This window comes from Ictidomys tridecemlineatus, chromosome 10, assembly GCF_052094955.1.
Source record: "Ictidomys tridecemlineatus isolate mIctTri1 chromosome 10, mIctTri1.hap1, whole genome shotgun sequence".
NCBI classification, from domain to species: Eukaryota; Metazoa; Chordata; class Mammalia; order Rodentia; family Sciuridae; genus Ictidomys; species Ictidomys tridecemlineatus.
Window position 1 is genome coordinate 89,471,434 of NC_135486.1, and position 126,256 is coordinate 89,597,689.

General features: G+C 36.5%; 1 protein-coding gene, 1 long non-coding RNA gene, 1 other non-coding gene and 3 pseudogenes across 33 annotated transcripts; 2 read left to right on the forward strand and 4 right to left on the reverse strand.

Moving 5' to 3' along the window:
* The first annotated feature begins 1,540 nt into the window (after positions 1 to 1,540).
* On the forward strand, positions 1,541 to 8,674 carry LOC144367380 (uncharacterized). Its single transcript, XR_013426708.1, has 3 exons — positions 1,541 to 1,697; positions 3,033 to 3,156; positions 7,020 to 8,674. It is a non-coding gene; the product is annotated as an uncharacterized LOC144367380 (long non-coding RNA).
* A 4,263-nt stretch (positions 8,675 to 12,937) lies between these two features.
* Crem (cAMP responsive element modulator) lies at positions 12,938 to 87,803 on the reverse strand. 31 transcript variants are annotated; one of them, XM_078023382.1, is made up of 11 exons: positions 87,664 to 87,803; positions 78,745 to 78,845; positions 68,014 to 68,137; positions 47,257 to 47,403; positions 44,348 to 44,445; positions 43,851 to 43,993; positions 34,321 to 34,509; positions 22,822 to 22,920; positions 18,372 to 18,528; positions 14,872 to 14,903; positions 13,491 to 13,574 (listed from the first exon to the last, which is right to left on the reverse strand). In XM_078023382.1, exons 2-10 carry the CDS (start codon positions 78,786 to 78,788, stop codon positions 14,900 to 14,902), a joined length of 1,005 nt encoding a protein of 334 aa, XP_077879508.1. In that variant the 5' UTR covers positions 78,789 to 78,845; positions 87,664 to 87,803; the 3' UTR covers positions 13,491 to 13,574; positions 14,872 to 14,899. The 31 variants fall into 31 exon arrangements, with proteins under 31 accessions (XP_077879503.1, XP_077879502.1, XP_077879500.1 ...); XM_078023377.1 differs by lacking the exons at positions 13,491 to 13,574; positions 14,872 to 14,903; positions 22,822 to 22,920 and adding exons at positions 12,938 to 13,159; positions 22,748 to 22,783; XM_078023376.1 differs by lacking the exons at positions 14,872 to 14,903; positions 22,822 to 22,920 and adding an exon at positions 22,748 to 22,783 and having other exon boundaries at positions 12,938 to 13,574.
* Positions 87,804 to 100,529: 12,726 nt separating this feature from the next.
* On the reverse strand, positions 100,530 to 102,116 carry LOC101971725 (non-selective voltage-gated ion channel VDAC1-like; annotated as a pseudogene).
* A 2,262-nt stretch (positions 102,117 to 104,378) lies between these two features.
* Positions 104,379 to 104,486, forward strand: LOC120887794 (U6 spliceosomal RNA). The gene has a single exon (XR_005731117.1). It is a non-coding gene; the product is annotated as a U6 spliceosomal RNA (small nuclear RNA).
* A 2,089-nt stretch (positions 104,487 to 106,575) lies between these two features.
* Positions 106,576 to 107,371, reverse strand: LOC101954550 (malignant T-cell-amplified sequence 1-like; annotated as a pseudogene).
* Positions 107,372 to 124,338: 16,967 nt separating this feature from the next.
* LOC144367381 (MAD2L1-binding protein pseudogene) lies at positions 124,339 to 125,401 on the reverse strand (annotated as a pseudogene).
* Between the last annotated feature and the right edge of the window lie 855 nt (positions 125,402 to 126,256).

Sequence of the window (126,256 nt, forward strand, 5' to 3'; positions counted from 1 at the left end):
ATGTATGTAGATGATGCTCCATTGTTTGGGGCATAAATATTTACAATTGTTATATCTTGTTGATGCATGATTCCTTTAAGCACTATGAAATGTCCTTCTTTATCCCTTCTAACTTTGGTTTGAAGTTGAGGGGAAATCCCCGCTGTGTATACAGTCCATGTGAGTGATATGGTTTTTTCCCCAACCTTTCTCTTTCAGTCTGTGGATATCTTTTCCTAGGAGGTAAGTTTCTTGAAGATAGTATATTGTTGAGTCCAATCTGCCAGTCTATGTCTTTGATTGATGAGTTTAGGCCATTGACATTCAGAGTAATTATTGAGATATGATTTGTTTACCAGGTCATTCTGATTTATGATTGGTTTTTAACTTTACTTAGTTTCTCCTTGATTGACCTTTCCTTTAGTGTAGTTCCTCCCTTTGCTGGTTTTCATTGTTTTGTTTTCATTTCCTCCTCATGGAATATGTTGCTGTGAATGTTCTGTGGAGCAGGGTTTCTAATTGTGAATTCTTTTATCATGGGAAGTTTTTACTTCATCTTCAAATCTGAAGCTTGATTCTTGCTTATTTTGCTTGATTCTCGGTTGGCATTCATTTTCTTTCAGAGCTTGATATATGTCATTCCAGGACCTCCTGATGTTGAGGGTCTGGGTTGAGAAATCAGCTGAAATCCGAATTGTTTCCCCCTATATGTAATTTGATTTTTTCTCTCAATTTATCAACAGTAGTTGTAGAATGATATCACATGACCTTAAGTTTTATTTTCTTGATTACTGCTTTAGTCTGGGTATGAGGTATCTCCCTAAAGCTCCTGCATTAATGCAGGAATGTTCAGAGGTAAAGTGATTGGATCATAAAAGCTATACCTAATCAATCCAATCTGGTTTGAAAGACTGGTGATAACTGTAGGCAGATGGAGGAGTGGCTGAGGGAGGTGGGTCAGTTACATGCCTTGAAGAGTGCATCTTCTCTGTGGCCTCTTCCCCTCACTCTCACTTTGCTTCCCTGCTGCCATGAACAGCTTCCCTCTGCCACATCCTTTGTCCATGTTTTGCCTCACCTTGGGCAGAGCAATGAAGTCTGTTCTTTATTGACTGAAACCTCTGAAACCATGAGCCCCCAGTAAATTTTCCTATCTCTAAGTTGCTCTTATCAGATATTTTGGTCACAGCAACGAAAAACTTAAATTAAGTTATTCAAGAATTAAAACAGATTTTTCTGTGTTTACTGGCTATACATGTTTCCTATTCTATAAATTAGATTTTTTTTTTCTTTAGCCAGGTGCACTGGTGCAAACCTGTAATTTCAGCAGCTTGGGAGGCTGAAGCAGGAGGACTGTGAGTTTCAAAGCCAGACTGAGAAACTTATTGAGGCCCTAAGCAACTCAGCAAGACCCTGTCTCTAAATAAAATTTTTAAAAGTCTGGATGTGACTCAGTAGTTAAGCGCCCGTGGGTTCAATTCCCAGTACAAAAAAAAATTTGATATTATTGGCATCACTTATAAATTTTGATTATTACTCTTTAATTGCCCACATTGCAAAAACTAATGACTTGTTTGTGGCTTAGATTTTCACTTAAAACTAGAAATTCTCCATTTCAATGTGGTCAAGTTTATCAATATTTGTTTGTTTGTTTGTTTTGCAGCACTGAAGATCAAATCCAGATCCTGGCACATGCCAGAAAAGTGCCCTACTCTGAGGTACTCCCTCTGTCCCAAATTTTTATTTTATGTTTAGTTTATTCAGTTAAGAAAGCATCCCTTGCTCTAAGATTAAGAAAAATTTGTATTTTCTGATGATTTTGTTTCTCACATTCAAATCTCAACCCATCAGAAATTGACCTGGCGATACATTTTGAGGTAGTTGTTTTATTTCCCCTCTTGTGAATAACTAAAGATCCAGCACCACTTATGAAGTGTGCCTCCTTTCGTCACAGATCAGCCCTGCTCTCACAGTCATTTGCCCTTTCTTGTGTTTCAATTATCTTGGGAGCCCTCCAGGTCTGAAGGAAGCTTTCCTCCAGAGAACCTCCCCTGTGGCCCTGGCCAATGCCCTTCTATTTCTTTTTTAAAATATTTTTATAGTTGTAGATGGACACAATATCTTTTTTATTTGTTTGCTTGTACTTGGTGGTAGGGAAGCTAAGCAAGTGTCTACCACTGAGCCACAACCCTAGCCCCTCAATGCCCTTCTTAACCCAGAACCCAAGCTCAGCTTCCCCACCCAACTCTGGTCACAGGTAGAAGTCCCAACAGCAATGCTGCCATAGGCCTCCCCGACACTGCCTTGTTTTTCTGAGAGAGGCCCAGGGTCTGCCTAATTACAGTGGAGTATCTCTCAGAGCACCTAGTAGAAGCAAAATCCATACCATTTTCTTAAATTTATACACATAGATACATATGTATAGAACTCCTGAGATCATACTTTTGTATTTTTGCATAATTTTCATTTTTTTTCTGCAAACATGTCTGAGAAAGCATTCTTTCACAGTACATATCATTCTCATCTACTTTAATATTATAATAATATTTAGTACCCTGGATGAACATAAATTATTCAGCCATGTGGGTATCATGTTGAGAGACCTGAGGAACTGTGGCAAGTCTCTAGAAGAAATGGACAGGGTGCCATTTTAAACTTACACAGAGAAAACAGAAAACTGAATTGGACCCATTTCCCAGTGCTTTAAAAATCAGATATAAATATGCTTTGTCACCAGAAGTGATCTTTAAGTTGTCTCAGGCATATTAGCAAGTGTCTACGGGGGTCAGAGACTTTTAGTCTAGTATCCTTGAGCTAATTTAAGGGGACTCTTAAGAGAAAATTCTATGCAATTTAGAAGTGCATGTGGGCATTTGTGTGTGTGTGTGTGTGTGTGTGTGTGTGTGTATGTGTGTGTGTGTGTGTGTGTACACATATGTATGTGTAAGCCCAGGCACCTACAAAGATTTCCTGGTATAAGAAGCCCTGTACTGTTCATTTTAGGGACAGGGAAATAAATAAACAGAGGGTCAACCTATAGGTATGTCTTGCAGCACGCACAAGAACCTGCCACTGTTGTAACCAGAGCATGGTGACTTTTTTATCCATCAGTAAGATTCAAAGCCCGGAGATGACACCTTGTTGGAGACACAGTTTGTAGCGATGATTGCCTTTCAGGTGAGTTTGAAAATTACCTTCTTAGACTGCTACTGCCAGGCATAAATAACGTAGGTACTTTTCTGCTTGGATATAGAAATGATAATTAAAATAAAACCAAATTATTCATTAATTGGAAATGGGCACTTCAATCTTATTGGAGTGATGGAAATATTTTCTCTCTTGTGATACTGACTGTACTCACAACTCTGTAAATTTGCTAAAAAATCAAATTATATACTTAAAATTGATAAATTTTATGGTATTTCCCATAACGTTATACATACACACACCAAATTAGTTGTAATGCTTCATATGGCCACAGAATGTCAGCAAAGACAGCTATGAAGGATTTTTCATAAATCTATTTTTCCAAAGAGAATGCCATCAACCACTAGATGTAGCTGCTTTTTTACTGCAGAAATTCCTTTGTTCTGGGTCCCTGGTGCTTGAAACTATTAAGCACCAGATCCAGGAATCAGATATAAGGAAAAATTTTCAAATGTTGACTTAAGCAAATCTATAATGATTGAACTTATCGAATCATTTTATCCATTATTAAGCAATAACAAAATCTCACACTTACAATAATTTTCTAAATAAACTAGAAATTCATTCTTACAAAAATATTAACAGTATTTAAAACTAGTCATAGACTACTTATACATTTTAGTTTTATAAACTTTGATTTTGTGACTTAATTCATATCTAAAAATGTACATTTTATATTCTTTTATTTCCTTAGGATTATTAAGGTTGAACTGACAAATATTTAAAAATGTACATTTTTAAGTCCAGTTTTTAAAAATTTCACTCTAAAAATTTTTTTTTTTTTTCTTTTAAAAGGGGCAGGAAGAGCAGCAATGAATGGCAGTGGTAGGGGAAGGTTAGTACTGACTTTTTTTTTTTTTTAAAGAAAGAGTGAGAGAGGAGAGAGAGAGAGAGAATTTTTAATATTTATTTTTTAGTTCTCGGCGGACACAACATCTTTGTTGGTATGTGGTGCTGAGGCTCGAACCCGGGCAGCACGCATGCCAGGCGAGCGCGCTACCGCTTGAGCCACATCCCCAGCCCTCTAAAAAATTTTTAATCTAGTTCCCTTTCCATTAGAAAAAAATGAATCAATAAAACTTTTCAAATAACTAGTTAATATGGAAAAATCTTCTAAAAGGAGCGTCATCTCTCCCTTCTTCATTTTAGTTCTTTTAAGAACATTAAAAATAATAAATCAGATTGTTGGAGGATAACCCTTCTAATAAACATTGAAAACCACACCTTTTTCTGGGCCAGTGATACTTTCTCCTAGTCAAAGTTTAAGCAAATTTATAAATAAGTCAAACAATATTTTCCCACATAAAGTCTTCAGGTGTCAAAATCTGAATCTAGTTTCCCAACATCAAAGTAGGTACCCCTACCTTCATCACAGGGGCACTTTCAGCCTAAAGCCTTTTTCTTCTGAATTCTGATTAACATTATAATCCTCAGAATGGATTATAAATAATGTGGGAACACTGAAATATAATTTCTTGGATTAGTGACTTGATTACTGAGAATCTTTTAGAAACTATGCTTACAGGGACAAGAAAAAGTAAAGATCAATGAAATGTTACTTATATTAACTCTTTTCTGAAATTGAATAGTCCATTTCTTCACAACATTACCAAAAGTCATGGTTAAAGTAGAGAAAACAGGTTCAGCAGGGTGGCGTGACCTGGCCAAAGTGACAGGTCTCCTGGCTCTCAGTCTTGAGTCCTTGATTAGAACAGGCAGGGATTATTCATGCACCTCTTACACTGCCTGCACCATTGGTTTTGGTTTCTTTGTTTCTGTAGTTCTTTTTATCCAGAATGAATTTTCTTTTTCTTTTTTTGAGATGGGGTCTTGCTAAGTTGTCTAGGCTGGTGTGGTCTCCAACTTTCAATTCTCCTTCCTCAGTATCCCAAGAAGCTCGGACTTCAACATGGTTCACCCTTCTAGGACCAGAATGGATTTTTTTAAATAGATAATCTCCCAGTAAAAAACAAACAAACAAAAAAATAACCAGCTGAACACAGGGATGTGTGCCTTGTAGTTCCAGCTACTCAGAAGGCTAAGGCTAGAGGATAGCTTGAGCCCAGGGGTATAAGGCCAATCTGGACAACATAATGAGACTCTCATCTCAACAGATGATAGACAACCACTGATTGGCTTGCTTTAAAGTCAAAACCATGAGACAGTGATTATTTGAATACTATCTGCTCTAGAAGTAGTACTCGAGTAATTAATTGTAGTGAAAATCCCTTAAGACTAAAAACTACACAGTGAATCTTAATGTGCTTTGGTTAACAAGTCTATGCCAGATGTCCAAGTATCCCTATAGATTTTAGAGCATGGAGGCTCTCTATTTCTAAGCACCCTCTTATGCTAACACCCCATCTACTCCCCCAACTGCCACCATCTTGTATTTCTGGAGTAACAGAATTCCAGAATTTAATTTCTAGCCATGTTTCTTAACTAGGAAGGCTAATGGGTCAGGCATGTTATATACCCATGTATATCACCTATCAAGGTGTCAACTCCAGCAAAATCCCTGGTTTACATGAATTCGGACATTGCAATGAGAGAATAAGTGAAGTCTGTATTAAATAATACAGACCTATAAATGCCTGGAAAAAAATCATATTGCCTACAAACAGCAAACTTCATGGCATCACATGTATTTTAACATTGGCTGGTCATGAGGAAAAAATAGTAAAACTCCTGAGAAGAGAAATATGTAGGTATATGTATTTATTTTTAAGCAAATTAATATTGACATGGATTGGTACTCTAAAATCTGAAAAATTTAATATTGTATTATTCTTAATGCTCAAAGCTTGATCACCAATGCAGCGGTATTCAAAGGTAGAGCCTTCCAAAAGGTAATTAGAACAAGAGAGCTCCAAGGCATCATTGGATTGATTAATAATTTAAATGGATTCTTGGGAGGTAGAGGAAACTACAGGAGGTGGGGCCTATTTGAAGGAAGTGAGTCCTTGGAGACAGGCCGTTGGGGACCATATCTTGTCCCCACATCCCTTCCTCTCTCTCTCTCTTCTTCCTGGCTGTCATAAGCTGAGCAGCTTTCCTCTACATGCCCTTCCACCCATGATGTTCTGCCTCACTTCAGGTACAAATAACTGGAGCCAGCCAGTCATGAACTGAAACTGTAAGCCAAAATAAATCTTTCCTTTTTTTTTTTTTCTTTCTTTCTCTCCTTCTTAATAAATTATTTTTCTCTGGTACTTTTGTCACAGCAACAAAAAGTTGACTGATGCATTTGGTTTCCTTGTTTATAAAATTAAAGGAGTAAATTTTAACTATACAACTCCTTTTAGTTTTAAGATTCTATTTCAGTGAGTAGCTTTGGTATTTCAATAGCAAGTCCTTCAGCTATATAGACATTTTTGTGTGCTCAGCATCAGGACTTTTTAAAACCAAAAGAAACTGACACATGCTTTTGTACATCTAAATAGGAAAGGTTTGGCATTTCTAAGTCTAACCACTTGGAACCACAGAACTCATTCTCAGCAGCCACCATGTCCTTGCGACATGGTCAGCAGGTACCTCTCCCATCATTTGCCTACATCTGAATCCAGGCTGGGGGAGAACCACCAGGACAGAAGCTACCAGTCAAGTTCTGCTCTAGGTCCTGTTCTATATCAGCAGTATTGGGCAAATTACTTACCCTTTTCAAGCCTATTGTCTTCTCTATAAAGCGCAGACAATAATAAACGCACCAACACTTAGGGGGTTGTTATGAGAGTTAAATGTGTTAAGCCCCATATAGCATGCAAGGTGCTATGTGGCATAGGGTAAGTAAGCACTCATTAAATGGTAGTTGTGATTTTTTTTTTTATTACCAGACTACAAGATGATAGCATTCATCTAACCTAGTATACAACTGAAGAAAGCCCATGGAAGTACCTGTAAAGTCAAAATGTTACCAGAGTCCCACATTCCAAGAAGCTGCCTCTTCCTCCTGGACTTGATCTTTCTAATGCAGTCTCACTTGCTGACTTGAGGAAATGAATGTACATACTAACTCCCACATTCCTTTCTAGAAGTTCCACACAAAGCTCTGAAGATGCAGCAACTTAAGGCAAAAGATGGCATGATCAATGATTTAGTTTATCTAGTTCACAGAAAAGAAAACTATTTCAGTTAGGTTTTTTGTTGCTATGACCAAAGACCCAACAAGAACAATTAGAGGAGGAAAAAATGTATATGGTACTCACGGTTTCAGAGGTCTCAGTCCACAACAGCCAATTCCATTGCTCTGGGTTAGATGTGAAGCAGATCATGGTGGAAGGGTGTAGAGGAGAACAGCAGCTCAGGACATGACAATCAGGAAGCAGAGAGAAACTAAACTAGGATCATCAGGGACAAAATATATACCTCAAAGGCCCATCCCCAGCAACCCACCTTCTCCAGCCATACCCTAATTATGCCTCCAGTTAATCACTATCAGCAGATTAATGCACTGATTAGGTTAAAGCTGTCAATCATTCACCTCTGAACTTTCTTGCATTGTTATACACATGAGCTTTTGGGAGACACCTCATATCTAAATCATAACAAAACCCATAACAAATGGTTAGCGTCCCCCTCCCAGGTGAGAGATGTGGAATCAGGGATAGGAGATTTGCTTTTCACTACATAGCTGTCATATCTCTTAAATTTTGAACCTCAAGGTGTTCTACATATATTAAAAAATAAAATATTTTTGGTTGTGCATAATGGCATATTCCTGTAATATCAGCTACCTGGGAGGTTGAGGCAGGATTGGAATTTGGAAGCTGGTCTGGGCAACATAGTGAGACCCTGTCTCAAAATTTAAAAGTAAAAAGGAATAGGGGTGTAGATCAGAAGCAGAGCACTTGCTGAGCATGGGCAAGACCCTAGGATCAATCTCCAGTACTGCAACTATAAATTAATTAGATTATTAACAAATTAAAAAAATATTTTTAGTTGTAGATGGACACAATATTTTAATTTTATTCATTTACTTTTTATGTGGTGCTAAGGACTGAACCCAGTGCCTCACACATGCTAAGCGAGTTCTCTACCACTGGGCCACAACCCTAGTCCCTAATTTTTTTAAATAACTATATTTTAAGAAATTATGCCTTCCTTTTTGAGGGTTGAGGAGTTGTCAGGCAAACTTCATACACACTGCAGAGCATCTCTGTGTGCCTTTTGCTGTTGTTTTACCAGAGAACTGTCACAATTGGGTGTCCACAACTGTAGGGTATGAGTGGAAGTTTGGAGAGGACCGAAAAGGAAAAGAGGAAAAGTCTTTGGGGCCTAGGATTACTCAGGATTAGGCAGGTTTCTTCACAAAGGAACTAAAGGACTCCTATAGTACATTTGGAGGAGGGTTGCATACTAATCCCAAATCTTGCTACTATGTTATTACCCAGAACAGAGGGAAAATGAACGCACATGTATGAGGGTGTGTGTGCATATGCACCATCCAAATAACCCATGGGGCTCAACCTTTCATTGCTGTTTCTTAAAAAGTATTTTTAATAAAGAAAAAAAATCTGAAAAAACTTGTCTCCTATTGAAAGACTGGTTCAGAAGTAACCAGGGTTCATTTTATTTGAGCAAGTACAATCTAGTACAACAATGCACTAGTACAATGTTTTCTCCCTCATTCATCATTGTCCAACCCTGATGGAATTATGCAAGTCTGGCCCTGAATGGCCCTGAAAAGAAATATCTTAAATATCATTATAAGCTACCACATAGTACCCCATGGCAAAATGGATCTCTGAAGAATTAACAGTAGAGTATTAAAAATGCTTTGTGGGGTTGGGATGTAGCTCAGTGGTAGAGCACTTGCTGACCATGTGAAAGGCCCTGCGTTCAAGTCCTAGGACTGCAAAAGAAAAGTTTTGTGTGAAGAATGCATTTAAAATTCTGAAATGTACAAATATGAAATGCACTTTATGAGAAAATGGCTTATATATAGAAAAAAGCTACCCATGAAGTATAAAGATTAAAATATCTGTGCTTGAGTCATTCAGAGCCATGTTTATGTCTTTCAATTTGACCTTAGAAAGGGCAAAGCATATTGAAGTTTCTGAAAACCAGGATACAGGACAGTAAAACAGAATGAAACTCATGACCATAAAACAGAATGAAAGTTATATCTTCATGGTTAGCCACCTGGTGACAGCTCTGTTGGCTTCACACATGTCAAAACTGCTTAATTATTTTTGGTGTACATTTGAAAAAGTGTGTTGGTTTCTCAAGTCATTGTGAAAACAGCCTTTTTTTTTTTTTTTCGAGGTTTACTTTTAGGCCTATAGGAGACAGCATGCACTGAATGTCAGAAGAGTATGTAAAGAAAATTTAGAAGCGTGGCTGAGCAAGGAATGAGACATTAGACATTAAAACAGTTGCCATCAACTCAAAGTATGCCACTTATGCTAAATGTTCTCAATTTGGGGCAAGGATAGTGGTCACACACATTTATATACTAATATACATGCATTTCCTTTATTCTCCCATCATGTAAGATTTAGCATCATGAAGTACCTAGTTAAACATGACAAACAAGTGATGTAATCCCATGACCCAGGATCAGTAATTTCTGTATCCCACAGTTCAGATTCTGAAACTTTCAGGATTAAGAAAAGACAACAAATGCAGTGACAGCTCTGGATTCTAAGCAACAGTGACATACAGGATGTAAATATTCGTGTAGATTCCAACTTACTGTTCACTTGCTTCCCTGACAGACTGTAGGCGATATCTGTTGTAAAGCTGAATGGAGAGCTATTGAATAGGACTATTTTGGTAGCAAAAGCCTGGTTACAGGAACAAATTGGAGGAGAAAGAATAAAAATTTCCTCTGCATCTTTCAGAGCTTGGCTTGAGCCTCAAGCCCTCTCACAAGCTGTTCCTGACTTCCTGAGAATGGTTTAAGCACTCACTCATCCCCACAGCAGATATTGCCAGTTGCCCACACACAGTTCTTCCAGAACCCCAATTTTATTTAACATTGATGGCCATATGCTTTCCCAAAGCCTGGAACTTTCCTCAGCTCTAGGAATTGAATCTTCATTAACAACCCAGTGCTTTTAATTCTATTCTTCTTGCCAGTGATTGGTTAAGAAACAAAGATACCATGAAAGTCTGGCCTAGGAGATTCAGAGGGAGTGTGCTGCTGAGGAACTTATGGAGAGGTGTCCAGAAGCAAACAAATAAATAAATAAGGGAGGGGTGACTATGTTTTCCATCTTTCACTGCCTAAAACTGTGGTGGCAATTTGAGAACTGAGGGAATCTGAGAACACAGAAAGATGAATCTGGTCTTGACATGTCACAGAACTAAGCAACCTTGGTAACTCCTACCTGTGGACTTCTCGTTTTGTAAGGTCATAAAATTCCTCTTGCCTCAATCCTTATTTGGTAGTATAGGACTTGCACTTATAGACTTTCAATAACTGTTTCAGGCATGATATAAATTACAGAGAAATCTTTCCATTGGAAAGTTCAGAGGATGGAGATGTTCTGCTTAATTAAAATTGTTTGTGGTGGCGTGCTAGAGCTAAGTACCTTCTCGCTTACTAAAGCCAATTGTTATAATTTCTGCATCTTTGGGAAGGGGGATTTTTGTTACTCGTGACCTCAAGTAATTGAGCATATTCCTCTTCTACTGAAGTAACAGAGTGCACACATGCATATACATTTCTTGCTCTCTTTTTATTTTGTAGTAGTTAGGGTTGAATTGGGGTGTTCTACCATTGAGTTACATCCCCAGCCCTTTTTTTTTCTTAATTTTTTATTGAGAAAAGGTCTCACTCATCTGCCCAGACTGGCCTTGAACTTGTAATCTTCCTGCCTCCGTCTTCTAATCACTGACATTACAGGTGTGCTCTCTCTTTCTAATGAAACTAACTCTTGTGTGAGTACTAACTTTACTTTATTTCCCCTTCATCCCCTCCACCCCACCCCAAATCCAAACATCACATGTTCTGTATTCCCACTCTGGAATACCTTCTTCCCCAGCACCATCAATCATCTCAGGGCCTGGTTCCAAATGGACCTCCTACATGAAGTTTCTTATTTAATCCCTGCCTACATCTTCCCCTAATTTTAACACAGCATTTACTGCCTCTAACTCTATACATCTTGTCTGCTGAGTCCTGTGCTTTCCTCTCCATGTCTACCACTCCAAGCACACAACTGATTTATAGTAACTGACTGAGTTAAGTGCAAATAACCATTTCCTTTCACCTAAAGTTTGGGGTTTTCCTTTCCTTTTTATTTCTACATCTTCTTTCCTCATCTTACTTCTCTATAGAAGAAAAGACCAAAAGAAATTCAAGCTCAGGCTCTGCAGTAAGTATTTTAAAAGAAAGCCAAGAATAGCATTCCCTACCTTCTGGAAGTTACAGATAAGACAAAGAATGATGATGATGATAAGGGGGCAGCAGCAGTTGGAACTTTAGGAATGATCTCCTATTTTTGTACCTCCCTATATCCATTGTCAGTTCTGCTACTAAAGGTGGGGGGTCCTCAACAAATCTGAAGTTACAGTAGAAAATACAGTAGAGTGGAGTACATAGTCCACATTTAGCACTACTGGTGAATGTTGTATGGTTAGGGTGTTGGGGCTAGGCCTTGAAGCTTTTTACTATAAAAGTAAGATGAATTGTGGGTACCAGTAGCAACACTGCTGTCTCAATTATAAGGAACTTCACCTGAATATAATGACAGAAGAATATCTGATGTGATATGGACTTTAAGCTGTTTTGAAATGAAAAATAAAATCTCGGATTATTTTTGGTTTTATTTCAAAATGCCTGCAGATGATGGCCATCAGCAGATCTCCAGACCATCTAACAGGAAGGGCCAGTCCATCACAAAGGCTGGCCTCTGGTCGTTCTGCTCTGTTCTTCTGTACAAATCTCTGGGACCATCCTTTTTATCATTTATTTAGCAGGACTAGGATTGCATCTCAGAGCCCTACACATGCTAGGCAAGCATCTACCACTGAGCCACATCCCCAGCCCTGGGGTCCTCCTTAGATGAGATGGCAAAAGGAGCATTTGCAAGGATCATGACCCAGTGTAGGAATCAGCTCATACCCTTGAATGTATGCAATCCAATTCTAACAGGCTTTTAATTCCTTTTAGATATTAAAAATATCTTGTCACTTTCATTGGATAATATCAAACCAACACTAAGAACTTCTAAAAGATAATTTATATTACACAATAGAGTAAAAAACTGTAATATATGTTCAGAAATTTAAATAAGCACCAAATACTACAAAGTGCAACCAACATGGTTCTATTAAAACTGTCTTCAACTATAGCATTCAAGGACAGCTGTATAATATTTTCTTTACAAAGTGACTAATACAAAAATCTTCCAAAAATTCATTTCTAGGCTATTCTTCTCATATAGGCATGTCATTAGATATATTTTCTTTCAATTCTTTCCTGAGGTATTTTTGTGGTTTAACTTTATTTTACTGCTGGATGCATTTGATCATCCTTTCCTAAAATGATTTTAAAGACCTGCAAAAAGTTTTATTACATAGGACACTATTCATGACACAGAGATTGGGAACTGCAAATATGTAGCATTGGAACAAGTCTTACAAATATTTCATTTTAAGAATTTGTTACATACATTTTTTACAGTTTGTCTCTTTTTAAAAAAAATTGAAGTTATACCTAAGAGTTAACTACGTACAGGGAAGCATTTTAGGAATGTTAGAGATTAGAAAGTAAGATGAATGATACAAAGGAAAAAAGCCATAATTCTTGCCGGCTATATATTGTATTGCCTTCAAAAGCAACTGTACATGTTGTAATCAGTTCATAGTTAAATATTTCTACTAATCTGTTTTGGGAGAGCAAATGTCTTTCAAGGTTTCAAGTTCCTCTATAAGCTTCTTATTCTGCACTTCCAGCACTGCAACTCGACTCTCCAGACACTTTACATATTCTTTCTTTCGACGTCGACATTCTTTTGCAGCTTCCCTGGAAAAAGTAGAAGCAAAGGGCAAACAAAACATTTTTTGCATGCTATTGACAAACAGATTGAATTAAGCTTGGTAAATGTGAACAGAGTTGCATTCCAAATCCTGGAACAATATTCCCAATTCAATTTCAAACAACACTAAGCCAAACTGGATTCTTAGTTAAGGGTCACATATGTCCCTTCCACAAGTCCACATGGCAATTAGTAGAACTGGTGCAACGCCTGCCTTGATTAGAGTTTAGAGTAAACAAGGTCCAAGTCAAAGACAGTTACTCTGCTTTATGGCAATAAAGATCTTTGAGGGCCTTGAGTTCCTCAATGAGGGTCTTGTTTTGGTTTTCAAGCACAGCCACACGATTTTCAAGACATTTGACATATTCTTTCTTCTTCCTGCGACACTCCCGGGCAGCTTCCCTGGAACCAACACAAGGCAAATGACTACAGGAACAACCTCCCAGTACAATCCAGAGTGGCTCAATGACTTGTGCCCCCCAAAATCAATAGCCAATCAAACCTAGGAAAAGTTTGTACAAAGCCACACAACAAATGGAACCAAGCACATGCCTTTTTGTAAGACAACAGGAACAACTTGAGAGCACGATCAATTTGCCCAATTGGTGTTTTCTTAGGACACACTTTCCATGATAACAATGACCAGAACTGTGTTCAGTAAACTACACAATAGGACCACATTCCCAAGTGGAATTTCAACAAAAACATTTATAGATCCTTTGGATCCTCTTAATTATTTTTTGTCTGCCAAAAGCTACACATATTCCATCACAATAAGTACATTTTATTTGGTCAAAATGATGAGAAGAATTGTTCCTCAGAAACCTTAAATGTCAATATTGAAGATCTTTGTTTGTCAAAACTAAATTTCAATAAAACAAGATCATTCATGACTGAAAAAAATTTTTTGGGGGGTGGGGCTAGAAAACACAACATGGATAAATTACAACAATAAATAAGACATGTGCATTTTTATAAACCAAAATAAAAAGGACACTTTCTGAAAATTAAAAAAGGAAAAACAGAGTTACATAATGCAACACTCAATAATTCAGGCAATTTAAATGCACAAATGTGAAAACACCACAGTTGAAATTATGGAAAAGGAAGCTACTGAATAATTCAAAAGTGCATTTTGAGACTGTTCTCTACTCACATGCATTTAATATGCAATACACTGAATTTTAAAGCACTATAAGCATGCCCAAAGGAAAGAACAAAACAGCAGCCAAAGCAACAACCACCAATAAATAGATGAGTTAGTCATTTTCATGCATAATTCCACTAAAAAACAATTTGCTTTCTTTTACTTTTTTTTTCCCCAGGGTGGGAGGGGACAGCAACTATTTCACTTAAATCTTCACAGAAGCTCTCTGATTAACAGCTTTATTTTAGAGTATTCAATTCCAGAAAAACTGCCATATAGTATCATTATCCTATACTTTAATAAAAATAATGTTGTATGTCTAAATACTAGTTACTGTAATACCAATTAGCATTGCTGTAATCCTGAACTAAATGACGCATACAACGCCTTTGATCAATTGTTCTATTTTTAGGATAGCTGACTCTCATAAACTGGATATGTGTTTTCTCTATGGGAGGGCAAGAGTTAGCAGAAAAGAAACCTTGAAAACCCAATAAACTGCAGGAAAAGAACAAACAACCCTTACTTCCTATCCAAGAACAATGCACTCACCCTGTGAACTCACAAAGTTCTGGACTTCTCAACTGGTTAATGAGAAAATAAAAAATGTAAAAGTGAATTGAACCTGATAAAATAGTGATTGATTTAATATACATGATGCATAGGGAAAAGTTAAGAATAAATCCAAACACACTTTCAAATTGCCAGTTTGGTAATATAATTCAACTCTCTTCCACAAAGTCACTAAAATTCATTTGTGAATACCAAGGTTTTCAATATTAGATCATTAAATTCGGGTCTAGAAGGAAGATAACATTCTATAGAGCAATTTACCATTAAATGAAAATTAAAGAACAATATAGTGAGGTATTTAATTTTTAAAATTTTATTTACCAAGCTGCTGATTGTAAATATACATATTTCATATTTTACATTTGTGTCTGTGTGTGTATGTGTTACTAGAGTAAAATGTTCCAAGCTAAAGCATCAAATGATCACACCAGTGGATGGTACATTCCTAAATACTTTTAGCTATGGAAAACACCTGTTTCTTCTATTAATAGTTAGTTCACAGGCCTTGTATTTAACTGGATCTATCCTCAGCATGGAGATGAAATGACACGGCAAAGTGGAAAGGCTGATAAGGCTATAAAGAATTAAAACTGATGCTGTATTGCTAGAAATATAATTAAATATCTTCTATAGATGCCATCAAGGAATAAAAAGAGAGAATGTATAAGGGATCTTTCATGTTAATTATGAAAACTATCCACTTTCCATGAAGTCAAATATGAAGCGTACATTGAGGGCCTTTTGAGGTGACCCTAGTGTTAGGGTAGTAGACAACTCTGGAATAAAGACTGATTGCATATCCTGGTTCTTAGGCTATGTGACCTTGGCCAATTTATTACTTAAACTTTCCAAACCAAAGTGGAAATAATAACCAGACCCTTTATCTTAAAGAAATTATGTGAAAGTTAAAGAAACAGTAGGAATAAAGCACTTGAAATCAACTAAACAGATACTGAGCAACCTAAGAGCCCTTAGTCAGCTGCTTTTCTTTGTGTTGCTCTGAAATTGAGATTTAGAAAGCTAAAATAATGGGCTGGGATTGTGGCTCAGTGGTAGAGTGCTCGCCTAGCATGCACAAGGCACAGGGTTCAATCCTCAGCACCACATAAATGTAAAATAAAGATATCGTATCCACCTAAAACTTAAGAATAAATATTAAAAAAAAAAGAAAGCTAAAATAAACACTCTTCAGAATCCCTACAGTTAGACTAGAAACCTATTTCTAATCAATGAAATGTAGGTGAAAATTTCTGGGAGGTTTTCAGAAGGGGCAGATTCAGCTAGCCCCAATTATTGGTTCTAGCCATTCTCCCTTCTTTCCATCTAATGCAATGCCTCAAAGTGCAGCAGTCATATTGTGATCCTAAAAGCAAGTTGTATATGCTGAGGATGACAGGGCAGGGAGGACATTCCTGAGCCTTAGTTCTGGCTGCACATACCTCTTGATCTGCTATATAGGATCAAAAAACCACCTATAAGTTTAAGCCTCCATTTCCCTTGGTTATTTGCAGTCGAAACACAAATCAATCAGTTATTATTTATTAGATTTTTTAATACAAATTTTGTAATTTTCTCCCCTCAGGGAAATTTCATGTATATGTAGGTAGTTGTGTGGCACATTTATAGGAAACCACTGCCTAATATTTTATTTTTCTCACTGGTATTTCTATTGAGAAATTTCTGAAATAAAAAATAAGGATAGAGAATAATTACAAAAGGGAAATAAGACTATTTCTGTGTTTTATTTTCTTTGGGTAAATAAGACATCAATGAACAATTTTACAATTTGCATTAATAGTGTACTTTACATTTCTAAACTGAACTTCATAATGTATATTCTATGACCACAGAAATAATTATATTCATAGCTCCTGAAATCTCAGAAAATTCATAAAAATATCCATATTTCTCCATCAGATCAAAGTTGAGTTGTTTTTTGTTTTGTTTTGTTTTGTGGAGCTGGGGATTGAACCCAGGGCCATATGCACTCGAGGCAAGCATTCTACCAACCAAGCTATATCCCCAGCCCAAAGTTGAGTTTTTTGTTTTATTTGAGATGGGGTCTTGGTATGTTGCCTGGGCTGGTCTTGAACTCTATGTGCTCAGTCTCCTGAGATGCTAAGACTACAGGAATGCACCATCCTGCCAAGCTTAAGCATCTATGATAATAGGACTGCCATAAAACAACTGTGATGCTGTGTTAGCCCCAGCCATTCAGCCCCTGGATTTCTCAGCAAAGAGCTGACAGTGAAAAGCAGGAACCTAGCATGACTTAGTAAACCTGGAACAACCACTGACAAAGATGCATATACCTTACTGACCTTATCCCTGGTATCTTTCTGTTGAGTTTTCCAGTGTACAAAACTCCATCTAATGATTTGTGAAGCTAATAAGTTTGGGAAGAAGTAGCCAATTCAATGATTCCCATAATATATCAAATCATATCATTTAAAAGACCATGAATAAAGTAAATATAGCTACTTCTGGTTCACACTGTTACAAAGGATAGTGATAAACTCAAAACTGAATTTTAGGGATCCAGAGGCCACAATTTGTAGGTTAGTCAGGATGATTAAGACCACCTTTGCAGTCCTGATCAGTTGCAAGGAGATGATCCCATCTGATGCTTTGTTTTCTTATAATAAGGACATTATTTAACACTTAGGTAGAGGTGACAAAAAAATTTACAAGGAAACTCTAGAAGAATTCTGTTCATTTTGGAAATCAAATTAATTTGCGCCACTCTTCAAAATAAGAACTAAAATAAAACAAAAAATAATATTCAAGTTAAAATAAATTTTGTTTAAGATTAAATTAAAACTTTTTGGGGGGAAAACAGCATTTGATTTTACACTGATTTTTAAAAAATATAATTACAGAGACAACAAGCAAGAATATGTGAGAGAAAATGAAAGAACAGACTGGAAACATACATACTATAATGTTAGCAGGTATCTCTAAGTGACAAAGCCATGGATTATTCTAATTATTTTTGATATTTTGTATGTGTACTTGAGTAGAATTTGTCAAAATAACACATTTTGTTGTAATAATGAAAACCAAAGTTAGAAATAGCTGAAAGGATAAAAATTTCAAACTTTCTAATACTTAAATTTATTTTGCTAATAAAGAGTTAAAAAATTATACTTATAATACTGTCTCACAAAGTAAAAGCCATATACAAAATAAATTTTTATTTATAATGAAGTCCATCTTTTTTTTTTAAAGTAATATACCTTTTGAACATCATCATTATAACACATTGGGATGTATCTTCTAATGAGATAGTTTAATGGCTAGGTACTCTTAACTAGAAGACATTCTAGTTATCATTACATGCAGAGCACAAACCCACACACAATGCACATAACACTTAACTGGGGAGAAAGAGCTTAGGACAAGTGTAATTTTTTTAAAGTCCCACAGTAAAAAATTATGTGTCTTATAAGAGGGTCCTGATTTCTGGTGAAACAGCTTACCTGTTTTTCATTAGCCTCAGCTCTCGTTTACGTGTTGCTTCTTCTGCTAGTTGCTGGGGACTGTGCAAACTTCCTGGTGAGGCAGCCATCACTACACCCTGTGGCAAAGCTGTAGTAGGAGCTCGGATCTGATAAGTGGGCATGTCACCTGTAGCAGCTGCAATGAAATAAAATATAGCAAGTTTATATAAACAATTCACAAGTTGATATTTCATATAAAATTAATCTGAAAACAACATACTTTTTATGTCACTAGAGATGATCTTTTAACGTTAAAGATAATTACTCTGAGCATTACAGGGATCTTAAATATCAAAGATCTCCTTCAGCATTTATAGAACTAAGATATGAATATTTCAACTCTGACTACATTTAAGGTAGAACAATGTCCTAATGAATTTTAGACAAATTTTTATCAAAGCTTTTTAACTACATTTCATTTAGCCTAAAGTCAGTAGTGTGTTGATAAAATATTTAAGAAACAGTTCTCTAGGGATTGGGGAGAGAAAGACCTAATCTGTAGTGTTTGATGATTCCCATGATGGAAATACTTTCACAATGGCCAATGTCAAGATGGCAATATGACTTCACTGAATGTAGAGTTGGGAAGAAACACAAATAAGTAGCACACCATACAGATAAAAATATGTAAATAATCTCAACAGCAAAGACAAAAGTAATGAGTAATGAGGAGTTTTGAGTACTGATGTTGCAAAAATTATGAGTAATGAGGAGTTTTGAGTACTGATGTTGCTTTTTAGTGTAATTCATTTGTATAAGAGTGTGTGTGCATATGTAACTTTTAACAAAGGTTGCTTTAACAATCAATTCACAAAGATGCTGAAAGCATAATATTGGCTATAGCAAGCCAGAAGGTGCTAGCTCTAGCACAGCACTACAAAAATTTTAATTAAGCAGAATATCTCCATCCTTTGAACATGCCAATGGAAATTTTTCTCTATACATTCTATATCATGCCTGAAACAGTCACTAAAGGTCTATAGGTACAAATCCAATTACCAGAAAATGACTGAGAAAAGGGAAGGAATCTAGCTCACTGAGGTTTTAGTTAAAAACAACAATCAAAAACAAAGCAAAACAAATGAAAACCAACAAAGTTTTTCTTAAAAGTGGCTACTCAGGGGATTTTTTTTCTTTATTTTTCTTTTTTAAGTAATATATTCCTGAGTATTCATATAAAAATTATTTCCTTAGTAAATAACATTTAGAATTCAGATTGAATACTGAAAGAAAATTCTCAAAGTTTCCTTATTTATATTCAATAGTCTATCAACTGCATTAAACATAGCTTCCTAGAAAAGACAGATGGATTTGAGTGATGAAATACATTTCTATCACCAACGCTTCAACTTTGAAAACATATGGTCCAGAGTCAATTTGATATTACAAAATACATACTCTCAAAGCTAAATGCAAAAAAAAGTTTTAAAAAGTTATTAAATCTTATAAAAATTGATCTGAACCAAATGCCATTCAAAAGGAAATATAGTATTTTCATGGTTTTAAAAAAGTATTATAACCATTGAGTAAGAACTGAAATTTTTTTCAATACAGGAGAGAGTTTTTCACCTAAATGGAATACTATCCTTGAAAATAGTTAAGCAGTTTTTAAAAATTAAAAATTAAATACTACTTTCTTTTATTTGGTGAATAACAGCTTTTCCCCTTAGGGCTTGAAGATTAAGAAATAGAATAAAACAAATGAAAAATGTGGCTTTGAGGGAAGATTATCTAAAGGTCTTCACAGAATTAATAAAAATACTATTTAAAAGATAGTACTTACTGCCTCTTCTTTTTATAATTTAAAAATAATGGCGATAAATAGTAACTGTGATAAATAATCATCAGCCAAATTTCTATTACTAAACTTAGGAAAAGTCCCATATTTGTTTTGATGGCTATTCAAAACATTATATACAGATGCCTCATTATATGTTGCTGAAATTTTTATAGCTTTGAAATTTTTAAGAAGAAAACTCCTGGTAAACTAACTTACTAAAGATTTTTTTTTTAATCTCTTTTATTTTTAGTTTTTTCTGGTGCATTATAATTATATGTAATAATGGAATTCTTCATGCCATATTTAAACATGTACATAACATAATTTGCTCAATCTTATTCCCCAGTAACTTTCCTTTCCCTCTCCTCCTTCCTCTTTCTGATCCATGAGATATACTCTACTAATCTCCCTATTATTATTTTTAAATGGATGGAACTGGAGAACATCATGCTGAGTGAATTAAGTCAGGCCCAGAAAGTCAAATGTCAATTTTTCCTCTCATGTGGAAGCTAGAGAGGAAAAAAAGAAAAAGAATTTTAAAAGGGATTCAGGAAAATAGAAGAGATTCCAATAGAGGAAGGAAATTAAGGGAAGAGGAGAGGGCATAGGCAAGTACTGGGGAATGAAATCTACCGAATTATGCTACGTCCATTGTAAAAATATACCACAGTGAATCCTGATGAATATAATAAAGTTTATATATTGTATACATATATGAAATTATAATGCACTTATTATTTAAACAGCTTGATCATGTCAGAGGAGATGGAGTGGAACAAGAATAATATAGTCCTCCCCTCTTTTCTCTTTACCCACATCCAAGGAAGAAGGTTATAGGATAATAAAAGCTTAAACAATGCAACAGCTGGAGGCTACAGGCTTTCTAAAATTGGAACAATAGCCAGTGAGGAATCAGAAGTTTACATGTTACTGTGTTGACATCCGCAGATAGCCTCAATGCAGTCCTAGTTCTAAGCTTGCTATTTCAAACAGTGCTCACAAAGAAGTGAAAAAAAAAAAAAAAAAAAAAAACCAACCAAACAAACAACAAAAAAAACTAATATAAGGGTACTTAAGGGTTTCTTATACTCTTTAGTTTTGCATACATTTGCTACCTTCTGTAATATGAAATTAGAACAGAATGTTTACATGAAATACAAAAGCTAAGAGTATCTACTAAAACAAACTTTTTAAAAAAACTGGGAAAAGGGATGGTGGATAGAAATACTTCACAGATGAAAATGGACATCAGGAATGGTTCCAAACAACTTTTGCCTGTTTTGAACAGCCACAGCCACCTTTGAAGAACCAAACTGGGCAGCATGAAGGATAGTGGCAATTCCAAGTGGAGTATTCCTAAAACATTTTGAAGTAATAGCTCAGAAAAAAAAAAAAAAGATCACTTTAAAATAACAGAAAGGGATGATATTTCCATATATATTAGTTCTGGGATGTTAGGTAAACAGAGTTTTATTATAATGTTCCAGATATGTTACATGTTAATTTTATTCTTGTTAAAATAGAGATTATAGTTTATTAGTTCAAGCCAGAAATATGAATTAGTATAAATTAGTAGGAATTAGAATAAATTTCTATAATAAGCCTAAAGAATCTATAGGATGGTATTCTTCCAGAGGTCAAAGGATAAAGTCCATATATTCAAATGTAATCTAATTAGTAAAGTATGTTAAAAAGATATGGGCAAAGAGATTTTCTCGTTTTTTCTGAAATAAGTTATGAAACAGTGTTAACCTTAGTAGGCTTCAGTTCCTGATGTTATGAATTCAGTGGTCATTTAAAGCAGATTAGAAACCAAGGATCACAGTTCAAAGAGCCATCATATTCCATGATGACCAATTCTTATTCCTATTCTCTTCTAAAGGCTGATTCTGTCCCATCTAACTAGTAAAAAGTGTCCAAAATATTTTTTATTCTAGAATTTCATTTTATTTCCAAAATTACAGGGGTCATCAGTAGGGCTTAAAAATTACAGTTGAAGATAGATAATATGATATTTATTTATACACTAATTTTCTCAGGCAAGTAAAAATTTTCAGACAAGTCAGGGGCAGTATCTTTTTACCTTGGTGTGTCCTAGTACTTGGCATATAATGGTTATTTCATTAGTTTATGTGTACACTACAAAGATAATTTTGAACTTCCTAGGGTATTGTACAGGTATTTGGGATGATTAAAGTAAATAGTCTTCCTTATAGACTTAATTATGATAGTTAAATCTTTATCATTATGATATGGAAAGAGAGCAACAAGATATGTATTTATTCAAAGTGGCGTTTCTTGATAAAAGACATTATTTCCTAAATCTTCCCTTAAATACATCTAACGTGGCATTTTTAGAAGAGGGTTTTAACTATAATGTATTTCCAACAATTTAACTATTGAAATGAAAGAATTCTAGAGGGGTTGGTGTCAAGTATTTCATGGGAAAAGAAAATTTCTAGAACTCTCAATTCTGATCATTAACTTCATACCTCTATTTGCAAGCTTTAAACATGGTACAGCAGAAAAAACATGGGATTTGGAGTCTGGGTTCTAGTCCAGCTCTGCCACTTACCAGCCATGTGACTTGGGGCAAGTTCAGTTTCCTCATCTGTAAAATGGGGATACATTATCTCATTTAATACTCACAATAAACCCTGTAATGTATGTCAAAGTGTCTAGCACAGTGCCTGGCACATGGTAGGCATTCAGCAAATGTTATTTCCCTCTTCTTCCCTTCCTTAAATTCTGAAAGACAATGTTCCAAATTATGCTTATACTGTATTTTAGTTAATAACATCCTTAAATAAATTTCCCCTGGAGTTTCCCTTCTAACAAACCTGAGGAGTCAAAATATATGGTTCTTACTCCTTATTTTGCTTAAAAATATGCCTAAGAACTTTTTACATTTATAACACATTGTTATAGCTCTTTAAACAACAAACTATTAAAAGATAACATAAAATGTCCCTTTCAGTGTATATAATCACTTAAGACAGAACCTCAAAAGTGGAGAATCACAAATGACCAAATGATACACTCTTGTCAGATTGGTAAGAAGAAAACTAAAAAAACCCACAAGTCAGAGTAGGAAACAAAGAAATAAATAAGAAACCCAGCCAAATGCCTATTCTGATAGTTACCAAAGTGAAACAATCTGTCCAACTCCCAATATGATGGTGATTTTATTTGACTGTTTATTTGCTGAAGTTTCCATAAGTACTAAGCATATTAACTGAAGGAAAACATCTTTATAGAGGAAGTTCCTACCTTCATATGTCATTTCACTATGTGCCAGTAATCTTAAATACACCTAAGTAAGCAACAAAGGTAACTTAAAAGTTATTAAGTGTAGGGGAGAGGGCTTTCCCTTTCTCCAGTAAGCTACTCCACTTTTGTTCTTCAGTTCTCTCCCTTCCTACCACCACACCAGTGCTCCTATTACCCAAATCAGACTTATCTATCTATGCCTTGCGTCCCATACTGTCAAAATATTTCCTTTTTCCATTGCTCTGGTTTCTTTGGGGAAATTAAATTTACCAAAAATACCTATTAAAGTACTAAACATTTTCAAATTCATTACAATTACTATTAACACATAGACCACATGGAATTGTCATTAATTTTTCAGCTTTATTGAGGTATAGTTGACAAGTAAAATTATATATATTCAAGGTGTACAAAGAGATGCTTTGAAATATATATATATATATATATTTATATACACATCATGAAATGATTACCACAATCAAGCGAAGTTACACATAAGGGGCCTTCTTAGGTTGTTTAATAAGTGAAAAATCTTTGAAAGTCTGGGTAAAAAATGGAAAGTTATGAATACTTGAAAGTTAATGTTCCATAAAATGGCAAATAAATGCTCTATTGTCCTATGAGAGTAATAATAAAAATTCTAGCAAAAACTCCATTTTGACTACTTAAAAGAACGCTAATTCACTTTGCATATTTTATAACCAATGTGTAGTATGCTATAAGGCTCATGTTACATTGGTATTAATTTATCCATGTCAGGTGAATTTTTTTTTTTTTTCCCAGTGCTGGGGATCAAATCCAGAGCTTTGGACATGGCTGGAAGTGCTCTACCACTGAGCTACATTCTGGGCCTTGTCAGGTGAATTTTGAGAGCAATGTAATATACTATGAGCAGAACCAAGGGAGTCTGAAGACAAAAACTGGCTCACTACTTGGTACCTGTAGAAGCTGGAAAAGTCATTTACCTGTCAGGATCTGTGTTCATTTATACACAAGAGTATAACAGTATCTGTTTTGTGTATTTCAATTGTAACCCATGTAAAGTGCTTTTCTATTTTACTATTTAAATATGGTTTCCTTAATGAGGCTCACCCTAATCTTAACCTATATTTCCTGCTTTCCATATATACAACCTGATAGTTACTTTGATAGCACTTTCTTCAATTTATATTTATACTGATTTGCAATGTTAAGTGATTTTTATTTTTCTATTTACACAAATGCAAAGTAGCATCATAATTATTTAATTAGGCAATATATTCATATAGGCAAATAAAATGGGTGGGACAAAATGAAATAAATGTCCCAAATTACATTGCATTAATTTTTCTTTTATTTTAATTAGATATTTGGAGTTGAGGCTTAGTTACAGCACTTGCCTAGTATGTATGAGGCCTTAGGTTCCATCCCCAGCAGCACTTCTCCCTTTTTTTTTAAATAATAGGAAAACAGCATAAAGCCATTTTCCATTTCATCCTCCATAGAACTTTCACGTTTTATTTAAACTCAAGATAGATAAATGATTTGTTATTTTCATGTCCAACATAATTATATCTTGCTTTGCTACCAACTTCAAGAAGCTGTTAAACCTGACCAAATTCATTCTTTTATGTCTAAAGCGCTCAAAAAATCATGGCCAATAATCTCCTTTCGCAAAGGTGAAAATTAAGATATCATTATCCAAAATTGATGGAAGTTTTGTTGTTAACAATTCAGAAACTCAATTTGAATACAACTTATTAAAACTCAGAATCTAAAGGAAAGAATTATGCTCCTAACATTAATTTATTAATAAAACAAATTTTTTCTTATAAAAATTTAAATGATACCCAACAGAATCAATAATAAACTATAGACAGACACTTCCATGATCCTCTAAGTAAATGCTGCTAGACCAGTCATTTGCGTTAGGAACCTGATTTTGATCTAGATCAATTATTTTTTTCAAACTGCAAGTTATAGATCATTAGTGGGTCATAAAATTAATTTCATGAGTCAAGAACTGTGTTTTAAGGGAGCTATGAATATAACTCAGTGGTAGAGAGCTTCCCTAGCAGGCATGAGGCCCTGGTTCAACTCCTAGCACCACAAAAAGAAAAAACAAATTAAGAAGAGCATTAAATGAAAAATTAGAAAAGGAAGTGAGTATTCTGTTTGAAATATATTTTATATAAATGTAGAATGTATATACAAACACACACACACATACACACACACATACACATATCCACTGTGTCATAATATAAAATATGGGTCATGGTGAAAGAGTCTGCAAGCCATTGAACTAGATCAATCCCCTTGGTTTGCAAGTCCACAGTCCAAAGGCCTGGTTCTGAAAGCTGCTCTATTGTACCTCTGAAAATATCCTTAAATCCTGCGCTCTTTCTGCACTTGTGGAAAAAAAGGCAATATGACTTATTTTTCATTTTCAAATAGGTTTTCAAATAGCATTAATTCTATGAGAACTGAGGAGATTTTGGAAAATAATTATTTCCAAAAGCACAATAGGATTTGTGAAAGAATGCTCTATACTACTTGATAGTTCTGTTTCAACATTTTGAAAATTTTAAATTGGAAAGGGAATTATGATTAAGCATTACTGTTTAAACTGTGGGAAAAAAATTTCAAGAATGGTATGTTCATTCTGTAAACATAAATGTATAAAATGTTTAATTTATGTTTAATAAGCAAAAATAGTTAAGCTCTTTACATAAATAACTGCTTTAACATTCATTTTTCAATATATTCAGTATTTATTATCATTTTATTTTATTGTATTGCTATAATTCTCAAGCTTAGACAAGTCAAATGGGGAACAGGAATTAAAGGTTTAGTTAAAAGAAAGATATAAACCAGCAGGGCATGGTAGCACAAGCTTATAATCCTATCAACCCCGGGGAAACTGAGCCAGGAGAATTAACAGTTGGAAGCCAGCCTCAGCAATTTAGTGAGACCTTGTCTCAAAACAACAACAACAAAGGGCTGGGGCTATAGCTCAGTGATAAAGCACTCCTGGTTTTAATTTCCAGTACCTGCCCACCAAAAAAAAAAAAAAGATAGATAAACCAATAATGTCTAGAAAGTAAATATATGGACAAATATGCCTTTGTTTCTAAGAATCATATGACATGCAGTATTTGAGATCATTTTAAATGTATCTATCTTATAATAAATTTATCATTTAAGACCTTCTATAATCTATAGCACTTCTATAACTTCACAAAACTTCTTAAAAAAAAAAGTCCTTAAGACAAATTTAAAAACAATTCAATGCAGGTTTTACTTGCTCAAGACAATGGAATGTTCTAATCCAGGAAAGGGGCTGAGACCCAACTAACTCTAAAGAGCTAAATTGTGATAAAGTTGTGTAATCATCCATTCATTCTTAATTCAACTACAAATTCAGAACTGGGTTACAAATAAGAACAGTGAATAAACAATGTTGCAAGCACACAAAGGTCACTAGTAACTAAATCTTTCAAAATCACTTATATGTAACTAAGAAAATCAAACCACAGTAAAGAGAATTACTGATTACAAATTTAAATACCAGAGGCTAGGGGGTGGGGAACAATGAAAAGACAAGCACTTCCCTGACTGGGCACCAGAGAGCACTCTGAATCCCAAGTTCCTATAGATCCAGCAAAAGCCAAAGAATTCCTCCAGGCTATATATAGGCCACTTGTCACCAAGCACGTGCAGGGACAGCAGCCTCATCAGGAGGCACAATCTTACCCTTTAATTTTTCCTGACAGCCCCCAACTTCTGCTCAGGCAAGCAGTACAGGTGGCATAAAATGGTTTCCCTCTTCAAGCAGATACTTACCTCAAGAGAAATGTTAAAGTAAGGCTTATAAGAAAAACTATTCAGTCTACGGGTGATCTTGGAGATAGAGGCAGTAGTGAGCTAGTTAACTCAATCTGTCAGCAGCATTTGACAAAGCAGAAAGGAACTGACTAAATCACAACATGACTCGGAGCTGACGTCAATGTGCAGCTAGCTTGGAGTTTAACTTTTCCACTTCCCTGCTGAAACACGATTCCAGGAAATGTAATGACGTCAGCCCTTTGAACTCAATTAGCTGAGGAACAGACACCATTTTAAATACAGGAGGAAAGAAACAAGTAGGCACGCAAAACATTCACAGCACATTGGTTTCTCCTATCCTGTTTGGAGCTACCTTTATACGCAGTAATGAAATCGGAAGCTTAATTTTTTACCATGGTGAACACTATGTTTAACTTGTAGCTAGACTGAATTTGCAACAGGTTGCAGATGGAATAATAGCTTATTTTAGTAGGGCAGAGCTGCGTGCAGGAGGGAAAGAGATGGTGAAGGGAGAAAGAGAGGCACAGAGGGTTACTACTTTAATCAAGCAAGCAGTACAGTACGGAGCAAAGAAGCAATTACACCAAGATGCCTTAAAGAAGTGAGTTAATAATGTACAGACATATATATCTAAAAACTTCTTATTCTTAAGCAACTAGAAAGTAATACTTTTTCGAACACTCAGATATTCTTAGATACTTTTTCTAAACTTCAAAAATATCTGCAGAATTAATTTAAATCCCACTTTAAAATTCTTACCTGTTTCATCTCCAGTTACAGCCATGATGGGCTTCTGCATACAGAACTGTCTTGTTTCCCCTATCACAGTTCAACATAAAGTGTTCCAAACTAGCAAGCATGTGCAAGATAAGTAGGAGTATTGACATCACAATGACATCACTAGCCTATCACAGCCATCAATTTGCTTTGTCACAGACCAGCTCACTGAAACCAAAGCCCTATAAAAACTCTTCCTGTAATAAACCATCTTAATGTTCTTGTTTCTCATTTTTAAATAAAAATCTGTTACAATGGTTTCTGGCAAAAAAAAAAAAAGTCTCATTAGCATTAAAAGTTACATGGTTATATCTTACGGAACTACTTCTTTATTGTTGTGTCCAAGGTTTCTAGGTGAACATAAGAGGAATAAAGCCTATATGTTTCTCATAATTCAGAGGGGGGGAAAAAGTACTTACACATGTAAACTCTGGGGATTTAAAAAATCCACAAATACACTGACAGTCAGCATAAAAATTTTCTCTGTCCTTCTTAGACACTTCTAAATTTACCAAGTAAGAAACATCCAGTTGCTTTTGTTCACTTTCATTTGCTGAACCATTTGCTACAACATCATAAAAACCAGCTGTTCCTAACATGACACAGAATTTGCTAATTTTTACATGTAGAAAGTAGATACAGAAATTTTAAAAATTCACTGTGCCAATGTAGCATTGCATAACATTCTTCCACAACTATTACATTAAATCATACGAACTTTCTGATATTTGAACATTTTGGCCTATATAAACAGCAATTTGTAACTCAACCTAATACATTATTTTACTGACTAAAGCCCCTTGAAAAGGGTTTTGTGATTTTAAAAATTCATAAATAAAGCACAATTACTATTGATAAATTTTTAAATGTAAAATTTTATTTGAATAATTTGAAGGTTCAGCACATGAAGGGTCAGACTATTATAGAAAATTTAACAATAGCATGGTTGGACACAAAGCTGGCAAATGTTCAACAGTAATAATAGATCATGTCCTAGAAAAAAAAATATCTGCAGTTCTAATGCATAAAAATAAGTGATGTGTCACTGAGACCTTTTATTTTTATCAATGGTTTGTACAAAGGCCATTCCCTTATATGATTAGAATTCATCCTGACTTTATATCAATGAAAGAACATTACACCATATTTTTTGCTTTATCCAATTAAGCATCTTCCAGGCAGGCAGGAACTTTACATTCAGATGCTCTGGACATGATATGTCAGGTAGTATCCATGTTTCTAGTAATTTTCCAGAGACCCTGCAAAGATGCTTGGGATTTTAACAGAAGATAGGACAAAGTAAGCCTGGGGATCACCCTAGATATCAATCTCAATCAGGGGGTTCCATCAAGAACTCTATTCTGTCCAGTCATACCTCAGGTTTGGGTCAAAGAATACTACTAGTAAATTTTTACTTCAGACTTAAAAAGTTCAATTTGGGGGCTGGAGTTGTGGTTCAGTGGTAGAGCGCTTGCCTAGCATGTGTAAGGCACTGGGTTCAATTCTCAGCATTGCATATAAATAAATAAAGTCCACTGACAACCAAGAAAATATTTAAAAAAATAAAAAGGTTCAATTTGATTTTTAGCCAAATGTCTCTTTAAACTGGCACAAAAATGCTCAGGAAATATTAGTGGAAAAGAAGAGGAAAGAAAAGCAAGGAAGGAGGGAAATTGATTGCTTAGTTAATTAGCTGCAATTAGTAAAGTTTTAATATATTCCCCTATACTAGTTAAACTCATTCAATCAGCATATGGAATTAATAACATTTTTAAGGAGGAAGACTATTTCGCTTTCGTTCAGTAAATATTTAACATTTATCATATGCCAGGGACTCTGTTGGGTACTAAGGATCCTTGTCCAAACAGAACTTACCATATACGCAGGATATAGAAAATCACAACAAGTGTGATACAATACCTAATAAGGTGCAGTGGGGACCCAGGGGTTGTCTAAGCCAGATATGGAGAATCGGAGAAGTCTTCCTAGAGGAAGGGTCATCTAAGATGAAATCTGAATAATGCATACAATTGAGGAAAGTGTTCTTAAAAAAACAAAAGGTAAGTATGACAGCCCTAGACAGGAGCAAGGGCATGGCCTATCAGAGAAAATGAAAGAAATAGAGCTGCATTCAAAAGAGGGAGAAGGAGAGAGGTAAGAGGCCAGTAAAGGGACAAGGCCGAGATCAAACCAAGATTTGGGCCACATAAAAGATTTTGAGCTCTATCTTGCAAATAATAGGGATTCAATTAAGGGTTCTAAATAGAGGTTGATATGACATTATAGAGTGAATGTTTATGTCACCCACCCCAAATTTCTATGTTGAAATCCTAAGCCCCAGTACAAATGTGGTTAGGTTTTTAGGGTAGAGCCCTCATGAATGGAGTCAGTGCCCTTCAACACAGACCCCAGTGAGCTCCTTCACCTCTTTTGTTACTTGAAGAAACACAAGAAGATGGCCATCTCTGAGCCTGGAAGTGAGCCCTGGGCAGACACTGATTCTGATTCTGCTAGTATTTTGATCTTGGACTTCCCAGCCTCCAGAAATGTTAAAAAAAAAAAAAATGTATTGTGAAAGCTACGCAGTCTCTGGTTATTTTGTTATAACAGTCAAATGGATTAGGATGTGTGTTTAGATGTAAATTTTAGGAAGACTAAACTGCAGCATAGAGAGCATAATATACAAGAAAAAAAAGTTGGAGATACAGACTTGTTTATAAGAAATATTAGTACCTCCCCAATAATTTTTTTTTTAAGAGAGATTGGGCTGGGGTTATGTCTCAGTGGTATAGCACTTGCCTAGCACATGTGAGGTACTACATTCCATCCTCAGCATCACATAAAAAGTAAATAAAGTTATTTTGTCCACTTGTAACTAAAAATATTTTTTTTAAAAAAAGAGAGAGACTAGTAGATTCTAGAATCATTGGAAGGCAATGAAAAGAGTCTAGCTGAGATTTTAGAAATAATTCCCTGACCCCCATACCCTCCGCCCGTCAAAAAAATAAAGAAAACTAAGACAAGAAGGAAGAAGTTGCCTCTGGTATAATGAGAAAAATCTGAAAGCTCTTTTACAACTACCAGTTTCAGAAGACAGGCATGGTGTACATGCCTGTAGTCCTAGTGAGACTGAAGCAGGAATATCACAAGTTTGAGTCCACCCTCAGAAGTTTAGTGAGGCCCTAAGCAAATCAGTGAAAACTTGTCTCAAAATCAAAAGGACTAGGAATGTGGCTCAGTGATAAAGGGGCTCTGGGTTCAATTCCAAGTAACACAAAACAATAAAACTACCAGCTTCAGGGCAGACAACTGATGTAGACACCAAACACAGGTGTGGCAGTCTGAACTAGGGTGGGGTGTGGAGGAGTAGAAAACATGTGTGACTTAGTTAAGGGGAGGAATACACAAAGTGGCTTTGGGAGGAGAGGTGCAGAAAGAGTAAGCCAGGTTTTGAGCTTAAAGCAAAGGACAAGTAGTCTATTACTTAAATACAGAAAACAAAAGGAGATTTGTGGTAGGGAAAAATGAAAGTCAAGCCTGGTCTTAAGGAATCAAAGATGAGTGTGGACATCTAACTAGCCAGTTGGAGTAAGAGGCATCATCACAGTGAATGGATTATCCAGGAAAAATGCTCAAATCTAATGGGAAGAGGGCCCTGGATACAATCCTAGGGCATACCACTACACTAAGGAGACTGGCAGAGGAAGATTAGCCCAACAAAAGAGACTGAAATTAAGGCAGAAAAAGGGAGAGAATGAGAATGAGAATGCAGTTTAAAAAAGTGAAGGAAGCAGAGGTCAACAGTATTAAGTACTGCAGAAGAATCAATCAAGATAAGAACTAAGAATTCAAAATGAAATTGATATTGCCTTTCAGTGAGATATTAGAGTAAAAGATAGATAGGGAATATTGTCTTTAATTTCAGGATAAGAATGCCCACTGACCGACTATGTTTAACACAGAACTGAAACTCCTAGACACTAATATTAAAAAAAGAAGGAGGAGGAGGAAGAGGAAGAAGAGAAGGAGAGAGGAAAAAGAGAAAAAAAAGATTAAAAAAAGAGTAAAAAAATTTGACAAGAAGAAACATTATTTATATATGGTGTAAATATTTACAAAGTTTCACAAATGGATTCACAAAGAATCAGTGTTATTTAAAGTAATTAGAATTTATCTAGGTTAGTAGATAAAAGATCAACTATTAAAAAATCAATATCTATTTATACCAGCAACAATTAGAAAATGTGATAAAAAAAAAAAAGGTACAATTCATGATAGCAAAAACTACCACAAAGCATTCAGGAACCAGTTGAGTAAGACCGCCATGGAGAAAAATTTTAAACTGTTTAAAATAAAATCTTACTAAGTGAAAAACTTGTAGTTTGAGATTTATCATTTTAACAACATTATAAAAACTTCATCTTTCCCCAACTTAATCTATAAATTAAATGCTGTCTTATCACTGTTTTTTTATTATTATTATTACTTAAAAACTCAGTTACTCTAAATATATGAAAGAGTCATGTTTCAAATAGCTAAATCAGCATAAAAAAAAGAAAAAAGAAAGATGAAGAACTTGTTCTGGAAGACAGAAAGTATAGTACTAGCATAAAGAAAAAGATAAATTGTATAGAACAGAGTTGTGAGACAGATCCAAAATTACATAAGAAACTATTGTATAATTAAGGTTGCCCCATAAATTAATGAGGAAAGAACAAACCAATGATTCGGGATACAGTATAGGGAGAAAACATTAAAAACGGATTTCCACACAGAAGTGGGTCCTAGATGGATTAAGAATATAAAACTATAAAGTTCATGGAAGATAATGTAGAAAAATAATTCTGTGACTTGTAGAAGAAAAAGAATTCTGGTTTGGGAAGCTGAGGCAGGAGGATGGCAAGTTCAATGCCAGCCTTAGCAAATTAGAGAGGTCCTAAGCAACTTAGTGACACCCTGTCCTTTAAAAAAAAAAAAAAAAAAGACTAGGGATGTCGCACAATGGTTGAGCATCCCTGCAATTCCTGGTACCCCCAAATCATAAAAATAAATAAATAGATAAGTTCTTACATAATACTCCCCAAACACAAGACTTACATGTATATTATATAAAACAAAAATTATAAAAACAATCTCTATTTACAGTTCAAATTTTCAGATCTTTCCATGTAAAAAGATGATGAGAAAAATGACTATTTTTCAAGATTATTCATTTAGGGGTTGGGGCTGTGGCTCAGCGGTAGAGTGCTTGCCTAGCATGTGTGAGGCACTGGGTTTGATCCTCAGCACCACATAAAAATAAATAAATAAAATAGAGGTATTGTGTCCAACTACAATTTTTAAAAATAAATAAATAAGATTATTCATTTAGATACATAAGGTTCATGAGTAAGGGAAAAATATAAGGTTGTTTTAATTTACTATTTCAGTTCTTCACATACTTTTATTACAATCTATATTAATTATAACCTGTTTTTTTCCCCATACTTGCAACACTTTCAAACTAAAAGAACTGGTATCACTTGTCTTAAAATACTGCTATGCAACCTAAGCAAATGAACCCAAGGAAAATAATTAAATTAAAACACAGAATTTTTAAAAACTGTATTAAATATACATATTACAGTTATCATAAGCACAAATGAAGTTCAAATAATATTTAATTAAAATTTAATTTAAATCTTAGGTAATCCTAAAAGTTCAGAGTTACACCCCAACTTTTATTTCACTACTGTCAGCTTTCAGAAGAGCTAGAATGGGTACAGTAAAATTCAAATATAACAGACTAATACACACACACACACACACACACACACACACACTGCATTTGTTTTGAAATGAATTGTTTAGAAATTAGACTTGAATGTAATAGCTGAGGAAAGACCCAAATTCAGGGCATTGTGGACTATATACTTAACTCTTCATAAAACAGGTATGAGAAATATAGGAGGTACAGCATTTGTGACTTCCAAAAGAAGGCTATTAACCTAATTAAAAATTCATTAATGTTTCCAACTCCCTTTGTCTATCATGTTGCTCTGAATTTAGCCTTTCTTTAGAACCAGTAAAAACTGCTAAAGAGTGAAAGTCAGATAATTTCTTTCACTTCTTTAATGTATTAAAATATTTCTCCTTCAAGCTTTTTAAAGTGTTTCCCACCCCACCCCCAAACTCTATCTCCTGTATATTTCACCAAACTCTAAAATCACCACTAAAGGGTGTGATATCAATAATCCATAGGTATTCTAAATGTATTAGATTAATAAAATATACCTTGAACAACAACCTGGCTGCCTGGGACAAAGAACTGCTGTGTGCCATCAGCTGATTGTGCTGCATACTGTACAATTGTAGCACCTGGTGGAGGAGCTCCTGAATTTGTCATTGTTAATGCCTGTAGTCCCTGAACACCATCAGATCCTGGATTAGAAATCTGGATTGTTCCACCTTGGGCTATAGCAACTTAATAGAAAAAGAAAAGAAATATTAGAGAATTTCAGGATTAATTTTTAATAACCCCATGTTGGGAGATATACTCTGGGTCTATGTATTACCATTACTTCTCATTCTCAAATTACCCTTATTTTTATATGCTGAATTGATAAGGAACATCAGCTTCATTATGGGAGAAGATATTGAATGACTGATTGATTTCTGTGATGTTGGAGATGGAACCCAGGGCCTTGCACATGTTAGGCAAGTGTTTCAACACTGAGCTACATCCCCAGGCCAGGGATAAGACTTTAAAAGTTTACAAACACCTGAGTATATTTAATATTTTGAACTTTTAGAAATTCCTGGGACCCATAAAATTTTTATCCTCCCTGGGATCCATCCAACTAAAATTATTTAAGAGAGTGGCGAGATAGATGGGAGAATGTCCAGCTTCTTGGTGTTCTCCATTCTCTCCTATATTTTTAGTTATAAATAACATTCTTCTAAGTCTTAAGAAATGCTCAGTGGAATTTCCATTAAGCATTGCAATTATAATGATTCCGTACCTTCATTCAGCTATTTTTCTAATTTATCGTCAAAAGACAGTGTCTTTTAAAGTAACATGTATCCAAAAACTCGACTATAAAACTGTAAACGATAACTTTAACTATGGCAGAAGAATCCTGTAATGTAAAATGTTAAGTTGAAAAGTTCTTTACCAGTCAACTCTATTGAAAGAATTTGTGCTATAATATTTATCTCTACTAAATGTCTGGAATACAACAAAAATGAGGTAAGGTTTCTCTAAATACTGAGATTAGTTAGTCATGTTTAAAAGTTAACATATTGACTATAGGTAAGCGCTCTACCACTGAGCTACAATCCCAGCCCTTATCTATTGTTTTAATAACAGAAGATCAATCCTATCTTGGATAGAAAGAGCCTACTCTCAAGAGAAAAATAATCAGGTCGGGATGGGGCTACACCCCAATTACTTTTACTGGTTTTGGTGAAAAGTTTCAAAAGAATAACTGATCAAATGTTTTGTTTTAGAGCTGGGGATGTAGCTCAGTGATAGGGCATTTGCCTAGTGCATGTGAGGCCCTGTGTTCCATCCTCAGCACTCCAAAATACATAAATAAATGGCTAAAATGTTTTAACATTTCTCTAATGGACAAAAATGTACTATTTAAAATATCTAAGAGGTCTGCTATACTTTAACATAAAGATTATGATTGCATGTTTTAGTTTAAACAGTAGAGATTAATCAGAACCAATGGCTATCCTTTTTTAAAAAAAGAAAAAAAAATCATACATAAACTAGCTAACTACTTTACAATGAAGATTTTAAAAGCCCATCACCAGAATAACAACATGTATGGATAAAGGTAAGTGCCTAATAGGAATATTATAATAGTATTTAAAACATACTCCAAATACATTCAAGTCATTTTCAAACATTTTTAATAGCATCTAAGCAAAGACCACTTAGGTGATAATCTGATAACATAAGCCTATTAGAACTACAGAAAGAGTAAAAGTAACAACAACAAATTTTCAGTTCTTTCACCTAATATTCTAGTACCTACTACAGAAAAATGGGTTAACACTTTTAAAGTTTTCAATACAAATGCATGCCGTTTTTTAATTCACTGACAGGTTACTATTAGAGTAGGATTGACAGAAACTGAAGAATCAGTTACAAAATGCTGAAGTACTAAAGCTGAAAAACCCTGTGATAATATTAATTTACCAGGCTTCTTTAGGACATTATATTCTGTACACATTTTAAAAATAGGATATCTTCAGCTGGACATAGTGGAATATCCCTGTAATCCCAGCAACCGGGGAAGCTGAGGCAGGAGGATCAAAAGCTTAAGCCAATCTGGGCAACTTAGCCAAACATTGTCTCAAAACAAAAATAAAAAAGAATAAGACAACAGGATCAGAATTTCAAGGCCAGTCTCTGCATCTTAGCAAGGTCCGAAACAATTCAGTAGACCCTGGTTCAACTCTCAATATAAAAAAAAAAGCGGGGGTGGGGGGGTTCATGCAAAGGTGGGGAACAAGTGAGAGGGGCTGGGAATGTGGCTCACGGTAAAGTACTCTGGGTTCAACCCCTAGTACCAAAATAATACCAAAATAAAAATAGAATATTTTCAAACTATAACTCTCCAAAGATTCCAAGGATTTGGCCTTCATATTTAAGGGGTTTGGGAGAGACCTAACTTTTTTAAAAAGAGAAATATAAAAAAGCAAGGGATATTGCTCTCTTAGGTCTTCATGGCTAGACATAAATTTTATATTTGAATGCGTGTTTTCAGCTGATAATTAGTTTGATGCTATAGAAATAATGCTTTAAAGGGAAGAGCCAAAGGCATTAGAACCATGATGTGTAAAAGCACAAAGCCTAATACAGAGCAGGAGCTCAATAAATGAAATGAATGGCTACCATTTTCTCACAACATACTATATTATAAAGTTGTGACTCCAAAAGAGTTAAATGAGACATGATTTCTAATTCCTATTACATAATTAATTTTCAACACCAATACAATTATGAAGCTTTTGGAATGGTACTTAGAATCATGGAATACATAACAAAAATCTACCTTTTCTCTTGTTTTTTATTTCCTCCTTTTCCCCAATAATTTTTCCCCTAAAGTTCCAACCCATACTACTTTGTTTTCATACTATGAACACACACACACCAAGGATCTGTTTCTCTTGCCATGTTATTTTCTGATGAAGTCAACATATAATTAGATATGAAAAACAAATACCATCATTACCCCCCTTCCCCGTCAAGTGGGCTCCAGGGGAAAAATATTTCTACTGATAAGTCTCATGCTTTGAACCTAGTTTCATTTTTTATACTGAAGGGACCCTTAATTTTGGCATTATCAAATGGCAAAGGACATTCCCATTCAAAATATTATCTCTTGTTTGATAATAAACAAGATTTACCAATGCTTCAGGATCCTGGAAACAGGCTTTGTGTGCCTATCTGTATTCAAAGATTTGAGTAGAAAACTTCTTAGGTTTCAAAATATTCAAGGATAGGATAATCTGTTTTCAGTAAACATAAATCAAGATAAATAGCAGAAAAAAATAAGATAAAATTAACTGAATTTGGACAAGTTCTATTTTAGCATTTTTAAAAAACTTTCAGTGAAAAATTTCCAACAAATTAAGAGTAAAGAGAACTTTTTGTCATTCATTTCCTCTGCCTTCCCGCTTCCCTTGGAGTATTTCAAAACAAACCCTGCATATCTGACTAATCATTATTAAAAGTTTTTAGTGACCAATGAAAATAAAATACCTTTGCATTTCCTATTCATTTTACTCAGGGGACCTAGGCTTTCTTAATGCTTTCCTGGAGTGACACATGCAACAGAGGCAAAAAGATTTATAACTATGACCATATACATTTTTGTTGAAAACAATGAGGAATCCACACTGGTCCATGATATTGATGGAGACTCAAGCAGAAGTAAATGTCTATATACACACTTATTTTTTTCTCTTTTAACTAATCCTTAAAAATATTACTTAAAATAAACAATAACATTTTCATAAAATAATTTAAATTGAATTAAAATTGAACAGTTTTAGAGTGCATAATCAATTAAATTCTATGTCAATTTCCATTACAAATTAATTCAAGCCTGCTAGTATGCTATCAGCTCACAATACTGGTAGACAAAGGTTAGGTTGCTATTATCCTAATTGCTCTGGGAACTACCTAAACTTTTTTTTTTTTTTTTTTTTTGGCTAAAGTCTAATGTGGGTTATATCCCATAATTAACCTATAATGTGAGTTATACCCCATAAGCAAGCAGGTCACTCAACACTTACTCGTTGAATGTTCAACATGATGACCTTAAGATTTTTTAAATTTTAGAGGGGAAGGGTAACATCAATTTACTCAGTATATTCCTTCTAAGTTAGTTTTAGCTGATCATACAAACATCTTTATATACATTCTTATAAGGTGATAATATTTAGTTTCAAATAAGTATTAACCCAAGAATGCTTCCCCTTCTTCTCAATGTGCCATATCCCCTGGATATACAGATAATATATCAGCTAGTCTAAGGCAATACATTTAAAAAAAATTCTGGAACACAAAATTGCTTGGAAATCTGCTACTTCTGCTGCCATTGAGCACTTTTCTCTAACAGCTATTAATATCATTAAAAGCATGGAGAATATTACTTATGGGATGAAAATTCAACAATCTTGGTAAAAATTTTTAACTGAAAAAGTAACATTTTAAGTCCTATATAATCAACAAATATAACAAGAAAGATGAATTTAAAAAGAGCAGAGCCAGGTGAGATGGTGCACACCTGTGATCCAAGTGACTCTTAAGAGGCTGAGGCAAGAGGATCACAAGTTCAGACCAGACTTAGTAACTTAGGCCCTAAGCAACTTAGTGAGACCTTGTCCTCAAAAATAAAAAGGGGTGGGGATATAGCTCAGTGGTAAAGCATCCTTGGATTCAACCCCCAGTACAATAAATACATAGGTTAGAAAACTGGAAGAAAAAAAAAAAAAGTCCATGAACAAAGGAGGAAGTAGAATTTGTCCAAATTAAAATTTCATCTGAGGGGGCTGGGGTTAGGGCTCATTGGTAGAGTGCTTGCCTAGGACATGTGAGACTCTAGGTTCAATTCTCAGCACGGCATAAAAAAATAAGTAAATAAAATAAGATACTGTATCCATCTACAACTAAAAATATTTTTAAAAATTTTATCTGAGAAAATTAAATTTTCTCTAGATGCTATATTTTAATTCTAAACTTGTACATATGAGCTAATTCAAATAAACCATGTAAATGTTTTGTATTATTATTATCATCATCATCATCATTATTTTGAGATAAGGCTTCACTATTTTGCTCAGGCAGAGGCAAATAGTGATTAAAGAGCCATATTTACATGAAACAGTATTTTAAATGGTTTTGCAACAGTTACCCTGGGAGAATATAAGCTAAGTCACTACTAAGAATAATAAATGCAACTGCATTTACTTTAGAATGTGTACAGATTTCTTTCATGAAGAAATGGTGTTGATTTATGAGTCTCCTAAGAATTCTGAATTATTTAAGCAAAGTTCACATTGTCTTTTCATAATGGTGGATAGTGGATTGACCTACTTACCTTTCATGTATAAGAATTCCAGTAAAGATGAGTTAACAGAGACCTATTCTAACAAAATTCCTAGTAAAATAATGTAAAGGCATACAACATTTTTCTAGAACAATTTGAAGTCTAAAGTGATAGCCTTTAATTGGTAAGGAAAGAGTTTGAGTATAGTATGGTGGCAGGCATACTTTTCTTCTTTTACTTTGTTTTTATGAATTTTCCCGTCTACTGAATATATTAAACATCTGATGCAGCAAGTAACATTCTTTGCTAATTTTAAGAATCTCTCAGTAGCCATCTTTCATATATTCTCCTGAGATAGAACAGATTTTCTTTGACCAGAATCACATTACCATTTGTTGGCTGTGCCGGGGATGAAACCCAAGGCTAAATGCTAAACAAGCCCTCTACCACTGAGCCACACCCTCAGTCCCACTTAACTATTAGACAGCAACTCTATACACTAAGATCTTTACTTTCAGTAAAGGTTTTACACGGCCTAGCTCTGTTGGTTCTACAATAATAAAACCCACCCTGTTTTAATTTTTATTCTTCCAGTAACTGAGGTTAAACTCAGGGCCTCATGCATGCTTGGCAAGTGCTCTATCACTGAGCTACATCCCCCTACCCTTCTTATTTTATTTTGAGACAGGATCTCACTAAATTGCCCAGGCTGGCCTCAAACTTGGACTCATCCTGCCTCAAACTCCTGCATAGCTGGGATTATAGGTGTGTGTTAACATGCCTGGCTTTATATTTAAAAATTTTAAAACCTATTTTAAGTCTCTGCCTTAAGTCTACACCCTGGTAGTATCCTATTCCAACTTATTCGAGTCTTATTAAACTTATTCCAGTCTTAGTGTTTGTGATAAAAAAATAAGCTGAGGCAACTTATCCCTGCTACTCAAATAAAAAAAGAAAAAAGAAAAGAAAAAAGCTGGAATTAAGAAAGAAAGTTAACTTCTGTCAATATCTTTCAACTATTAAAAATGTAATTACTTTTATATGGGAAAACTTGATTACATATATTTTTATTTTTATTTCTTCAACTTAAACACATTTAATTTTTTTTGTTTTTTAATACCAGTCAACTCATTATACAAAGTTAAAAATAATAAAATAATCATCTTAAAGAACAAGAACAAAGTTTGGGGGAAAGTCATGCATGGATGAATGTTGAACAAAGAATTAAACCTAATCGGAAAGGAAAACTTTTATAATAAAAGGTTATGAGCTGGGAGCAGTGGCACATGGCTGTAATCCCAATGGCTCGAGAGGCTAAGGTAGAAGGATTATGAATTCAAAGCCAGCCTTGGCAACTTAACAAAGCCCTAAGGAACTGAGACCCTGAATATAAATAAAATACAAAAAAGACCTGGGGGGTTGGGGAGGCAAGGGTTGTGGCTCAGTGGTAGAGTGCTTGCCTAGCATGTATGAGGAACTTGGTTTGATTCTCAGCACCACATATAAATAAAAAATAAATAAAGGTCCAATAACAACTAAAAATATATTTTTTAAAAAGGGGGCTGGGGACGTGACTCAGAAGTTAGGTGCTTCTGGGTTCAATCCCTGGTACCAAAAAACAAATAAATAATAAAAGGTTATGAAAGAGTCTCCAAAACACACACAGAAAAATTTTCAGAAATTCTAGTAAAATAAAGTCCTCTATTCCAAAATCCCAAGGATGTTAGTAACTGTTTCTATTTCTAGATCTTTAGATATAATATTAAGGCATTAATATCTGTTTTTTCTAGTAAGAAATAAGATTAATTAAAATGGATCTTGTGTGCATATAAATATATATTATTCTCTAAAGTCCATAAATGATTTTTAAAAGTATAAATGTTAGTATTTACTTCTCAAATGAGTTATATACATAAAGAAGTGTCACTAAATGTCCCCAAAAGTGTATTAAACAAAGGTGATGTTACTTTGTGTGGTAATTTTATCTACAGACCAGATATAAAGAACCACCACCATTTCTTACTGAAATAATCATCAGAATCATATTGTATAGGTCCAAATTAAAACAGCTGACAGACTCCATGACCTCTTACATGGCAAACAGATACATGTCTAATTTCTAAACATGCAGTTTTCTAGTTCTCAACCATAGCTCCTGACTACACCTCCCCCTATTGTATATACACAGTGAATTTTAATGCTGAGTCCCCTGCTATACGGTAGCACCAAAAGCACAAGGAACAAAGTATAGGAACTGGCTGAGGGAAAAGCCTAATATAACATAACATAACATAACATAACATAACATAACATAACATAACATAACATAACATAAATGAGACTCTGCCACAGCAAACCTATATTTCAATAGTTGCATGTCTTTTCCCCACTACATTTACCTTTTATCACCTTCTGTCTTCACATTGACCCTAGAATTTAGCAATATACATTACTCTCACTTCAGACTAAAACTTGAGATGCAAAAATAATATTTTTAGCTCTGATCACTGTGATATCAAATAGCAGAAAGAGGGTGCCTTCCTACATCATCTCCAGGTTTAGCATTGTCTCAATTCCATATGTTTTTACTATTTCAAATTTTCACCCATTAATCTAGGCAAATTAACCTCTAACACTCACTCCCCTGTTACCTTATAAACAGATCACTGCTTCTTTGAGAATTACTAAGCAGTATTAAGATATGCCAAAGAAATGTCAAAATAAAAGCCTCTCTGATCATCCCCAAAACTTTAAAAAGTCTTAACATTATTTCTGCAGTAATTCCAATCTTTTTCTTTTCATGACACAAACAAAAAATGTTAACATGTGTATAGCCCTCCAGGGTAAATGGATAAAGCTGCTCAAGGCCACGGCTACCCAGTGAGGATACTACTCCAGCAGGTCCCAGGTCTGCTTCACCCCTCTGGGAAATGAGGGATAGAAGTTATGCACTTTTGAAGCCTGGTGCCAAATTCCAGAGACATACCAGGTGACAACTCTGATGTACAGAGCTAAAACTACCACCACATATACCCAGTGGGCCAGATGAGAAAAGCACACAAGTGAGAAGTAATAAAAGAGAAACAATAGTGAAAACCTCAAAGTCTAATTCTTGCAGGCAGTGGGGGGTTTTCTTCTCTTAAAACACTGATTTTGGACATTTTGGACATGTCCACTCAGCATCCTATAGGGGCCATGAATAAATGACACCCTAATACTGACAGGTATATGATAGAAGCTGCCCAAAATGACCAAAGGAAAATTAGTTTAACAATTTCATACTGCAAATCCATCACAAAAAAAAAGTTCTAAAAAAATTTAAAAACCAACAACTATATATGAAAGAATATAATTTATTTTAATAGAGTTAAAATTTTTCTAGAGATTGTTACTTTTAAAGGGGAAAATAGAGAATATATCTACAATCTTAACACCTTATTTGAACAAACACGATTTAATATCACATTGTTTTCAATACTGACATTGCTTACCCCACACCCCCGTCCCATCCTTTCCCCTTTCTTTTTCTTTGCCCTCTCTTTTTAAAAATTATTTTTCTGTATCTATCATTCTTCTTTTGAGGGGAAAGAAAACCTAATATTTTAATTAGAGCAAAAATCATAGAATTAACAATCCATTAAAATGCACAAGACTAAATGTGAATATATCTGTTTATTTATAGCTTTTGGTGTGTAAAATCTCAAATAAAATAAACTATCCATTTGCTATAGTTTTAAAATTAAATAATTTTTTTCTCTTTTAGGAAAAACTGAAACACAAATTAACAGTAGAGAGTAGTGAAAACAGAATTACATTAAAACATAATTTAGAAAACACAGGGACCTCTTTTAGATTAGTAAGTATATGTTGGTAACAAAAGCCAACAAAAGAATAAAATACAAACATTTATATCTTACATTTGCATTCATTATAAAGATCAAAAAAAAGTAATAACTTTCAAACTATTACTTAAGGTGAATAAAACATAAATAGGAAAAAAAACTCTCCTTTTATTTTTAACCCCAATTTTTCTATATTCAGCAATAAAATTTTTACTTTTCAAAAGTATATGACAGCTATCAATACAAATCTTTCACTTCTTTAACATGTACTTTTTATTCTAAGATATACAGTTTAGGTATTAATGGTGCATTTTAAAATGAAGCAATTTAATACCAAAACCAGAATTGCTTCATTATAACTAGAGAAGACTTAAAGCTAGCACTGTATCATATTTAATCGCAGCATACATACTGTATTGCCCCGTGCTAGTCTGATATATGCTAGTCGGTACTGCCATGGTAGCGATGTTAGGTGGCGTTCCTTCTTCCTCTGATTTTTCTTCTTCAATTTTGGGAACACCAGGCACATCAGAGGAAAGTTCATTCAGTATTTTTCTAAAATACAATTTAACAACATAACTGATTAAGATGCATGAATGAGACTTAAAAGAATCACTTTGATCTGTAATTTTTCTTCACAGTAGCACATGCCTGTAATCCCAGCTGAGGTTGAAGCAAGAGAATCAGGAGTTCAAAGCTAGCCTCAGGAACTTAGTGAGGGCGCCTAAGCAACTCAGTGAGACCCTGTCTTTAAACAAAATACAAAAAAATGGATGGGGATGTAGCTTAGTGGTTGAGTGCCACTGGGTTCAATCCCTGGACCAAAAAAAATAAATAAATTAGAATAAAAATGTAATTTTTCTACCTTCTTGGACAAAGTATCATTCTAGTAGTTAACAGTTAACTCACCTATAAGAGGGTCTTCGTGAAAGGATTTCTCTACGTTTATGAGAATCAATTACACCTTCTGTTTCTGCAGACTCATCTGTCTCTGCAATTGTTGCTACCTATAACATAAGATTTTCTGAAATGCATCACAAAATATAAAATCTTCCTTGTTAAAAAAATAAAATGGTAGTTAAGGGTCTTTGTGTACAACACTGAGCCAGGTGCTGTGGAGCCCCAAAACACAGTGAACCTGAATTTAAAAAGCTCATGATCTGGTTCAAGAAAGGAAAAACAAACATAAACATTAAAGTTATTGAAAAAAAAATGTATGGAAAGAAATGGTATAGATAATAAATATTATGAAAATGCAATAGAAAGAGTGGTTCAAATGTCAAGTGAGACTTCACTGGGAAGAGCAAAACATGATACATCAGAGTCAAGATCCTAACCCTGAAAGTGCCCTTATAATTCCAGCAAGGAGTGAGTAAGCCAGTGATAGAGGCAGGAAGAAAGCCCTCAATTTCACTTTTTTTTTTTTCCACTATACTATAGCTGGCTTGAGCTGGGTTTTCAAAATAGGTATTAAATAGGGCCAAAGGAGAAAAAACATTTAAATAAACAAAAGTATAAACCAGAATAAAGTTAGGATTTATATTACAAGGAGTAGGGTAGGGTTTAATGGAATTAAGTCTTAAAAATACAAATAAGAGATTTCTCCTTAAAAAGAAGGATCGGAATTTTCAGCATGATTTCATTTTTCAAGTCATGTAAGAATACAATATTTGGATTGGTAAAGTCGGAAAACTAATGAATTGCTACAACATGTCTGCTGTCAATATATTTAGCCATTTAACTGTGAGGGACTCGAGGAGCTGAGTTTATAAAACTCACTTTACTTAATACTACAATTACCTGAGAATTTGATTTGGGAAAAATTAAGAGGTTACCAAAATATCCAGAATGCATGCCAGAATGTATCACTGCTAAAGCACATATGACCACACAACCTCTGGTAATGGACACCTCACAAATAAGGGGAGCTTATTGAAAAAAAAAAATGTTGTTGCACTAGACAATCATAATATCACTACTAAAATTTACCATTTTATACTGGGCTTTAATACTTCTGTCATATAACCAATACCATAGCAACTCTCTTCTGTGAAACAGGCTAGTATTTTACCCATTTTAGAAAGTTCATGCAGGGAAATTGTCTTTCCCAATGTCTAATATATAGAATTCTAAGATCCACCAGCACTTATTTCTACAAAGACAATTAAAACCATTAATTCAACAAAGATTTAAAAAGCCTACTTATAAGACAATATTTTCTTCTAATACAAACCAAGTTAAAACTAAGTTAAAATATCTGCAGCCAAATAAAAGTCATAATACAAAGAAGAGTGTGGAATGACTTTCTTCTTTTATTATTAGAGTCAGAAAGAATTAGAAATTTTTGGAATCAAGAGTCACCTCAGAAAATAAAAGACAATGATGAGAATTATACTTTTGAACAACTAGTAATGATTCCTAGGGCTGAGGTTGTGGCTCAATGGTAGAGTGCTTGCCTATTATGTTTAATCCTCAGCCCCACATTAAATAAACAAATAAATAGATAAATAAATGTATTATGTTCATCTACAACTAAAAAAATAAAATTAAATTTAAAAAGAGCCAGGTGCAGTGGCGCATTCCTGAAATCCCAGTGGCTCGGGAGGCTGAGACAGGAGAAATCATGAGTTAAAAGCCAGGCTCAGCAACAGCAAGGTGCTTAGTCGCTCAGTGAGATCCTATCTCTAAATAAAATACAAAACATAGGGCTCAGGATGTGGCTCAGTGGCCGAGTGCCCTTGAGTTCAATTCCTAATACCAAAAATAATAATAATAATAATAAAGAAATGATACCTATACTGAAAAGATAACCAAGCTTTTAAATCATGTGGATTTATCAAATCAAATGTCATGCTATAAGCCTCATTCTTATTCTGTGATAGACCCTACTCAAATGTTCAGGTAAAGGACAAGACTAAGTAGATGTATCTCAATTTTCCTCACAGATTTTTTTTCCATCAATTGGGTTCAAATAATTTGAAATTTAAAGGATAATAACAAACTGACTTAAGAAAAGATATAAGTTTAGTAAATAAGAAAAGTATGCTTCTAAATGCATAATTAATAATTCACATCTACAGATAAAAATTTTTTTACCTTCAAGAAATGTTAAGGATTTGTAACAAATTTTGATAAATAGTACCATACATCTCTGGGTCAAACCACATTAACATGTACAAAAGCCAAAGTTTAATATGAGTGAGGTACATGACATATAAACATAATACTCAAGTGACAGTAATACCATATCACTTTCAGGCTGGGGTGCAGCTCAGTGGTAGAATGTGTGATTAGCATGCATTAGGCCCTGGGTTCAATCCCCAGCACCAAAATAAATAACATCATTATCACTTTCTAAGGATTACATACACTGATTTAAAAAATTAAATTTCTACCCACCTACCAACGTGAATATACACAAACACAGAATCAGTACTAAAATCTTTATATTACATGATCAGACATCTTTCCCAAAGAACACTCAAGATACTTTAAAGTACCACTAGAGAGCTTTATTAAATAAATCTGAGTATGAGCACAAACAACTTGAAGAAGACACGAACTGCTTATCTAGCAATTACTAATTCTGCAAATTAAAAGCAGACAACAAAAACTTCAACTTTTAAGTCAAATCTATGCACTTAGCAGGATACACGGCACAGCATATATAAAAAAAAAAGAAATCCCTTCAAACTTCTAATTAAAAGATTTGAGTATAAAATCTACATACAGATAAATGAATTAGTAGTAAAAGAAAAACAAAGTCTCAAGAAAGTCAATGAGAAATCAACGACAAATCATCTAGGAAGGAAGCTAACCTGAACAGTCTGTATTTGTGGTGAATGAATAACCGATGGTTGTGGTGTCTGAATTACTCCCTGGACATGTACAGTTTGGCCCGAAGGTAATTGCACTAGGGTTACAGCTGGGGAGCCTCTTCCAGTGCCTGATCCAGCTACAGAAACCTGCAAAAATGATCATCATTGAGGATTAAAGCTGAACCTTAATTTGTTATTGTCTATTTTTAAGAAACACCACTCACTACTATGACTAACTTCTCTTTTCTTTCTCCTGCTTCTAAGAAATGACAAATCAGCTGGGGTACTTACCATTAGGAGTTGGTCACTGTCCTGGAACTGTCATTCTCTGATGTGACAGATATTAAAGAACCCATGCTCCTCACTTTTGGTGCCCATGCTTCGATGGATAAGAATGTTCCAAGCACAAGGTTCTAAAGCAGTTAAACTACCTCACTACGACCTCATGACTACTAACAGTGACATCTTTTTGAGGCTAAAGTATAAAAGTACCCCAACTTAAGAGAAATCGAAGATAAAATGTCAATATGGTGAATTTTTACACACATATGTATAAGATCTATAATAATTCTAATACTATTTTAGATGTAAGCTGATACCCTGTCTCTATTTTAATAATAAGTCACAGTAATTTTTATGCCCCTATAATCACATAAAAAAGGTCCAGACCAAAGAAATTTCAGGTCCTTTCAAGCCCTAGTATCTCTGATGGAGAGAAAGCCTCAGAGCTGGCATGGCCTCTTGGCACTCCTCCTCTCCCCAGAGACGGAGCATCCAAAGAGAGGACCAAAATTTCACTTAGCTTTAAGCAGAGAAGAGCATGTAGTCATTAAGTTACTCTTGTTTTCAACAGAGATCCCTACCAGCAAGACAAAATACCTCTACTCCCTTGAACTTGAAACCTGCTAAGGTTTCTAAGTAGTAAACAATTCTGTCCTATAGGCCAGTTTTCTTTTAGAAATTTTGCTTCATTTCTCTAAGATTTACTATTTACTATGACTTACTCAAAACAGTCAAAGACCTTGGAAATAAAATAAGCCATTTGTATCTTTCTTTCTGTTTTTTGTACTGGGGATTGAATCCACTTAGTCACATCTCCAGCCCTTTTTGTATTTTATTTTGAGACAGGGTCTCCCTAAGTTGCTGAGGCTGCCTTTGAACTTATGATCCTCCTACCTTAGCCTCCTGAGCTGCCGGGATTATAGTTATATGCCACCATGCCTAGAAAGCCACTTGTTTCTACCATGAGTGGGAGCAGAACCAAAAGATATTAGTTTTTGAAAGAAGCCTCTGTGTGTGATGTCACCTTTAAAGAATACAAATACAATCTGCTTTACTAGTACTTCAAAAGACATTAAAAATTGGGTTTACAACAGTAAGATTTATTTATGTCATTCACCTAGAAAGCAAATTTCTCTGGCAGTGTGAAAGTTAAATCTTTTATCCATACAATACAAATATGCATTGAGCATTATACTAGTCTCACTAAGGTAGAGCACAGAATTGATAAAAGACCTAAGAAACAGTAGCACACCAAAAAGCATAGAACAAATTGCTCCTCTTTATGGACCATGAATGTTTTCAGAATACAGAATTGAAAGATCAGTGTGGACGTGAACAGTAAGTGAAGGCTTTGTGTGCAAGTCAGAGCTTGAAACAGACCTTGATCTGAGCCTAGGTAACAGTTGGACATAAAGCAAAAAATGAGGGGGCAGCGGAGATTAATACGCAGGCCAAGAGCCAGTTTCAGCTTGCTTTGCCCTCTCATTGTCTACCTTAGACTTTAAGGGGGAGAAAAAAAATCCCATATTGAACCAGCAGATTTAACAATTACAAATTAAAAAGAAAAAAAATGGATATATTTTATAAGTGTTCTCGGCACAAAAGGCAACTTTGCATGAATTATAAAAAAGTACCCATATCTCTGTGTTGACTAATTACCAAAGGTCTCCCTTTTCTCCAAACAACTAGTTCTCAAACTTTTTAGTATCAGAACACTTTTACACTTAAAATTTGCTAAGAATTTTAAGAAACTTTTATTTATATGATTTATATCCAGGTTAAGTGTTGGTAAACATTTAATAACCACAGCTGGGCATGGGGTAGCACTCGTGTGATCTCAGATACTCAGGAGGCTGAGGCAGGAAGATCACCAAATTTGATGCCAGCTTCGACAACTTAGTAAGACCCTGTCTCAAAATAAAATTAAAATGGGCTAGGGATGTAGCTCAGTTGTAAAGTACTTGCCTGGCATGTGTGAGGCCCTGAGTCTGATCCCTAACACACACACTCACACACACAAACACACACACACACACAAACACAATTAATAACCAGATCTTGTGAAGGGAGAACCCTGCTTTGTAGCTTTAGCCTATTTCTATGATATAAACACTCATACTATGGAGTATTTGAAGCTACCAAGGAAATCACTGGTACACAATACTCCTGGCCGTGTGCAATACAAGTACAAGCCTGGCTTCAGCACGGTCCAGATTGGTTATTATGTGTTTGTGTGTGTGTGTTGTTTGTTTGCGTACTGGGTGATTGGGATCCCAGAGCCCTTGTGCATGCTGGGCAAGCACTCTACATCCTAGTTACATCCCTAGCCCTTAACATATACTGTATTTTGAGACAGGGTCTTGCTAAATTGCCAGGCTGTCCTCAAATTTATAATCTTCCTGCCTGTAACTCCCTAGCAGCTGGGATTACAGAAATGCACCACCGTACCAGGCTTCTTCTGATTTTATCCATAGAAATATAATATCATAATAGAAATTAAAGACTATTTTAAAAATACTTAGTAACTCATTTTCCAAATAATAAGTCCCTTACTGCTAACATAAAAACATTTTAAGAAAAACAATTACATTTTACAAAGCAAACAAAAGATATTTAATGAGAAGAATAATACTATTTTTTTTTTTTTTACAAATACCCCCCTTTTTGTTTTTTTAATTTTCATGCCTATGATTCCTGTGACTTGGGAGGCTGAGGCAGGAAGACTGAGAGATCAAACCCAGTCTCAGCAACATAGCAAAGTCCTAAGCAACTCAGAGAGACCCTGTCTCTAATAAAAAATATTAAAAAGGGCTGGGGATATGGCTTCATACTTAAGCGCCCCCAGGTTCAATCTCTAGTATCAAAACAATTTTTTTTTTAGTTAAAAGATGGATGCAATACCTTTATTTTATTTATTTGTATGTGGTGCTTAGGATTGAACCCTGGACTTCGCATGCACTAGGCAAGTGCTCCACCACTGAGCCACAAACCCAGCCCTTATTTATTTATTTTTATGTGGTGCTGAAGATCAAACATAGTAGTGCCTCACAAATGCTAAGCAAGTGCTCTACCTACCACTGAGCCCCAACCACAGCCCTACAAATTCCTTTAATATCTAGTTAATGGAAGATACTAATATCTACTTTTGCCATGAATCTGTTACATGTTGTGTTAGTTGGTATGTGAAAAAAATCTGGGCCTGATATAGATAACATGATAACATGATTTTAAAAGGGAATAGTACTAAAATAGCTTTTGGTAGCTTGCTTTATTTATTTATTTATTTATTTATTTATTTATTTATTTATTTATTTGTGCTGGGGAGAAGCTCAAAGCCCCAGTCACATTCTGCAAGTTTTCTACTACCGAGCCACATTCCCAACCCTTTTTCCCCCTGCCCAGTCCTTTTTTAAATATTATTTTGAGATAGGTCTTAATTAAGTTATATATGACAGTAGAATGCATTCATGCACTTTGATATATCATACATAGATGGGATATAATTTCTCATTTTTCAGAGCATACAAGTTGTAGAATCAAATTAGTCATGCAGTCACATATATACATAGAGTATAATGTCTGTTACATTCTACTTTCCTTCATATCCCCATATCCCCCATCCCCTCCCCTCCCTTCACTTCCCTCTACCTAATCTAAGGAACTCTATTCTTCTCTAGTACCCCCCCACACATATTGTGAATTGAGCATCCACACTTTAAAGGAAACAAACATTCGGCCTTTGTTTTTTTAGTGGGAGAATTGGCTTATTTCGCCTAGCATGATATTCTCCAACTCCATCCATTTACTGGCAAATGCCATAATTTCATTCTTCTTTAAAGCTGAGTAATATTCTACTGAATATATATCATATTTTCTTTATCCATTCATCTACTGAAGAACACATAGATTGGTTCCATAGTTTAGCTATTGTGAATTGAGCTGCTATAAATATTGGTGTGGCTCCATCACTGTGGGATGCTGATTTTAGGTCCTTTGGGTATAAACCAAGGAGTGGGATAGCTGGGTCAAATGGTGGATCCATTTCAAGTTTTCTGAGGAACTGAGATATAATCTTGCTAGGTTTCTTAGGCTGACCTTGAATTTGTGATCTTCCTACTTCAGCCTCCTCCCAAGTTGCTAGGATTACAGGCATGTGTTACTGCACTCTTATAATAGCTTTCCCAGAAAACATAGATAATCTTTTTTGATAAACGTCAAAACTGGACAAGTCGAAGTTTTTCAAAGTTTAGTTGCAATGTGCAATCTGAAACCCTATCAGTTACATCAAAACCCACTAGTCTGAGCTGGGGTTGTAGCTCAGTGAAAGAGCACTTGCCTAGCGTTGTGAGGCACTGGGTTTGATTCTCAGCACCACATATGAATAAATAAAATAAAGGTCCAACAACAACATAAAAAAAATTAAAAATTAAAAAAACACTGTCTATCATGTACTTTGGATGGATCTTTTACCCATTCAAGATCTTGTTAACATCATGCACTAGTTATTTGGGAAACTTTGGCTAGATCGTCCAAATACTGACGTATTTCATGACACACTGTCAAAAATCAATTCACTAAAACAGCACAAACTTCATCAGAAAACTGCAAATACTGTCACAATGGCAGATGCAGGTTTTCCAAATTTTAAAATTTCTGCTTAAAACCCTGAATTTGATTATTGCCAATAAACACTTAATAGTTGTTGTCCTTCACTTGGTTTTTGGGAAAATACCTTCAAGTTTAAATAGCCTTAATCTGGCTGTTAGTCATTTTTTTGAGGAAAAAAAAAAATTATGTACAGCCAAATCTGAGCCAATTCGCCTTGCTATTCAAACAATAAGACGTTTCCTCAACAACATCATGTCTTCAGTATACAACAGAAGTGCTTTCTGTGAACATTCTACTTCACAACATAGATATTAAAACAATATGTACTCAGGGTCAAGATTTAAGCAACTGACAATTTTTACCGCTTCACTGAGGATGTTCTTAACTGAAACTGGTTTTGTTTTAACTGCAAGCAAATGGCAGTTAAGAATACAATGACTGGGCTGGGGTTAGAGCTCAATAGCAGAGCACCAAGCTCTTGCCTAGCATGTGGGAGGCCCTGGGTTGGATTCCCAATACTTAAAAAAAAAGATGAAAAAGAAGAAGTGGGGGAGGAAAGAATATGATACTCATATAGTTCAGTGCCACTGATTTGACTGAAGCTAAGACCACTAGTTTACCCACTATTGTTTTTGTATCATTAGTGCAAATGTTGAAATATCTTAGTATTGTAAAAAAATAAATAAATAAAAGTGGTGCCCTAGCAAACCTTCTGAAAGCATCTTCAGCATCTCACCCAAGGTTCTGTGCATCACACCTTGAAAAGTGGTGCTCTATTCTAACATATCCCCTATACCCTGACTTTCAGCTTAAAGAATAGAGTGCCAAAACAGGCTGAGATTTCAACTCAAATGTAGCAGTATAGCCAAAACACTCATGTCCAGTAAGCCTGATAGAAGCTCATATATCAGAGACTGGCAAGATATAATTAAGCTTTCTAACTTATATGAAAAATGAAAGAAAAAAGCCAAAAAGATTTTGTCACCAAAAAAAAGGCTTGATTGCTCAGCTTCTATCATTTCAGAGGAGGGAGAGAAACTTTACAATTAGATTTGTGGGCTAGCTCCCTAGATTATATGGTGCTCCTCTGCCTCTGTTCTTGTCCGTTGACCACCATGTGTGTGGGTCATCTGGAGGGAAGTAGGAAAGGTATGAATATTTGCTTTTCCTTTACTGGATTTTTTTTTTTAAGTGGGGTCTCATTATTTTTCCAAGGCTGATCTTGAACTTCCTGACAAGTGATCTTCCCATCTCAACCTTTCAAGTGCCTGGCTAGTGGTGGAAAATTGTAAGATATTACATTTTCCCAAGTCAAAAGATTTTCTCTAGAATTAAAGAGTTCTCAAAGATACTCTGTCAGATAGCAAGTGACTCTCAATGTTTTGCTTTGAAAAATACATATAGAGAGTAAAATATCTGAAGATAATGAACTTAAAATGGAAGGAGCAGGGGAACCCAAGAATACTGAGTATGCCCCAAAGTGGACCTGTGGATTAGGGTGGCAGGTAAATGCAGTGCCCATATTAAATTTCTGTGGGGAAATTCTCTAGCTTCAAACAGATGAGATTATTTTGAAGAACTAAAAACAAAACAAAACAATTCAAGAACAACTCATAGCTTTTGTTAAATATAAATCTTGATTTCAGTTAGTTTAGCTGTCTTTCAAGTACAATTCTCATTACTTTATTAAACAACAGATCTATCAAAAATGGTGTAGTGTCAAAAAAAACCTGCTGCAGAAAAGAATGTTCTCCTAACATAGACTGTACTACTAGAATTCTGGAAATAAGCTACATGGATTCCATAACTGCAAAGAAACTTCTGTTATGTCCAAATTCTGGACAGTATAGAGGCTCATAAGACAACTTTCTTTATTTAAAATAAATTTATTTAAAATAAATTCTGAGAAACAGCACAAATAATATGCCCTAAACCTTAGAATTCAGATGTATCCTTCTAAAAAAGGAAACTGACATTCTATATTCTCACTGACTTCACCAAAACTGAGGAAGCAATAAGTATTAAGCCTATAACTGTATTGAGTTTACAGGCTAAACATCATTAAAAAATTAATATTGCTCCCTACCCTTAACATCTGAGCATTATTATTATATTATTATACTGATTGCATGGGTTGCATCTGAATATTTGGCTGCCCTCAAAGTAAGGTATGGTACATAAATAGCGCAGAAGTAATAAGAGTGATGATTCAAGAACATATATGCATGATGCCCCCAAAGCCAAACAAAAGGGTAAGTAAAGAAGCATCATTTTGCTTTGGGTAAGGTGACAGATGCAGTTAGGCAGGTAAGGATTAAAGCAAGGAGGACAATCATATAAAAATGTTTACTAGGCAAGGAGAATTAAGGGAATGGTTATTGACTTAGAACTCAGAAAAGAAAAATGATTTGAAAAACAAAAGAAAGATCTGAATAATACTGACAAACAGCAATCTATAAGGAATACGATAATTTATTTGCAATGTACAAACAGGATTCTCAAAAAGCTCCGGAAACAGAAAGGAGTTAAGTCTTTCCTAAAAACACTACTTTTATAGGAAAACCAAAAAAAATTCAGTTACACTAAAACATGGTTATTTACCACAGGTATAAATGGAGAACTTTCTCTAATATCAAACATTCATCCTAAGACTTTTTTATAAGTAAAAATATCAATGGAATACACCATACTTATGAATCAACTCATTCTTATTTATTCAACAATATTTCCTGGGAGCCTGCTGTGTGTTTAGACAGTGGGGATTTAGCAGTGAACAAAAAAAGTCCCTGCCTTTCCAGAGTAGGAGGAAAAAAAAAAAAAGGATGAAGAAACAAATATATAATTTTGGGTGCTGCTTAATTCTTTAAAGAAAAATAAAGCAGGGTAAGGGATTGGAGAGTGACAAGGTAGGGGGAGTGTGAAAGGAGGATATTTGTGTGAAAAGTTTAATGTCTCAGAAGAGTAGACATCTGCACAAAAAGCATAAAGAGAAATCTGAAGAGAAGGAGAAAGTGACAGTAAGATCTAGAAGTGTATTCATCACATTCCAATAACCAAGTAGGCAAGTGCTAAGACAATTTAAAAACATTCAAATAACATATTTTATAACTTTATACCTCTTTTTGTAAGGCTTTAAAACTATATACAATGAATTCAGAGTAGATATTATTTACCTTTTTTTCCAGATCCCCTGAAGAATAATCTTCTTCTATAGGATGCCTGAAACATAGATTATGCTGATGCCACCACATCCACTGAAAATCCCACTACAGACAGTAGTTAATCTGAAGAAATAGGTTAAGGTGATGCCTTACTTGGCTTTGCAATTAAAAAAATCCTAATAATGACGCTTAAAACTGGGAAAACCTCACAATGTTGTAACAGCATTTGATTAGCACCTAGTAGACTAGCTCCAATCTGTAGCTAGGTTCCCTCACGATGGGGTTTATGATGTCACAGTACAGCTGTGAATGTCACAGAGCTACTGGGCCTGCATTCAAAACAGTTAATAAAGGACTAAAAAGATGTGAATTGACAATATAGCAGACTACTCTATCAACTCTGCTGCAAGCAAAATCAAATCTCCAGATCAACTAGTTTAATGTCAAGGACTATAATGAAAATCCATTAACAATCTAAGCAAAACATTGAAAGCTATCTTGATTTCTGTGTATTAAAACAGAATTCAACTATCTTTTTCTTCTTTGAAAAAAATAGTGTTTAAAAAATCTCAAATATGTTAAGGTTGAAACAGGAAAATAAAAACTAATATTAACTGAATACTTGATGAAGATGCAAAACACTTTGCTTTCTAAAACACTCATATTTACTTGGGCCAAATGAAGACAAAAACAAACTGGAAATCCAAAACATAGAGTTAGTCCTCATTGCAGCATTTTAAGTGATTTCCTTCCCATTTAGCATTTTTGGGGGGTGGGTTGTTTAGGGTTTTTTTGGTTTTTTTTTTTTTTTTGATAGTGTGGCTAATAAACTGCAAAATCAATGGAGTTAAATTTTACTTAGTTTTACCTTGTGTATAGCAACTGAAAATATCTGTTAATAAACTAGTCATGTATAAACTAGTCATGTAGTCATATTTTATGTCTACTTTTTGTAATAATTCTAAAGAAATATTGCCTTAAATTTTTTTTAAAATATTTTTTTTAGTTGTACATGGACACAATACTTTTATTTGGTGCTGAGGATGGAACCCAGTGCCTCACAAATGCTAGGCAAGTACTGTACTACTGAACTACAACCCCAGCACCTCAAACTTTTTTTTGCATGTGTACCTAAGGCTTAAACAAATATTATCTGAAATCTATAATCTGAATAAAATGGGAAAGGTAGTCACTGTTTCTAGTATTGTAAATATAAATGGACAAATTTTATGTCTCTAAAAAATTTACCTTTTGAAAGCAAAGCAAATATCATAATCAAGTTAGTCTTAATTATACATAGTTTAAAGCTTCTATTTTGATAATGTTCTTAGCATATATATATTTTTTTCTTTTTGTTTCCCCCCTAGCCAACCCTTATAAGTATCCTGAATTTTCTATTTACAGTATTTGGAACATCATTTTATATTCTAACTACTATGAGACATTTAATGTACATCATTCATATATATGTATTGGGGAGGTACCAGAAATTGAATTCAGGGGCACTAGACCACTGAGCCACATCCCCAGCCTTATTTTGTATTTTATTTAGAGACAGTTTTTCACTGAGTTGCTTAGTGCCTTGCTAAACTGCTGAAGTTGGCTTTGAACTCATGATCTTTCTGTCTCAGCCTCCCGAGCCACTGGGATTATAGACGTGCACCACCATACCCAGCTACATCACATATTTATAAAAGTATTTTGAAAATGCATATGGTCTGATACAATTAAAAAACCTTTTAACTCTAGAACTTTTTTTTTTTTTTTGAGAGAGAGAGAATTTTAATATTTATTTTTTAGTTTGCGGCGGACACAACATCTTTGTTGGTATGTGGTGCTGAGGATCGAACCCGGGCCGCACGCATGACAGGGGAGCGTGCTACCGCTTGAGCCACATCCCCAGCCCTAGAACTTTTATTTTTTAATTTATTTATATTAATTTTTTTTTTTTGGCAGTGCTAAGGATTAAATACAGGGCCTTGGGCATGCTAGACAAGCATTCTACAACTGAGCCAGCCCTTCAGAATTTTTATTTCATCAGTTACTAGGGAATTGAGCCCAAGAGCCCTTCACCACTGAGCTAAATTCCCACACCCTTTTATCTTTTGAGACAGGATCTCCCTAAATTGCTCAGGCTGCCCTGAAAATTGTGATCCTTCTGCCTCAGCCTCCTGAGTAGCTGGGATCACAGGTATGCATCAACCATGCCTGGCCCCCTAGAATTTTTAAAAGCCAATCTTGTATTTGATTTCATTAAGAAACTGATCATAATTTACTAGCCAAATGTATTACAGAATAATAAATGTACATAGAAAAGTAGATTATAGTGTGATCCTGAGCCCAAAACAGCTATTATACTGAAAACATCTTTATAAGGCCAAACAATGAATGTTAAAATTGTTCTTAATAATAATAACAGATAATTTCTAATAATGTATGGAAATGTACATGCCCAAAACCAGAAATCACATAATAAATGCCTAAAACCCACTTGTCCAAAGTTTCATGTTAATCTTTATTTCTGACCTAAATCAACTATTTATAGCAATGTATAGTCAACAGTCAAAATGAAATTAACATGTGCTATCCTACTGCATTTCTTCTATCACTTGGTATAACTTGAGAATACTGATTTGGCAAAAAAAAAAAAGAAAAAGAAAACCCTTAAAACAGCGATAATAAAATATAACGTATCCATACTGTGGAATATTGTATTCACACTATAAAAGGAAGAAAATCTCATCACATGCTTCATGGGTAAACCTTGAGAAAATTATGTTAAGTAAACCAATAACAAAAAGAAAAATACTATGATTACAGGTATAGGAGAAAGCTAGTCAAATTCATAGAAGTATAAAGTAGAATGGGCTTACAAGGGACTAGGGGAAAGTAAAAAGGTAAAAAATTGTGTGATAGGTACAAAGTTTCACATTTACAAGATGAAAAACTTCAGTATGCTTAAAAATGGTTAAGACTGTAAACTTTGCTGTTTCTTTTTTTAAACCAGAATTTTAAAAAAATAGTAATAACTATGGTTTCTAATTTGGTGGGTATAACAGCTTCTTGCCAGGAAAACTCTTAAATTCATTTTGTTAAACAACAATGAGATTGATTTCCTTATCTCTGTGTGTATGTGTCTGTGTGTGTGTCCAAGGATCAAACCCAGTGCCTCATACACTTCAGGCAAATGCTCTACCACTGAGTCACATTTCCCAGTCCTTTCCTCATCTTTTTTTTTAAATTTTTTTATTAGTTGCTCAAAACATTACAATGATCTTGACATATCATACCCTCTCCTCATCTTAAAAAGTATAATTCTAAAGCTACTCCTGGTCCCAGAACAGACAGAATGGCTACTGATGCCAGGAATTATAAGGAAATGATTATTAATGCATCAAAATTAACAAAATTTTAACTTTCTATGTTCTTTGCATACTCAAGGTTTGATGCTGAATTGGGATTGAAATATGAAAATAACTACTTTGCCATTGAATAATGGAGTAAATATTTACAGTATATAATATCTATATGTATATCTTATACATACTAAACAGTAATTGTACACAAATATATGATATACATATATATTTACACAGTACTATATATTCTAGATTATGTTATATAGAGAGTAACTATATATAAAGAGTATACATTTATTATTACTATTTGCTAACAATGGATTTTTCTAGGTGATGCTCTCTGAAATTGGCTCGACTAAGGACATCAATATTGTAGGTAATAAATGGTAGAAAGGTTAATGAAATCTAAAGCCAAACTGGCTGTGTTTAACACACTTAGAATAGTGCTTGGCACAAAGTTGAGTCTTCAATAAACACTCATTTTTGTTATTTTTACTACTGCTACATTTCATATTCTACAAAGTGGAGCTTAAATAATATAATATTAAACCCATTGATTTGGAAGGATTAACTTACCCAAAATGGAAGAAAATCAAAGATACATATAAAAATCAAAATCTGAACAAATTTTGCAAGATTCTCAAAAAATAAAAAGGGCTGAGTATGTAGCTTTGTGGTAGAGCACCTCTGGGTTCAGTTCCTAGTACTGAAAAGCACATTTTAAAAAGTCAGCGTTTTTAAATTAAAAAAAAAAATTAGTTATAGTTGGACACAATACTTTTATTTTATTTATTTATTTTCTCTGTGTGTGGTGCTGAGGATCGAACCTAGGCAAGCACTCTACCACTGAGCCACAACCCCAGCCCTAAATTTTTTTACGTAAAGAAAAAGAGGATCAAATAATTTAGTCTTAATACTTAAAACTATGCATAAAAAAGAATATTATATTTGTGTATTACAGTTCTAAAAGTACTTCACATCAATACTTCTTAATAACTAACTGAACTCAAGCTGATTATAGATGTATAAATTAGGGCTGCTTTTCCTTTAGAAAAGATACAGTGAGAAAGTGATAAAGACAAGACTGGGAAACCAGCTTAAACTGGCAGAACTACCAAGGTGTGTAAGCATATCTGCTGAGGATGGAACCCAAGGCCTCACACGTGTGAGACTAGCGTTCTACCACTAAGCCACAACCCCAGCCCACACCTGATATTTTTCAAAACAGTCTTTTAAGAGCTGAGTGCTCAGTGATAGAGCACTTGCCCAGCATTCATGAGGTCTTGGGTTTTATACCCAGCACTACAACAAAACAAAACAAAACCCAGTGATTTTTTTTTTGTTTTTTTTTTTAATCTGGCAAAATAGAGGTCAAAATAGAAGATACCTGTTTAAAGCAAATGCTTTTCTTGAACTATTTATTTGCATCACCATCATGCAATACTGCTACCTAACACACTCAAACCATAATCAGGTTTTCTCTTTCATGCCTGTTTGGGAAGACACTAGAATTTAATCTCTTATGGCTAAGAAAATTCACATTTCTGAAGAGCACAAATGAAGATGTCACCATAATTACTCAATGAAGTAAAAATTTCCCAAAGCCTCTGTATTTTCCTTTAACAGGTTGGGATTTATAAACTTAAAATAACAAAGAATAAAACAAGGCAAAACAATTAACTCTGAGTTATTTAAAGAAGACACTACAAAGATTAATGTTTCTTTTTTCAAATTTCACATCTAGCCTATTATTTTTGTTGCTTTTTATTTTATTTTATTTAGTTGTAGATGAATAGCATACCTTTATATATTTGTTTACTTTTATGTGGTGCTAAGGATCAAACCCAGTGCCTCACACATGCTAGGCAAACACTCTGCCACTGAGCTACAGCCCCAGCCCCACTGTTGTTATTTTTATATTGTGGCAAAAAACATGCAAATAAAATTGACCATTTGACATACAGATAAGTAGTGTCACATATTTACATTATTGTAAAACAGATCTCCAGAACTTTTTGGTCTTGCACGTCTGAAACTCCAGATCCAATAACAACTCTTCCCCCATTCCAGACTATTTTTTATTTATTTTTTTAACTTTTTGGGGTAGTACTAAAGAAAGAACTCAGGGCACTCTATCACTGAGATACACTCACAGACCTTTGAGACAGGGTCTCAAGTTGCCCTGTCTGGGGTTGAACTTATGATATTCCTGCAGTTTCCAAAGTTGCTGGGATCACAGTGGTGTGCCATTTTATCCTGCCCGGCCTACTCTTTTACCAAAGAAAATCATAGTGAAAAAGATAAAAAAGAATAACTGTGTTATACTCCATACTTTATTTCTCTATTACTGCTAGTGACAAACTACCCATTATTAAAACTAAAAAAAGGGAATTTGAAAATTAAAAAGTACCCAAGTCTCAAAAAAAAATTACAAGACAGAAAAATCTTGCATGTTTTTGTCCTAATTGTAAGTACAAAAATAACCTTTTCCTGAAATTTGACTTCGATTAGCTTTGTACCTCCTGAAACATTAAATTTATTCAAGGCAAAGTACTGTCATCTTTAATACACTGATTGAGATGAAAACGAGAGTATATTCAAAAGCCAAAAACTAACCTTTAAGAAAATCTACTAAGACTTTTTTTTCTTTCTTTTTGGTACAGGGGATTGAACCCAGGGATGCTTAACCACTGATCACATCCCCAACCCTTTTATTTTTTTATTTGGAGACTTCAAGGTCTCACTAAGTTGCTGAGGCTGACTTTGAACTTGAGATCCTCTCGAGTTGCTAGGATTACAGGCATACTCTACCATGCCCAGCTTCTATTAACTATTATGTACAATCTTATCATGCATCAATACAGATGTTTAACAAATTCTTGTTCAAGTTGAAAAAAAATCTTGATTAATTTTAACATTTATGACTTTGTTCTCATGATCTTCAAACCTTGAAATTAATTTTGATTTATCATTCTTGAATTATCTTCAAAAATGAGTTACATTTCACTGCATAGTTTTTTCAAAAGGTTGACTGAAGAACCATATATAATATAGATTTAGCACTTATACTAAAAAAACCACTCTTAGGTTTTCTTCCAATTTGTGTTTTATTTTTATAGACAAAATTCTAAGTGAATATAAATATTAAAATATAAAATAAGAATAATGAAAAAGTCAGGGAAGAAATATAATTTTAAAAGAATTATAAACATTTAATAATTTTAAAAGAATATAAAAAAAATTAAAATAGAACTAGGGATGTAGTTCAGTGGTTCAGCACTTGCCTAGTATGCACAAGCCTTGCATACTAGCTAAAGAAGAAAAAAAAAAAGAAAAAGCAACAGTAGGAAAATAAGCAGTAAAACACAATTTTTTTTTTTCAAACTCTTAAGAGGAACAGTTTTTTCCTTTAGTAAGAGATCCTCAACTAAGGGAAATACCACACTGAAATTTAAAAAAAAAAAAAAAAAGATTCAATTAAACACTGAGCTCAAGCTAGCTCTACTTAGTTGAAAGCAAATAAATCAACCTAAAATGATACTATCTTTCTTATACAAATATGATGCTGATGATCTATCATCAACGGCAAATGTTGCTTGAAATTCTATTATTGTTATTATTACTTTGTTTTGTTTATTGAGAACTATATACATTCTTCCTGGTCCTGATTAGAACCAAGAAGATTGGTTTTTTATTCAGCTGGCCAAAACAATGAGAAATGCCATTCCAATTTTCAATGAAATTGAAAAAGAAAAATTACAATTTACACATTAAAATATAATATTTCCAAGTATCCCTTGTTAAGTTGTTCCTATTTCAGTCCCTCACTATATGCCAGGCTTGCTTTATTCTGAGGTGCTTCTTTACACACTGTGTTCATTGAGAACAGAGGTGATAAGAAAGGAGATTAGCAAAGCATAATCAGTGAACAACATTCCCTAATCCCTTTCTCTGCCTCCCAAGCATCTCCTTGTTTCAAAATATATATACAGGTACTCAAATGGGTTAAATTTTGTATTAGAATTAATTCCAGCAACAGGCTGACCTTAATGATTTCCAGAGTTTCCTTCTAGTTCTCATTCCTGTGATTCTGTTTATCTTTCCCTTCTTCTTTGTTGTAACTTTGAGAATTGGTCATTTACTAAGAAAAGTTATTTAGCTTTCACAGTCTAGGTATCATACTCAGGCCTAAAGACTTCATGAGCAGCTACAAGGAATCATACTGCAGAAAGCCAGTTTTAAAGCACATCCCTTCCAATGGTTTCATCTGGATTACCCCCATACATCTAGATCTTCATGACAGCATGACAGATTCCCAAGGGACTGGGAACAAGGAAAGTTCAAGGTAGCATCACTGTTACTTTCAGAGTGAGTCATAAATATATAAGAGAAATGGGAAAATATGAATATAGACTGCACACTAACCAAAGGAATAATACTTGATTTTATGAGGTATGACAGTGACATTTCGTTTTATAAGAAAGTGGACATTTTGTTTTGAGTTGCATACACAGAAGTAAGTAGGAGCAAAAAGCCGTAATGTCTGAGATCTACAAAGCTGCTCAAAATACTTCAACGAAAAGAAGGAAAAAAAAAAAGGAAATCAGATGAGGCAAGTACTACAAAATCTTGATAATTAGTGTGTGCGCGCATGCATGCACATGTGTGTATGGAGAAATAATTATTCTATTCTTGTATATGCTTGAAATCTACCACATCAAAAAAACTTTAAAAACTATTTGGTGCTAACATATAATTCAGTTAAGAACCAGATAATACAAAAAAAGTTGCCTGTTTAAAAAAAAAAAAAAGAAAGAAAGAAAAATTTGCCTACTAACAGGAAAAATAAATTGTTCAAAGTCTACATACTAAACTTTCTAAAATTGAAGAGAACCTCCTATAGTTCATATGTTGACCAATGTATTCTTATTTCAAATAAGACTCTCATTTATCTGATTTCTAACTAGGGTGGATATAAGAGTTGACAACGAGAAGGGGAAAGTTATAGGGCATATTATTAATGAATCAACACATAAAGTAATTCAGGCAAGAAGAAAGCCAAGTCACAATATTTAATCCCCAAATATCTGTCACTCAGGATTTGTTAATGGCAACTCCTGCTTCCAATTTTTTGACCTTATCACCTGTGTGATTTTACTTTAGAACATAAACAAGAAAAATGTCACAACCGGGAAATTATAAAACAAAAACTTATTGACTGACTCATAGTTGGGTAGGGAGGGGGAGCATAGGAAGAATAGATGAATTCTAGATATGGATGTGGGGTGGGAGGGAAAGGGAAGAGGCAGGGGATCAGCAAGGATAGTGGAATGTGATGGACATCATTATCCAAAGTACATGTATGAAGACCCGAATTGGGTGTCAACCTACTTTATATACAAACAGAGATATGAAAAATTGTCGTATATATATGTAATAAGAATTGTAATGCAAAGAACAACAAAGTACATGTAAAAAGACATGAATTGGCATGAACATACTTTATATAGAAAGATATGAGAAACTGTGCTCTATAAGTGTAATAAGAATTGTAATGTATTCTACTATCATGTATTTTTAAAAAATCAAATAAAAAACAAACAAAAAACCCAAAAACTTAAAACTCCAGCTTCCCCTTGTGTACCACCTCCCTTTAATTCATCAGCAGAACAAAGGTTGAAGGACCAACAGGAAGCTCAACAGCTGTCAGGTCTTTGTACAAACAGGATGATGTACATTAGCCATACAACTGATTAGCAGAAGCTCTGAAAAGACAGAGCTTTCAAATGATTTCAGTCACAAGGATCAAACGCACAGAATTTTTGGTAACACTTTAGTTTCCACAGCTTAATGATGATTTGATCATGTAAACAAGAATGATTTGATCATGTAAAATAAGTCCTTACTTACTGCTTCCATGACTTGTTTATATAAAACTGAATGTGTAAGTCTAAAACACCAGGGAATTTACATCCCTTAACTTGAAGAAAATGAGACAAGTAGCCAATAAATTATGTTACCATCGAGTATTATTTTTAAAAACCAGTCACTTTGGTCATACATCATAGGGTTAATAAAGATGCCATTTTAGTTTAATAATCCGTAGATATATAGTGTTGTATACTAAAAACAAATACGTCAGTGAAATGCTTCAGATACAACATCTAAATTAATATGTTCAGAATATTTTGACTGCTAAGAATTGAGTTCTAAATCATCAAATAATCATCATTCATGCACAGCATAGAGGATAATTCCTAGTTAACTAAAATAATCCATTAATTAGCACACAGATTACCTTTTTTTGGGAGGAACAGGGGTACTAAGGATTGAATTCAGGGGCACTTGGCCACTGAGCCATATTTTGTATTTTATTTAGAACCAGGGTTTCACTTAGTTGCTTAGTACCTCACTTTTGCTGAGGCTGGCTTTGAACTCTCCATCCTCCTGCCTCAGCCTCCTGGGCTACTGGGATTACAGGCATGTACCACCGAACCTGGCCAGATTACCTTTTAATTTCTTTAAATTTCAAGTATGTGAAAGATTAAAACCAGTTATTTTTTATTTTTATCAAATACTTCAAACATATAGAAAATAGAAAAATCCAAAAACTTGCCATCTAGATTTAATAAATACCAGCATCTGATATATTTGAGATTTTAAAAGAAGTATTAGAAATATAAAGTTTTTTTCCTAGTTCCTTGATTTGGCCTTCTCATAAGTGCTCTATCTACTCTTCTACTTTATTCAAAACTTTCCCTTTATCTCACAAACCTATCCTCTATTATTTCACAGAAATGTCTTCAAAAATCTATACTCCCAATGACTACTTCTTTCCTCTTGGTTATTCTCTAGCCTACTACAACCTAATTTCTGTCTACTAGACTTCTATTCAATTCTAAAACTTATAAACCCAAGATTGCTTTTCAGGCTTCCTATTACTGGACCACTCAGCAACTTATGACTCACAAGGCTGGGTGTTGATAGCCTGAAGATTCTCAGAATTGCAAATCATCATCTTTCAACAACAGGGATTTCTTTCAACTTTGAGGATCTTTTGTTCTGACTGTGCTGGCCCAGAAGTATGGAGAAAAATGACATGTGTGGAAGTTAGTGAGCCAGTACCCAAAGGGAAGGAACTGGAGACAGAGGAAGGTTTGCTTTCAGATACAGAAAAGAAAAGCAGAATTACAGACCAGGAATTATACTTATAAAAACTCTGGACAATATTAGGAAATGAATGTACATTATGTGATTTAGGTTAAAATAAAATATCTAACATATGGTTAAAAAAAAAAAAAAACTTCTGGAAGATCCCAAATCATTACACACACACACACACACACACACACACACACACACACACACACACACATTTCATTCTATTCTATTTTCACAGATAAAAAGACTAAAGGTTATATACCAAAATGTTAATAATTAAATCATTAACCAATGATTACATCTCTGAATGTAAAGATTATGAATAGTTTTATGTTCCTTTTAATATTTATTTTGTTAATCTTACACAATGAACATACTTTTTTTTAACAAGAAAAATGCCATGTTTTAATGTTTTTTTTAAAAAAAGGCCTACATGCCTGTCATTCAGGGTAACAAAGAAGGGTGTTGCTAGGGAGATGCAGCTCCATAGAACACTTGGAGAAAACCTGAGGGAAGACAGTGCATGTCGGCAGCTTGAAAAGGGAAAAGAAAAGCAGGCCGGGTGCATGGGGCCCAATTTTGGGAAAGAAGAGAGCTCACAGGAACCAGTCTGGCCTGCGACAACATAAGCGCCTGCTGTTCTCCTGGGCCTTCCAGTCAGCTATTGAGTCCTTTTCAGTTTCCCCATAAGATTCTGCTAAAATCCCACTACGGATGTGTATCCCACACTACCTGGCACCACCAGGCACTCTAATGATGTTCTTTCTTACTGCTTCCCTAACTTCTAGTTCACTAGAATTCTAAAAACAATGAGCATCTGAAAATATTCCAAGAATATTTGGAGCAGGACACTCCAAACTCTCAAATTTCTACAACCCTGTGTTGACCTTTACAAGCTCCACTTTCCAGCCTAGTCACTAGGCTCCAGTAAATGAGATACTTGTATTTCCCCTGAGCATCCCTTTGTATGTACTCTTTCTATAGCCCAGAATATGCTTCCATCCTAGGATCTGCCTGGCAAATTCCTATTCACCCTTTATGTCTAGCTCAAATGAAAAATCCTTGAGAAGGCACTCCAAGCCAACTGGCTGCTTCATCCTCTGGATGCCTTATTCATTATGGATGTAACATTTTACAGTACTTCTTATTGGAATTATTATTAAAACATACGTCTAGGGGCTGGGGTTGTGGCTCAGTGGTAGAGCATTTGCCTAGCATGTGTGAGGCACTGAGTTCAATTCTCAGCATTGCATGTAAATAAATAAAATAAAGGTCCACTGACAACTAAAAAATATCTTTAAAAAATACATCTACTTTATTAAACTATGAGATATTTAAAGCCAGGAACTATGCAAATCCCTGTGCATCTAGAACAGTGTGTTGGGGCTGGGGATGTGGCTCAAGCGGTACCACGCTCGCTTGGCATGCGTGCAGCCGGGGGTTCGATCCTCAGTACCACATACCAACAAAGATGTTGTGTCCGCCGAGAACTAAAAAAATAAATATTAAAAAATTCTCTCTCTCTCTCTCCTCTCTCACTCTCTCTTTAAAAAAAAAGAACAGTGCGTAGACACAGTAGATATTCAATAAATATTTGATAAACTAATGAATAATGTATTTGTTTGTACTATATGTTTTTATAGATATCTCAAAAATATGTTTTAGGAGCAGAAAAACAGGCACTAACTGATTCTAGTACCCTCCAACCTCTGTATTCGGGCTGGCACATGCTAGGTAAGTGCTCTACCACTAACCCACCTGCAGTCCTGACACTTGTGCTCTCTGAATGAAACCAATTCAAAGTTTAAGAACAAATTGAAAAACAAAAAATAGTAAAGAACAGGTCAAATATATATTTGCAAACAGTACGATTTCTGCTATCTTTACACTAAGAATATCGGAACTATGTCAATTTGGAATTAGAAACCTAGTCAAAACATAATTTGAAGAATACATGTTATAGAGGGGTTTTTGTTTTTCTTTCCCACAATGGTGGTGATAGTGGAGAACTGTTATAATGTAAAAGTATTTAAAATATTTATCTTCCTTTCAAAATCAATTATAGTAAGAATAGCTGATAATCAGGGAGAATGGGAAATTTAAGATCAACTACAAGTAAACAGAATCAGCACATAACTCTCCTTTCCATAAATTTTAACTTGTGTTTGTGCCTGCCTATAGCCTACCTGAGCTAAAGTAGGAATTGAATTTTGGCCAGTCTGAGTATGCATATGAGCAGATTCTCTCTCTGCCACAGAATCAGTTATACTTCCATCCTGCCGAGATTCAATTGTTTCCATGGTCATTTGTCTGAAAAGACAATAAAAAGGAAGAAGCATTAAGGACCCATCTAAAATATCAGGAAATACTGAGTACTGTTTTTACTTAGCTTTCTGATATTCATTTATGGCAGTCAATCATCCTCTTGTGGTTTTTCTTTTTTGGTTTTTTTCATTCAAGAAATTGGCTTAGTAGCATAATTTTCACTCACCAAACTGAAGGCACATTCTCTGCCCAATGAATAACAATGTTACCAAGGGAATGCTGCAATGTATTTTATGGGAATTAGCTTATTTTAAAAATTAAGTCTTAAAGTCTCCTATCTATTTTGGGCATTCTATTTAGTATGAAAGAGTGATAATACTAGGTTTTCTACTTTACCTGGAAAGTATAAATATTCTATGAGTCTCAAGGTCTAACATAACTGTTTTATATTATGGTGTGGAAAATTGCCCACTGTCTAAATTAAATGTCATAATAATGTGTCTTGCTTTGTCAGCAAGTAGTTTCTGACAAACAAGCCTCCCAAACAAATTCAATCAGTGAGGGCTAACCACTTTCCTCCAGCTCCCCAGTTATTCAGAGAAAAATCTAATTTTTCCAGGAAAAAACTTCTGACATGATTTTAGTTTGCTTCTGAATTCAATTTAAGTTAATGGTTTCTATGTAGAGTCTAGAAGGTAAACCATATAATAACAAATTTTATTTTATTAAGGAAAAATGTAAAATGCAAACAAAATAAATTTAAAATTTAAATTTATAGAACTACTCTGTGCTGCCATATCTTTTCAAATGTCAATAGTATGATACATTTGTTCACCTTAGTAGTCTAAATATATATCAAAAAGTATGAAGCCTACTTAGGACATTGAATTAAAAAGTTCAAATTGTTTTCACCAGATTTAATTGATTTCCAGATCCTTCATCTATTGTCTTTCATTTACTGCCTTCATTTGCATTTCTGTAAGCACTACCTGAAGCTAACCTTGCATTCTCAAACCTATTTGTTATAGGCTATGCTATAGACATTTTAATACTTACAAATTTTCAGGAATTGTACAAAAACAAAAAAAACTATAGCCAATGATGGAAAAATGTACATCCCTTAATACTTTCCAATGCCTTTACCGCTTTTCTTACTACTGTCTGGCATGAGCTCTCCAGTTCTGGGTACATATAACATGCATAAAATGGGTATATATCATCATGCATAAAATATTAATTCCTACTGCTCTATTTTTGCTAATATGAGCTCCAAAGAGAATGCTGCATGAGTTTTGTAGGATACAAAAAGTTATAATCTACAAAAGGAGATAAATAAAGTGGGTGAACACTTACTTAAATGTTTTTGTTTTCTGTTTATTTTGGTGGTGCTGGAGAGCAAACTCAGGGCCTCCCACATGTTAAGCAAGCTCTCTACCACTGAGTTATATACTTAGCCCTCAAAATCCTTTACCTATAGAGTTTAAAGAGCTGCTTCTTCTTCTTCTTCTTCTTCTTCTTCTTCTTCTTCTTCTTCTTCTTCTTCTCTTTCTCTCTCTCTCTCTCTCTCTCTCTCTCTCTCTCTCTCTCTCTCTCTCTCTCTCTCTCTCTCTCTCACCCAGGAGCTCTGTAGAACTGAGCAACAACCCCAGGCTTTTGTGTGTGTGTGTGTGTGTGTGTGTGTGTGTGTGAGACAAGGTCTAGCTAAATTGCTAAGGCTGGCCTCCAACTTTCAAACCTCCTGCCTCAGCTTCCCATGTCACTGGAATTACAAGTATGCACTATGGCACCCATCTAAGAGTTTTTTTTCCTATAGAAAAATCTCAGAAGTGTGAACGCTAGTGTGCCTTGAGAAGGGTGGAGAGTGAAGAGCCAATAGGCAGCATTTACCAAAAGTATCTGATCCCCCCTCCCCCCAAAAAACCACCTTTTTCCATTAAACATACCCTAGTATGAGTATTTTGGCAACAATCTAAGAAATATTGTGCTATTTTTACACCTTTGTTAAAGTATTGAGATTCTGCCAAAACCTGAGTCTCAACTCAAAAATTACATGCTAAAAGGCCTCACCTAATAAACTCCATTCATTTAGCATCATCTACATAATAGGCTCTATATACAAAAGTGGGTAAGTTGTGGGCCCTTGTCCTAAAGGAATTCATTTACCAAATGGTCCTTGATTTCTCAAAGTTCTTGGATAAGCTGCATTAGGTTTAACTAAATTATTTGTTTTAAAAAATGCAGATTTCCAAACTTACTTCACCAAACTTTCTGGGGAAATCAAATATTTTTATCCATGTGATTCCAACAAGTTAAAATTTAAGACTCACTTAGCTTATTGGTAGACTAGTAATAAATATTAAAATACTTAAATTGTGTGAAGCCTGTTATGCATAAAATGCTTAGAAAACCAGACAGGAATGATGGAGTCTGCCTGAGGATGGAGCCAAGTAGAAAAGAATAGATAAGTATGATAGGAAGAAAAGTCTAGATTTTGGGAAACAGGTCAGCTGACTGGAGTAGAAAATTTGCATGAGACTCATCAGGGAAGAGACAGACTAGGACTGGCAGAAGTAGGGTTAGAAAGGGTCAAGGGAACCAGATATTAATACTTTTCAATGATTTAGAAAAAAATTTTACTTCAGATGCCTCTTCTACTCTAGGTCTTTCAATATCTACAGTCAGTCTAGATTGTATAAAATGTCAACTATTTGGTGTTAACATAATTCAGTTAAGAACCAGATAATACAAAAAAAGTTGCCTATTAAAAAAAATTTTCAAAAAGAAAAATTTGCCTATTAACAGGCAAAATAAATGGTTCAACGTCCACATACTAAAACTTTTTAAGAACAAAGAGAACCTCCTATGATTCATATGTTAACCCATGTATTCTTATTTCAAATAAGACTCTCATTTATCTGATTCCTAACTAGAGTTGACAGTGAGAAGGGGAAAATTATAGGGCATATAATTAATGGATCAAGAATTACAACTCTTGGGGCTGGGAATGTGGCTCAAGCGGTAGCAAGCTTGCCTGGCATGCATGTGGCCCGGGTTCGATCCTCAGCACCACATACAAACAAAGATGTTGTGTCCGCAGAAAACTAAAAAATAAATATTAAAAAAAAAAAAAGAATTACAATTTTGTGGCTGTGGTACTTTGGGTCCATGTAAGATAAAATTGCCTATAGCTCTTTTTTTTCTTTTTTCTTTTTTTGTACAGAAATTAAAACAGGGGTGCTTAGCCACTGGGCCACATCCCCAATCCTTTTATTTATTTATTTATTTATGTTTGAGACAAGGTCTTGCTAACTTGTCAATTTAAGGCCTTACTAAATTCCTGAAATTTTGCCATCCTCCTGCCTCAGTCTTCTGATCCTTAGTGGCTGGGATTACAGGCATGTGCCACCACAACCAGATGCCTAGTTCTTAATACTCAAGAAATTGAAGGATGTGAGGTACCAAGTCATAATTGATATTTGCAATAACTATCATAAATCATCAAGAAATGTTAGCCAAGCATGGTAGCACATGCTTATAATCCCAGAAACTCGGGAGGCTGAAGCAAGAGGATCCCAAGTTCAAGGCCAGCCTTTGCAATCTGGTGAGAACCTATCTCAAAAATAAAATAAAAAGAGCTGAGGATGTTCCTTGGAGGTACAGTACCCCTGGGTTCAATCCCTAGTACCACACACACACACACACACACACACACACACACACACAACTTAATAATACTTAGTTTACTTTAAGGACAGAGTGGTACACACAATAGAATCTAAGACAATCGCCATAAAAAAAATAAGTTTTAATGCTTAAGAAGATAAAGCTAAACTATTCAGGGCTCAATTTTTTAGATATAAATGTTTCACACATGAAAGTGTTTTCATATATACTATACTATCTCATGTAATCACTTTAATTATCATCTCCGATATTCTCCAGACTTCAATCTTTTACTCTACGCTCTATTCCTTTTTTTCAACCTACATACTATAACTTCTTAAGTCCTAAATGCAGATAATTGTCAAATCTGTATTTATGCACATCTCCCTCCTGATGAGTTTTTCAAAACTGGAGTTTTCACATCACCTATCCCTTTCCTCATAATCCTTACCATGCTTTCAAGCTCCAAAACTAGAATCATGTCCATGTCAGAGTCAAGTCAAGTATTTAAAAAAAAAAAAAAAAACACCTCAAAGTTAAACATTAACCAAATCAGGATGCAAGGACACTTCAAGTTTCCTAGTGAATAAAGGCATAAATGGGAGGTCAGCAGCCATGCTCATTCATCTTCCTTACCAGACTACCACTCGTATTAATTCTTTACAACCTCTTACTCAAACAATGAACTGCACAGTTAAATTGCTGCTCTTTACAATTGCTGCCATCCACTGTGAAGATCATAAATCAGTCACTAAGTCTCTTCCTAAGCCATGACTAAATTTTGTTGCCCCACCACTTATGCTAGAATCACATCCATTAACATTTAACATTCCATCACTGCCCAAGATAAAAGCTCCTCTCATATTTCATTTTTACTTTCATAACTAGTGCTTTCTTCCTCCCCCATAACAAATCCCTCACTACCGCTCTTCCGTACTTTTGTAATGTACTATCTAGACTCCCAAAGGCCCCTTACAGTCATCTCAACACACAACCTCCCATACTCAGGATCAGAATGTTGACCTGGTTTCCACTGTAGACTTGGTTCCTCACTACTGCTTCCCAGCTGTTCCTCCTTTACTTCCTCATAACACCTTTATTCCACTGAGGCTCAAAGTAGTCAGTTGCGCCATCTTTTACCCGTCCATATGATAATCATCATCTTCTATTCACCTCCAGAATATAAACTAAAAATTATGGTTTTTAGAAGGCTTCCTTTCCACCATTCTGTGTATGTTCAACATTTAAAGGAAGGGATTCATCTCTCTCACTCTGTGTGGTTGATGACACACTGGACTTTGTTAGTGGGCAAAACTGTTCCAGCCTGAAATATTTGATTCCAACATCCCACTGTCACTACAACATCCTAACTTTTCAGCTTAAATCTTTCATCCATTATTCCCACCACATCTATTATTCCACCACACTAAGAGTTCCAGATCACTTTCTCCCTTTCTATCAGTCTCCTTTCTTCATTCCCTCACCATATTCAGATACCATGATTTCTCATTTTAACTACTTTTCCCAATACCCTAAATTTTTTTGTCCCTTTTCTTCATGCTTAAGAAATACCATTCTGGATACAATTAACTCTCTGTCACCTGTATGCCTGAACCAAGGATGATGAACAGTAATTAATAAAATTATAAAACAATATTACTAAAGCTATGGAATTGGTGGTTTTCAACCTCAAATGGGCAGTAATCTTATTGAGCTTCTCTAATCAGCTTAATCTCCCACTGTCCCCAACTGTTTCACATTTTCTCCCTCTTCTCAAATCCCTGAATTTACCTAATTATACTTTAAACTAAGATTTTGCCTCCTGATTTTAATCAGAAATCCCTCAACTTCCCTACCTCCAAATCAACAGTTACATCTACATCCTTCATTTTTCCTTGGCTCCTGCTTCTTTCACACTCTGTACCGGTTTTTTAGATCACATGCCCTTTTTTGCTCTTTTCAGGTGAATTATACAATAAATTATACTTTCACCTCACCAGTGGTTTCCTCCGTAAGACTTAAATACCTCCAAGTCTCTCCCCACCTTAGATACACAAGGATGTGCGCACACACACATCACCCACATTCAAAAATTCACTGCCTGAGGCTGGGGATGTGTCTCAAGCAGTAGCGCGTTCGCTTGGCATACGTGCGGCCCGGGTTCGATCCTCAGCACCACATACAAAGATGTTGTGTCCACCGAAAACTAAAAAATAAATATTAAAATTCTTTCTCTCCTCTCTCTCTCTCTCTCTCTTTAAAAAAAAAAAAAATTCACTGCTTGTCTTCTACCTCTCCCTGATGACCTACTTGAAAGAACTGCCAATGCTATCTCCATTTCTTCACCTCCCACCTTCTACTAGACAATCTCAAACTTGCAACAGCCTCTTTAAAAACGCTCTAAAAAACATAACTCATTTGTCACTAAATATTTACCAACACACTTAAATTTTATGTTGTTTGACCCCTCAGCAGCATTAAGTTGTAGACATATTCCTTCCTGAACTCTATTTTGATGTCCCTAGAATACATTTTCCTGTTCTGACCAAATCTCTGATGATTCCTCCACAAGCTGCTTTGCCAATTCCTTCCCTTACTTGATGTTAATCCTTCAATCTTCAGGGATCTGTCTAGCTTTCTTGGCTCACTTTCAAATCTCTCCCTGCTTAATGTTATTCATTTCTTTGGATTTAATACAAGTTTTAAACCTGCAACTCTTAAATCTACATCTCTAGCCCAATAGTCTTTCCTGAATTCCAAAATTCAAAAGCCTGTTTAACATTTACACACACAGATGTTTTGTAGGTACCTCAAAATTCTAAACACACATGTTCTATCTCCTGATATTCCTCTCTCAGGAAATGGGACCTCACCATCCAGAAAACTTCCTTCCTTTTATTCCTTTCATTCCCCACAGTTTTATCACCAGATATGACGATTTTACGCTCTAAAGTACAATTAAGTCTCCTTCAGTACCTTCTCACTGCCACTATTCTATCTCCTGATTTCGATCCATGTCAGTAATTATCTTTCTTTTTTTTTTTTTTAATTTTAATATTTATTTATTTTTTTATTCTCGGCGGACACAACATCTTTGTTGGTATGTGGTGCTGAGGATCGAACCCGGGCCGCTCGCATGCCAGACGAGCGCGCTACCGCTTGAGCCACATCCCCAGCCCCAGTAATTATCTTTCTAAAACATACATTTCTGATTAAAACACTTCTCTGCTTAAACTCTTCAGAAGCCCTATAATGACTATGAGATAAAATCCACTTGCCACTTCTTTTAATCATAACTACCATTTATTTAGTATTTGCCATGTGGTAAATGTAGTTTTGGTCCTCAACCACTCTATTAAATCATATAATTAGTTCCTCTTTTAGAGATAAGGAAAAGGAGACCTAAGGAGGTTAAGAATCTGATCTCACAACAGGGACAAAAACTGGCATAGCCAGGTTTTGAACCCAAGTCTTTCTCCAAAATCCATATTCTCAATTACCAGACCAAATTGCCATTTAACTCCTTTCACATGTGATTTCACTTTACTTTCACAGGTTCATCTCCAGTTATTCCATTCTTTCCTACACTCTGTATTCTATTCTCCTAATAAGCCATTTTTTTCAAATATACATCTTATTCCCCCAGTTCTAATCATTGACATGTTTCTGCTTTCTTCCCGGTACGACCTTCAACCCTTCTTTGTCCTACAGGCAAATTGCTTCCAGTTTTTTGTGCCCTAGTTCAAGACACTATCTTTCAAAAGCCTATTCCAATACCCCTGAGCAGAATCAGTTACTCTTCTGAGTTCCCAATACGTTTTGTGCAATACTTCCATTACAGCACTTGCCTAGCATACACTTTTGTTAGCACAGTACTAACACTTGTATGTTAATTTAGGGATGAATATCACATCTGAGATTTCTATGTATGCCCAGTGTCTAATACAACTGCAACTGTTATCATAATCTTCATTCAGATATGCTTTGTTGTTCACACTAGGCTCCAATTTCAATCCATTTGTATTATTTTAGAATATTTTGTATTATTTCAATCCATTTGTATTATTTTAGGTGCTCAGTCTATGTCATTCTGTAAAAATTTGATGCTAAACTCATTTATTTGAAGGTAAGTTCAACTCTAATTAAATAAATATCCTATCATTTAAAATATATATCCTATCATTTTCAAGCAAGTTTATTGTGCTAATATATATCCAACAGTTCTCCAGAACAACCTCCTAAACCCACTGAAAATCAAGCCCAAGGCAAGGCTCAGGGCCCAAGATTAAACAATATATAAGTGTTCACTGGGCATAGTGGTGCACTCTTGAAATCCCAGCAACTCCAAAGGTTGAGGCAGGAGGACTGCAAGTTCAAATCCAGCCTGGATAACTTAGTAAGACCGCCTCAAAATAAAAAATAAAAAAGGAACCTTGGATATAGTTCTAGCTCAGTGGTACAGCACCCCTGGGTTCAATTTCTAGTTCAAAAATCTTTTTTCTTAAATGCTTAACATGGGTTAAGCATCGAACTAAACATTTTATTTTCTTTCTTTTCTTTTTGAGACAGGGGTCTTGCTAAATTGTCCAATCCTCCCACCTCAGCCACCCTAGTAGCTGGAATTGTAGGTTCATGTCACCATGCCTGGCTTTTTCAGGCATTTTTAAGCACTATCTCAGGAGGCAATAGAAGACCCAGAACTCAGCTATACAAGATGAACATAAAACATTAACATTTGTAAATCAGCCTTAACTGTTCCATACAGAATTTATTTACAGAGTCAAGAGAAAGATCTATTTAAATTTTTCATTGTATACTTTATAGCTAAATGTACTAAAATTGAAGAGATGCATCACAGAATATACAGGCCAAAATCTCACTTTCTATAACAGCAGAGTAATCTTTAAATTAATAAATTATACAGTTTTTTTTAATCTTAAACAACAATCTTTATCAGAGGGGGAAAAAACAATTAGCAATTATATATTACAGAATACTTAAAAATAAGAAGTAACTATAAAAGACACAAAAGTACATTAAGTATTATAACTAACATCAACTAGAATACTTTAGAAACCAAATAGAAAACCAAATATTTGGTTTCATAGTTCTTAAAAATAGGTAAGAATTTGCTAAAATTGGCATATTTAAACTTGAATTTGCAATCTTCCCACCTCAATAATATTCTTTTCTTATGAGTTAAAATATTTCTTCTGATATTTATTTCCTTTTTCTCTTTTGATGGAAAAGCAAATATCTCAACCTGTTATGAATATACTGAGATCCAATTTAATAAAAGGTTAAAATAACTAATAAAAATAACAGGAATCTCCATTGTAACTAGTTTAAAAGATTTCCATGGTGAAATACTTTCCATAACAAATATATGTACAATTGTATTTGTTATCCTGTTATCTTCTATGACTTCTTATTCTGTTATTTTTTGAGGACTGTAAAAGAACATCTACATAATACTGTAATAACTCCCCAAATACTAAGGTACAACAATAAAGTTCTATTTGTACAATATGATACAAAATAGGTAGACAACCTATATATAACATACTTAAGAATTGAATGCACTCATACAAATATTTATAATTATAGAAACCAAAGCAATTAATCATGAAAAGCTACTTAGGCATGTCTATATGTGCATAAGAAATATGTAAGCAGGGGGAAAAACAAGAAGGAAAAAGGAAAAACATTTTAAGGAATGCTATCAGTACCTGAGAATGTGTGTGTTTCTTTATACTGGGGACTAAACCCAGCAGAACTTTACCACTGAGGTACATCCTCAACCTGTATTTAATTTTAAATTTTGAGACGGGGTCTCACCAAGTTGATTAAGGCCATGCTAAGTTGCTGAGGCTGGCCTCCAGGAAAGTGTTTAAAAAGAAGTTAGAAGCAAAGAAGGGAAAGGAAAAGACAGGCCAAAAAAATCTAAGTGAAAAATAGGGCAAAGACAGTGTCTTAATTATAATTTATGTGTTCAATAAACTAATAAAATTCTAAAATCTCAGTTGTTTCCAATTTGTAAAAACAAATTACATGGCACTGCAACTATATTACCTTTGCAAAAACTTTTCCACTTCTAAAAATAGAGTCCAATTGGTAAAGGAAAAATTTACTAAAGCTGTTTCTATTCTCTGTTTTTAAATAGCTTTACAAAAATCTCATAGAAAATTTATTTTCTCTTTAGAGCTAAACACAACTGATGAAACAGAACGTTTTGAAAGTTCCAAAAGGTGGCCGGTCTTTGGCTATATTTATATATATATATAAATATACTTTATATATATATACTTTATATATATAAATATACTTTATATATACATATATATATATGTATATATAAAGTACCAAAAGAAACTTGAAAAATTCTGATTAGATTGCTATAAAAATTGGTAGAGCCAGGCACAGTGGTGCTTGTCTATAATCCCAGAAACTCAGGAGGCTGAGGCAGGAGGATCCCAATTCAAAGCCAGACTCAGCAATTTAGTGAGGCCCTATGCAACTTAGTAAGACCCTGTGTCAAAATAAAATAATAAAAAAGGGCCAGGAATGTAGCTCAGTGGTTAAGCACCCCCAGGTTCAATTCCTAGTACCAGAAAAAAAAAAAGGAAAATACTGTTTAAAACTTCAGTGGAGATTTTCTTCTGTTTTACACAGTTAACAACAAGTAGTCTAAGAGTAAGACAGAGGACTAAAACTCTTGAGATTCCTCTAATTCTATAGTTCCACTGAACTATTTATATCTTTATCAATGGTCTATTTTCTAACTGAAAAGGATCCTAGAACTCAGAAAAAGCCAAATGTGAATATTGAATATTGTATGCATATATTTATAATCACTATGTATGTACAATATATATATACACACACCATAAGCACACATACATGTATGTACATATTTATCATTAATTCATCATTTTAACTATAGCTAAGTAGTAGAACCCTCAAAAAAAAAAAAAAAGAAAAACACCTACCTTACATTTGTCTTAATATATTTTTTCCTGCCACATTTGCTCATTATTAAGACATTTGCAATCAATGCTTTGCTCCTTCTCCGTTTTCTTCTTTATTTATCCTGCAGCAAAATTATAATGTTGAATTGGGAGATCATAACATTTATTTTCAAAAAATTAAATCTCTTAAAACTAGGCTATTAATATTCAAAAATTTCTATAAAACTGAAAAAGCATAGATAACTGGAAACAGCTTTAGATTTTTTTTTCAATTCTATTATTTATTTTTCTTATCTTTGGTGGTAGGGTCCACAAAATTTAAATGATGTGCTATTTCTCAGATTATTTTCTTTCTTTTTTTTTAATATTTTTTATTTTTCAGTTGTAGTTGGACACAATGCCTTTATTTTATTTATTTTTATGTGGTGCTGGGGATCGAACCCTGGGCCTCACGCATGCTAGGCAAGCACTCCACCACTGAGCCACAGCCCTAGCCCTCTCAGAAAAGAAAGCCATGCAGTCTACAGATCTATTATACATTAAGTGTATTAAGCTCAGAATCAGCTCCATTTACTGTTTGTTTTTGTTTTGCAGTGCTGGTGATAAGCTGTTTTAAAAGGTAATGATCACTCAATTGCAACAAATTTTCCAACCATGTTTTCATTAATTCAAACTTCAGTTTTCTCAAAGATTTTTAACTCTAAACAAAATATCAACAGTTCATTCAAAATCTTCTAATAGCCTTCACTCTATTTTAAAAAGCTATCTGAGACACTCATTTTTTTTAAGCTTAATACTTCTTAAAACTTAATACTTCTGAAATACACACATTTATTTATTTATTTATTTATTTATTTATTGAGAGAGAGAGAGAGAGAGAGAGAGAGAGAGAGAGAGAGAATTTTTTTTAATATTTATTTTTTAGTTTTCGGCACACATCTTTATCCGGGCCACACGCATGCCAGGCGAGCGTGCTACCACTTGAGCCACATCCCCAGCCCCACACATTTATTTATATAAGTATTTATTTGGGCTGGGGACTGAACCCAGTGCTAGGCAAACACTCTACCACTGAACTGTATCCTCAGCCCCAAAACACATCTGACCTGCAGAATGAAGTAAGATTGCCAAAGACAAAAGAATATCTGGGAGCCTTTGCTTTTTTTCAGAGCTGCAAAGAATAGTTATGACCATCCCTCAGTACTTTGAAGATGCCTATGCCAGCAATGACAGTGCTCAGCAATGCACATGCAGCTTTCAGACTTTGCTCCTAAATGGTTCTCTCTAAAACGGTGTCATACCCTTCCAATTTTGAAACTGCAGGCAATGGTTTGCCACACTGAAGGTACTAAAGCAATGGTTACTGTTGCCACCCCTTCCACCCTAGCAAAGCGACAACAAAAGATGAAAGAGCATTTTAACCAAGCTATCCACAACACAATAAATAAAGAGCAAGGATGGTGCCATACCTTATTAAACCTTATTCTCTATTATATTACACTAACATTTTACATGGAAACATCTTAAAAGTTGTATGACCAAGAGGGCAAGGATCATTTATTTATTAAAGAGTGACCAGTACCCATTATATACCAGGCTCTTATGTTAAGCACTGGGAAACAGTGGGACATATTGCTCAAGACGCTGCAATCTAAAAAGGGAAACAGACTTGTAAACAAAGATAATATCACCTGAGCAATAATGATCACAGCACCATGTAACAGAGAAATAACTACTATTCTCTGCATTTCTCTTGACATAATTTTTAGTTTTATACAAAATACATTCTTTTAGTTCAAAAATTTAGAACACAGAGAAAGGTACTCAGTGAAGCCCAGAAACAGCTACCCACTTTCTCTTCCCAGAGGCAACAAGCATTGAAGAAAGCACCATCTTCCTGCAACCCCAGCCACAGAGTGTCAAGAGGAAAATAATTGGCCTCATATTAGAATAACGATGAGATAAAATTGACTCTGACTCTGGATTGCCAGAGAAATATTTCATTTTAACTACTAAGAAGTCATTAAAGGTTGACTACTTACTGGTCAAATCTAAAAGGATGCTTTCTAATCCCCATCTTCCTTTAACATCTCTACAGCATTTCCTCATCCCTGAATTTTTTTTCTTATTTTTATTTGTTACATTTTTAGTTCTGAGGATTAAATCAGGGCCTTATTCCTACTAGGAAAGCATTCTGAGATTCTTAGTTAGGTCCCCAGTCTTTTTTTTTTTTTTTTTTTTTTTTTTGAGATAGGGTCTCTCTAAATTGCCCAGGCTGACCTTGAACTTGATTGCATTCTCCTGGCTCAGCTTCCAACACACCTGGGATTACAGGCGTGTGCTACCATGTCCAGTTTTCCTCTAATTTTTTATGACATCATTTTCATTTTTTCTTCCAAATTACTTAACCCTTCATTCTGTCTTCTTTGGCCCACTCTTTCAATACAGGTTGGTATTCCCCAGGCTTCCAGGCACAAAAATCATCTCCAGGCACTCTCCCTGGAACACTTTATCTTCTTTTAAGTAACTCTCAAATTTCACCTCAAGCTTCTACATTTCTCCTAAGCTCTAACCCCACAAGAATCTGCCTATCAGATGTCTCTTAAAGGTCTGCTCATACATCTTCAAAACCAAAATGTTCAAAACTAAACTAAGCCTCCCTCTTCCTGTAACTCTCCTCTTACAGTATTCTTATCTCAGTGACTGACACCACCATTAGCCAGCCCCCCTCTCTGAGTCCTAACCTCCATTCATGACCCATTTCCCTTGTGCCCAATTCCTGAGGTGGTAATGTGGTCTAATGGTAACAGTATAGTAGTAGAGCACTGGTATTAAGAGGTTGGTCTCGGTGTGAACTTGAGTTCTATAATTTACTAGATATGTAACTTTGGACAATTATTTAACATTTCTGCATTCCTTCCTGTCAGATTATGTTGTGAGGAGGAAGCACAATAATGAATGTAAAATGTCTAGTTGTGGGAATACAGGCTTAGAACATGTTTACTCAACCCTAATAACCCTACCTCTTAAATATCTTTTGATTCTTCTCTATCCTCTCCGGTCTCACTGCCACTGCTTTAGTTTTGACCGATTTCTTGATTTTTTGATGACTAAAGTAATAACAGCCTCCCATATCTCTCCCTACAATTACTTCATCTCACTCAAAACCTCCTCTCAAGCTCTTGTAAGCCACTCCACTTGACCACAATACTCCATTTGAAATGCAAACCCAAACACGTTATTTCGTCACTTAAAATTTTCCAACAGTTCCCTTTGATTTAAGAATAAATATCCAAAAAGTTCTTAATATTCTCATCTGAGACACTTGGGTAGAGACTTTATATAATACAGTTTGTTGTAAAAACATTCAGATTTTAAGGCACCTTGTTGCTTTGTATCACCTATTTCCCAAGTTCAAAATCACTTTGTATGGATTTGTAAAGCAGGGGTCCCAGTTTATTTGATTATAATCTAAGCATACACTGAAAAACTAAACTGCTTCTTATATTAGTGACCTCATTTCAAATCTGGTTTTAATATATTAGAATACATTTTTATTGGATAGACAGAATTGAATCCGGCATCCTATGCCCCAACCCTACAACTGGTTAAGAGCTAAAATATCCTAATATGTTCTCATGATGGATTTATACAATATAAAAATATTCTAGTTAGCTTAAAACACGCCCTTTGAATTTATTAACATGCTTCAGGATAGTCTGATTATTTTTTTGACACAGGATCCCCACTTAATGTTGCCTAAATTGCCCAGGCTGGCTCCAACTAGTGATTCTCTTTCCTCAGCCTCCAATTAGCTGAGGCACACACCACAATCCCCAATCTGAGGTTTTAATTTGGGAGGTGCTGGGGAGGGCTAAGTTGCTTAGGGCTTCACTTAATTGTTGAGGTGGCTTTGAACTCCTGCTTCCTGAGCCACTGAAGTTTTACTTTTTAAGCAGATATGTTTACATTCTGATGTACTATCCTTTATTAATACCAATTTTCTTTTTCTCTCCCTGCCTTGCCCTTTTTTTTTTTTTTTTTTTGGAGGGACTAGGGATTGAACCAAGGGTCTCACACATACTAGGCAAGAGCTCTCCCACAAAACTACATCTCTAGCCCCTCTACCAATTTTCTACACAAATATATCAAAAATCCTACCTGCCAAGGAACTTTTGAGCTTTATCTTTTAGAGCAGACAGATTACCTTATTACAGACAAATAATGTATATATTAGGAGAGAAAAATGAGTTGAAATTATTTTGTATGGGTATGGATTTTTGAGCTGCATTTGGTGGAAGACAACTATCATACTGATAAAAACTTCCTACCTGTATTAGGTTTGATTACAAAAAATAACATTTGGCATTCACCTTACTTTTCCCCAGGATATTGATTTTTTTCACCTTCTGGCATAACAGTTTCATTTTATTGTTAACCATCAACCTTTAACATATGGCTTTCTATGCAAATTATACTTAAAATATGCCAGAGAAAAGGTAGTATCAAAATTACTATACTTAGTAGAGTTTGACTACATACTGTACTATGGCATTAATATAATGAAACTTTCTGAAAAAATAAGGTAAACATAAGAAAATCTGGGACAATCTTACTATAATATGAACCCTTATAATCAGTTTCCACCTCACCATCCAACTCTCTGTATAACCAATGGTCCTCCATTCCTTTTATAAAATTTGGTCTAGTTAATTCCTACTGCAGTTCTTCTGTAGTGTGCCAGGTACTTCTGTTCCTACCAGATTGTGTTTAGCACCAAACCTGATTATGCTAGCCATAATTGTTGCAATTTTGGAATCGTTTAAAGAGATGAACAGGGCTGGGGATGTGGCTCAAGCGGTAGCACGCTCGCCTGGCATGTGAGCGGCCCGGGTTAGATCCTCAGCACCACATACAAACAAAGATGTTGTGTCCACCGAAAACTAAAAAATAAATATTAAAATTCTCTCTCTCTCTCTCTCTCTCCTCTCTCTTTGAAATAAATAAATAAAGAGATGAATAATTTAAAAAGAGAACTGTTCCTGTGAAAGCTAAGTCGAATGCTTTGCAAATGGTATCAAAGGCAAAAAAAAAATTAATACAGTTTTTGGACTAGATATTACAGTTGTAAATAACTACAGTATTACAAAAATGGAGAGTTCTTTATGAGACACTTGTAAAAACAATCTAAATTCTTGTTCCACTTTGAAAAATCCCAAAAATGGGACCTGCAAAGCACGCACTACTGAGATGTTATTTTCAAGAAAGTTAAAAAAAAAAATTTTTTTTTTAGATGATGGAAAAAAATCCAAAACAATGCAATTAGCACAGCCAAAAGAAAAAGGGAAACTGTGGAATAAAAGGCAGTGCACCTTTTAACAGAAGTTGGAAGAAAAAGAGAACAGAGAAAAGCACAATCTGTTTTTTTAGTTCTGAGACAAAATAAGCTTTTAGTTCTTCAAGTAGATCTGCACAGGTTAACTATAATTTAAGTAACAACAGCAAGTAAGGATTGAAAGATAAGGGAAGAACATGAAGCCCACGTTGTCAAGCCAATTAAAAGTTGGAAGGTGAGACTAGATTGAAGAGAGCAGTAATTATATTATAAACAGCCATATATCTGAAATTAACAGGGATGAACCTATGGTTATCATGAATTTTGGACAAGTGAAATGAATACAGGAAAAATGAAACAGGAGTTAACAGAAAATGATGCCACTTTTAAAGTGTTGTACTCTTTGTGAAAGTAAGTTACAGTAACTTTAAAATAATAATCTGTACACTTACATGTCAAAATAGGAGTAGCCAGGAAAAATACTCATAAAATTCCAAACATCTGTAAATAGTATCTTTAATATCTAAAACATGAATTATGCATAATTAGGAGGCTTTCTAACATAGAGTCAAAACTACTCCAGTCTAACTGCTTGAGATAGATACCTGGGGTGTTTTTGTTTTGTTGTTTTTGCAGTACTGAGGACTGAACTAAAGCAAGTACTCTACCACTGACCTACATCCCCTACATCCTTATTTTTTAAGACAGGGTCTTGTTAAATTGCCCAAGGTGACCTCAAATTTGAAATCCTCCTACCTCAGACTCCTACATATCAGGAATTATAAATGTGTGCCACCACACCCAGCTGAGATACCTGTTTTTTGAGAAATCTTAACTTTCATTAAAATTACCAAAACATCCCTTTTTCCAATTCATTACCCACGTGCTGCCTACTTTTGGCTATTTTAATGAATAGCAAAATCAGCTACTGAGCAGGAAATGAAAAAATGAAGTTCAAGTGTAATCAAGGCCCATCTCCACCCTTCAACTTAATCTCCCCCACAGTGTTAGGAATTTATCCCAGCCTAACACCTGCTGGGCAAGTGCTTTGCCACTGAGCTACATCCTCAGCCTCCCCATCCTCATCTCCACCCTTCAAGTACCCCAGACCACCACCTCCAATTCAAGAAAGAAAACCAAAATTTAAAATTCCAAGGGAGAGTTACTTGACCAAAGTCACTGTTAAGGTTTTTCTTTTCAATAGCATGCTTCTTGATACATTGATAAGTACATTTCAAGACACTCATCTACACAATGAGTGCAAAGGCACTGACTATTAATTAGTAAATCCAGGAAAGTAGATAAGACACTTAAATTAACTAAAGTTCAGAGAAAAGAATTTCAGCATTTCAACTCACCTAGATTGGTCCTATTTGGAACAAAACTGGTTTCTTTCTAAGTGCAGAAACAAAACTACTAGTCCAGTGGCAACTGGGGAAGTACAGGAAGATTGCAACTTCCAGGCCAGCCTGGGCAACTCAGTGAGAACCTGTCTAAAATTTTAAAAACTTAAAAAGGGTTGGGATGTAGCTCAATGGTAGAGTGGCCCTGGGTTCAATCCTTAGTGTGGGGGAGCAACGATGAGAGGGGAGAACCAATGGTTCTAAAACTGATCTAAAAAAATAAAGTCTCTGGCTGGGGTTGTGGATCAGTGGTACAGTACTTGCCTAGTAAGTGTGAGAAACTGGGTTCCATTCTCAGGACCACATAAAAATAAATAAATAAAATAAAGGTACTGTGTCCATCTACAACTAAAAATAAATAAATAAATAAATAATAAAATAAAGTCTGAATTTTAAGCTGTTAAGTGTTTGTGTTGTTCAGGTTTATTTTAAGAAGTCATTACAAAGGGAAGAGAATATTTAAAAGCTTTTTAGTAGGCTACCTACTTCAACAGTACCCCTGGCCCAATACTTGTAAAGAATATCAAATTGGGGGAAACAGGATCAGAAACATTTATACTGATAAAGATTCAATCAGGATTCCTTATGTACATTAATAATCTAAAACTCTCCCCTCATTTTCATGAAAGATTTATTGAAAAACAAAATTTAATATTTTAATCATGCAGTGACTTGCCTCAGTAGGAAACTAGAATACACGATGTCTGAGGTTTGTTAAAATTCATCAGTAGAGGCAAATTTCATTAACTTTCTGGGACAATGCAAAAACAAAAAGACTAAAAAGTTCCTCTGTGTTTATACAGTCAATAAAAATTTATTCATACTCTTACAAAAATATGTACACAAAACATCACTGTAATTACAACTTGACACTACCAAAATAATTTCATGCAAACCACCAAGTCACTGGAAAAAATTTGTTACATTGGTCTATTTACAAATTCATCAAAATTGTTTAATTATCATTATTTAATATGACAATGCATTATGTTTACTCATCTAGGACTAAAATAATGTATACCTTTTCCAAAGTAATGCTTGGATCAATAAGTAGTTCCTTTAAACATCAGTTTCAATACTCAGCATTTACTTGCCAAAACATTTTTTGACATTTGCGATCCTTTGGGGAAAACAGTATTTCAAAGATTTAAAGACTATCAGTAACTTAGGGAAACAAGCGTGTTGTCCAAAAAGAGAATCAAGACTAGAAGAAAAATGTGGTAACCAAGGGAAAAATAGAGAACATGAATTATAGATGTAATCTAATACAATAGTCACAGTGGACTTATCACTATGCATCTAAGTTTTTGTTTCAATGGAAAATGGTTTGCACTCCTACCCTTCCCGCAGTTAAAGGAAGAAACTTTATGAGTTACCTAAGTAAGCTGCATAGTTAAAAGGAGCTCTTTCAGTTTTAGTCAGACTTTCAGGCTGGTCGTGTAATACAACATTTTTTGAAAATCTGATTACACACCAATAGCTGTTCTAGTGAGCGGAGGAGAAGAAAACGTTCAAGTGATTTCAATTCAAACCTAGGTATACGTGTGATCGGCAACAGGGTAAAAACTAATGTAGAAGAATGTGTTATTACCCAGTCAGAGGTTCTGGGAACTAGATGGCCCTAAAAAGGCAAAAATCAAAGGAATAACACCGCGAACCTGTTATCAGCTGTCACTTATTCCGTCTCTGCCCTTATTTGATCTCGTCAGCTATAACGTGTCTGGATGACAAAAATGACTCAACAGCGAGTTCCCCCTAACCCACATTTCAAAAAAATAGGTCGCGTTAATTTATATCTCAACTGCATACACAACTGGGACAAAGGTGCCACCAATCGTCGGCTGCGATAAATAAAACCAACGTCCTTCCTTCTCGCTTCCTTTTTCCTGTCAAACTCAGAGGCGTAAGGGTTTTTTTTGGTTTTTTTTTTTTTCGAGTCAGGCTTTTCCAACTTGTAACAAGCTCGGAAGGAGTCGGGAGGGTGCGGAGGCGGGCTGCCCGCACTCGGGGCCGTCGAGGCCGACGGGGAAGCGGGAGGGCCTCTTCGCGGGGCGCGCCGCTGCCACCTACACGGGGTCTCGCCGACACGGGGTCCCGCCGCCGGGGTCCCGCCGCCCGGCCCGGCCCCGCCCCGCTCCTGCGCCGCCTCCCGCGCCGCGTCGCCGGCTCCTGGTCTCCGGGCCCTGCCGGCGCGCCACTTACCCGCCGCGATGGGGTTTACGTAGCGGACCTCGTCACTGATTACGGACGCGAGGAGGTGGAGACGCCGAGCCCGACCGTCGCTCAAGAGCGGCGCCGCCGCCCAGCAACCCGGCGCCGGCGCCGGCCGCGGCCCCACGTCGCCCCCACGTCAGCTCTGATGCGGCAGCCTCGGCCTCCCAGACGAGTCCGGACCAAAAGTAGCGCAGCAGCGGACGGAACCGCGTCCACGAGCCCCGCCCTCCCCTCCCCCACTCTGCGACCGCCTCCCCGGGGACGCCCCGAGGGGGTAAAAAAAAACCCTCCAGGCTCGAACTCTGCCCCCTGCTGGCCGTCAGCGGGAGTGCAGCGCTGACAATCCCAACAATTAAATGGAACGGGGGCGAAGGAAGCAACGAGTAGGGGGCGGGGCTTCACGGGTGAGAGGAGGAACTGGTCCGGAGGTGGGGCCTGGAGGAGGAGCTAACTTGGGTGGGGATGGGGGCGGGGCTATAGGCCGGAAGCTCCCCTCTCCGCGCGTGCGCCGAAAAGCCAATTAATTGCGAACTAGGAGGGCGCTGCGGTTTGGTTTTGAGATCGCGTCCTTCTTAATGGGCCTGCTGTAGCGGCTCCGACCCCAGGAGTGTGGCGGCTCGGTGACGGCGGGAAGCACGTGTTGTGAACCTCTCTGGCCACTCCTCTGACCTAACCATTGACCCGACGGCCCTGGACCGTGTTCTTTGGCGGTCTTGGTTGGCTGCCCTTGTCGCAGCTGCAGCTGCTTCCCGATAACCATGTCTGTGTCAGTGTCGCGGAGAAAGAGCGACAATCCCCACGTAGACACGTGACGGAGGACCTTTTGATAACAAGCACACCAAAAACCCTCTATAAGAGGAAGATTTAATTTGTATCGGGCCGGAAGTCGTGGGCTTTCGGATCAGAGAACCGTTCTCTGGAATGTAAAGGTGTCACCTGTTGTAAACTAGCAGCCGTTTAAACATTCTTGGACGTGCTAAGTCGTCCTAAGGTGGAGTAGAGCGTCAAAAAGACAGGACTCTGTCTTTAAACATAAGTGTCTTTACATTCTGGGCATAATAAAAGTCAAAACCGTGAACTAAAACCCAAACTTCAAGAATGTGTTACTCTGGAAACCTTTAGCAGGGACACAACTTGTAAAGTTGCTGAGGAAAAAGAAGTATTTAATCAGATAGGGCAAATAGAGAAGGGATGTTTTGTGAAATACAGTGAGAAAATTCTACTCTTAAATACCTGCTTTTACCCAACTCAGTCTTCTTCAGTTGTAATGCATGCTAGCAGAGGTCAGAGGTTCCCATTTTCAAAGAGGAAAAATTCTGAAGTTTCTCCTTCCAATGTAATAGACATTGCCTGTCTCCATTTTTTGGATTAATTTCTTAATGATGAACGTAGTTAGAAATTATTAAAGTCCGTTTTGTGTGTGTAGTTAGATAGGGCTTCCTCAGAATATTTATCCATAAGTAATACAGGGCTGGGGATGTGGCTCAAGCAGTACCGCGCTCGCCTGGCATGCGTGCGGCCCTGGTTTGATCCTCAGCACCACATACCAACAAAGATATTGTGTCCGCCAAGAACTAAAAAATAAATATTAAAAAAAAATTCTCTCTCTCTCTTCTCTCTTTAAAAAACAAAAGTAATCAATACATTTCATTTTAGCTGAGAAACAGGGGTTCATTAAGATGGAAAGAGAAAACAAGATTACCAACCCCTGAAAAATCACACTCTTCACTATGGTTAAGATTCACCATGGAAAGGCAGCAGAATACAACAGACACGAGTATGTCAATATGTAAACCAATGGAAGTGTAACTGATGTGATTCTGCAATCTGTATAAGGGGTAAAAAAAAATGGGAGTTCATAACCCACTTGAATCAAAGTGTGAAATATGATATATCAAGAACTAAGTAATGTTTTGAACAACCAACAATAAAACAATAATAATAATAAAAAAAAGATTCACCATGTACACTGTGGCCTGCAATCCCAGCAATTCTGGAGGCTGAGGCAGGAGGATTGCAAATTTGAGGTCAATCTCAGCAATTTAGGGAGACTCAGCAACTTAGCAAGTCCCTATCTCAAAATTTAAAAAAAGGACTTGCGGATGTGGCTTAGTGATGAAGCACTCCTAGTTTAATCCTCAGTACCAAAAACAACAACCAAAAGAAAAGAAAAGTTTGACTATGTGCTAGATGAATAGTTTGTTACCAGAGATTTAGGGAAATTTTTACATTTTCCAAAAATGTTGTGTATCTACTTGTTTTTCCCTAAATTTCGTTGACAAAAGATATGTTCTTTGTATAGTTAGACCTCATTAGACAAAGGATTTAAAATAAGAATGGTAAATCAGCAATGTACTAAGGAGGGTGAGGCAGAAGGATTCCAAGTTTAAAGTCAGCCTTAGTAATTTAGTGGGACCGAAACAACTTACTGAAACCCTATCTCAACATTTTTAAAAGGGGTTGGGAATGTGACTCAGTGTTGAAACGTCCCTGGGTTCAATCTCTGGTAGAAGAAAGAAAGAAAGAGAGAAAGAGAATGAAAGGGAGAGAAAAAGAAATGTCATAATGAATCCTGCAAAACAGGATTAAATAGTGTGGAAGCCATTGCTGAGGGTTTTCAGGGAAAAGATAGGAGATAGCAAGAAAGGTAAGGTAGTTTTCTATTGCTGCTATAACGAACTACCAAAAACTTAAATGACACAAATTATTTCATGGTTCTGTGGGTCCAAAATTGGATACGAATCTAATGAAAGTCTAAATTAAAATCAAAGGATTGGCTCTAGGGACAAGATTTTTTTTTTTTCCTGTTTTCTGGAGGCCACCCAAATTCCTTAACTCAAGACCCCATTCCTTCACCTTCAAAGCCAGCTGATATGTCTTTCTCTTGCTCCCATCTCTTTGATTATCTTTCTTGTCTCCTTTTACTTATAAGAACTCTTGTGATGACATTGGACCCACACTGATAATCCAGGAAAATCTTCCCATCAGCTGATTTGCAACCTTAATTCCATCTACAATCTTAATTTCTCTTTGCAACTATAGTCAAAATACTCACAGGTCTCACGGATTAGGACATGGACATTTTTGCCATGTGTGCACATGTTGGGGGTTTGGGCCAGGGATCATTATTCTGCCTGCAGCAGTGAAGAATTCCAAAAGGAACTTGAACTACTGAGACAAATCCCTGCTTCTTTTTTTTTTTTTTTAAGAGAGAGAGAGAATTTTAATATTTGTTTTTTAGTTTTCGGCAGTCACAACATCTTTGTAAGTGGTGCTGGGCCACAGGTATGCCAGGTATTACCTACTATGTGTGAGGGACTGGGTTCTATCCTCAGTACCACATAAAAATAAATAAAGATATTGTGTCCATCTACGACTAAATAATTAAATAAAAACAAATAAAGGTAGAATTATCATATAATTAAGTAATCCCATTTCTGAATATACATATATGGGAGTTGAAATCAATGTGTCCAAGGAATATCTGCCCCTCTTAGCACCATTTGCAATAGCCAAGACATAGAATCCATCTAGGGGTCCATCAAGACACAAATGGATAAAGAAAAGGTGGTATGTAAGTATGTGCTAACACATACATAATGGAATACTATTCAGCTGCAAAAAGAAGGAAATCCTGTCATTTGCCACAACATCTCTGAATCTAGAGGATAATATCCTAGGTTAAATAAGCCAAAAACAGAAAGACAAATGTCTCAGGATCTCACTTATATATGGAATCCCATAAGTTGAACTCATAGAAATACCATTGAATAATTTGTCAGATCAGGCGGGCAGGCAGTGACCAGAGGAAGCGGATTTAAAAGAGCCGCTGAACAGGCTTTATTGAGGTATCACTCCCGGGCGGAACTCGATTAGACCCACAGAGGGGACTGGGGAAGGGTCTGTGGAAAAACCGCGTGGAAGCTCCACGGGACTGGACTTTTATGGGGCTTACAGCAGGAAGGGAAGGGCTTGGGACAGGAAAAGGTGTTCTTAGAGTCCCTTGCCCCCTTGGAGTTGGTCAGGGGAGTTGGCTACTCCAGGATTGGCCAGGGGGTCCTGCTGATTGACAGGTGTTAGTCAGGAGATCTGGCTGATTGACAGGCATTCCCCCTCCCCCCCCAATGCGGGCTGCTTTGTTCTAAGTCGCCACCACATAATTATTACCAGGTTCTGAGGATGGGGAGTAGGGAATTGGGAGTTGTTGATCAAAAGACACAAAGTTTCAGATAGACAAGAACATTTTTTGAAACTATTGCACAGTCCCATAGTCAATAATAGTCTATCAGATATTTCCAAAGCCACTGAGAATGACTCAGCGCAATGACACATCCCTGTAAACCCAGTGACTCAGGAGGCTGAAGCAGAAGGATCACAAGTTCAAGACAAGTCTCAGCAATTTAATGAGATCCTGTCTCAAAAAATAAGCTGGGCACAGTGGTGCACGCCTATAATATCAGTGGCTGAGGAGGCTGAGGCAGAAGATGAAAGCCAGCCTCAGCAATTTAGGAAGGCCCTAAGCAACCATAGCAAGACCCTGTCTCTAAGTAAAGTTCAAAAATGGGCTAGGAATGTGGCTCAGTGGATAAGTGCCTTGGTTCAACCTCCGGTACAAAATATAAACAAAATAATATATATGTACAAAATAAAAAATAGGTCTGAGATATAGTTCAGTAGGGTTCAATCCCCAGGATCAAAAACAAACAAAAGACAAAAAACCAGAGAATTAATTTAAAATGTCTTACCAGAAAAAATGATAGATAGATAAGGGCTGGGAATGCTGCCTGCCAGTATGCTTGAGGCCCTGGGTTTGATCCCAGACCCCACAAGTAAAAACAAGAACAAGAACAACAACAACAAAACATACATAGGTAAGTGAGGTGATAAAAATGTTAATTGTCTTAATTTAATTATGCCACATTATATACATACAACAAAACATCACTTCATATTCAATGAATATATGCAATTATGATTTTTCATCAAAAATAATAAAATTTAAAGGAAAAAACAAGAAAGTACAGAGAAATGCAGTTTCACATGTCTTTTCCTTTTTTTTCTTTTATTAGAATGTTAATATTGGAGGGCTAGGGTTATGGCTCAGAGGTAAAGCGGTTGCCTAGCATGCAAGAGGCACTGGGCTCAATCCTCAGCACCACATGAAAATAAAATAAAGATATGTGTCCACTTGTAACTAAAAAAATAAATATTTTTTTTTAAAAAAAGAATGTTAATATTGGAATATCACATTGCTTGTGTGGTAATGTCCAGAAATGTTGTTTTGGAAGGTAAAATAATCAAATAATCCTGTGCCTGCCTAATCATAGCCTCTGTTATCCCCTTGTGGTGAGCTTTAACAGTTTAAAATTGTGTGGTCTGACCTGGGTTTGAATGTAGGTTTGTTAGCTCTGGTCAAGTTTCATATCCTATTTAGGGAGGCATAGACTTCTTTTTTTTGTACCAGAGATTGAACCCAGAGATGTTAAATCACTGATCCATATCCCCAGCTCCTTTTATTTTTTGTTTTGAGACAGAGTCTCCCTCAGTTGCTTAGGGCCTCACTAAGTTGCTGAGGCTGGCTTTGAACATGAGATTCTCCTGCCTCAGTATCCAGAGCTACTGGAATTACAGATGTGGGCCACGATCCCTTCTTGGAGGCATAGACTTTTAAAAATGGAAAAAATAATGCTCTTTTAAAAAAATTGTTCTAATTAGTTATACATGACAGTAGAATGCATTTTGACACATCATAGATAAATGGAGTATAGCTTCTCATTCTTCTGGTTGTACATGATGTAGAGTTACACAGGTTGTATAATTATATATGCACAAAGGGTAATAATGTCAATTTATTCTACTATCCATCATACCCCCATACTCCTCCCTTCCCTTTACTACCTTCTGTGTTATCCAAAATACCTTTGTTCTCTAGTCTCCCCCCATTGTGAATTAGCATTCCCATATCAGAGAAAACTTTCAACCTTTGGTTCTTTGGGATTGTTTTATTTCACTTAGCATGATATTCTCCAGTTCCACCCATTTACCAGCAAAAGCCACAGTTCCATTCTTATTTAAGGCTGAGTAATATTCTATTGTGTATATATACTACTATTTCTTCATCCATTCATCTATTGAAGAGCATCTATGTTGGTTTCGTAGCTTAGCTAATTTGAATTGAGTTGCTATAAACACTGATGTGACTGTTTCACTGTAGTATGCTAATTTTAAGTCCTTTGGATATAAACCAAGGAGTGGGATAGCTGGGTCAAATGGTAGTTCCATTCCAAGTTTTCTGAGGAATCTCCATACTGCTTTCAGAGTGGTTGCACCAATTTGCAGTCCTACCAGCAATGTATGAGTGTGCCTTTCCCCCCACATCCTCACCAACATTTATTGTTGATTGGATTTTTGAGAATTGCCATTCTGACTGGAGTGAGACTGAATCTTACGGTAGTTTTGATTTGCATTTCTCTAATTGCTAGAGATATTGAACATTTTTTCATATATTTGATGATCGGTTGTATTTCTTCTTCTGTGACGTACCCATTCAGTTAAGAATAATGCTCTTAAGAACATTATTTAAAAGATCTAGTAAAGGGGCTGGGGATGTGGCTCAAGCGCTAACGCGCTCGCCTGGCATGCGCAGGGCGCAGGGTTCGATCCTCAGCACCACATAAAAATAAAATAAAGATGTGTCAACCAAAAACAACAAAATAAATATTAAAATAATTTTTAAAAAGATCTAATAAAGCCTCTGTTTCAGGTAAGTGCTTTACCAAACAAGGCCTGCCATATTTATGTCAGTCCAGTATCTACCTTTTTTGGGTGATATTTACCTGAATGATATTTAGTTCTCTATTGTGGAGGAACAACTTGGGGCCCCTACTTTCCTAAGGGAATACAGACTGACAATCACACCCTTATCCTCCCTCCTCACATCAAAGTATCTTAATCTCAAAGGATTTCTTTCTTTTTAGGTCTGGTGAAGCACCTCTTTTCTGTTCTAAATCCAACTGTAAATTAGGTCTCATCTCTTTCCCAGATCAGTTCAATTGTCAACTGTCATGTGTCCTCAGCCTCATTCTTCCTCTTGGCCCCTTCTCCTGTCCCAGCAAATGTATTAATACTGCACCTCTTGAAAACTGTTCACTGCTCTCCTCACAATGAAGACCACAGATGCCAACTAGTGGATAAACATAAACATTACAGTTTTTGCCCATTCACCTGCACTTCCATCTGTTGCAAGCCTCACGCTGTTCAACTTCTCAAGAGTGGAAGGCACTTGAAACATTCACTTTCTCACCATCTGCTTATTTCTTATTTCCTGCTTATCTGACTTTTTTTCTCTTACCACCCCCCTCCTTTTTGATTACTAAATCTGACAAGTTTTTCTTATTCTTTATTCTCCTTGACCTCTTTTTCCTACGGGACACTGCCTGTTACTGCTGCTTTTGTAATAAAGTCATCTTCCTGCATTTCCATGACACTTGGCTCTCCTGGCTTCTCTTCTTTCCTATATAAATAGTTCTAAATTTTTTGCCCTTGGACATTTTCTCCAGTGTTTCCTTGGTTATCCAGCCATTCCCATATAAGAACATTCTAGGGGCTGGGGATGTGGCTCAAGCGGTAGCACGCTCACCTGGCATGTGTGCGGCCTGGTTCCGATCCTCAGCACCACATACAAAAACAAAAGATGTTATGTCCGCCGAGAACTAAAAAATAAATATTAAAAAAAAAAACTCTCTTTCTCTCTCTCTCTCTCTCTCACTTACTCTCAAAAAAAAAAAAAAAAAAAACCACTAGTATCACTGTAGTTTCAGACCAAAGGGTGTTTCTAAATAATAAAAAATATGTATACATAAATATAGAAATAAATATAAAATAAAATATAATATAATATTTTTTAAAAAAAGAACATTCTAAAATTTATGCCCAAAATTTCCAACTTATTTCCTTGGCACCAAATTGAGTAGGTAGGTACCAGGTACTTAATTCAGGACCACTTCACCACTGAATCACATCCCTAGGCATATTTATTTAATATTTTTGAGATAGGGTCTCACTAAATTGCTTAGGGCCTCGCTAAGTTGCTGAGGCTAGCTTTTCTATTTCTCTTCTTCTTCTTCTTCTTTTTTAATACCAGGGGATGAACATTTAGCCACTGAGCCACATCCCCAGGCCTTTTTTTGTATTGCTAAATTGCTGAAGCACTTACTAGGTTGCTGAGGCCGGCTTTGAACTCCTGCCTCAGCCTTCAGAGCTGTTGGGATTACAGGCCTATGCCACCACACCTGCCTTTGAGGTTGGCTGTAAACTTGTGATTCTCCTTTCTCAGTCTCTGGGATTAGAGGCATGCACTACTACTCCTGGCTACCAAATCACTGTTCTATCCAAGTGATAGAAGTTTCCATTTTGCATGATCTATAAGCATTTTCAGCTCCTAACTTCAAAACCATATCCATTATTCTTCCCCCTCCGTAAACCTTGCAATTTTGTTGTTTTAACAATGTTAACAGCACTTTTCAGCTCCTAGTCCTTTGTGGGAACAAAAGCATGGAGTACTGCATACATGGCATACTTAAAAGTGGGCCCCTGAATGGCAAACCACTCTCCTTGAGCATGAACTATAAACCACTTACCCCGTAGGCATAGCCCTGGGCATTGGAGTCCCAGCCCTTTCTCCAAGGCCTGCTCCTTAATTGGTCACTGCAAGGACAGATGGCAAGAAATTGCATTGGTGGCTGCCTGTAATCTGCTTAGCTACTGTATGAGTATATATAGATGGTAACTGCGCAATAAAATCAGACCTGCTTCCAGCTTGGTCTCCAGACGTCTTGATTAGCGACTCCACAGCCACACTCTCCTCTACCCTGTTCCGTGAACGTCTCCGCTGGATGAGAGACAACACATGTGGCCATTCTGCTTCTAAACCTTCAAATCATTTTGGTCATTCTTCTACTTAAATCATTTAAGAACCACTGAGCACATACTTTGAAGTACAAGTTATCTTCTAGGCTATGTGCTAAGTACCAAGTCCTGTTGTTTTTACCTGTAGAACTTTGCATCTTTTCCTTTTACTTTCCACTATTACCAGTATGGCAGAGGTTGTCCCTGCCTTCATTAGATTTCAGCTGAATTACTTCTGTCTGGTACATTTTGCTGAGATAGAGCTCTAGTGGTATGATTTCTCTTCTTAAAATTCTACAGGGGTGGGCTGGGGATAAGGCTGAAGTGGTAACGCGCTCGCCTGTCATGTGCAGGGCGCTGGGTTCGATCCTCAGCACCATATAAAATAAAGATGTTGTGTCCACTGAAAATATTAAAAATTCTCTCTCTCTCTCTTAAAAAAAAAATTATACAGGGGTGGGGAATGTAGCTCAGTGGTAGAATGTTTGGCTAGCATGTTCAAGGCCAAGGGGTCCATCCCTAGCATTGCAAATAAAACAAAGCAAACAAAAGAAATACCTTAAATCCAAGAGAATAGAGGTAGAAAGGAACTGGGAATTACCTTTGGTGGACTTTTGCATTTGTACTTCATGAACACTTTACATATTTGAAAAAAAATTTTTTTAAATGAAGCAAAACAAACAAAAAACCCTCAGTGAGATCTTATTGGCCAAATGGTCCAAATACCTTAGTTTGTCATAAGTCTTTCATGATTTGAGTTGAACTTAAATTAATAGTCCTAATCTGTATTAGTTTCTCTGTTTTTTATTACACTGTGTCTCATAACTTGCTGCATATCAGAATCATCTGAAGAACTTGTTGAAAAAACTTGTTTCCAGACCTGAGGATCTGCAAGTCAGAATTTCCAGTGCAAGGGCCTATAAATCTATCTTTTAGACTCTCCAGATTACTCTGCAGCACTTTAGCCAGAACTTACTTTTTGCTGTCCCATATAAATGCTTTACATTTTCTTATCTTTTGGGACTTTATTCTATTTTCTTGCCAATTCTTTGTGTTTTCTTATTACAATCTTACCCATTCTTTAAGATTCAACTTAAGTATTGCCTTCCTTTACTGGTCCTCCTTAGAAATACTCTATCTCCTCTATGCTTCTAAAGAATGAGTACCATTGGGGTTATAGAACCAGAATTTTCAGTTACAATTTTATTATCATCATCATCATCATCATCATCATTATCATCATAGCAGGAATTGAACGCAGGGGTGCTTAACCACTGAGACACATCTCCCATCTTTTATATTTTTATTTTGAGACAGTGTCATTAAATTGCCTAGGGCTTCATTAAATTGCTTAGACTGGCTATTTTTTTAAACTTTTTTTTTTTAAGAGAGAGAGAGAGAGAGAATTTTTAATATTTATTTTTTAGTTTTCGGTGGACACAACATCTTTGTTTGTATGTGGTGCTGAGGACCGAACCCAGGCCGCACGCATGCCAGGCGAGCATGCTACCGCTTGAGCCACATCCCCAGCCCCTTAGACTGGCTATTTAACTTGTGATCCTCCTGCCTCAAGGCTGGGATTATAATCCTGTACCACTACTCCCTGTATAATCTCATCATTTTATTTGTTTGTTTTGGTGCTGGGTGTTGAGCCAAGGGTCTCACACATTCACACATACTAAACTCATGTTCTCTCCTTGAGCTGAACCCCCAGGTGAAATTAGGGGCTGGGGATCCTGGGGATGGAACCCAGAGGCACTTTACCCCTGAGCTACATCCGCAGTCATTTTTATTTTTTGAGACAGGTTCTCACTAAGTTGCTTAGGGCCTCAATAAATTGTTCAGTTGGTGGGATTACAGGCATGTCCCATTATAACTGGTTACAAAATTTATTTTGGGGCTGGGGTTGTGGCTCAGTGGTAGAGTGCTTGCCTAAGCACGTGTGAGGTCCTGGGTTCAATTCTCAGTGCCACATAAAAATAAATAAATAAAATAAACGTATTGTGTACGATTACAACTTAAAAAATAAATATTTTTTAAAAATTTATTTATTTATTTATTTTTTTTTTAAAGAGAGAGTGAGAGACAGAGGGGGACAGAGAGAGAGAGAGAGAGAGAGAGAATTTTAACATTTATTTATTTTTTTCTTAGTTCTTGGCGACACAACATCTTTGTTGGTATGTGGTGCTGCTGAGGATCGAACCCAGGCCGCACGCATGCTAGGCGAGCGCTACCGCTTGAGCCACATCCCCAGCCCCTAAAAATTTATTTTTGATAACTTACTAAATGTAAATGTGGAGCAAGTTTCTGAATTGTTCTATGCCTCAGCTTTCCATCTTTAAAATGAGGATAATATTAGTAAAAGGTTTTATCAAAATTAAATTAATTCTGGCACAAAGTAAGCATAAGTGTAAGATATTAATATTTTACAGCTTGATCAAGTTCTTTTCTTATTTATGTGAAATCTGAGAGATGGAAATTGAAATGAACCATTTTTATAAATTAGAAAGTGGATACTGAGAGTTTCCAAGATTTGCTTTGGCTAGTATGGTAACAATAGGAGTAGAATCCAGAAATTGTGGTTTAATCCTGTACTGTTTCCACAAGATCCCAAGATCTGGGAATTTTGCATTTTTCAAATGACTAACCTCTTTATTTTGCTAATTTATTTTAAGGAATAATTTGAAATGGATTCACCTTAAATCATATATACAGACCCTTTTTTTCCTTTTTCATTCCTTTTTAATATTGTTTTTGGTGCTGGGTATTGAAGCCAGGACCTCCTCATGCTCAGCATGTGCCCCACCACTGAGTTGTACCGCCACTCCCATAGGCCCCTTCTATTCAAGCTTTAGGGTTTGAGACTTTTACAAATATTGCATGCCCAAGTTAAATACCTAAGAAAGGTAAAACAAGTCAGTATAATGTATTGATCTATGATGTCTCCAGTTGACCATTTAGCAAGAAATGTTTCATTCTGCTAGAAAGTTAACAGTTCTAGGTTCCCACATGGGAAACATTCTTTTGCATGTGTGTTTGTGTGCTTTTGTGTTTGTTTTGTTATTGTTTTCTTTTTTAGTTTTCAATATTTTATTCAAGTTTTATTTTAAGTGATGTTAATTACAGCATTTGAAGGGGAGTATCTAATTCCACACAAAATAAAAGACTCCAAAATGTACCCATTAAACTGCTAAAAAATAAATTGAGTGATGAGAATACAACAGAAGTCGAATTTCGATTCCTAGTGTTGTCACTGTGTGATGACAATCACGCAGACTCTTCCCAGCCTATAGCTGGAGCTCCTGGAAGCTATTTCAGACACTAGTACAAGGACAAGAAAACCACAACACAAAAAAGGAATTAAGTCCTGAATTATTGGCTTCATCACGTCTATCCTCTCCTCCCCAAAATGGCACGAAAAAGAAACAGTGGCCACACCCTGCAGACTACTTTTGGTGTAAAAGAGGTGATGATGAGTTAGAGTGGAACAAGTTTATGAAGGTCTGTCTAAAAAAGTCCCTTTCACATCAGTTTGTACACACCACCAAGCAACAAGCTCCTCATCAATAAGGGTTAGGAAACCAAGGTTTGATTTTCAGGAAGTCACAATTCCATTCATTTACTCAATACAGATTTACAAAGTGCCTATAAATTATCAGCTTCCACTTGCAGGCATTTGTAGATTTTTTTTTTTTTAAAGGAAACCTGGCATCTCTAGAGGACCACCAGTCTCTCACACACAAGACTACAGCTGAAAGGATCTTTCGTTTGGACTCAGTTTCTTCTGTACCTCTGAAATGGTAACACTTTAAAGCTGAATCCTCTTTCACCTGGAGGTCTAATATGATTTTTAGCAATTCTTGCATCCCAGCTCTACAGCATTAAAAGCACACTAAATTCTGAAGGTAGCTATGCTGCAAAATGTTTTAAAATTAATGATTGTACATTTATGCTTGAAATTCCAGTCCTAGACCAAGTTTGTGCCCATAAGCATTGACATTATTGCCATCCATCAAAGTGACAGTGTGTCAGTTTGATACTCGGCTTTAGGGTCTGAGTGTATCCTAAACCCATCAGGCTGTAGTTGTTCATTTTGGCCTAGAAGCAGGCATCAGGGTCAATCTGATACTTTGCTGCTATTCCAAAGTGAGTATTACTGTTTCCTGTTGTCCAGGCAAGATTGACAGCATCTTCAATTTCTTGTTCACTTTCTGATAAATGGAGCCACCAACCTCTGTCCCATAGTTCACGTTAGTGTGAAGCTGGATTTCGTCAGTCTTGTAGCCAACTGCAAAATTGCTTTGGGTCACTCGGGACTTTGCAATCTCAAAATTCATCTGGTAGCCAGCCAGTCAGCCCTCATAACCCAGCATTAGAGTGCCCGGCAATGTCAAAAGTCCGTACGTCATAGCTCAGGTTGATGTGCTCCTGCTTGTACCGTCTTGATTTTAGCATTTTTCCCCCCAGTGTTAGGTGACAAGTATGAATTGAAGGTCAGCTTCAGTCCACGTGCAAGCTGATCTTTCATAGTGATCTCAGTGCATAGTGTGTTGTCAATGTTCACTTCTCTGTAAACGTCAGGCCATATTCAGTCCACCTGTACTTGTGTTGTGACACCCTCTGGGCTTCTCCAGAAATCTTCACTATGGCTGATTTTATGACTGTCAACAAAAGAGTCTCTACAAAAGAGTTCATATAGATGAACTTCCTGTTTTCCTGTTGCCCTGTTTTATTTGGCACTGGCAGGGAAGAAATTAGCACTCCAGGTGCTGGACACCCCCTTACTAGCTTTTCACAAACATGTATTCAGTACATTAGTTTGTAAAAATGTGTAAACAGAGGCTGGGGATGTGGCTCAAGCGGTAGCGCGCTCGCCTGGCATGCGTGCGGCCCGGGTTCGATTCTCAGCACCACATACCAACAAAGATGTTGTGTTCGCCAAATACTAAAAAAAAATAAAATATTAAAAAAAAATGTGTAAACAAGGCCTCTGGCCTTGAGCTGGGGCTTCACAGAGATGTCTACATTTCTTAGAGAAGTTACCAATTGGGCTCCATGGTAACAGCTGGCAGGGGGAGGAAAAAAAGGGGAGAAGAAGCTCTCCCCTTCTCAGGTGTTGTCCTTGAAGGGTTAACTTGCCCAGAACAGTGAAAGAAAAAGCTGCATTTATGTGAACTTTTTCAAACTGTGAACTTCTGAGCCCTTCCCCTTACATGCTGGGTATAAAATTCTGAAACTACCTGAACTCAGGGTTCAGGGGATTGATTGATTACAGCAAAAGCTGTGCCCTCTGAACCTGACAGCAGCCAAATAAAACTGTTTCCTGCTACCTTCTTTGGTACTGTGCCTCCTCTGTTCCTACAAAACTTGGTTTCCAGGCTGCCTGTCACTTTGGTGGTCTCTGAGTTGGCTAGGCCTGAGGTCATAAATTCCAATCCATTCTCAGATTTTGTTTCCAAATCAAGTTTGATTAATTCAAAGCCATAGTCCTTGGCAAATTTGCCAAGATCAGCATATGTGGGAGGCACAGCCATCTTCTGCTCAGAGGCAGTGGCAGTGGGAGCTATAGAAGTGGTGGCCAAGTGCCTTAGTTTTTAAGTTTGGTAAACTTGAACTTCCAAATCTGGTAACACTCTGAACTCAGCAGACTAATATAGAGAGTCACAATTAAAGGATACATATTAAACAACAACAATAAAAACCACAGGCCACAAAATTCTTAAAACTATGAGAATGCTTGCAGTCATTAGACTATCAGGTGTAATATTTATTTATCTTTTCTTTGGTGGAGCTGGAGATCAAACCCAGGGAGGGGCCTCATACATGTGAAGTAAGTGCTCTATTGCTGACCTACACACCCAGCCCTTAATTTTTAAGATCACAAACATATAATGAAAATCTACTTTCAAATACTTTTCTACATTTTTAGTTGACAGCAAATTCTGTAACCTGGCAGATTAGTGTTTTTCAGACATAATTACATTGTAGCCACTGTAAGAAAAGAGCCATAAAGATTGGACAACCATGAACCTTGTTTCAAATTGACCTCTATTCAACCCTGGAAATTGCAAGATTTGGTAGAATTAATGTACAGACTTGATTATGTTCTGTGAATATTTTTTGGTATAATAATGTCAATAATTAATATTTCTATTATTTTTGTATTTAGTGTAATTATCTGGGTTGCCAGAGGAAGAGAAGCATGGCAAAAACATCAATGTTAATTTATAAAGTATATTTACTGCTTCTTAAATAGTTTATTTCTTGTTGTTTGATAATAAGGAGTGTCTCATTATTTGCCTAGGCTGGCCTCAAATTCCTGGGCTCAAGTGATCCACCTTAGCCTCCATATTAACTAGGATGACAGACAAGCACTACCATGCCTATCTTATATACTTCATTAATCAATTGTTTTAATTTTGTTTTATTTCATTTATTTCTGTCTTTTATATATGTGGTACTGGGAATTGAACTTAGGGGTGATATCCCCCTGAGTTACATCCCTAGCCCTCTGAAATTTTATTTTGAGACATGGTTTCATTAAGTTACATAGGCTGGCCTCAAACTTGGAATCCTCCTACATCAACCTCTTGGAGCTATTGAAATTACAGTCTTGTGCCACCATACCTAACTGTAATTATTATTTTTTATTTATTTATTTTGGCAACGAGGATTGAACCCAGGGTGCAATTAGTCACTGAGACACATCTCTAGTCCTTTTTATTTTTTTTTATTTTGAGACAAGGTCTTGCTAAATTTTTAGGGCCTTGCGAAATTGCTGAGGCAATTCCTTGAACTTGAACTTGCAATCCTCCTTCCTTGGTGTCTTAAGTCTCTGAGATTACAGGTATTTACCACCATGCCTGGCTGTAATCATTTTTAAAAACTTTAAAAATAGTTCTCAAATCAAATCCAATGAATATCATATAATACACCTTAAAGTCTTATTTTACAATCAAAAGATTAGAATATTACTTGTTAAAATAGAATACACTTCTCATAACAAAAAGGGCTTATTCTAACAATGGTTGGCCAGGGACTCAAGTCTTCAAAACAAGGAAAGAGTAGCCGTCAAACTCATGTACCCAATTATCAGAAAAAGAAATATTCAAGATAAGCCAAACCGAAAATACATCAAGAACTAGCAAAAGTTAGGTAAAAAGCAACAGGCAGTTGATCAGATCAAAGAGACAGAACCCCAAGACTAGATTAACACAGAAGAGGGGGTGTCCATGCTTCAGAGGGCTGGATGCTATATTCAGCCACCCTTCAAGTCTTTAAGAACTAAAGGAGCCTGGTCCAGTAGTTCATGCCTATAATCCCAGTGATTTGGGAGGCTGAGACAGAAGGATCCAATTTTGAGAACAGCCTCAGCAACTTAGTGAGACCCTGTCTCAGAATTTAAAAAATAAAAAAGCTGGGGTCAGTAGCAAAGTGCCCATAAGTTAGATCTCTAGTAACCTCCCTCACAACAGTAGCAACAAAAAAAAACCCTAGAGAAAGGGAGAGGTAAGAAATGAGGAACATAGAGAGATTGCCATTATCAATATACTTCATGTCAGGTGTGGTTGTGCACACCTGTAATCTCAGCTGCTCAGGAGGCTGAGACAGAGGATCCTAAATTTGAGGCCAGCCTGAGCAACTTAGGGACCCTGTATATACATTTTGCATTGGGAAAGTTCACTGTGACATCTTTATTGCTCTATGAGTTTAGCCCCTCTCACAGCTTTAATTATTTTAGCTGTACAATGGGGATCCTAGCACTGAAATGTTTGTGAAGAATACATCTCCTAAAGGTGCTGGCTTCAACAGTACATATACTAAAATTGAAATGATACATGAAGATTAGCATCACCCCTGCCCAAAGATGATGACAAATTAACAAAGAGAATAAAGAAGAGTTCTCTTGTACATATATATATATATACATATATATATATATATATGAAATGCTTTATGAAAAAAAAATATATATATATGAAGCACTCTATCACTGCATTATATCCCCAATCCATTTACAAATTTTATTTTGAGACAGGTTCTCACTAAATAGCACAGGGTGGCCTTGAACTTGAAATCCCGTGTCCCAGCCACCCAATTAGGAAGTTATTCATTAAAGATTAATCCCTTTGGGACTGGGATTGTGGCTCAGTGGTAGAGTGCTTGCCTAGCATGTTCAGGGCCCTGGGCTCAATCCTCAGCACCACATAAATAATAAGGGTGCTCCTTACATTTCGAATTTACAGTATGTAAATATCATACCAAAAGAATGAACAAATCTATCTCCCTTTTCTTCTGTTACTTTCCTCCCTGGAGAGTTGGGGGTTTTTGTTGGGTTTTGGTTTTGGTTCTAGTTTTTGGTGCTGGGGACTGACCTCAGGGATTCACATTTGGCAAGCATTCTACCACTGAGCTGCTGCTGCAATCCTTTCTCCCCTCCCCCATCTTATAGTTTCAAATTTTCCTCATTCTTTTTTTCACTACTTCTTGGTTGCTAAAGAAAAAAAAAAAAAAACTTTCCCTTTTACTTTCTTTCATTCTTTTTTATTTAAGAAGCCAGAGAACATGCCTAACTATGTTTGTTAAGCATAAGAATAGAGAAAGTAATACTACTATACCAGGGAAAAAGAAAGCTCCAGAAAGTAAAATTAGGCTTAAAAAAAAAAAAAAAAAAAGAGCCTGGCATCTGTCTCCTGCCTATAATCCTAGAGGCTCAGGAGGCAGAAACAGCAGAGGGAGTTCAAAGCCAGCCTCAGCAAAGGCCAGGTGGTAAGCAACTCAGTGAGACTCTCTCTCTAAATAAAATACAAAATAGGGCTGGGAATGTGGCTCAGTGTTGAGTGCCCCAGAGTTAAATCCCTGGTAAACACCCCCCACCACAACTACTGTTATGCTCGAATTCAGGACCCCCAAAGACCACCAGAGACCCAAAATCAATGTAAGCAAAGAGGTGTTTATTGCGAGCTAGCTCGGTCCTCTGCGTGCACACACAGCAACTGGTGACGCTGAGAGGCCCCTAGCCCAGGGTTTGCAGCATTTTTATACATTCTTTGGAGAGGGCAGGGACTTCACATACATCATAGCAAACCATCACACACCGCGGGAAAATCAAATAAAAACTCTAAAACATGATTAGCACATTCACTGGCCAGAACAAGTTGGGTAGGGGTGATTGGTCAGAACAAAAGGGGTATTGGTTTGAACTGATTGGTTTGAGCCAAGAGGGGTGTACGTGCTGAACTACATGGTTTCCCAACTTGTTATCAACCACCATAAACTACTGGGAGGGTCATCTGGCATCCCAGGTATTTCCCTGTCTCATGCTGATTGGTGGCTGCTAGGGGGTTGCTATGGATCTCCACCTAGCCTGACTGAGTCAGGGACACCTGGGGCAGCAGATCTCTCCAGTTATTTGTAGATAAACAACTTAGCAGGGTGGGAATGTGCTTTGGAGTGCTCTGTGGGTTTTTCCAAGGACAAAGGTCATGTCCCTTTCTTGGACAGGCTTTGCTCTGAGATAGAGGCTGGTTTTTCACTACCACCAAAACAAACAAACAAACAAAAAAAGAGTCAATGCCATCAGCCTCTAAAGAATATTAAGGTACCTAGTTTTATTTAGAATTTCCATAAAAATCTTCATTGGTGACCTAAATCTTTCTTCAACTAATCATCTTCAGCATACAAGATTAATATTAAAGTTACTTTTACTTTATATTTGTTCTATTTATTAATTATGAATAATACAGAAATGTATATTTCATGCATTAAGAAATCTTAACTGGAGTGTAGTATTTGCCTATCATGTGCAAGGTTCTGGATTCCATCCCCAACACAGGGGAAAAAAGAAGAAGAACAACAACAATAAAGAAAGCATCTATCATAATTTTAATTAAGTTGAAAAGGTAAAGTTTCTAAGCTTGAAAGGGTAAAGTTTCTAAGCTGGAAAGCTTGAATTAAAATGTAAAAGATTAGGTATTATTATTATTATTATTATTATTATTATTATTTAGCATCTGTAGAATTTATTCAGCATAACCACAGAGGCATTGTCTTCATGCTGTCACACACAGACACAAACACAGATACAGCACAATATCCATATTTAGCCCAAGTGCATTCCTTCTGTGGATCACTTATGTCTTCATATGCCACAGCCCATCATTTAAATAATGGATATTTTCAATGCCAATTCCTTTGTTGACTTTCTCAATATCTTCTGCAGACATCTTCATGACTCCAACACATAGAGCATCTGTTTTCCTTCTGCCATGATTGCAACAATGGTATCTACTGCAGCAGGGTAAAGCTTAGCTCCAGGAGAAGTTAAGCCTGGACACATGATATTTGCTCCACTGAGTACAAATTTGATGGCTCCTTTATCAACCTGCTGGTGTGGCAGAATAAAAGGATATTTGTGAAGTAACCTTAGGGTTGGATAAAAAGGTCCTTCTCTTTGTCTAAAAAATAGTAATTCTCCGTTTACTGTAAGGATTTCTATATGTTCATGGCATCGGACTATTTTGACAGGATCTTTCTTAGGCATGATTTGATTAAGCCATGGTTCAATACCTGGAAATTGCTCTATCAACTGGTTCTTAATACCCTTAATAACAGATGTTTTCAGCTGGATGCAGTTGGACACATTTTCTTTTTCATCAGACTTCTTGAACATGATCCAAGGTGAAGGGGGCGATGATAGGGAAGGGCCCGGAAAGGGAAAGAAATTGAATTAGCAAGGGTCGGGCAGATCCCCTTACATGAGGAAGGCCGGCACTGAAAGTCAGAGCTGTTGTCAAGATTAGGTATTATTAAATTCCTCTGTTACACCCAAAACCTGAAATTCCTGAGATAGTTAAGACAACGTCCTACTGGCCATTTAGCCTAGGGCCCTGTGCAGTTTGTCACAGGGCCCGAACCAATCAGTTTGAATGTGTACCCCGCTTAGGAGTGACCAATCACCCCTGCCCGACCTGTTCCCGCCAATGAATGTGCTAATCACGTCTCAGAGTTGTTGTTCAATTTTCCCACGCCTCATGATGATTTATTCTGATGTATGCAAAGCCCACCACCCTCTCCAGAAGTGTACTTAAGCTCTGCTTGACCTCTGCTCTGGGCTGCTCTCCCTTCTTGAGTGAGCACGGAGCCCCAGCGCGCTGGAATGGATCCCCAATAAATCCCCTTTTGCCAATTGCATGGTGGTCTCTCCCTTGTGTGGTCTCTCCCTCCAATGCTCCGCCGGACCCCTTTAAAAAGTAATATGTCAATATGTATTTAAAGTCCATCTCTTCTGCCAGAATATAAACTACATGATAGCATCCATCTCATTTCAACACTTGCTTCCTTTGTAAGTCTTGAATCCTGGCTTAGGATCACCTATAGGAAGATATGACAATCGCTGGTGGTGGTTCATGCCTGTAATCCCAGCAACTCAGGAGGCTTGAGACAGGAGGATTACATATTTGAGACCAATCTCAACAATTTTGTGAGACCCAGTCTCAAAATAAAAAACAAAAAGGGAGAAGGGCTGGAGATGTAGCTCAATGGAAGAGTGCCCCTGGGTTCTATCCGCCCCCACCACCACCAAAAAAAAAAAAAAAAAAAGGAATATATGACAATATGGAAAAATCGTTAGGAAGTAAGAAGTTCCCAGAGGCTGGGGATGTGACTCAGTGGGAGACTGCTTGCCTAGCATGCATGAGGCCCTGGTTCAATTCTCAGAACCACACAACAACAACAACAACAACAAAATCCCAAAGAGATTGAAGCCAGAAGTAGACATGCAGTCAGTATAGATAGGTAGAGTCTGCCAATTTTGAGTGGCAAATTGGAGACTGTCCCCTGAAGCATTGAAATGATTGAAATGTTAATTTCTTCAGAGCCCTTCCTCCACCCTTATCAAGAACTTCCACCTGTAGCTAAGGTAACTTGAGCCAGCAATTGCCCCTCCCTACAGGGAGAGTAAATTTTTTTTTTTTAATAGAGAGGAGAGAGAGAGAGAGAATTTTTTAATATTTACATTTTAGTTTTCGGCGGACACAACATCTTTGTTTGTATGTGGTGCTGAGGATCGAACCCGGGGCGCACGCATGCCAGGAGAGCACGCTACCGCTTGAACCACATCCCCAGCCAGAGAGTAAAGTTTTTAATTAAGGTGTCCTGGGCTGCCTTTCCCCCTTCAGCCCTTCCCCCTTCCGCTCACCTGTTTTCTACCTCTGGCCAGGCCCTCTAGTATTCCTGCCTAGTCACATACACAGGAAGGAGAAAGACAAGGGGAAGAGGGCAGGAGAACAAAGGAAGCCGAGGACATATTAAAGGACACAAAACCCTGCTTCTGGGTATACCAGGATACCAGCTATGGCTCCCTTCTCCCTCTCAGGAGAAGTCTATGTTACCCATTGTTAAATAAACCCTGCTTTATATGCTTGTCTCCTCGTGCTTCTCTAATGTTCAAACTTAAACATGTGAAGAAGCAGACAGAACTCATACTCACCCATAACTGGTGGTATCAAGATCATGTGGTCACATTCGGCTTTAAAATTCCTATTTGAGTTTGCTTGACTTATCTGGTTCAATGCCAAGTGCTAGACTGTTTAATAACTTCTTTTCTAAAGTGATAAGGACTGAGATGACTTGTGGAAAATATACTTGAAAAGGAAAACAAAGGATTAGGCCATGTGTCTCTGTAAAGCGTAAGAGAATGACACTTATATGGTTTTGTATGTAATATGCCTCATTTTAAGCATATTCATAAGCACTCCAGAATTCATCAAGATCTTGATCCTCACATATTTGTCTTGTATTTTGCAGGTTATAGCGCCATCATGTGGATATTTTGTTTTTCTCAAATAAGATGAAACAGTTTTATAATAGAAATTGGACGACTATCATCGGAAAACCCAACCATCCCACACCAAGAATGACTGCTTATAATTTAGTATTGCTTTCTAAAACTAGCAGTGTAAAGATTCACCCAAGGACTTCTCAATCTGAATTTTGAGCATGTAGAACTTGGAAAGTCATTTAAATGAGAAAAAGATGCCTGGATACCATAATTTAGGGATACATGAAACCTAGGCATGTTTGTGCACACCTGTAACCCCAGCAACTTGGGAGGCTGAAGTAGGAGGATTTAAAGTTCAAGGATAGCCTCAGCAAAACACTGACTAAAAAAACTAAAAAAATAAAAAATTAAATTAAAGGATCAAACACTTGCATGGCATGTATGAAGTTCTGGGTTCAATCCTCAGTCTTGGCCTGGGATGTACTCAGTGGTAAAGCTCTTGCCAAGAGTATAAAGCCTTGAATTTAAACCCCAGCCCTGCTCCCCCCAAACCCCTTGTACTAAGAGAAAGAAAAAAAAGATTGGGGCAGTCTGAACAGATGTTTAGTTTTCTTTATTTTCTTGCTTTTTGTTTTTAAAATTTTCTTGATCTTCCCAACTTGCCCACCCCTCCAGTGCTAAGGGTTAAAAACAGGGCCTCTCATATGCTAGGGAAATACTCTACCACTGGGCTATGCCCAAACCTTCTTCATTTTCATTATTTCTGGATAAGAAAAGGAAATAGTGGACTGTAAAAAAACAAACAACAACAACAACAAAAAACTGGGGCCAGTCTTTTTTGCCATGTTCTGAATAGATAAGAGTAAAACATTTATGTAAAGAATAATAAAAAAAGGGGCTGGGGATGTGGCTCAAGCCGTAGTGCGCTCAACTGGCATGCGTGTGGCCCGGGTTTGATCCTCGGCACCACATACAAAGATGTTGTGTCCACCAAATACTAAAAAATAAATATTAAAATTCTCTCTCTCTCTCCCTCCCTTTCTCTCACACTCTCTCTTTAATTAAAAAAAATGAAACCATTAAAAAAAAAAGAATAATAAAAAAAAATCACCTTTGACTGGACTAGGAGAGCAATGTAGTCTAAGGAAAAGAGTTTCAAAAAATAATCTCCCTGAAAATTCAAGCAAACCTAGATATATGAATACCAAAGTACTTGCCTAAAAGACTTGGTGCACGAATTTTCACGAGGAACTAAAAAATTGTTCATAAAATCTGCCAGTGTTAAATTGACACCCACTAAGGAGTAGACATAATAAAATTATATGGTTCAAGCAACTACACAGCACAAATATGGTCCCACATAAATATCAACTTAGAAGGGACTTTGGAATTCTGTTTAGTCAGGTGCAATGGCTAAGACCTGTAATCCCAACAACTCAGGAGACTGAGGCATGAATTCAAAATCAGCCTCAGCAATTTAGTGAGACCCTGTCTCAAAATAAAAAATAAGACTGGGGGTGTGGCTTAATGGTTAAGCACCCCTGGGTTCAATCCTCAGTATCAAAAAAAAAAAAAAAAAAGAATTCTTCTGTTTTCCAACTTTATTTAGCAGTTAAAGTCATTTTTAAGACAAAAATAACAGGGCTAATAAAAACAAGCCCGCTGTGAATGAGTAGTACTACCTCCTCTAAGAAGGAGGTTTGTAGTTAAAAATGTCCGTTGTGTTTCCCAATTAGAAGATCATGTAACAAACTGGGCACAGTGATACACACCTGTAAACACAGCTATTCCAGAGGCGTAGGCAAAAAGATTGCAAATTGCAGGACAGCCTGGGAAATTTAGCAAAATTCTGTCAAAAAAAAAAAAAATGGATACAATGGTACACACCTGTAGTCCCAGATATTTGGGAGGCAGGGGCAGGAGGATAACAAGTTCCAGGTCAGCCTGGGCAACATAGTGAGACCTTGTACCAAAATACAAAAAATAAAAAAGCCTGAGGGTGTAGCTCAGTGCTAAAGTGGCTCTGGGTGGAATCCCTAGTAGGGAAGGAAGGGAGGGAGGGGTGGAGGAGGAGAGGGAAGGGAAGGGGAGGGAGAGAGAAAGGGAGAGAGAGTGAGGCAGAGAGAGACAGAGAAAAGAATGTCACAACCCTCTGCTCCAGTCACAGCTACACTTGATCTTAGTCAAAAGGTGGAGAAGAGATGCCTCTTTTAATGTCTGTAGGATCTGTAGTGTTATCTTATTTTAAGCCCAATATTGGTAATATTTTTCTTTCTCTTTTTGTATTGCTGTTTTCACAGAACCTGAATTTGGATTTTTCTGTTGTTTTCTATTTTCTATTGCATTAATTTTTGCCCTTATTTTTATTATTTCCTTTATTTTATTTACATTGGTTGTAATTCACTCCTCTTAGTTATTTTAGGTGGACACTTTGATATTGGTCTGAGACATCTGCTTCTCTACCGAAAGCATTTATACTACAAATTTCCTCCTAAGCACTGTTTCAGCTGAATCTTGCAAATGTTTACATGTTGTATTTTCATTTATTTATATTTTTTAACTAATTAATTAATTATAGTTGTTGATGGACCTTTATTGAATTTATTTACTTATGTGTGGTGCTGAGAACCCAACCCAGTGCCTTACACATGCTAGGCAGGCATTCTACCACTGAGCTACAATCCCAGCCTCTGTATTTTCATTTCATTCAGATATTTTCTCATTTTCCTGTTTGTTTTCTTCACCATAAAGGTTACATGTAAAGCCTTTTTTTTTTTTTTTTTTTTTTTGGTACTGGGTATTGAGCCCAGGACCTCACACATAACACATGTGAGACAAGTGCTCTACCACTGAACTATGTCCTCAGCTCCTGAAAAACCTTTTTTTTCCCCCCTTTGGTATTGGGGATTGAACTCAGGAGCACTAACCACCGAGCACATCCCTACCCTATTTTGTATTTTATTTAGAGACAGGGTCTCACTGAATTGCTAAAAGCCTTGCCATTGCTGAGGTTGGCTTTGAAAAAAAAAAAAAACCCTTTATAATTTTGTCTTCAAGGGGCTGGGGATGTGGCTCAAGCGGTAGAGTGCTCGCCTGGCATGCATGGGGCCCGGTTCAATCCTTAGCACCACATACAAACAAAGATGTTGTGTCCGCCGAAAACTAATAATTAAATATTAAAATTCTCTCTCTCTCTCTCTCTCTTTAAAAAAAAAAAAAAAAGAATTCCACATTGATGCTGGGCGTGGTGGCACATGCCTGTAATTCCAGCAGCTAGAGAGGCTGAGACAGGAGAATCATGAGTTCAAAGCCAGCCTCAGCAAAAGCAAGTTGCTAAGCAACTCAGTGAGACCCTGTCTCTAAATAAAATATACAAAAAATAGGGCTGGAGATGTGGCTCAGTGGTTGAGTGCCCCTGAGTTCAATCCCTAGTGCCAAAAAAAAAAAAAATTCTACATTGACAGTTTTTTTTTCTTTCAGTACTTTATAGATGTCTCTCCATTTTTTTTGCTGACTTTCTCAGACTCTGATAAATGTCTACTTTCTTCCTTGTATTTTCATTAATATTTTTATTTTAAATTAACACACAATAATTATACATATTTATAGGCTATAGTGTGACATTTCAAAGCATGTATACAAAGTATGATGATTAGATTAGGTCAATTTGTTAAGGTGCAATTGCAATAAATCACCGAGGAGTTGATCTTAAAGCAGGAGACAGAAACTTTATTTACCAGTCTGTGGGCCACAGGGTTGGCTGCAAGTCTACCCTTCAACCTCTTCCTGGGGTTTGAGTACACCTTGTATAGTCCAAATCCGTATTAATCATAAGTGGTTATTGCTGTGATTCAAAACCATAAACAAACATCATGAGATATAAAATCATAAGCAGAAGGGGCAGTGGGTCAAAATGTCCCTAGTTGAGTACAAGTTAAAGAATGGTTACTAACATCTAGAAAAATCAATCTCTGACAGGGTATGTTGTCCAAGAAAAATGGGAACCAAAGACAGAACAATTTTACATTGTATAAGAATTGCCATTTTGTGCTGCCAAACATGCTATGCTAAGCAACTATTGATGAGTACAGAGGTGGAGCTTTCCCATGGGAGGAGCAAGTTTTACATGATGTGAAGTCTCAGGATAAAATGGAGTCTGTTTGGTCATTGCCCATATAACCTGGCCCATAACAAATCGACATATCTATCACCTCAAATATTTATCATTTCTTTGTGTTGGGAACATTCAAAATCCTTTCTACTAGCTACTTCCAAACATTCAATTAATTATATAAGCTATAGTTACCCTGCTGTGCTGTAGAACACTAAAAATTAGTTTAACTGCACTCCTGGAAGCACCTGGAAGTATCCTCTCATTCTTCCTGTTCCCTTTCATCTAAGTCTGTTTTAATTCTTGAGAGAGAGAGAGAGAGGGGTGTATGGGGGAGAGGGATATCAGTTATGTCCTTTTAAAACTTTTAAGATTGCTAGTGTGGGCTAGGATTGTGGCTCAGCCACAGAGCGCTTGCCTAGCATGTGTGAGGCACTGGGTTTGATCCTCAGCACCACATAAAAATAAATAAATAAATTAAATGTCTATCAATAACTAAAAAACAGTTTTTAAAAAAGATTGCTTGGGCTGGGGATGTGGCTCAAGCGGTAACGTGCTCCCCTGGCATGCGAGGGGCGCTGGGTTCGATCCTTAGCACCACATAAAATAAAAGATGTTGTGTCCACCGAAAACTGAAAAATAAGTGTTAAAAAAAATCTCTCTCTCTCTCTCTCTCTTTAAAAAAAAAAAACTTTAAAAAAAAGATTGCTAGTGTAGTGAAGAATAGCTAGTGTAGATGAAAAATAGCTTTTTAATTCCATATTAAGCTATTTTAATTCCATAATTAAGGCAATGATCTTCTGAAGATTCTACCTGATACTCTATATAATACAAGATCTTTCCTCTGTGATTCATGGAAACATGGATAATTTATTCCCAGTCTAGGAATTGCTCTATTTACTTCTTTCCAGAGACTTTTCCCCTATTTTGTGTGTGTGTGTGTGTGTGTGTATTTTTTTCCCCTGCGAGGTTTTAAACCCACTCTACTGATCTACATTTCTAACACTCAGTTTATATTTTCCAAAACTCAGGCAAAGACTTGAGGAAATTTTTTCCCAAGTCCCTAGACCTCTGCCTATGACATCTATCCTCTCTAATACTCTCTCCAGCAAATTCTGTTGACCTTGGCCTCCCTCAACTCTGTTATCTACAAGCTCAACTCAAGGACAGAGTCCTTGAGTACTTTTCCTGACACTTTGCAGGCAGTAAGCTGATTTGATTGTTGGGCTCATCTGTGTTTTCCTTTTCTTCAAGGAACACAGTCCTACACTGTCTGCTTTGTTATCTCTTGTCTGAACTTTTTTGTTTTATGAAATTTGTCTACTTTTTAAGTTATTTTAGACAGGAGAATAAATCCAGTTCTGATAGTCCTTCTTGGCAGAAAGCAGATTTTAGTAGATGAGATTTCAGCAAGTTTTTGTACTACCAAAAGAATGGAAGACCTTTATTTAATAATAAGCACAGGCTATAAAACGGAATGCAAATGAGAAGCAATTTGATTCACTCTGAAGAACTTCTAAGAGTTTCAGAACAAGGATTTACTAGGGACTTCAAAAGTGGGAACTGAAAATAGAAATTAGTTGAGAATTTGTAGAGGGTAATGGCTGTGAGCCAATCATCAGCTGGCAGTCTGAAGGGCAGGGAAACAGCCCAATGAACATCACCGCAGAGGAGCCAATCAGCTAGACTTCCAGCTGCCGGCTGGTAATTAGGCTTTTAGGTTCTTCTTTACACATAGATCCTCTTTTCTATGAGATTGAACTCTGTAGAAATTGAATCAAAGACCAAAAATAGATTTTAGGGAATTAATGGCATGATATATGAAATAATGATGATTCCCAAGGTAATTGACATATCTGTTATTTTTAGCTTTGCGCACGCACACACACATACAAGTTTCCATTTAATGTCTCTAAATTATTTTAATTCTATAATTAAAGCAATCGTCTTCTGAAGTAGAGTGGTGAGGCTCTGTCATACAGTCTTTATTGCAAGCTCGAGCCTGGACTCACGAACTTTTCTGACGCAGTGTCCTGAGGAGTGAGCCCCGGTCCTTTGTTCAGTGAGATTTTATAGGTTTTTTGGGATACTCTATGTGTCACAACATCACACCGCAAAATCTTTCCACACCGTAGGAAAATCAAACAACTCTTAACATTGATTAGCACTTTCATTGGCGGGAACAAGTCCGTAAGTAAGGGTGATTGGTTAGCTCAAGTGGTGGATACATTTGAACTGATTGGTTTAGGCCAAGAGTGGTTGTAAGAGTGTATATGCTAAACTTGCAGGGTTCCTAAGCAAGTTGTCAATCACCAAAACTACTGGGTGGGCCGCTTGGTATTTCAGGTATCTTTCCTGTCTCACTCTGATTGGTTGTTGCTATGGTTTGAATTAGATCTCAAGCATTCTTTTGTTTTTTTCAGGAACTTTGCATTTGCTGAGTCAAGTATGGGGCTGGGGATGTGGCTCAAGCCGTAGTGCGCGCTCGCCCGGGTTCGATCCTCAGCACCACATACAAACAAAGATGTTGTGTCTGCTGAAAACTAAAAAATAAAAATTTAAAACAAAACAAAACAAAAAAACATCCAGTATGGACACAGGACTCAGCAGGATAGCTTAAGTGCCTAGGAATGAGTTTTCCAAGGATGAGGGTCACATACACACACACACACACACACACACACACACACACACACACCTTTGGACAGACCCTGCTCTGAGGTACAGGTTAGTTTTTCAAAATGGAGTCACATTAGTTTCTCACTGGCACCTTGGTCTTAGATTTGACTACTGAACTAAGAGAGCATAAATTTCTGTTGTTTAAACCACCCAGTCTTTGGCATTTTGTCCTTCTGGAAGCCCTAGTAATCTCATACACCTGAGAGCCCTATGAATCTTTTCAGTGTGGTAAGCCAGATTATATAGTTACTCCAGTTTAAAAATGTCCAATGATTTCCCATGTGGTTAGAATTAAATCTAAAGTTCTCTCACTGGTTCATAAGGTCCTATAAGATTTGGTCTTTTTTTTTTCTTCTTCTTCTTAGAAGAGAGAGAGAGAATTTTTTTTTTTAATATTTATATTTTAGTTTTCGGTGGACACAACATCTTTGTATGTGGTGCTGAGGATCAAACCCAGGCCGCCCGCATGCCAGGCGAGTGCACTACCGCTTGAGCCACATCCCCAGCACTAAGATTTGGTCTTGATCTTCTTTTTCAGTTTCATGTTATAATGCTCTTCCCTTTGCTCACTATACTCTGGATACACTTGCTTTCTTTCTTCTTTCTGTTTTTTCTTTCTTCTGTTCCACAAACACACCAAACTCATCCTTTCTTTAGGTTTTCTTCACTTGCTGTTCCCTCTACATAGAAGTACTATTCTGCAAATCATTGTATGACTGGCTTCTTCTTGCAACTTAAACTCAAATATCACCCTTCCAGAGAAGCTTTTCCTGACTGCTTCACCTAATGTAATATCCACCCAATCACTTTAATCCATCACTTTGTTTAATAGTCTTTACTATATTAATTACTAGATGAAATATCTTTTCCTTTGCTTACTTGATTTTTTTCTAGTCTTTCCTCATTAGAACAGGTACTGGGAATTTAATCCAGGGGCATTTTACCACTGAGCTGTATCGTAGGTCTTTATTTTTTATTTTGAGACAAGTCACGATAAGCTGACAGGCTAGCTTCAAACTTGCCATCCTCCTGCTTCAGCATCCCATCTCTGGGATTACAGTCATGCACCACCACATCCAGTGGTTTTAAAATAATAATAATTCAATAAATATCAAACACCTGTGTGACAGTTAATATATTATAGGGAGACTCAGGACATCCTATGGACAGGTCCAGATAGACCACATGAAATTGAGGTCTTCTGCCAAAAGCAATGCACATGAGTTTGGAAGTGGATTCTCTAGGTATAAACAAGACTTCAGATGATGGTAGCCCAAGCTGATACCTTGACTGAAATCTCACAAGAAATCTTGTGCAGCTGGGCAAGGTGGTACATGCCTCTAATCCCAGCAGTTCAAGAGGCTGAGGCAGGAGGATCTCAAATTCAAGGCTAACCTGGACAATGTAGTGAGATCCTGTCTCACAATAAAATAAAAATGGCTGAATGCAATCGTCATCATTACACTAAGTACATGTATGAAAACACTAAGGATGTGACTCTACTTTGTGTACAACCAGAGATATGAAAAATTATGCTTTATATGTGTAATACGAATCATAATGCATCCTGTTGTCATATATAACAAATTAAAATTTAAAAAATAAAGAAAAAAATTAAAAAATAAAAAGGGCTGAGGTACCTCGAATGGTAGAGTACTTGTCTAGAATGTGCAAGGATCTGGGTTCAATCCCTAGTGCCACAAAAAATAAAAATATAAATTTGAAAAGGACTGGAAATATAGCTCAGTGGTAGAGTACCCTGGATAATAAATAAACAAGTAAATATTTATTTTTATTCATTTATTTTTATAGTTTGGGAGATTGACCCTAGGGCTGAAAAACCAGCCTCTACCTCAGAGCAAAGCCTGTCCAAGGAAGGGACATGACCTTTGTCCTTGGAAAGACCCACAGAGCACTCCTAGGCACATTCCCACCCTGCCAAGTGGTTTATCTACAAATAATAGGAGAGATCTTCTGTGCCAGTATCCCTGACTCAGTCAACTAGGTGGGGACCCATAGCAATCCCCTAACAGCCACCAATCAGCATGAGACAGGGAAATACCTGGGATGCCAGATGACCCTTCCAGTAGTTTATGGTGTTGGGAAACCATGTAATTCAGCATGAACACCCCTCTTGGCTTAAACCAATCAGTTCAAACGAATCCCCCCCTTGTAGTAACCAATCACCCCTACCCAACTTGTTCCCGCCAGGGAATGTGCTAATCAAGTTTTAGAGTTGTTATTTGATTTTCCTGCGGTGTGTGATGATTTGCTAAGAGATGCTATGATGTATGTGGGGGTCCCTGCCTTCTCCAAAGAATGTATAAAACTGCTGCAAACCCTGGGCTCAGGCCTCTCAGAATTACCAGCTGCTGTGTGTGAGCGGAGGATCGAGCTAGCTCGAAATAAACACCTCTTTGCTGCTTACTTCGATCTTGGTCTCTGGTGCTCTTTTGGGGGTCCTGAATTCAAGCATAACAGGGCCTTATACATACTAGATAGGCAAGCACTCTTCCACTGAGCTACATTCCTTGACCTTTTTGTAAATTTTGAGAGATCTAGATAAATTTCTAGGTCCGGCTTTGACCTTGCCATTTTCTTGCCTCATAGTTCTGAGCAGCTGAGATTAGAAGCAAGTGCCTCCATGCTCAGCATAAATATTTATCCCACTAGGTTTTGGGATAATTTGTTGGATCGTAATAGATAGTTAATGCATTCTACAGTCGGCAAACTAGGATTTATCCTTGGTAATTTCTTTGCCCTTCAATTCTAATGTCAAAGCCATCAAGTATCTCTCAAGTCTTCCATTTCTCCGTCTCTCCTACCACATTTTTATCCAAACTACTGTCAATTCTTAAAAATGTGTATTTCTGAAAATTCTTTATGCATCTGATAGCTATGGGACAAACTTGAAGTAAACTACCCTTGTTTATAAAATCTTGGCCATCTGTCTACTTTGGAACTCATTACCTGCAATTCCTTTTCAGAGAAGAACCACTCCACTCTCCAAACAGCTAAAAGCAATGCAAGTATATTTATCCTTTTTCTTTATTGCTTAAAGAAGTTATAATAACACCAGACTCATTATATTAAGCCATTCAGGCTGGTGGCTTATAAACAACACATATAATTTCTCAAAGTTCTGGAATCTGATATGTTCAAGATCAAGCCACCATTAGATTTTGTGCCTGGTGAGGGCACTCTTCCTGGTTCATACAAGGCTGTCCATCTTTCTCGACTTTCATAGCTACAATGAATGAAAGAATGTTAATGTGTCCCCTACATGGCAGAAGGGGTAAAGGAGCTTTCCAGCATCTCTTTATTTATCTGCTTTTTTGGTGTGGTTCTTGGGGATGATCCCAGGTCTTCACACATGCTTGACAAGTGCTCTACCACTGAGTTACATCCCCTGCCCTTTTTATTTTTATTTTGAGACAGGGGCTCACTAAGTTGCTTAGGGCCTTGATAAATTCCTGAGGCTGGCCTTGAATTTATGATCTTCCTCACTCAGCCTCCCAAATCTCTGGGATTATAGGTGTGCACCACCACACCCAGCAAGAATCTCTTTTAAAAAGGCACAAATTCCATTTGTGGGGGCTGGATCCACCTTTAGGACCTAATCACCTCTCAAAGCCCCACCCCAAAATGACATCACACTGTGGATTAGATTTCAGTGTATAAATTCATGGGGTGGGGTGGGCTGGGGATGGGAAGAGGAACATGGATTTTCAGGTTATAGCATTTATATGTTCTTATTTATCCTCCAATCTTATCCCCCTTTATTTCAGAAACTATTGTATTTTTCTCGACTTTCATAGCTACCTATGTGTAAATACATTGTCCCATCCCAGCATTTCACTTTTTTTTTAAAGCTCCACATTTCTGCAAGTAATATTTATTTTTTAATTTTTGGCGGACACAACATCTTTGTATATGGTGCTGAGGATCGAACCCGGGCCGCACGCATGCCAGGTGAGCGCACTACCTCCTGAGCCACATCCCCAGCCCCCACCAGCATGTCACTTTTGTAAACTTTTTTCTATATAGCATTTGTGGATGAGATTACAGGTGTGCGCTACCACACCCAGCTAAATTCTTTGCCCTTTGTTGTATGTCATTATTTAATTTTTTTGAAAACGAAATCCAAGTTGTCCCATTTAATTCTTATTAAATGTCATACTGTTTGTTTCAACTGTTTCTGGAGTCTGAATGTATCTTTAAGCATTTTGATTCTGGGTTTACATAAATTGAATTAGTTTTTCATTGATTTTTTGGGTGCCTAGTATTTGCACATTACTACAGTTTCCTAATGTTTTACCTGAAAGAATTCCTCCATGCAAGACACTTCGCCGGGGAGAATTCCACTTTATTACAACAGGCTGTGGGCTTATATAGATCTAAGGAGAGTGGCAGGGCATAGGTAAATGACAGGTCACTCGTTTATTGGTAAGTTCCTTCAGATGTCAGTTCCGGAGCCCACAAAATTAGTTCTTATTGGGGCTAAGGTTTCTTGCCAGCGAGATTTGAAATTGGCGCTGGCGGGGGTTTTTGGTGCCAGCAGGAAAGGGAGAGGCAGGAAGAGAAACTCCTCAGGCACCATGTTGGGTTTTTTTTGGGGGGTGTAGCTGCCATTATACCTTTTCCCAACATTACCTATTTTTAATACCACTAAAACTGGAAAAGAAGCCCCCAAATTCTACCACTACTGTAAAGTCTTTGCTTAGCATCTGGATGGCCATCTTAAGTGACAGCCACCATTTTAAGAAAAATTTTGCTTTCCCTTCCAAGGGCTTTTCTGAGAAAGGCTCATTACTCCCTCATACCAACCCCACCCTTCACTACCTGCATGAGTACCCACCTGGCTTTAATTCCTGAGCCTCCCTCATAAGTCTCCAACCTCAAGCCTGTGTTGCCTCTCTCTGTCTATGAGAGATGGCCTTTGTTTGTCACCTCTGACAACCTCTCCTGTGTATTTCGACCTGATCTCCATCTTTCATTTCTCATTTGCCAGTCTCCAGGTTCCTCTCTTTCCTTCCAACTCCCACTACATCAAGGTCCCTCTGGGCAAAGCAGATGAGGAATAGAAAAGGCTGAAAGGAGCTGGGCATGGTGGTGCGTGCCTGTAATCCCAGCAACTCAGGAGCTGAGGCGGGAGGACTGCAAATTCAAGGCCAGCCTGGGCCACTTAGGGAGGCCCTATCTCAAAATAAAATGTAAAAGGGCTGGGGGTATAGCTCAATGGTCAAGCGCCCCTAGTTTCAATCCCCAAAACAAACAAACAAAAAAAGGTGTGAAAAACCAGCCTCTACCTCAGAACAAAGCCTGTTCAAGGAAGGGGGTGTGACCCTTGTCCTTGGAAAGACCCACAGAGCATCCCTACGCACATACCCACCCTGCTGAGTGGTTTATCTACAAATAACAGGAGAGATGTGCTGTGTCAGGTGTCCCTGATTCAGTCAGGCTAAGTAGGACCCATAGCAACCCCCTGGCAACCACTAATCTGCATGAGACAGGGAAAATACCAGGGATGCCAGATGACCCTCCCAGTAGTTTATAGTGGTTGATAACATGTTGAGAAACCCTGTACCCCTCTTGGCTTAAACCAATTAGTTCAAATGAATCCCCCTCTGGTACTAACCAATCACCCCTACCCAACTTGTACCCGCCAGTGAATGTGCTAATCATGTTTTAGAGTTGTTTTATGATTTTCCCGCCGAGTGTGATGATTTTCTAAGAGATGCTATGATGTATGTGAAGTCCTTGCCTTCCCCAAAGAGTGTCTAAAACTGCTGCAAACCCTGGGCTCAGGGCTTCTCAGTGTCACCAGTTGCTGTGTGTGTGCCCGGAGGACCGAGCTAGCTCGAAATAAACACCTCTTTTCTGCTCACATTGATCTTGGCCTCTAGTGGTCTTTTGGGGGTTCCGAATTCGAGCAGGTGAGAAGGCAAAAAGGAGAGAAAAGGGAAGCAGACAAGGGGCTAATCTCAGTGGAACAAATAATCTCTTGCTCTATGTTCTGGATTCTGTGTGTTTGTGTGTGTGTGTGTGTGTGTGTGTGTGTGTGTGTGTGTGTGTTTATCTCATAGTAACATTGGTTTTGTACAGCTAATGGACTGTATGTCTTTAAGCTCTTTCAGATGTTGGAAACAGGTAATTTACCATAAATGTAATGAAACTTCAATTTTCTTTCCTGGCTCTATGCCGGGCCCTAATATTTTTATTTGGAATTTCATATTATTTTACTTAATGTGAATCTCTCAAGTTCTGGACTTATTCCTTGGCAAGACAGCATTTTAATATGAACCCTTAGATTAAATACAGAGGGAGGAAGAATAAATGGGGGGCAGAGTATGAAAGCAATATTAGCTCAAACTGCCTGGAGAAAATCATGCACTGATGTAATATTTCAAGACAAGTAGAGTTGGGATGAAGCTATTTTAAATACTTACTGGTTTCTAGATTAGGTAATTAATAAATATCCAACAGATTGGACAATGAATGAAGGAATGTTAATTTAGGGAGTTTTTCACCTTGATTCACTACTATTTCTTTTCTTCAATAGATAGACAGCATTATTCAGTTTACATTTTATGGAGTCTCAATAATTATTAGGGCTGGAACTAACTGATGATCACCTAGTTGAAGTTGCTTATTTTATTACCAAAGCATTTAAATGATGTGTGTGATGATGTCACAGCTGCAACAAAGCTTCCTTTTCTCATGCTGTTAGTTTACTCTAATTAGAAGCCTTTCTTTTTTGATGTGCTAGAATTAGTTCAATGAGCTGAGCACAAGCTGTACTACTACCAACGTCAAAAGCAACTGCTCTAGTTCTGGGCTATCCACATCTACCAATTATGCTTTTGTCACCAGTTTAGAATTGAATTATGCAAAAGATTGGTTTTGAGCCAAGGTGTTTTGGGAATAGTAAGAGATGAGTCAGAGGAAATAAGAGTTCTTCTATGTTAGGTGACTGAGCTGTAAGAGTATTTAGCATGCTTTCAAATGTGAGGGGTCAAAATCTTGGTCACAGAGCTCTACAGCAGGAATCATTATGCATGAATCTATTGTCGTTGATACTTTAGTCACTTAAATCTTCATCCTGTCTTCTGGAAAAGGAGGGAAAATATTGACTCTAAATATCAAAGTAGCTGTTTTGATTCGAGTTTATCTAATAATAATAAAAAATTCTCAGACATTAACTAGACATGGGTACAAATGAGGTCACAGTTGGGTCTCCCTTTAGACTAGTTGTCTCCATACTGAAAACAACTAACACTATAGTTATGAAGTGTCCCACAATTATAAGACTTTGTCCCAAAGGCAACCAGGTAAGTGAATGTCTATTGATGGCTTGACACTTGTCACCTTTATTATGAAAAAAAAAAAGGCTAAATTAAATGATCTATTGCTTGGACATCTCCAAATGCTCATCTTATTTTTGAAATAGTGACTCAGCAATAGACTTTGAAGGCTGTAGGGTAGAGAATCAAGAACTTTGGATTTGCATTCTCAAAGCAAAGGTTCTAGTTCCCTATTAAGATAGTCTTGTAGTCTTTCTGCCCTTCACTTTTCTCTTTTGTAAAATGGGACAATAATATTTGTCCTTACTATCTCACAAAGTTGCAGGAATAAAATTCGATAACATTGACTCAGTTATTCTTTACAAATCAATTCATCCTTCTTTGTTCTTATAGCAGCATGTGGAATTTTAACATTGAAAAAAAATAGCATGAATGTTTATTTTCCTCTCCTGCTTTGGGGGTTCTTTAGACCATTTGTTTGCTTACTTGTTTTTTTGCTTGTTTTTCCTACAGCATTTAGGATGGAGCCAGGTCCTTTCACACACCAGACAAGTGCTCTACCTCTGAGCTACAGTATCAGCCCTCAGCCCACATTCATGGTTGGAATGAGATAAAATTGGAAGGGGTTATTTTGGGGGTATGAAAATATTTCTTTTTTTTCTAAGTCAAAAGTTTCAGGAAAATTTAATGATTCTATTCATATTATATTTAAATTCATGAGTCACACCCACTTTATGACTCTGATAGAAACTCTTGAAAGAAAAGAGCAAAAGCAGAAAAGGGATACCTCCATAGAAAAGTCTGTCTGAGAATCCATTTTTGCTTTCCAATCCTAAGTAGAAACACCTGACCCAGGATCCTCTGGGAAAAATCAACTTTAATTCGGAATTGTTCCTCAATGATGATTATTACAGTCACCGCCACATACCATCAGCCCACCAGGAAGTCAGAGGGGAGGCAAATAGCTAGGAGGACAGAGCCTTCTTTTCTACCAGGAAGCAATCCCAGCTCCAAGCAAGAGGTGCGTGACAAGGCTATTGTGTTTTTACAGTCAAGAAAAATCCCTCGTTGGTTCAATCGTGGAAGCCCTTAAGTGTCACTGGTGCCTGGAACCAAATGTAATCCTCTGAATCCATGGCTGGGAAAGAAGGTCTGCCACAGGACAGGGTCACAGTGAGTTTGTGACCCCGGCTAGGCACTCGGTAGTTGAGCTTGGGTCGAAACCAATCTTCTCCGCAGTCACGGTGCCCCTGTGCCATGACAATGGTGCCCATGAGCGGAGGAGCCTGTAGCTCACTAAAGGCATCGGCCATGAAAATGGCTCGGAACAGATTGCGCAAACAGGCTGCTGTGCTCAGGGTCTGGTCGGTGCTGCAGGGGACCAGCCCGGACAGGTCAAGCTCATAGAACTCCTTGGGGTTTAGGGCATTGCCCCCGAGGAGGATCAGCACTCGTGGTACCAGTGTCCGGGCAAAGAGGTCCTCTAAATGGCTGAGGACACTGTCCAGTTCTGCCAGTGTGTGCTGGCCTTTCCTGCTGCTTGCCTCAGTGGTGACTCGAGGTGTCTTCCTGGCTGCATTCTCTGCCTGGGGAGAAGGTTTGGGGTAGAATTGCTTAAGCTGCGCATAGGGCAGAGGGAGTTGCTGGCGTTGGTACAGGACATGCTTTAAAAGTTCACAAGTAAACCGACAGCAGCCTTCCTGGCTTACAGGCCCAGGAAACACCACTGGTACCAAGCAGTCGCTTGAGCAGAGCTCAGAAGGGTAGGAAGATTCCTGGGCAGAGGGGGTCTCAAGTAGATCTATCTGATTGGCATTCCTTTCTTCTGACTTCTCATACCACTCCAAATCAGGGACTGCAGCAGGGGACAGCACTTCCAGCTCCGGCATCGCCATCACGACCTACTCCTTCTTCTCCCTGCAGTGAGAATCAAAAATATTTCTTACTCATGCATTAATGTTGTTTCTGGTTTCCCAGCGAGTAGTTAGAAATATTGGTAACCAATAATGTTTTTTTCCTGTTTCTTTGTTTTTGCTTTGCTTTGCTTTGCTTTTTTTGTGGTACTGGAGATTAAACCCAGGTCCTCATGCACTGAGCTACATTCTCGGCCCTTTTTAAAAATTTTATTTTAAAACAAGGTCATGGGGCTGGGGTTGTGGCTCAGCCGTAGAGCGCCCGCTTAGCACGTGCTCCATCGTCAGCACCACATCAAAATAAATAAAATAAAATAAAGGTATTGTGTCCAACTATAGCTAAAAAAATAATTAAAAAAAAAAACAAGGTCATGCTAAGTTGCCAAAGGCTGGCCTTGAGTTTACCATCCTCCAGAGTAGCTGGGTTCATAGGGACGTGCCACTGTGCCTGGCAGTAATCAGAAATTTTTATCAAAGAAATGGAAGAAAGCGGAAATTGAGAGAATAAATGAGGGAAGGGATTGTAGTTAGTAGGCATGAGAAGCTATCAAAGAATATTCAAAATTAGAAATACCTATCAAACCAGGAAAATGTGGCTTGAGAAGGAGTCCTAAACCCAGGAGGTGCCTGAGCCCCAAAATGATAGATTGCCATGTAAAATACTGTCAAGTAACCAGGAAATGTAGAATAAGACTGTTAGCAATAATGCCCAGCTTAAGGGGTAGTCCTTCTGCCAATTACAGATTCTTCCACACACATACAACCCAGCAATGCCCCAAAGATGTCTGTAAACCCAAAGAATCCGTATGTATTAGCATAATGATGTAATAAACCCTACCTCTATGCAGAGTATGTTTGGTAGCCAGAGCTGAGATGGTGTGATGGT

Coding starts and splice junctions, on each gene's coding strand:
- Crem (XM_078023374.1), bottom strand. CDS start 78,788: ATGAGCAAATGTGGCAGGAAAAAATATATTAAGACAAATGTAAG. Junction 44,446..47,256: donor CACAAATACAGACTGTTCAG/GTTAGCTTCCTT, acceptor CTTATGTTATAG/GTAGCAACAATTGCAGAGAC. Junction 43,994..44,347: donor TCACGAAGACCCTCTTATAG/GTGAGTTAACTG, acceptor ATTGTATTTTAG/AAAAATACTGAATGAACTTT.